Source organism: Gossypium hirsutum, chromosome D11, assembly GCF_007990345.1.
Source record: "Gossypium hirsutum isolate 1008001.06 chromosome D11, Gossypium_hirsutum_v2.1, whole genome shotgun sequence".
In the NCBI taxonomy this organism is placed as follows: domain Eukaryota; kingdom Viridiplantae; phylum Streptophyta; class Magnoliopsida; order Malvales; family Malvaceae; genus Gossypium; species Gossypium hirsutum.
The window spans coordinates 1,132,570-1,255,064 of record NC_053447.1 but is presented as its reverse complement, the minus strand read 5'-3'; the positions used below and the strand labels follow the sequence as shown (position 1 = coordinate 1,255,064).

Genomic DNA, 122,495 nt, shown 5'->3' with positions numbered 1-122,495 from the left:
GAAACAAAAGGCACTATCAAACAATCCCCTCCAGCTGTTTTCTTAAACAACTCTCTCAACACATTTCACATTCATATTTTTCTGGTTCCAGCTCTCCAAATTCCTCAATTTCGCATTTTATGTTTACGTTTTAATCATTTAACTTTAAAAAAAATTAGAAAATAGTTATTGATTATTCAAAAACTTTCATTTAAGTTATTGAACTGTTAAAATCATTTTTGTATGATTTTTTTTGTTCTCACTACTTACACTAATAGAAAATTTTTCTTCTATTTCTCTACTACAATTTCATTTTTTGTTCATGAAATAGATTTGAATATTACGAATCCGTGAATCAAAATCTAAATAGCTTTTTCTCTAATCTTCAACATTGATCGTCAGATCAACTTAGATCTAAAGTATATTTTTTTACTCGTTAATGAGTAGTGATCCACTGTACCAATCGTTGAATCAGGGTTTAGAGCTTGCTAGCCGGAACAATTCAGTTACTTAAATAAAAATCATCCAATAACTTTTTGAAATTAAATAATAATTTTTTTGTCAAACATTTTTGACAAATTTTAGTATCTTTAAAATGCAAAGTTATATTAAAATTTATTACTGTAATAGATGCTAAAGCTACCCAATAAAATGTGTGGATTCTTTTTCACCTTATGCCTCCATTAACTTTCTTTTTTACTTTTTCCCAAGTCAACTAAGTGGATTTTGGGTATTCACAAGAGGCAAATTCCCTTCAATTTCAATGCTCTTCCTTTGAAAATTTGTGGTTTTTCTTTCTTGCATTAAAACCATGAATTTTTTTGGGGCGTCGATTCAATTAATTATACCCATTTTTTTTTTTGTCTAATAAAACAAAATGAAATAGGATGGATTCAACCAGCTGGTGTAACTATGACATTCTTCATTATTCTGTCAGCTAAAGTCCACCAAGAAAATTATGCCGTCCGATAAAATTGGGCCACGTGTAGATATATAATTGGTTTCGAAGTGTTACTCCGTGACAGAAACGTCAACAAAGTGCAACACATGTAACTCAAGTGTTTTTTGTTTTTTGTTTTTTGGAACCATGCATACCTATATGCAAGTCGACTGACCATAATCGTTTTTCTTTAATTCATATCAATACTAATTGGGTAAAAATATGTTAGAAATTTTTATATTAAGAGATAGATTGTATTTTATTTATTTAAAAAATAAGTAAATTAATTTTTGTACATCAGATCAAATAGCAAACAGAAGTACATAGATAAAATGTGAGCATACAGTATACATACACCAGACAGTTATACATGACGTGCTATATACCCCTCATGCTAACGTACAAGGACAAATTTTTATAATGAAAATTGATGGAATTTTTAATAGAAAAACTCGTTTGCTCTTTAACCCTACATACATAGACTAATTTGCCTATCCTTTTAGTAGGAAGGGGCAAAATGCAATTTGACTCCTAGTAAAGGGGCTCTGTGGTACTTTTACATATCAAGTTTAATCTTGGTAAAAGTATCATAGAAGACCTTATATTAGGAGCCAAATTACATTTTATCCTATCTACTCAAAAAATTGGCAAATTAGTCCTTGTACGTTGATCAAAGAGAATATTGACCATTTTGTTAAAATTTCCATCAAATTCTATTATTAAAAACAATTCCATATACGTCAAAATAAGGCACACATGGCACGCCATGTGCAGTTGTCTGGTTATTCCATCAACTACGTCAATTTTTAATAATAGAAATGGATGAAATTTTTAACAGAAATAACCAGTTTGCTCTTTGATCTAACATACAATGACTAATTTTCTTAGTTTTTAAGTACAAGGAACAAAATGCAATTTGACTCCTAAAACATGGGCCTCCATGATATTTATATACATACTTATATATTAGGGTTAATGTAATTTTTAGCCATTCAGCTCAACAAGTAGGGTTACTTTGTTATATGTATTTTTTTTCAGTTTTGTACTTGAACTTAGTAATTAAGTTTATTTTAGTTCTTAAACTTTGCAAGTAAGTCCACTTTGATATTACTGAAATGGAGTAGAAATGTAATGGAATAGAAATGTACATATATCAAAATGGACCTAATTGTTGAAATAACTCTAGGTAAGAACTCACAATTACACGAGGTGAGATTCAAACTTGAGATATCAAAATTCATAGTGTCTCAACCTTGCCTTTGAGCCAAGACCTCATTACCAAAATATAGTTTATTAAATATATGAAAATTTTAAATTAAAATTAAAATTGGGAATTAATTTAAGGGTAAACTACACCTAGTGTCACTAAATAGTAAATTTACGTTTTTGTCACTTAACTTCAAAATTGTCACTGAACTACTCGAATGTTTTCATTTAAGTCACTAGGCTGTTAAATTCATTGTTGTGTAGCCTTCTCTGTTCACACCACTTGCACTAATCGAAAGCTCATATTCCCCTTCTCTTTTACAGTTCAATTTTTTTTATGGAATAACTTTGAATGCCACTAATATGCGAATCAAAATCCAAACGACTTCTTCTCCTATCTCTGGCACTGACCTTCAAATCGACTTAGACCTAAGGTATGTTATTCTACTCATTCATGGGTACTAGCCTACTGTACCGATCATTGAATCTTCACTTGTAGCTTGCTAGTTGGACCTTATAGAAAAACTTAATAGCAAATGACTTAAATAAAAACTTTTGAATAGTTTAAGGACTTAAATGAAAACTTTCAAACAATTCAATGACCATTTTGTAACTTTTTGAAGTTAAATAACTAAAATGTAAACTTAGTAATAATTAGTGGCATTAGGTATAGTTTACCCTAATTTATATTTAATATTCACTTTGGAGTCCGACATGAGAGTTTTCCTCACAATTTTGCCAATGTACTACTGTTTGGTATTTTAAGTTCCTTTGTACTACCAGAGTAGTCATCCAAAAATGGATAATACGATATACGGTCCCTCACTCATTATTGTTCGTTTTTAGAATAAAAGAAAGAAGGATTTAGTTGAAATTCTCACTTTACAGCCCAACTCTATTTTAATATTCCTCACTTTATGAATCTTTTTTTTTGACGAAACATTGAAACTGGAGCAGAACTTGTGAAAGTGAAATCCTTTTTTGTGGGTGTTTCACTGTTTTTTTCTGAATTTTCGTCTTTCTCTTTTACATCTCAGATACAACCAATCGCCACTAATTTTAATGTCGACTGTTTTTTTTTATTGAATTTTTTTAAAAAATTAAATGTTAAATTTCGAGTTTAAATTTAGTGTAAATTACAGTAGACATCATTTAATTATGATTTTTTTATAAAAAGTTTTAAAACAATCATCCAATTTTATTTTTTTATCACCAGTTGATTAATGTAAAAATGAAACACCTGAAAATTCAATATAGTTATTTGACTAAAAAATATAAAATTAAACAATTGAAAAATCATTTTGTAACTTTTAAACATTTTAGCTAGAGGGTGAAATTAGGATTTCTGAATTGAGATAAATTATGAAATTTTGGGTTAAATTTGTAAATTATGAGCAAATCCACCAGCATGACCAGCCGATTCGCTCTACAAAAAGCCAGATTGTTACTAAAGCTGATGGCACCAGTGAAATCAAGTTTGATCACAGCCACTTAAAGCAATTACCAACTCCTCCAATCTTTTCTACACAGATGATGTTACAACCACTTGATGGTCCAGACCCCAGCCCTGAAGCTCCTCTCATACAAAGCTTTCAATCTAACGGAAAGCCTTTGTATTCTTTTAAAGATCCTAAAGGACACTGTCCTTGGGATATCAATTGTTCATGCAAAGGATGCCAAGATGCAGTTTACGCATTTTCTGTCTGCCAATTTAGAGTGGCTTCGGCTGCCGCTATCTTTATCTGTTTGCCTTCTGCATCTACTTGCAATTTTGTCAGAATTTTAGGGGCATGAAGATGCTCCTTCTTTGAAAATTCTTCTAACGGTGGGAATTCATGCTCATATGAAGAAGTTGATTCATACATCTGTACTTCCGGAATCTTTTGTTGTGGAACAACAACCTTTTCTTCTTGAGCGCATGTCTGAAATTGATTATGCTTCTGGACCCATTTGTTGATCCTTTTATAGCATGGTTGCTTCAAAGGTTTTGCCAACCATCTTTGTTCTAGAGCCTCTTTAGGTGGAGGTGATGAAAATGAAGGAGAATAATCTTGAAGTGTAGGAAGTTCTACTCCTGTCTTTCTTGATTGAAAGCTTTGTATGAGAGGAGCTTCAGGGCCGGGGTCTGGACCATCAAGTGGTTGTAACATCATCTGTGTAGAAAAGATTGGAGGAGTTGGTAATTGCTTTAAGCGGCTGTGATCAAACTTGATTTCACTGGTGCTATCAGCTTTAGTAACAATCTGACCTTAAATTGAATTATTAATTTTTGAATTTTTTTTAAAAAAATTGATTTAATTAAAAGGAAAAGAAGACTTAAATTGAATTATTATTTTTAAGAATTGCTAGAACCACAATTTTTTTCATTTACCCATAGGGGCCCATAAGGTTAAAGGTGTTCATGCCTCGAATTACGACTTGATTTAAAAAAATGAATTCAAGGTCCGGACTTAACTTGATCAGTCCAAATAACAATTTTATATTTAGAAAGTGATAAAATATTAAATATATATTTCTATATTATTATTAAACTTAAATTATAAATATATTTATTGAAATTTGTGTAATTTCTTTTATATCTTTAGTTCAAATTTTAACGTACGTAAATTTTTATAAATTTTATATAAAATATAAAATGATACAAAGACTCTCATAATAATATAATTTATTTTTATATAAAAAATATTTTAATAATTTCTAATTGAATTGATGTATAATTAATTATTTTTGGCAAAATCTAATTTAAATAAAATTATCTCATTCATTATAAAATCTATCAAATTAAACGAATAGATCCAATAATTTAAAACAAAATGTCTACCGTCAATGCACCGTTTTATTTAAGACAATTCCATCATCTCATATGCGAAAATTTGTCCCAAGAAAGTGACAATCAGCTTCAATTTTCTGCAAAGCTTTGAGAATAAATTATTATTATCATTAAACAATTAAAATTTATAGGTAAATTGCACTTAAAGTCACTAAATTATTAATAAATTTAAATATTAGCCACTTAACTTAAAAAAGTTACTAATGGTCATTTAACTATTCAAAAGTTTTTATTTAAGTCATTGGCCTGTTATATATTTTTTTTAAAGTTTGGCTAGCGAGTTTCAAGAGACGATTTGACAGTCGGTACCTATTGATGAGTAGAAGAACATACCTTAGATTTAAGTCGATTTGACGGTCAGTGTCAAGGATTAGAGAAGAAACTTGTTTAGATTTTGGTTTGTAGATTTATGATGTTCAAAATTATTTCATGAAAAAAAAACGAATTTGTAGAAGAGAAGAGGAATGAAAATTTTAGATTGGTATAGATAGTGTGAAAAGAGATGGCCATACGATAACGATTTTAACACCCCCAATGACTTAAATGAAAACTTTTAAATAGTTCAGTGACCATTTTGTAACTTTTTAAAATTGAGTGACCAAAACATAAACTTACTAATAGTTTAGTAATCTTGGGTGCAATTTACACATAAATTATTAATTTTGTTGTTGTTATTGTATATTTATTTATTTTAATCGGCCAAACCTAAATGTGAATTGTTTGAAGTTTTATCCCATTGCTTTCAGCTTGAATCTTCTCTTGTTTTAAAGCAAGGGCCTGTTCAGAAAATGTTTTTTAGGAGGATCGAAATTAAATTTTAATTTTTACGATGATAGAAATATAATTTTACTATTTTAGTAGTTCATATCTTTATAATTCTTAAATGATTAAATTATTATTTTTTTCATTTTTAGGAGGTCAAAGTGTAATTTTATTTTTACTAACTTAAATTTTTTAAAAAAAATTAAGAACCTAAATAAAAAATTTTATATTTTAAAAGGGTTTAGCCCCTGCCAGCCCCACTAATTGTTATCCCAGGAAATAAAGTAAAATAAATAAAATATTAATAGTTATGGTTTAATTTTGTCCAGGTCCATGTACTTCTTTGGACTCTTGAAATTTAGATCATCTCTTTTTAGTTTTGAGAATTTAACCCTTTTATTTGTTTAATTTTAAAATTAAAATCCGATTGATAAAATTGTTACTAGATTTTCATTAAATTTGAAGACGTAATACTCTGATCTACAAAGATTTGGTTTAAATAGGGGCAGTAGAATTTGATATTAATTAAACTTATCTTTCCTCATTAAACAAGTAATTTAACATTTGATGTTACTGTTTCAAAGACAGGACAAAAGTAGGAAAAATTATAAAGAAAAACATACAGTCTTTGTTAAATTCAAGGGTAAACTGTAAAAATAGTCACTTTTGTTTACCTCAAATTACATTTTAGTCACTTATGTTTAAAATGTTACATTTTAGTCATTTATGTTATCGTTTTGTTACGAAGCGGTCACACTACTGTTAAAATCCGTTACCTCCTTAACGGAAGTCCTATGTGGCAGTCCAAATAGGTTTTAAATGCCAACTTGGATGTCTAGTTGTTGGGATGAAGATATGTTTTTAATTAAATAAAAATCAATTTGGACTGTTACGTAGGACATCCAAGTTGACAATTAAAACCCATTTGGACTGCCACGTAGGACCGCCGTTAGGGAGGTAACGAAGCTTAACGATAGAGTGATCACTTCGTAACAAAACGATAACGTAAGTGACTAAAACGTAACCTTTTAAACATAAGTGACTAAAATGTAATCTGAGATAAACAAAAGTGACTATTTTTGTAGTTTACCCTAAATTCAATTTGGTAACGTGGAGAAATAGGGCTAACCAATTTGATAGAGAATTTGAATAATCTTTTTTTTTTATCAGAATCTATCCATCCTTTTTACAGCTATTTTTTCATCACAATATATATATTGATTCAATTTCTTGAATTTACCCAGACTCTTTTAAAGTTTTCATCAAACGGATAGAATATTCAACATGCTTTATTTCAGGCTCGATGTTTTATGTATTTTTGTCGCGTTTATTTTTTGTATAATGATAAATTTAGTCTTTAATATTCATATATTCTATCAATTCGGTCTTTATTCTTTTTCTTTGAGTTAAATTTGATCTTCAGTCTTTAAAAAAATTTTAAATTTGATCATTAACCTTTTAAAAAGAGTCGAATTTATTTTCTTTATAGAAATACTGACTAAAACGTAAAAATGTTAAACATGGAAACCTATATGCTAATCTACGCGTACTACATGCTAATTTTTTTGGATTTTTTTATAATTTTTAGTTATTTGTTGACGCGATAGTACTATGTCAGCATGCAGTGCACATAGATTGTCACGAGAGTTGCCACACCAAAATCGTCAAAAAACTAATATTTTAATTATGAAACGTTAATGGTCAAATTTAGCTAAAAGAAAGGGTGAAATTGACAAAAATGTAAAAGCTAAGAACTAAACGTAATTATAAAATAATATATATCGCATTTAAGATATGTTAAAAATAAAGAAATAATGTAATAAGATTGGGCTTAGGGTTAATGACGGCTGAAGCTTATCTTAACAACTAATAAAAATTATATTATATTCATACAATTTTTATAATATGTTATATTATTAATATGTATCTTTCGGATTTTCATCTCAATTATGTTTTGACCGAGAAATAAACACATTTATTATAAAATCAATATCACATGAATTTTTTTTTATAAAAAATTATAATTATTTATTAATTTTGTAAATATCAAATCAACGGAAACACATTTTAATTTAATTTTTATTGATGCATTCAAACTTAAAGACACATTTTGTTATTACAAAATTTAATCTCACTGTTATTATTATTTTTGAGATGAATTTTAATATAATATGTGCAATAGCGAGAAATTATTTCATGGACTGTTTTCATCACATTATTCATGGTCCATTTCTAATTATTTAAAAACATTTTAATAATTTTTTTCATATTATTGACACATAATTTTGGTAATTTTTTAAAATTATTGAAATGCGATTAGATAATTGAAAATAAACAATAGATGATGTGGTAGGAATGGCCTATAAAATAATTTCTCATGCAATAACATACGGATTTTAATTTTGTGTAATTCTACATATAAAATTATAATTTTTTAACAATATTGTCGAATTAACACTGTAAATTAAAACGTATGTGGCCAACAAATTAAGGTAGGCATAGGATGAAAACTGTAGAAAAAGATGGAAGTAGGTCAATTTGAGATTCTCATAGCCTGTGAATTATTTTTTGTTTTTTGGAGACAGATAATTACAAGCTTAGATTAAGAAATATGATTTTGATTGATTTGATCTAATATTTGAACCCACAGCCACCAAAAGCAAACAACTTGCTGTTTAAGTAATAAATAAATAATTAAAATAATATTAGTATCAATACTAGTGCAAGTGCAAGTAGCTAATAAAGTCTACAGCAAGTTGGTTTTGTTGACGGATTTGACCTGCAACTTGAAATCAAATTTAATATTCTTTTTTCTTATCATTCATCTTTCTTTATTTTCAAACTACCAATGAATTTATATATATATATATATCAATAAATAATAAGTATAAACTTATTTATAAATATAGGTTCTCAGGTGAAAGTTGCGGCGAAGGAATATATATATATTGTTAGTTGGTGTTTGAAGTTGGATTTTAGAAATTTTCCATGTATACATCAGTAAAACATGTTATATAATTAACCTGAATTTGTATTAAAAAAAGGTAAATTATTGAGAGAATTTAAATTCTTTAAAAAAATTATTATTTATTGGGTCATCGATTGAATTTTCAATAATAATTGATATTGTCTCCGATAAAGTTTTTATCTCTTATCTCCGTTGAGAGAGTCTTTAAAGGTTTATAGAGGAAGAGTGTCTCAATTGGTGGAGAGATGCTAGCAATGGTACCCTACTTCCATGTAAGTTCCTTATATCTTTTAGATTGGTGGTTCGAGTCTCCCATGCACAAGTGATTTACATAATTAATTAATATTATGCGTTATATTCATACTTATCCCTTGAACCTTGCAAGTTCCCTCAACACAACTAAAGGCGGTTAGAACATGAGTTCCATGCATTGTCATTGAACAACAATATCACATTTTATCAAATGTAAAGAGGCAAGGGCTTGACCCTTTGGAAAAATGAAAAAATTTAGTTCACTCCTTTAAGAATTATTAAACTATAATTTTATATGTACTAAATTTACACTTTAGTCCCAAAAATAATAAAAAGAAATTATGTTTAATTCTTTAAAAAAATATGAAATTATAAATTAATATATGATAAAATTATATTTTAACCTCTCAAAAATTTATAATTCGATTTTGATCCTCTCTAAAAATTTTTCTAGATTCGCCATTATTGATATTCACTGATAATACATGAAACTCATACATTAATAGTGCATCAAATATTATTTTTATACGTAAAATGACAAAAAATTTATGTTCAAGTTTCAATTCACACCCATCTCGATTCAATCTCTAACCTTATTGGTTATGATAAAGATTAAATTGAAACTCGATTGGCCTTTTGTTATCCATTACTCAGGATTAGATTATTGTTGCTTCCCTTTAGCCTACAAATTCTTATTAGGAGCTGTAAAGTTAATTACTTTCCTTAAAGATATGGCTTGCAAGGTTTATCTTGATGGATATGTTTTTTTTCAGGTTCAAATCAACACTCACATTAAGCTTCTGTTTATATTGCATGCTTAATTATCATTTTATGATAATATTAAATATTTATATTTTAATATTACTTTCTTTGATTAATCATTTGAACATGTAATCTATTAAAAAAAATAATATATCATTTGGTATATGAGTTTGATAATTTTTTTTAACACGGTTCTTGTACTTGATCAAAGTTATATATATTTTGGCACGTAAAAGTTGATTTGGTGACAATTAAGTTCTAATATTATTAGCTAATTATGAATTATCATCAAGTCAACTCTAAAATCTGAATCAAATACTAAATAGTTAACAATGTTGCCTTCAGGTACAAACAGGGATGACTTTAGGGGAGCCCTCAAATGGAAAAATGGTCTCTTAGTTCTCGGATGGTAGAATTAAAAGTTACTAAATGGTAAAATTACACTTTGGTCCTTTCAAAAATGAAAAGATTTGTATTTAGTTATTTCAAAGGTGATGAAATGATAAGTTAATACAATATAATTTTCACTTTACCCAAAAAATTGATTCACCCTTGAGTACAAAAAAATATATAATATTTCTTAAATACATATAACAAAAACAAAAGTCATGTATTAAAAAAAAATCAAATTCAACTCCAAAATTACATATTAAACCTTAAAAAATTACAATAAAATTATGCAAGTTGGGAAAAGATTGTGGATATGATTGGCACATATATTTGTCTGTTTCAAGCATGGCATAATGTCATCTTTGATTGCAAATTAAAGTGAAAAAAAGACAATATGAAAAGAAAGATGTAATAATAATATATAACATTAGCTTATTGCGTCCTTTTTGTTGCCAAAAGCTAATCTAAATTATTATATGTAATATCACTTCATGGAGTATGTGAACTTCTTATTAAAACGCTTCAACCTCAATTTATATTAATTTTTTATTTAAATATTTATGCGGGAAAAACGGTGTAGTTTAAAGTTTAATTTTAATTTAATTATATATATATACACATGGAAGGTTGGGGTTTGAGAACATGAAAATGTCACCTTTTAAAAGTAAATAATATTTTTTTATTAAAATCAAAAAATTTAAATTTAAATCTATTAATTAAAAAAAATAAAGTTAAGAATTAAACTCATAGTTCAAATACTTGGACACAAAATTATATACTTTATTGATTTAGCCTTCAAACCAGTTGTTGATTGGGCTTTGCTTTTAAACAATTAAAACTTTCCATTAAATTCAATCTAAAATTTTATTTAATTAAAACTAATTTTCTTTAAATTTTATTTTTTTATATTTTCTAAAAAGGTTTAGAAAAATTATTTTTTTTTAAAATATAATAGATCAAACAAAGTTCAACCTTGAGTAAGCAAAATCCAAGGATGTTTGAATCAGGCCTGTTAATATTGTCGGTTTGATTGGGGTATATCGATTCGAAGAATGATTTTGAATTGATTGGATTAAAAATCGATACAGACGATTTGAATCGAAAAAAAATCAAATTATAAGACTAAAAAAATCTTTCATTATAAGATTTCTTTTTAAATTCAAATTATGGATATTCTATAAGTATTTTTATTTTATTTAAAAGTGTTGATGGACTAAATCAGAACTAAAATTTAATTCTAAAAAAAATCAAGTTTGAGTTCAACTCAGACCATTTAAATAATTGGCTTTAGTGTTTAAAAAATAAAAAAATTTAAATTAACTATAAAATATATAAATATTAGTGTAAAAATATTTTTTTATTTAAAAAAAATAAAATAAACTAAATCGGTATAATGTAAATTAATTTAAATTCAAACTCGACCCATAAACACCTCCAACCCATTTCAATTCTAGAGCATTTAAATATGTATGAGATATAAAAAAAATATAGCTTTGCTTTCTTGCCTACAATAATTGCAGTGATAATGAAGCAAAGCTAAATTTATTTTTTCTTTAAATAGATTCAAATTCCTTTCTAGTTTCAGTAACATTCCCATTTAAGTAATGTTAAATTCTGAAATAATATACAAGGGAAAAAAAGGTTCTATTCTAAAAATATATACAAAAAATAAAGGACACATTTTTTTAGAACTTTTCAATTTATAAGTGCAATCATTTTTATCCATTTTTGCATGTCTCCAAACTTTAGATCAATAATTACTTTAGATTTAAGTAAATTTTAGTTATTTTAATTTTATCCTTTTTTTTTTGATATAAAAGTGTTGAAACCTTCTAACTTTGTATTATTTTTAAAAAAAATATTTTAAAAAAAATTCAATTGAGTATTAGTTTGATTGATATTGATATTGTTGTCAGTGTAAGAAGACGTGGATTCGAGTGTACTGAAGCACATTATTCTCCTATTTAAGAGTTGAGGAGGAGCTATGGGTAGTTCTAGGCATTAAAATTAATGTTCAAAAATAATATTTTTAAAAAATGCTTTTACGATATAAAAATTAAAATATATTCAAAAAATCAAATTCTTATATCAAAGCTATACATAAAACTTTGATTTTGTGCAATTCTATATATGGAATTTTAATTTGATTCAGTTTTTATAATCATTTTATGTTGATATATCACATACACAAACACTTATATTAATCTAATATGAAAATAAATATATGTATTTATTTCTTTAAATGTGTACAATTAAATCAAAATTAAATTTTTTTTTATAATATTCATATGAAACATGATTCAAATTTCACGTATATAATTGCACCAAATTAAAATTCATATATCAAATTGTACGTTGTAAATATGATATTTATACCAAGAATATCTTATCATAAAAAAACAGATTATTTTTAGTACATCATGTATTTATGTTCAAGAGATTAATGAAGAGATGGGATGTAACAGCCCGTTTCTTAGTGGTGTCAAAAATAGTAGTTTCGGGGCCACCAAATTCGATGAGTACGTTCGTATTATTTAATATTTACGAGTCAAATGTGATTTTTAAAAAGGTTTTTGATTTTATAATTTATGTTATATAAGTGATTTATTAAGTTCAAATGGTTTTAGAAAATGAGAGGTATCGGGACCTTGTTTTTATAAACTAAGTCGTAAATATTTTTACAAATATTTACGGAGTGTCATTAAGGTGGTATTAAAGTTTCGTTAAAAAATTTTAAAGTTTCGGTAGTTAATTATGAGAAAATGACCAAATTAAAAAAAGTGCTTTCCCGGGACTCCGTTCCCATAAATCGGACTCATAAATATTTTTAATAAATATTTACGAAGCTAGTTGTGTAGTTAATTAGGTTTCGATTAAGTGAATTTGCTTGAATTAAAAGTAATTAGGTATAAGGACTAAATTGCATATTGGGGGAAGTAGAATTATAGATTAAAGAAAAATTTAAGGGACTAAATAAGCAATTATGCCATTGGCATTAAATGATAAGTATATATATTATATTATATTATAATGATAAAATAAAGAATAAATAAAAAGAAAGAAATATAGAAACGAAACAGAAAGAAAAAGAAAGAAAGAAAGAAAGAAAAGAAAAAGGAAAGAAAGGAAGGAGAAAGCCACGACCTTAGGGTTTCAATTGTTCAAAGTTCAATTAGTTAGTCAATTTAGTCCATTTTTCTTGTAATATTTATGTTTTTAGGATTTCGGTGTTAAATACTACCCGACCCATGTCAAAATTTTAGAAATTATTGAGTTTTTAAGTGTTTTCTATGTTGAATAATTTTACTATAGGGACTAAATTGATAGGTTTTTAAGCTAGAAATGAAAAAGGATTAAATTGTAAAACAAATTGTAAATTTTGAGTAATAGGGAGTAAATTGTAACAATTTTGAAATTTAGGAATTTAAGTGAAATTAGAGAGTTAAATCTAGTTTAAAGTGGAAATTGAATAAAATTATAGGATTAAATGTAAAGAAATAAAGTTAGTCTTGGTTTAGGGACTAAATTGAAAATTAGGCAAATATTGAGAAAAAACTGAAATATGCAATATGAAATTGAATTGTGTTGTATTGATGAATTTTAATTATTTTAATTCCGTAGCTAACGTCGTACCGAAATCCTCGATTAAAAAGGGGAAAGAGAAAGCCGACGTGGAATAGCTCGGAATTCCTAATTTGTATTTCTATAATCCGAATATAGTTATTAATTATTGTATTTTGATTTAATGCTCATGGTAAGTGGTTGAGGTGAGTATTTGTTAATTTGATATTGAATTGAATTAAATTAAAAGTTGATGGAAATTGATTGAATTTGTATATATATTATGATTGTATTGATTATTTGATTTGAATTGAATTTATGTGATTATATGAAAAATTGATATTGGTTATTGATTGTTTTTGAAATGTGAAATTTAAACCCTATTAACTGTATCGGGCTAAGTCGGATATAGATGGCATGCCATAGGATTGGAAGAGTTCAGGGATTTCTTTGACTTCGAGTCGACGAGACACTAGGTGTCAAATTATTACTTCGGATTAATTCTGCGAGGCATCGGGTGCCAATTTACTTCGGTTTAGCCAATGAGACACTAGGTGTTAAATTATTCCTTCGAATTATCCGATGAGACCTGGGTGCCAAACTGATGTGTTTTGGTTGGATCCGTGTATTCGTCTGAGTTCAAGTTGTGTTAATATGGGTAATTAAATGAAATGACACTATGATCGGTGTTGGATGATATTATATGTGAAATGAAAATGGGGCTGTGAATTGAAATATGGATTGAGACACATGAATTGTGTATTCATGAATTGGACATGGAATGAACATTATTGTTGTTTAAGTGAAATGTGTATTATATTGTGAGAAGCTATCTTATGGCAAATAATGAGAATTGAGTATGGTATAAAATGATGTATTTATGATTTGAGTATTGAATGGTTAATGCTGTTGTATAAATAAATGTGAATTTTAAATATTCAATTGTGCCTATTATATAATTTTGTCTTTAAATATTCAGATTATAGAAATACCACTGAGTTTTACTCAGCGTACGGTTTTGTTTCCCATGCGCAGGTTAGGCACTTAACTTTTGATCGCCAATTCAGCATCCAACAACGATCCCGAACTCAAATGTACCTAGAGTGTCTAAATAATAGCTATTTTGTGGTTTGATTATAAATGAGGTTATAAGTTTAATTTTGGTTGGTTTTATACATGTAAATATGTGTTTGTTTTTGAAGCTATATTATGGCATGGTAAATTGAACTAAATCTAGATAGGTGCATGTGAATTTTAATTCTATGTTTAAGTGCTCATGAACTAGGCAAAATTGATTTGGATTTGATATGTTTATAATTTGGATTAAAATGATGCTTTGATGACTTGTTTTAATGATATGAAATTTTTGAAATTTTTGTCTATTTGATCTGTAAACTCAAGTAATGCTCCGTAATCCGATTCCGGCGAGGGATACGGGTTGAGGGTGTTACATGGGAAGACAAAATAGACACCAAAATCACATCACCAATTGCTTGTTCTCTCCCTCTTTGCAGTCAATATATTGCATGTACTTTTATGTATTTATTTTTTAAATATTAAAAATATTAATTATTTTAATAATTTAAATATTACAATAATAAAAATTCAAAATATAATTAAAGATTGAAGAAAATAATAGAAGATTTTTTTTTGTAATTTTTAATTACTAATTGATTGAAAAGAAAAGCTTAAATGTTAAAAGGTTGAATTATTTATTTTATACTGGTAAATCCTAATTTTATAAATGTATTCACCACTCAAGAATAAAAATTAAATATTATTTAATAGTATAATTAATAATTTTTTAATATTAAATAAATTGCATGTGATTTTATGCATTTCATTAAAGAATTTTTAGAATAAGATAAAAAAATGATTATTGTGAATCAAACAACAAAAACAATTAATTAACTTACATGTATTTAATAGTACGAGATTTTAGTTGTAATTATTGTAAACTTACATAATTAATTAACACATTAATAGTTTTACATTATTAACAAACTTATTATAAATATGTATATATAGTTAGTTATTGTTTAAATTTTAAAAAAATGTTATTATTGTATTTTGACCAAATATTTATATAAATTTTTAAAAAAAATTATAATCCTAATCTTATAATAATTTAATAATACTTTAAATGGACAATTAATATCATTTTATAATTTGGTCACTCAACTTTAAAAAGTTATAAAATATTCATTAAATTATTTAAATGTTTTCATTTAAGTCATTGAATTGTTAAGTTGTTTATTTTAAAAGTCCAACCATTGTGCTTCAAGCAATGATTCGACGAGCAGTATGGTGAAACAATACCCATCGATTAGTAGAGTAACATATCTTAGATTCAACTTGATTTGATGGTTGGTGTCAGAGATCGGAGAAGAATTTTTTTTTGATTTTATTCATAAAACCGCAACATTTAAAGTTGTTTTATAAAAAAAAAACTAAATTATAGAAGAGGAGGAGAAATTTGCCCCTTGATGCTATACAATAATAATTTTAATAACTTGATAACTTAAAATAATTTAATGACCAGCTTATAAGTTTTTAAAGTTCAGTGACCTATATTCATCTTCATAATTCTTTTGATCATTTAAGCCTATTGTAACTTTTTTTTTAATAAAAATGTTCATTTACCACTTTAGCTTTTTTCCCCTAAAATTACAACAATTCCAATATGATTAATCACTATAAGTAATGAACGGAATAACCAATTCAACAAGTAGCTTAACTCTTAACTAATTTCCTAACTAATTAACCAGAACAAATCTACAAAAGAATACATACATTTATATAAGTGGGGACTAAAACTTAAGATATTAAAATTTCTAAAATCTCAACCTCGTTCAAAATATCAACCTTTATTTTTCATTCATAGATAAAAGTACTATGAAGACCTTTGTATTAGAAGTCGGATTACATTTAGTTCTCTCTACTAAAAAAATGGGCAAATTAATCTTGTATATTAGATTAAAGAGCAAACTAGTTTCTGTTAAAAATTTCATCCATTTTTATTGTTAAAAAATTATCCTTATATGTTATAATGAGGTACACATGACACACCACGTATATGTTTTTGATTATTTTATCAGTCATGCCAAATTTTAATTCTCAAAATGGATAAAATTTTTAACTGAAGAAGCTAATTTATTTTTTTAATAAATATACAAAAATTTATTTATTTACTTTTTGAATAAAATGAGACAAAATTTAAATTGACTTGTAGCAAACACGCCAAAGGTACCTTTTAATAAAATTATTTGTTTATACTTATATAAAATGAATAAAAATAAAAATTACAAAAAGAAATATTCTAATGGACACGCGCACAAAAACCGCGTGATAAAAAAATTGTTCTAACCTGACATATGATATTATATTATAATATAGTTGAGAGCGATGAGCACTGACTCCAGCCCACACCACAAACATGTCGGAACTCAGGTTCAGTGCATTCATTTGTATAATAAAATTCCACCTACAATACTACCAAAAATAAATTTCAATTAATTAATATTACTATATTAATAAATTAATCAAAATAATAAATTTATAATTCTGACGAAGTTATATAAAAGAGCATGATTAAGAACAATGAGGACAAAACACAGTACATGTCCTTTTACACCTTGTCCTTATTATAGTATTACATCACTTTACTTTTTTCTTTCTAAAAATCTTACAACTAGCTTAATAGTACCCTTCTGATTCTTATAAATATATATAAATTTCGCATTCTTCTTTTAGTCCTTAATTGAAAACCCCCCAAAATTTCTCTCCTTTCTTGAATTGTTTGAACACTCTTTTGTAAAAAAAAAAAAAACACAAGTTGTGTTCTTTGAAAAATTAAGGAAACTGTGTTTTTTATTCTAGCTGGAAAAAAAAAAACATGTATGCCGACACAGGGCTGTTTTTTCCTTACATGCAGAACTTTGCTCAAGATTTTCAGCAGTTTGAAGGTTACTGTAAAACCCAGAAACCGAATGCTTCAATGGTATTGAATATCTCAAATCTGTCTCTGAATCTTTGCTTCTTTTTGTGTGTGTGTGTGTGTAAGCAGACAATTTTGTGTTTTACGTTAAAATTTCGATTTTTTTTGGAAGTAGTTTTTTTATAATGGAACTTCATTTTTCCCTTGTTAAAAGATTTCAATTTTTAGGAATATTTGCTTTTTTTTCCCAAAATTATGTATTTTGGTAGCTTTAGAGCTCACGGTTTATGTTTTCCGGGTGGGTGAGAAAATTTTTCTCTGTAACCAAACATGGCTGGAAATGGGAAAAAAGGCAAACTTTAAATGGTGGAAACTGGAAAAAGGGAAAAAAAAGTTGGGAATATAATTGGAAAATGATTTCCATGTCATGAAATTCAGTGTTCTTGAAGATTTCTACCATTTTATTCAACTTTTTTGATATGGGGTTTTCACTTTTTAGCCCACTTTTATACATACATATAAACTGTCACTATTAGTAATTTGTTTGTCTTAAAGACATAAAAGCATACTAAAAGTAGAAAGAAACCATTACCAGACATAATCCTTTTTAGTGATAATTTTGTTGGTAAAAATATGACCTTATTTTTTGGTTTGTGTTGGTTTGAATTAGGTATTGTATATTGAACATATATGTTTTAAGATTCAGTAAGTTGTTATAAAATCGAATCCGGAAATGGTAAGATGCTAACATTTGTGCTATAATCTTCAAGTTCGAGTTTAATATGTCCCATGTGCGGTGATTTGTTCGATTGTACTCGTGTTATTGAATGGTTAATGATACTTGTTTCGTATTTGTTTTTATCGTAGAACAACATGGTTCCGACCTCGACGATATCGGAATATGATTTGGGAGGAGATGGTGATTTGTTCAAAGCTCCGGAACCGATCATCGAAGAACCAATTGTAAGCCTTGATCCGATGACTGCAGCCATATCATCATTAATCTCGTGCGGTGAAGATGTTATTACTTCACAAGAACTTAAAGCCGCAGATATCGAATCGTTTCAAAACGAGCAGCTTTTAGAGGTTTTGTATGAGTGCGAGAAGGATATGATGGCACAAGCAGCGATTGAAACGCCGTTGGCGGCGGAGGTCATTGATGTCAAGATTCCCATGGATGAAAACTGGAATCAAGAAAATGAAATGTCGTGTGATGTGACGTTCTCGAAAAGTATTAGCTCAGGCAGTTTAAGCTCAATGGAATGGATGCAACAGGCTGCTATCAAGCCTAACTTCCTTGATTTTACCGGAATGGATTTCAGTTCTGTTTACGGAATGAGGAGAGCTTTTAGCGAAGGAGATATGAAGGTCAGCCTTAATTGTTTTCGCATTGTTTTCTTATTACGATCATAAAAACCTACCCGGATCAAGTGATTGTGAAACTTTAGTTGATCACCGTGCATGTATTGTCCTTGTAAAAACGTCTAGTAGCCAAAAAAATTTAGATGTTTCTGGCCATTTCCACATGATGGGGTTGGTTATTAATACCAATTTTTTATGACAGACTCTCGGCAACGGTAACGTGAGCATCATCCACTCTCCGGTCGAGAGACCATCAATTGTCAGCTGCTGTTCTAACGAAGATAGAAAGGAAAAGCTCTCGAGATACCGCAATAAGAAGACAAAGAGGAACTTTGGAAGGAAAATCAAGGTATAAAAAACACATTCACTTGCATTTGTTACTTGCGTCTCTGGTACCAGTGTTAGATATAAGTATATCTGGCTTGGGTTTGGAGGATCGTATCATATCCTCAAAACCCATGCTGAAAATGTATCAAACATGCATCGTCGGGGAAACACAGTCCGTGTTATTCAATTTCTATCCTTTTTTCTCTTGTACCGAAACTCATCATATACAGTCTTCTTTTGTACAGTATGCTTGCCGGAAGGCTCTTGCCGATAGTCAACCAAGGATCCGTGGAAGATTCGCAAGGACCGAAGAATCCGACCACTCCAAGAGGTAATAAAACGGTTACAGAGTAAAACGGGAAGGAAGTAGCTAGGATCAATGAGGTTAATTAAAGAAGTAATGCTAAAATAAACAAGAACCCAACTCTTGAGAAATAGTTGTTCTAGTCGTGTTCGCCGTAATAACGGAGAGATGGCCAACCGAGTCGGATGTACATAGTGTCTGTTCAATAAACTGGCAAAGCAGAAATTTGGACTTGTTAATATAAATATGTGTTTGTATAAAAATCATGATGTTTTGGCTCCATCTTTGATCCTGTGTGTATCGAGTTTTGTTCTTATTAAGTTTGCCCTTTTCCATATTTTTGGTATAATATACCATGTTACAAAGGGTATTAGTAACTTTACATTGTTGCCATTTAAGGTTAAAAAATATGACTCGTCTATTCAAGAGTTTTTGTTTAAATTATCAACTTTGATCATTACAATATAAATTGCATGAGGCTTTTGTCCTATTAACCAGAGATATACCTTGCCTTTTGGAATCATAACAAAACCTGATCTAAGTTGGCTTTTGACATTTACACTCCATAACCGTCTCTCATTGCAACTTCTTTTAATTTTAGTTTTGCTGTCATCAATCAACGATTCTGAATTCAATTCTGGGTTGGAATTCGAATCTCAATAATTTCAATTACATCCCATTACAAGGGATGAACCGTGGAGCAGTAGGAAGGAATTTGGGTAAAAGTATTCCGCATATGGACTTGAATAACCAATACAAGTAGAGCATAAGTCACGAGTGAAGACACAAACATCTACATTAGGTAACTAAGTTCTAAGGCAAACTCACAGGAGATACTAACGGATTTCATGACCGTCCAAACACAATTATATGTCCAGCCCCAACATAAATATTATAAAATGCAGAGCATTTCCTTCATCCTATCTTAAATCATGGCAACTTATAACGGCAGTTTACCGGAAATGATAAATGCATCAAAATAGAATGTAGCAGAGAAAGCAGATCAAGAATGAAGATGCAAGGATATGCCTAATCCAGGAAACCAGATGGCATATATCTCATTTTATTTGCTTCATAACCATAGGCAACAAAAACAGGGAGAGCAAAAATAAAAATGCGCATTATAAAAAGAACATGGATATAGAATTTGTCTCAATGTGTATTTTCAGGAGAATGATGTATCCGACTTAAAATTACGGACTCAGACCCAGACTCATTTGACTCAGGAATCAAAGCCCCTGATTCCTTAGGAAAATCATTTATGGAACCACTAATTGCATCGCCAAAAGCATGTCTTTCCTCAGCACAGTACACAGAACTATTACCTTCAGTTTTGTTTATATCATTTGAATTTTCACCATCCGCAGCCAAACCAATGGCCTCTGCTGTATTATCAAGAGACCGCAAAGAACCTTCAACTACATCCTCTGAATTCATCTGTTCAGTCTCGGTGTCTGTCTCTTCCGCCTTATTGCCATCCAAAGCTGGTTCAGGCACCTTCGGGTTTATGTCACAAAAATCAGCATTTGGCAGTTCTGATTTCTCTGGAGAAAGGCTATCCAGATGATCAGGTATCTCCCTTCTTTGGATTGAAACTAGCTGTTCCGTATTCTCGTCAGATGTAACAGATGGAACAGCTTCTTCCGGCTGATCTGAATCTAGCATTGCTGAATCCACCATTTCTGCATCAGAAATCAAAACTGCCTCCTCTACTTCGTCTACAACATGATCAGGACTTTGCTCCTTTCCCTTTTCCTTGGACGCTGAAGCAAATGCTAATATTCCACCTTTGACATCTAAGATAGCACCCATTTGTAGCCTCTGTTTCTTGTAGAGGTCCATGGCTTTCTGCAAGTCAGAAAGCATTCGTGAATCACCATCATTAGTTTAGAATCAGTTTCCAAAATAAAGAGCACTACCATAAAAGATCTTCTACGTTCCCTTCCCCCAAAACAAATTCAAACCTAAACTATTCCCAGAAAAGAAAGATCTTAGATACAGTCAGGCTGATATACAGATATGAGCTTCACTAAGTACCTGAAAAACAGAAGCATTAGTTGCTGGAATCAGTGAAGGGCTCAGCACAGCAAAGGAAGCATTTTGCACAGGTCGTGCATCATTCTGAAAAATACAAGAGAATGGGTATTTTAAGTCAAAGATCAGATAAATTAGATATTGAGAGACAATTATGTAGAAAAGGGTCCTCTCTACCTTCGAATTGACAAGCATTGTTACATCTTTAGCCAAATCTTTACTTTGCTCCACATTCAGTAAACCCATACACTGACCATATAAATCAGAACCAGCTAGTTCTGCTGAAATGTCAAGCTTAGAAAGATAAAGCAGACAATAGTGAGCATCACCATCTTGACTTGATACTTTGGAAGAATCAGGTGCCTTGTGTGGAACCATGGGTGAAAGTCTAGAAGATTCTTTAACTGGTGACATGTCATCAGATCTTGTTTCAAGACCTTTCACTTGAAGACCATTATTGCCATTTTCATATTGATACCTCCGACGTTCCTGTCCATCATAAACATCCTCAGGAGAGGCCTGCAGAGGATTCTCCTCCCTCTGAGATGTTGAGGGCAAGTCAACGTCGCCATTTTGTCCTTTCCACACATCTGAACTGGTATCCCATCCCCGACCATTCACTGGATGCCTATTCTGGTCCCATTCGGGACCCCCAAACATGTGCGCTTCATCCCTAAAAATAATATTGTGACCATCCCAACCATGAAAATGGGCTGGACCGGGGCCATCCATCGTATTCTGCCAGCCCATTGGCCGTAAATGATTGTTAAACCTTTCAGCATCAGGTATATGATATGGAATCCCAGAGTGATTAATTTCCATTGAGGGTCTACCACCAAACAGAGATGGAGAAGGAAACTGTGGCATCATAGCTTGAAAAGCACCATGGGCTGGCCCAGGTTGGAAAGGGATGAAACTATTTGGAACAGGTGCTGGCCAGTTTGGGGCGACCCTCCAAGCATTTGCATGCCCTCTTCTAACATTCAGATCACCACTCCTCTTGTAGCGACCACTGTTATTGAATCTATTATCTTCTTCTAGAGAACCCATGAAAGAAGGGCTGCCAATTCCAGCCCTTAAACCAGGAGGTTGTGAAATCAAAGATGAGTTGCCCTGACCAGCTCTATTATAAAACACAGAATCTGCTTGAGAGGATCCATCCAAAAGAGGCTTCTCAGGAGGCAAGTCTCGACTAAGTCTATTATCCTCTTCTCTGCCACCAGCAGAGGCACTGCTCCACCCCGTCTCCTCTGTGTCAAGACCCCGCCTAACACTTCTACCTGTATATCTACGCTCAAGACTTGTTGAAGGAGATTTTTCCATCATACTCATTGGGGAAGCTTTTAAACTTGAGGACCTCTCAATTGGTAACTCCCCAGAATGGTCCTCATCCGCCCTACTTGATTTCTCCATGGATCTGTACTTAGCACCTCTCTCAGAGGTTTCAGAAAAACTAGTCACCTCTCTTGACAAAGCTGCTTTGGACCGCTGCTCTGTCATTGGATCTCTATAATTCGAATCTTCTTGTTTCAAATGTCTGTAAGAGAAAATAAGTCTATTACACTCAAGAAAGCACTAGGGATAGTGGTGGGGCCATACCCCCAAGCACCAGAAATTAGTAGAATAACACAGAGAATGAGAAAATAAAATCAGTATAAATTGTCAAACAATAATCTGAATATCTGACAGAAATTACTGACTTAATACCGTACATTGTTTGCTCAGTTTACCATTTAAACCATAGAATATGGAATAAAAAATATTGAAGAGGGCGTGATAAAAGCAAAAAGAGTACCTATACTCATCAGTCCCACCATGAGAACTTGAGCTGGGAGAAGCCCTCCTCCTGTTGCTGCCCATAGCAGCATCTAAATTGGTTGGGCGTGACTGACACCTTCCCCTATCAGCATCTACCTCGAGTCTACCAGAAGCTGATTTATTTTCCATGTCAGAATACAGTAGTTTGGCACCTCTAGATTTAGTATCATTACCGTCATCCCGATCATCAGGAGATCGCTTCCTTCCTTTACTATCTTTGTTTCTAGCACTCCTCCGCTCATCATGTAACTCATCACGCTCACGATCTCTATCCTTGTCCCGATCACTGTAACGGAGATCACGTTCTCGATCTCGATCCCATTGAGAATCATAATCACGATCATTTTCATGATCACGATTGCGGTCACGTTCCCGATAATGGTCACGATCAAGATCACGATAACGTTCTCGCTCTCGGTCGCGTCCAATATCCCGCTCTCGATCACGCTCCCGCTCCCTATAGCGCTCACGGTCTCTATCACGATCACGCTCTCTATCATGGTCACGATCACGCTCAAAGTCACTATCTTGAACCTTGGACTTCTTCTGCCGAATTTTACCGTCATCTTTTCCATCCCTTAAATGCTTCTCACTAGACTTACTATTAGCACGATCGCTTGCCACTTGGTCATCTTGGCACTTATCTTCACAGTTAATGTCTTCCCGATACTTGTCTTTGTATCTTTCATCCTTATGCTTCTCATCTCTTGCTCTTACATCTTTGCTAGTATCATTGCTTGCAGACAACCGCCTGTCCAAAATGTCTCCATTATCTTCCAGATGCTTATCCACATCACCAGAAGCATCTCTCTTTTTCCTAAGTCGTCTCTCAAGCTGGCTCTCTGATTCAGGACTTTGCAACCGATCTGGTACATCAAAATCTGAAATACAGAAAAAGGAAAAGGAAAAAAAATGTTACCAAGAATATCTGACAGTCTACTTACAGAAAACACCTCGAAAGCTATAATTTGATTTCAGCAAATATTACTAAAACTCCTCTGAAAATCCGGAAATCTGGACTCGATAATGACCATACAGTTTATCATTTTCCGCAAACAGAAGACAAGATCCTGTGGAAAGTGCATGTAATAATATACCAAGCAGAGCAATGACATATAACACTGAAAATGTAAAGCAATCCAAAACAGAAAACTGAAAGATCACAAACTTAATATTTGAATTCATAAAGCAAACAAGTAAACTTATCTAGTCTACTATAAGCTAATAATAACTTTAAATCTGTGAAAAGCAGAAACAAAGAGAAAGTGCCGAAATCCTGACGCATCTAGACATAGCACTGATATATTTGAGCCAAAGCAGCATGACAATTTTATATTAGGCCTCAAACGAAAGTAAACTCACCGCACTGAAACATCATCTCCAAGCCAAAACAGAAGTGGATAGATGACCGTAGCCAGATAACTATCCACAACCATGACAGCTTATGAAAGAAGAATTCTTCCATTACCAGTTGAGGATTTAGATGGAGTATTTATTAAAAATATTTTTAAATACAGAACTATTTATAAAACGGTCAGCACTTCTCATCATATTTTATCAACTTCCAAAACTCCCTTCAAAGTCCAAACATGCCATTTATTGAAATTTGAAATACCACGATCAAGGCAATGCATTCATTACCTTCAAGTTACTCAAGGCTCCACTGGAAAATACAATCAGGACCATGGAACTTATAAGTACAAGGGATCCTTGCGGGCTCTGACCAACCTTGGCTAAACAAGATTACCTAAGTTGAGAAATTGACTTCATATACTTAGAAAAACACATGTAAATGCACTTCTAAGTGTACAAGAAGTGTGGCAGCTTCAAGCTCAACCAAGTAAATTCTCCACTCAATTTACATATAAATTGTTCTCTTATACAAAAAAGGGAACCATGTACGGGAAAGTACTTCTATAATAACACTTTGAAGCTAATATAAAATTAAATATTGGAGACTCCACAGAAATTTTCAAAATCCGATTCCTTTCAAACCGATACCCAGAAACAGGAAACCAGCCAAAAGAAATATTCACTGCAGAAGGCTAACCGACAATTTCAATTTGATATTGAAGATAAAGGAAATGGCAAAGATAAGCAATCTCATCCTGGTCCATACACCACTGTTCTAGGAACTCAGACACAAGGTGCATGTCTATGCAGAAAAAGTGTAATACACCAGGTTTAAGGTCAGACATTAGTTTCTTCATAACAGTAATTAAGAAGGCTATAAAACAATGAAAAAGTCACACCTTCCCAACACCATAAGACCTGATCAGTAGAAACTATCTTCTCAACTATGTCACCTAATCTCTAAATTCCTCAACCCAGCCTCTCATCCTGAAAACAGACATCTACTTTTCTTCTTTGGCTCATGGAGCAAATAAAAGTTGCAAAATTAGATAACTCTTAACACTTAAAATTATTTGGCCTGAAGTTAAACTTCCCCAATCAACTTAACATGGTTCTGAGAGTTTGTAGATATATATTATATATAGACTTAACCATGGATGCATTCGAAAGAATAGCTTTCCTCTGAAATCTATAGTTTAAAAGTTTGCAAAAGAGGAAATTAGAAATCTAGCACAGTCCAACAAAAAGGGCAACTCGAAGTTATATATCAATAGATAGAGTCCCTATTCAATGCAGTATGTATTAACTCCTAAAAAACAAAAATGGGAAAATAAAATGACAATCAATCTTAATATACAATACCTAACAACAAAAAAGGGCACCAAAATAATTAGAAATGTACATGCTAAATTGTCACTAAACAACCAACAAACAGTAAGTTATCTTACCAGTTCTTTCGGTGGATTGTTTCACAGAGCGGTGTTCTTCATTTTCAATGAACCTATCACTCTTGCTTTCTTTACCTTTCCTTTCTCTCTCCCTTTCCTCTTTTCTACTTGATTCTCGATGCTTCCCTTCACTCTTACTCCTCTTTGTATCATCCCCTTCAATATCCTCTCGTCTCTTACTCTTCGATTCACTTGAAGCCTTAGACTTCTTCTCTCCTTTACCATCATCATCTTCACCACCATTCCACCTATCGTTTACTCCATCATCTGCCTTTTCTTTGCGCCGCTTCGAGGAACTGTACTCCTCAATATAATCTCCATTCCCCGAAATCCATATTTCCTTGCTGGTATCCTTAGCGTCAAGCTTTCTCTTGTCACCGGATCCAAGCTCCTTTGAAGACCTAACACTACTCTCCTCCTTACTCTTCTTTTCCTTCTCCTTTAAGCCCGAATCTTTCTCCGAATCCGAGTAATCCCTAGAACTGTGCTTACTGGATTTATGCCTTGAACTTCGCGGCATCACCGGCACCCAAATTACAACACCTCAAAAAAACCCTAACCAGAAAATGAAAACAAAAAAGAAACACCAATCTCTCAAATCAACATTGAATACAAAAACCCTAACATCGAATCTTCCAATAACGTCGATTAACGAAAAGCAGGAAGAAATGAATGTGGAAACCCTAACTGGAAGGAATAGGAGTGGAGGCGGTGGGAAGGTTTACGGCGGACGGAAAGAATAGATTTTTAGAGGAGAGTGGGGGCGGTTTAAGGGATGGGATCGAAAAAATGAGAGGGAAATTACGAGGGAGGGTAGGGTGGAAGAAATTTGGGGGTTTGAGTTTGACGAAGGAAGATGGGGGTGTTTTGGGGATAGCTGCTAAAAAGAGCATGTGATGTTGAAGAAGTGAAGAAAAGAGGGTATATGCCTTTAGTTTTCAATAATGAGCTTTATTTATTTATTTATTAGGAATCGGAGTTAACAGTAGGACTTGAAGTAGACTTGGGGATACCTTTGCCCATCTCACACGATTAACCCTCAATATTTCCTCCTATTACGGTCTTGTCTGACTCATCCAAATTTTGATTTTTTTTATATTAGTTTGGTCCCTCAACTTTTTTGAGTTTAAAATTTTATTTCTTTTATTTCGTGGGTATCAAGTAAAAGGAAATTCTGAACTTTTTTATACTAATTTGAGTATATTTTTTGTTATATAATTTGGTATGAGAAAAAAAAACTCACATTACTTTCTATTTTTAAAATATATTTTAAATTTTAATCCAGAAATTCGACTCTAATTCAACCCAGAATTTTATTTTCTCCAATGGTTACACTAAAACCTCATTTAATGTTCATAAATAGATTTTCTCATGATGTAGATAAAAAGTTGTTTAAAATGCTTGTTTTCTCATATAATAAGAAGACCCGAACCCATCAGCCAGAGTTGTAGGATAAGATGACTGCTCTGCTTTTTCTTGCATGAAATAAAAAAACCATATCTCGGTATGAAAAATAAATCCACGTACAAATGAGCTTTTCAGCTATTTTTAAATGTTTCATTTTCACTCTTCTTTTATTGTATAATATGCTTTCAATTTTTATGTAACTATAGGTTTTATATTATTTTTTTTGTTTGTGGAAGAAACAAGCATAAAAGAGATTATTAAAAATAATAGTCATAAAAATAAAATAATAACAAAATTAACTTGAATTTAACAAAAGAGTTTAACAACATTAACACTTGAAACTGTATTTTAAAATTAAAAAAACAGAAGTAAACATTCGATTGAATCGAATGAAAAAATTTCAAGTTAATTGAGTTTATGAATATTATTTTATCATCCTAACTCAATTTTAAATTTTCTCAAATTGAGACGAGTAAGATGAAATTCGAATCGAATATATTTATTCAAGTTAAATTAAAAAAATGATTTCGAATCCTCATAGTCACTGTCACCTAACATAATCAAATTTATTATTAACTTTCATCCCCTCATAATTTTGTTTATTAATTTTTTATGTATAGGTTAACTTCTTTGTTTGCTTAATTGCTTCAATTATTTTCTAATTCTTGTCACTATGTATTTTGAAATTAAAATATATACTAAATGTAAAAAATGTGATTTTTTTAATAAAAATTTAATAAAAATTATCTTAAAGATAAAATGTAAAATTGATACCAATGTAAAATTTTAACACGAATATTTTATAACATCAACAATAATTCAATTTTAACAAAATATTATAAATGTTCAATATATTAAACAATTCAATAATAAAAATAATATTAATTGTAGAATTTAATTTAATAATATAAATAGTAGATATAAATAATATTATTTTCAAAAAAAATCGGGAGATAAGTTTGGGGTTAGAAAGGGGTGGGATGGAAGTAAAAGTATTGGAAGAAAATAAAAAATTTTAGGGGTGGAGGTAGTAAAATTTTGTTAGAAAGCAAATGGGAAAGTAAAATTTTGGGGAAAGTATTAAAAAAATTTTGTGTGGGAAGGTGGGTTTGGGGTAGAAAAGGATGACATGGGAGGGGAGTAAAAGTTTTGAGAGAACGTAAAGAAATTTAGAAATTTGGGGTGAAATTTGGGGCAATTTATAAACACTGACCCATATACAAGTATCATAATTCATAATTAACCCATTTCATGACAATTCAAACTCGATCCGACATGAAATATGTATACAATTATACGTCCAGCTAAATGCAGAGAATCAATAGGAAAACATAAAAACAAAATCATGGCAATTTATAAAAAGCAGTTTTACCAGAAATGTTAAATGCATCAAAGTAGAATGTAGCAGATCAAGAATGAAGAAGATGCAAGGATATGCCTAATCCAGGAAACCAGATGGCATGTATCTCATTTTATTTGCTTCAGAACCATACGCAACAAAAAACAGCAAAAGTAAAAAATAAAAATGCGCATTATAAAAAGAACATGGATATAGAAATTGTCTCAATGTGTATTTTCAGGAGAATGATGTATCCCAGTTAAAATTACCAACTCCGACCCAGACTCATTTGACCCGGGAATCAAAGCCCCTGATACCTTAGGAGAATCATTTAAAGAACCACTAATTGCATCATCAAAAGCATGTATTTCCTTGGCACAGTACACAGTACTATTACCTTCGGTTTTGTTTATATCATTTGAGTTTTCCTCGTCAGCAGGCAAACCAACTGCCTCTGCTGCATCATCAAGAGACCGCAATGAATCTTCAACTACATCCATTGGATTTATCTGATCAGTCTCGGTGTCGGTCTCTTCTGCCTTATCACCATTCAAAACTGGTTTAGGCACCCCTGGCTCCATGTGACCAGAATCAGTACTTGGCAGTTCTGGTTTTTCTGGAGAAAGGCTATCCAGATGATCTGGTAACTCCCTGCTTTGAATCGAAACAAGCTGTTCCATATTCTCATGAGAAGTAGCAGTCAGAACAGCGTCTCCTTTCTGCTGATCTGAATCAGCCATTTCAGCATCAGAAATCAAAACTGGCTCCTCTGCTTCATCGACTACACGATCAGAACTTTGCTCCTCCTTGGGCACTGAAGTAGATGCCAACATCCCACCATTGGCATTTGGAATAGCACAAATTTGTAGCCTCTGTTTCTTGTAGAGGTCCATGGCTTTCTGCAAGTCAGAGAACATAAATGAAACACCATCATTAGTTTAGAACCAGAAGTTGAAAGCTGAAGTAGAAATGACTATGTTTGATCTGGGGGAAAATAAGTAACAGCATTCCCCAGGTCATATATTTTTATACATGCTTTTATAACCATTATTAAGCATTTCATAATTCTATTTCTCCCACCAAAGAAGTAACAGAAAAAAGATCTTAGATATACTCAAACGCATATACAGATACAAGCTTCACAAATACCTGAAAAACAGAAGCATTAGTTGCAGGAATAAGTGAAGGGCTCAGAACATCAATAGAAGCATTTTGTACTGGTCGTCCACCGTTCTGAAAAATACGAGAAAAAGGGTACTATAAGTCAAAGATCAGATAAATTAACTACTGAGAGAAAATTTTGAAGAAAAGGGTTCTTTACCTTCAAATTCACAAGCATTGTTACAACTTTACCCAAATCTTTACTACGCTCCACATTCAGCAAACTTGCACACTGATCATACAAAGCAGAACCAGCTAGTTCTGCTGAAATGTCAAGCTTACAAAGATAAAGTTGACAACAGCGAGCATCATCATCTTCACTCGATATTTTGGAAGAATCAGGTGCCTTGTGTGGAATCTCAGGTGAACATCTAGAAGATTCTTTTGCTGCTGGCAAGACATCAGATCTTAATTCAAAACCCGTCACCTGAACATCATTATCGCCATTTTCATATTGAGACCTCTGACGTTCCTGTCCATCATAGACATCAAGAGGGGCCTGCAGAGGATGGTCCTCTTTCTCAGATGTTGAGGGCAAGTCAACATCACCATTTTGTCCCTTCCACACATCTGAACCGGTATCCCATCCCCGACCATTCACTGGATGCCTATTCTGGTCCCATTCGGGACCCCCGAACATGTGCGCTTCATCCCTAAAACTAACACTGTGACCATCCCAACCAGGAAACTGGGCTGGACCAGAGCCATCCATCGGATTCTGCCAGCCAATTGGTCTCAAATGGTTGTTAAACCTTTCGGCATCAGGTATATGATATGGAATCCCAGAGTGATTAATTTCCATTGAGGGCCTAACACCAAACAGAGATGGAGAAGGAAACTGTGGCATCACAGCTTGAAAACCACCATGTGGTGGCCCAGGTTGGAATGGGATGAAACCATTTGGAAGAGGTGCTGGCCAGTTTGGGGCACCCCTCCAAGCATTTGCATGCCCTCTTCTAACGTTCAGATCACCACTCCTCTTGTAACGACCAGAGTTATTAAATCTATGATCTTCTTCTAGAGAACCCATGAAAGATGGGCTGCCAATTCCAGCTCTTAAACCAGGCGGCTGTGGAATCAAAGATGAGTTGCCCTGACCAGCTCTATTATAAAATACAGAATCTGCTTGACAAGATCCATCCAAAAGAGGCTTCTCAAGAGGCAAATCTCGACCAAGTCTATTATCCTCTTCTCTGCCACCAACAGAGGCACTACTCCATCCTGTCTCCTCTGTATCAAGACCCCGCTTAACACCACTTCTACTCGTATATCTACTTGTTGAAGGAGATCTTTCCATCATACTCATTGGGGAAGCTTTTGAACTCGAGGACCTCTCAATTGGTAACTCCCCAGAATGGCCCTCATCCGCCCTACTTGATTTCTCCATGGATCTATACTTAGCACCTCTCTCAGAGACTTCAGAAAAACTAGTTACCTCTCTTGATGAAGCAGCTTTGGACCTCTGCTCTGTCATTGGATCTCTATGCTTCGAATCTTCTTGTTTCAAATGTCTACAAGGGAAAATAACTCTATTATACTCAATAAATCACTTTTTTTGGGAAGGAGGGGGGGTGCAGCCATACCCACAACCACCAAAAATAAGTCATATGCCACAGGCAATGAGAAAATAAATTCAGTTTAACTCATCAAACAACAATCTGAAATCTGATAGACACTAACAGCTCATTGAGATCCCTTATTTACTCAGTTTACCATTTAAAGTATTGAATAAGGAATTGACAATATTGAAGAGGGTGTGATAAAGAAACAAAGTACCTATACTCATCAGTCCCACCATGGGAAATTGAGCTGGGAGAAGCTCTCCTTCTGTTGCTGCCCATAGCAGCATCTAAATTGGCTGGTCGTGACTGAGACCTTCCCCCATCAGCATCTACCTCAACTCTCCCAGAAGTTGATGATTTATTTTCCATGTCAGAGTAGTGTAATTTGGTACCTCGAGATTTAGTATCATTACCATCATCACGATCATCAGGAGATCGTTTCCTTCCCTTACTGTCTTTGTATCTTGTACTCCTCCGTTCATCATGTACGTCGTCACGGTCATGATCTCTATCCTTGTCCCGATCACTGTAACGACGATCGCGATCATGATCTCGGTCTCGATCCCATTGAGAATCATAATCACGATCATGGTCGTGATCACGGTTGCGGTCACGTTCTCGATAATGGTCACGATCAGGATCACGATAACGCTCACGCTCTCGATCCCGCTCCCTCTCCCTATAACGCTCACGGTCTCTATCACGATCACGGTCTCTATCATGGTCACGATCACGCTCATAGTCACTATCTTGAACCTTGGACTTCTTCTGCCGAACTTTCACATCATCTTTTCCATCCCTCAAATGCTTCTCACGAGACTTGCTATTAGCAAGATCACTTGCTGATCGATCATCTCTCAATTTATCATCTTGGCACTTGTCTTCACAGTTCATGTCTTCTCGATACTTTTCTTTGTATCTCTCATCCTTATGCTTCTCATCTTTTGCTCTTCCATCCTTGCCGATATCATTGCTTACATACAACTGTTTGTCCAAAATGTCTCCATTATCTTCCAGATGCTTATCCCCATCACCAGAAGTATCTCTCCTTTTCCTAAGCCGTCTCTCAAGCTGGCTCTCTGATTCAGGACTTTGCAACTGATCTGGTACATCCATATCTGAAATGACAAAAAAAAAAAAAGGAGAGATATAAAATTTTCTAACATGACCAAGTTATTCACAATGAGTATTTCCCACAACATAAAAGGAATACCTTGTACAAGAAATTATTGGGTTAAAAAATAAATAAAACTTAAAAGACTTCTGGTTCCAGTGCACGAAATACAAATAATAACAATAATAACAACTAGATGATACCGAGAAAACACTACAAAAGTTAAAATTTTCATTTCAGCAAAAATTACAAAAATTCATGAAATTCCCCACTTGACAATGACCATACGGTTTATCATTTTTCACAAACAGAAGACAAGAACCTATGGAAAGTGCATGTAATGATATAGCAAGAAGAGCAATGACTACATATAAATACAACAACAAAAATGTAGAGCAATCAAAAGCTTAATAGGAAATCTGAAAACAAGACAGAAAACTGAAAGATCGTTAACTTAATATTAGGATTCATAAAGCATACAAGTAAACTTATATGGTCTACTAAAAGCTAACAACAAGTTTAAATCTGTATAAAGTATGAAATAAAGCGAAGGTGCCAAAATCCTGACACATCTTGACATAGCACTGATATATTTGAGCCAAAACAGCAAAACCTTTTTATACTAGGCCTCAAGCAAAGATCAGCTCACCGCACTGACAAAAACATCTTCAGTAAAACAGAAGTGGCTACATGACCTTAGTGAGATGAAATTCTTTCATTACCAGTTGAGGATTTTGAAGGTGTATTTATTGGAGATATTTTTTAATACAGAACTATCAGTAAAAAGTTAGCACTTCTCATCGTATTTTATCAACTTTTAAAACTCCCTTCAAACTCTCTTCTTCCATTAATTTTGAGGCAATAACTTCATTACCTTCAAGTTATTTGAGGCTCAACTGGAGGATGCAACCAGGACCATGGAATTTATATGCACATTAGATCCTTGCAGGCTCTGACCAAATTTAGCTAAGCAAGATTTCCTAAGTGGGGAAATTGATTTCATATACTTGAAAAAACATATTTAAGTGCACTTCTAAGTGTACAAGAAGTGTGACAACTTCAAGCTTGCACCAGTAAATTCTCCTCTGAATTTACATAAAAATTATTCTCTCATCCAAAACAGGGAACCATGTCTGGAAAAGTACTTTCAAAATAACACTTTGAAGCTAATAAAAAACCTAAATACTGGAGACCCCGCTGAAATTTTCAAATTTTGATTCCTTTCAAACAAATACCCAGAAACAGGAAACCTTGCAACATAGGGAAAATTTTCAAATTATTGCTCTAGAGACTCAACATAGGGTGCATGTCAATTCAGAAAGAGAATAACACACCAAGTTTGAAGGCTGACATTAGTTGCCTCGTAACATCATTCAGAAGGCTATATAAAACCTTGCAAAAACCACACGTCCCAATATCATAAACACTAATTATTGGAAAAAATCTTCTTCCATTAATTTTGACTGTGTTAACTATTCTCTAAATTGCTAAACCCAACCTCTCATCCTGCAAAAAAAGAATCTACTTTTCTTCTTTGCCTCATGCAGCAAATAAAGTGGTTTTATCCTAAATCAGATAACTCTTAACATTTAAAATTAAGTGGTTTGAAGTTGAACTTCCTCAAAAAACAAGAATCAACTTAGCATGTTTTCTTAGAGAGAGTGTGTAACCGTAGATGCATTTGTGAGACATTAATTAAGACTAGCTTTCCTCGAAATCCGTAGATTAAAATTTAGCAATACTAGAAATTCCAAATTTATTATTTCTAACAATGACTAGCCATTAATTACAAACGCAAAAGGATCTGAAGATCCTTTAAAAATAAGCACGGTTCAGTGCTTATTAAGTTAAACAAGTTAGAAAGGTTCTGAAATCACATAAATATTGTCCCTATTCAATTCAGAAGGTGTTAACTCCTAAAACCAAATAAAAAACTTATAAAAAAATTGGGGAAAATAATAATATAACAATGAATTGCAATATACACTACCTACAACAAAAAACAGCACCAAAATAATCAGAAACGCACATAGAATAAGTTATCTCACCAGTTCTTTCGGAGTATTGTTTCACAGTGCGGTGTTCCTCACTCTCAATCAGCCTATCACTTTTGCCTTCTTTACTTTTCCTTTCTCTATCCCTTTCCTCCTTTCTACTATATTCCCGATGCTTCCCCTCACTCTTACTTCTCTTTGTATCATCTGCTTCAACATCGTCTCGTCTCTTACTCTTCGATTCACTTAAAGCCTTAGACTTCTTCTCTCCTTTACCATCATCTTCACCGCCATTCCATCTATCGCTTACTCCATCATCTGCCTTATCTTTACGCCGTTTCGAGGAACTGTACTCCTCAATATAATCTCCATTCCCCGAAATCCATAGTTCCTTGGTATCCTTAGAGTCAAGCTTTCTCTTCTCACCGGATCCAAGCTCCTTCGAAAACCTACCACTGCTCTCGTCCTTACTCTTCTTTTCCTTCTCCTTTAAGCCCGAATCTTTCTCCGAATCCGAGTAATCCCTAGCGTCCCTAGAACTATGCTTGCTAGATTTGTGCCTTGAACTTCGCGGCATCGCCGGAGCCCAACTACACGACCTCAAAAAAACAAAAAAAACCCTAACCGGAAAATAAAACTAAAACCGTCCGGATACAAAAATGAAGCACCAATCTCAAATCAACATTCAATATAAAAACCCTAACATCGAATCTTTCAAGGTAACTACAGTCGATTCTCGAAACGGACGGAATAAAAACGACAGTGGAAACCCTAATTGCTCTGAATGGGAATGAAGGCGGTCGGAACCCTCACAGCGAAAAAGGAACGGTTTAACGGACAGTATAGATTTAGAGGAGAGTGGAGGCGGAGGCGGTGAAGAGAATGAGATCGAAAATGAGGGAAATTACGAGGGAGGGTAAGGTGGAAGAAATTTGGGGGTTTGAGTTTGACGAATGAAGATGGGGGCGTTTTGGGGATAATTGCTAAAAGAGCATGTGATTTTGAAGAAGTGAAGAAAAGAGGTGCGTCTTTGTGTTTTAATGGGCTTTTTTCGGGTTTCAAATAATCTGGAGTTACTAATAAGACTTGGAGTAGACTTGGGATAATTTTGTTGATCTGACAGGATTTACCCTCGAGATTTGTTTGTATTACAGTCTTATCCTTGACTTTGTTGAGTGGAGGATTCCCGTTTTATGGGTTAAACAAAACCAATTTTACTTTTACCGGGTCTGTTTGATTGACGGAATTGATTTTTCGAAAAATTATTTTTAACTTTTCCAGCGTTTGATTAGAGGAAAACATTTTTCATTTAGAAAATGAACTCCAAAACACGGGAAAATGAGTTACATTCTAGGGAAAATGTCTTACCAATTTCTAAGGGGTAAGACATTTTCCACAGCTCATCTCCACTCTCTTCACCCTTTCCACAGCTCCTCTTTTCACTCTCTTCACCCTAACTATTGCAGCTCATCATCTCTGCCTCATCTTCTCTGCTAGTTCACCTCTTCTCTTTGCTTGCCTCGTTAGCATGCTGGTTCACCTCTGCTAGTTTATCGAAGGTAAAATTGCAAGCCCTAGGTTAGGGGTTTCAATACCCTTTTTGCTCTTGATAAGTTTTTCTTGAGTAATTTCTGAAATTTCAAGAGTAATGTGAATTAGGGTTTTTTTTCTTCCTCTTTTTTTTGGGTTTTGAAACTTCTTGTCAGTGATCGGATTTCATCGAAATTTCCAGGTAGCGAAAGAATCGGGTTGGATTTTTTATTCACTGAAGGTGACGACTGACGACTGACGATGACTTTGGTTTTTTTTTTTAAGCTGAATTTTGTTGCATGTTAAGATTTGCTCTTTTTTGAAGAAGGATTTGATGATGACTTCTTGTGTTCTGTGTTTGATTATCTAGTGAGTCATGAATCCGAGGCCAATGCTTTTTTAGTTAAAAGTAAGAAGCATAAAAAAATTTAGCTTCAAAAATTTTCTCAAGGTTGAAGATATTGATACTTTTATGTGGTGTAATATTATGCACTTTGACAATGTTGTTACCATGTGGTGTACTACTAATTATGTATTTGGATAATATTATTAATTTCTAGTAGTCATTGTGGTTTCGAAGCAATTTATAATTATTCAATACTTATTTTTTAACACAATTACAAATAATTTATTTGTTATTAGTTTTTTTCAATTTATAACGATTAATATTGTAGCTTAATAATTGAGTATTATTATAAATAAATCATTGCAATATATGTAAAAAAATTTAAAATATAAAAATTTATTAATATATATTAATATATGAAAAAACAATTTTTCCGAAAAATATTTTCAGGAAAGCTGCCAAACAGCAGAAAATATTTTACACAGATTCAATCAAACACCAGAAAATATTTTCCAGTAAATCATTTTACAGAAAAGTAAAACATTTTCCAGAAATCATTTTACGTAAAACATTTTACTGACAATCAAACGGACCCTAAGTTTAAGTTTGAATCCTTTTAATCTTCATAGAGTTATAAAATAATTATTGAATTATTAAAAAAATTTATCTAAGTCATTAGTTGTTAAAAACATTATTGTATGAATTTCTTTCTTCGTACCGCATGTACCGATTAAAAGTTTTCTTCTCCTTTCTTCTGCAATTCAGCTTTTCTCATGAAACAATTTTGAACGCTATGAATTTGTGAACAAAAATTTAAATAGCTTTCTTCTCTAATTTTTAACACTGGTTATTAGGTTGACTTGTATGTAAGGTATGTTTTATGCGTTGATATGTATGGTTCACCATATTGATCATCGAATTATCACTTAAAGCTCGCTAGTCAAACTTAATAGCCCAATAACTTATAAAAACTTTTGAATAGTTTAGTGACTTAAATGAAAACTTTTAAATAATTTAGTGATCATTCTGTGACTTTTTGAAATTAGTGTCTAAAATCTAAACTTATTAATAGTTCAGTGACCTTGGATGCAGTTTACTCAATAAATAATCTACTTGTGATTTGCTATTTAAATGATCTCATGGCGATTCCTCGTCAAATTGCCTCTTGCCTCTTCTCTCTCCTCCACCTCAATCCCATCCTTTAGTTCCTGTCCTTCTCTTTCTTTGTTGTTCCTCACAACTCATATAATGTGCTCAAGTTCTTATGAAACTCTATTTTAAGAACACTTTGTGGATGCAACAATATTTGGTAAATAATAAAACACCTCGCTAAACATGATCCTAATAGAATGCCTGTCCACTTCAAGTGAGACCCAAGAACAAATATCCTTATCCAATCAAACGAGTCCTTTACATTCCTCAACATCACTTATTTGTACATCAACCTATGTCTATTAGTACAAATATTCTAGTCAAGCATTTTTGAATTAAGGGAGTGTAACACCTATAACCTTTATCCGTCGCCGAAACAGGGTTATGAAGCATTACCGAACTTTATGAAATAAACACGGATATTTTATAACAATTAATAAAATATCAAAAATCAATCATAAAATACTCATATTGTCCATTGTATGAGCCCTCGAGGCCCAATATACACCTTAGAAGTGAATCGGGACTAAACAGAATACTCAATGAATTTTTCCCAAAATCTCAAAATTTTTCTTAGAAGCAGGGGACACACGCCCGTGCGGCTAGCTGTTTGGCTCACATGGCCAGGAGATACGCCCGTGTCTTAGGCCGTGTGGGCATTCGATGTAAGGCACACAGCCGTGTCTCAGCTCGTGTCTATACCCGTGTAACTCTCTGACTTAGGTCACACGCCCAAGCCACACGTCCGTGTGTTAGGCTATGTGCAAAAACCTGGGAATTCTGTTTCAAAAATTTAAGATGCAGGGGACGCACAGCCAGACCACGTGCCCATGTGATAGGCCGTGTGTCACACACGGCTGAGACGCACACCCATGTCTCTGCCTGTATGAACGAAAATAGGCCATTTTATGGCCTATTTTCTCACCTATTCTTGACTTCAACCTACACACTTCAAATTCCATACATATAGGTCATAACAGGGTCACCAAAATAACTAATTCCTAACTTTAATATGATTATATTATCACATATATTCTAACATTTTAATTAGAACATAAATCAATTCACACATGTAACTACCTATATCAACATGTTTTACCAGTTTATTCATTATTATGCCTAGGAACTATCCATCCATTAACCACACTAGTACTTATACCAAACATGATAAAACCATACATATATAAGTTAACTTGAAAAATAAACAAAATGTAATTCTTGACATTTACACAACCATTTCAATCCCTATACATGCCATATAAACTATAATATGTATTGCAAAATCTATCGGAATAAGTTGGATAGTGTGGTTCGATGTGTTGATCCGATCTCTCGACTTCTCAAAAATCTACAAAGAACATTAAACAACACAAGTAAGCTTATTGAAGCTTAGTAAGTTTGTTGGCTTTAAACATAAATCTTACCGAATATACTATAAGAACTCATTTAAATAAAGCATTCAATACAAATTTCCTGCCAATCACAACTTCAATTGATGAATTCACTTATTTAAGATCAACATCAACAATAACTTTAAGTATTCAAACATTAATTCTATATGTCACTTACCAACCCTTGTCAAATCGGAGAACGTCTTACGGATATGAGTACATCGTATACAGAAGCCCGAAGGCTGCACAGAAGCACATAAGTGCTAAACCGAAACCCATAATGGTTGAATGGAAGCTTATAAGAGCTGAACGGAAACCCATTAGGGTTAAACGAAAACTCATATGAGTTAACTGAAGCTCATGAGAACTAAACGGAAAGCAAACACCAAAGTTCGCAACAAATGTTGAACCTCGATTTACTTGGGAAATTTGCCGTCAATTCCTCCTTTACATTGAACGAATGTACTCAATCCCGCGTTCCATTCGTTTCGAACATTCAATTCAATTTCATAACTTTAATAATAATTTTATTTTCAACAAATTATATGAATAAATACATAATATCATTCATCAACTTAACATATAACATTAAATTTTAGCCATACGAACTTACTTGGGTTAAATTATGGAATTTGTAGTAGTTCAGGGACTATTTTGCTAATTTCTTTTTTTTCACGATTATCCACAGGCTATTAATCTAAAATATAAAATTATTCATTTTATCATATTTTTCAATTCTAATTCATTTCACAAATAATACCCTTCATTTTTTGAAATTAAATAATTACCCTAACTTTTATAGTTTTTTTGCAATTTAGTCCCTCACCAATTAGTCTATCAAATGAGCTAATTTTTCTCAATTGACAAATTATCTAAATATTCTAAACTATCACAAGACCTTTGATCAATATACTTTTAGTGTCAAACCCTAATATTTAATATTTTCACAAATTGGTCCTAAAACCAATTTCTATTGAAATCACTTGATAAAATCATCATATAATAAAATTAAAGCTCTAAATACATGTTAATTCATCACAAACATCCAAAAATCATCAATGGTAGCTTTCAAAATTACCCATAAAATAAAAACTGATGACATAGATAGTTGGACCTAATTGTAAAAGTCTTAAAAATACAGAAATTATAAGAAATAAGTAAAATTGAACTCACTTGTAGCAATATAAAAGGAAAACCAGCTTTATAAGCTTTCTCCCATGCCGTTTTTACCAAAATTGCAAAGAGAATGTCTAGAAGTCTCTTTCAATTTCTATTTTTTAGTTAGTTTTCACGTAATTTACAATTTTACCCTTCATTTGTTTTATTTATTATTTTTCATTAGCATGACGTCCAACTATGTTAGTTTAGGCATATTTGTCTTTTAAATCCTCCATTATTTATTATTTATACCATTTACTCACTTATTTTCTTTAATTAGCAAGTTTTGCACAATTTTCAATTTAGTCTTTTATATTTAATTAACTATCAATACGTCAAAATTTTCTAACGAAACTTTAATACTACCTTAATGGAACTCCGTAAATATTCATAAAAATATTTACGGCTCGGTTTATGAAATCAAGGTCTCATTATCTCATTTTCAAAATCATTTAACTTAATAAATCCTTCTAAAACACAAATCACTAATTGAAAAATCTTTCTAAAATCATATTTAACTCGTAAATACTAAATAATAAAATTTTTGAGCTCACTCGTCGAATTTAGTGGTCTCGAACCACTGTTTCTAACACCACTAAAAATTAAACTGTTACAGGGAACCACTAAAAAAGGCGAGCTATCAAACCCTAAGCACCTTATTGCCACCATCAAGTTAATCTCAACTTTGGCCAAATACCTTCGATCATTATGTAACTCTTCGTATGTCTTTAATTTGAATCGAGTGAATTGTTTTAAGACATCACAACCTCTTTTATGTATCAACACTCTTCGACGGTTTTTTTAGCTTTAGTCAATTCCTGGTTCAAATTTACTTACATCTCAATTTTTGCCTTGATGCATATCAATGGCTCTCCTCCATCGAAGTTTTAACTGAGGTGTGTTGTTGTCATATTTTGTTTCTACATGATTTGAAGGTTTGATGGGTTGTGTTTGATGCTGGTGCCACTTTATATTTGGCTTCGATGTCGTAGGAATTTACTGTCGATGTTGACCTTTGCTTTTATTTTTGACCTACATGGTTTAACTTTAGTCAAACGTTTATACTATTTTTCTTAATGTGGTTTGCCTAGAGGTATAACTATGTTGAGTGAAACTTGAATTGTAATGAGCTTGAGCTAAAGCTCAAGTCAAAACTGGAGGTTTGATATTTGACTCAAACTATATTAAATATAATATATTTAAATTAATATTATGTTTGTTATTTTCAAATAAAATTTTATAAAAAATTAAGAATGTTTGTCGATAAATATTTTTATATAAAATCATTTAAAAACCAAAAATTAACACATTTCTTCAAAAAAATAAATAAAAATTTGAAAAATCATTTTTCTCGAAATTATTGCTTATTTAGTTTTTCATTTTAGTTTTGTTTTTTGAAAGTATAGTTACTCAGTTTCATAAGTATAATAAATTTATAATTTCACTAGTAAAAGATGAAGATGAATTGAGTTTTAATTTAGTTGACATTAATTTTATTGTAATAACATAAAATATTTAAGTGCTTGAGGAATACATGTATTTTAGAATATTTCTTTCAAAGTTACAATTATATTAACAATTTCAATCACAATAAATCAATGTAAATAATAAATGGAATAAGTTGAAAGTAACTCAAAAATCACAATACAATAGGTTTAACATTTCTTCGAACTATAGTGTTGAATGCATCTCGGCTTTCTTCGATAACAAATTTATATGTAGTTGTAGCCATAATTATTTCAATCAGACTGAATTAATTGGGTCGAGAATCATGGGTAAAATATTAAAAAAAGCCCATTTTTTTTAAATTTATCGAAATAGGCCCGATATTTTATTATTTTTTGGAATGAGCCCTTTTTCCCTAAATCGCGTCCACGTCAGCACGAAGTCAGGGGACATATCAGCAAATCGCGTCCACGTCAGCGCGCTTTGCTGACGTGGACGCAATCTGCTGACACGTCTCCTGACTTCGCGTTGACATGGACGCGATTTAGAGGAAAAATGACCCTTTCCGGTAAATAATAAAATATCGGGCCCATTTCGGTAAATTTAAAAAAAAGTGACTTTTTTTGGTACTTTGCCATTTCATTTGTTCGACGGATATGTGTTGCTTATCAAGACGAGTCAATTCTCCGGCCATTGCTGAAATCGTACAAATTTTTACGATTTAAAAAAATTTTAAAAAATAATTTTTTTTAAAATTATTTAGAAATAGGGATTAAGAGAAATTTAAGAACAAATTGAGAGGAAATTGAGAGGAAATTTGAGAGAGGATTAATTTGTGAAAAAAAATAAAGGGTGGGGTATTTATAGATTTTTTTTGACCCGTTGGGGGGGCAACGGTAAAAAAAAAGACAGTTGCACTATTCACGCGCGGGGAAATCACGTCCCCAGGGATGCGCTACGTGGCAGCAAATCGCGTCCACGTCAGCGCGCTTTGCTAACACGTCCCCTGACTTCGCGCTGACGTAGACGCAATTTAGGAAAAAATGACCCATTCCGATAAATAATAAAATATTAGGCCCATTTTGGTAAATTAAAAAAAAAAGGTTTTTTTTAATATTTTGTCCGAGAATCATCTGAAATACTAATATGGAAAAAGGTTTTAAACCGATTTACCGATTTTTAATATTTTATTTTAATAAACTTTTAATTATTTATTTAATTAAATCGATAGACGAAATCGATTCCGCTCCAGTTTTAAAAACCTGGGTAAATTGTTTTCTCTTTTCGTTTTAGAATAAACCGTCGTCGTTCTAGCCATCCCTGACTTGGCATGTGATGATCAGTTAATTTAATTACAGTAAAACAGAAAATAAACGGCAAAAAGACAGGGAAAAAGAATCTGAAGAACAGTCAAGAGTCTGAAGTTCAAAAATGTGGAAAATGGGGAATGATGAAGAAGACAGAGCTGAAAGCTTCCTAGATGAAGATTCTGAAGGCATATGCTCACTCTCTACTACGCAGGTAATAATTCGTTCATTCATTTTCTTCTTTTCAGTAAATTCAAATTTTGGGTATTTCTTGTTTGATGCAGAGAATATACGCATCCGCCGCTTGTTTACTTTCGGGTCTTGTTCTTATGTTTCTGGTATGATCATTCAATTCTTAAGCATTTTTTCTTTTCTTTCATTTGAAATTTAGATGTATAATAAAAAATCACAATTTGGGGATCCAACACGTATTCTAGGGTTCGATGTATATTAGCATTTTTGATTGGTGATACTTACAGTTCATCGATTGAAATAAAATGGGTAAACTACACCTAAGGTCACTAAATTAGTAGTAAGTTTACATTTTGGTCACTCAACTTCAAAAAGTTATAAAATGGTCATTGAACTATTCGAAAGTTTATGTTTAAGTTATCAGACTATTAAAATCACTGTTTTATGGCATTTTCTGTTTGCATCAGCTATAGCAATCGAAAGCTCTCATTCCGCTTCTCTTTTACATTTCAACTTTTTTTATGAATAGCCAAAAATCCAAATAGCCTTTTTCCCCCAACCTCCGACACTAACTGTCATATTGTCTTGGATGTAAAGTATGTTTTTTACTTGTCAATGGATACTAATTTATTGTACTGATCTTCGAATTGTAGTTTGGAGCTTGTTAGTCGTACTTAAAAAAAAACTTAACATCCCAATTACATAAATAAAAACTTTCAAATAATTCAACAACTTAAACAAAAACTTTCGAATAGTTCAATAACCATTTTGTAACTTTTTGAAGTTAAACCAAAGCGTAAACTTACTAATAGTTTAGTGAACTTGGGTGTAGTTTATCCGATCCTTTATTACGCAAAGAAAGAACAGAGAAGCCCTATTATGATTTCAAGTTCAATAGCTGCATATAGCAGCAAAAGAGGAAAGTTAAAGATGAAAATATTATGTTTTGAATAAGTCTTTTTCACTCGTTTCCCCATTTAGAGCAAATATCCTTATTGATTGAGTCACTTGAAGAAATCATAATGACATTCTCTCCAATGCAATTTACAAGCTCATCCATAGTTTTTTGTTCCTTCTTATATATTCTACCATTTATCTTTATCCAGATCATGTAGATACAGTCACTATAACAGATTCTTTGAGCCCAAATGAATTCACGAGACTGGTTGAGGAACACCGCATGCTTTTAGAACTTATTCTTGTACTTATTAGCTAAAAGCACAAGCGAAAAAAAACATATGATCTCTAGTTTCCTCCTCACTTCCACAAAAAAGAGCACGCTGTATCAAGTTGTCTCTTATGCATGTTTTGTTGGTTCATCTTGGGGAACGATATAGTGCGGTAACAATTGTAAAAGCAAGTTCCGTATTTGATATATGTATGACATCATCTAGCAACTTTTTTGTTTCCTTTTGCAGTCACTTATTGTGTTTGCCATACCAATCAAATTCGCATTATTGTTCACCTTTGGCAATGTCTTGGCAGTCGGAAGGTAGGTCGATTGGTGCCTTCATCTCAACATTATGCTCTCAACACATGATTTGGTTTACTTGAGTCATAAATGCTGCTTATGGACATTGTAACTAAGGAATAGTCTTTCAACCATTAGTGATCCTTCTCCTCGAGTGTTGCATAATTGGCATAACTGTGTCTTGACTTTCATATATCATGCTTTTGAAACCAGTTTTACCAATCCAGGCAATCTAGTAGTTTAATGTCTGTTCGATTCCGGAACTTTTAACCTATCCATTGCAGCTTTAGTAATGTTCAGTCAATGAAAAGGTCTCCATGAGTTCCTGTTAGTACAGTTCAACTTCTACTAAATTGTTTGCTTCTCAACTTTTCTTATATTTGAACTTTGTGGCACCCTTTGGCAGCACAGCATTCCTCATGGGACCTGAGCAACAGTTACGAATGATGTTTGATTCCGTTCGTGTTTATGCAACAGTGATTTACATTGGATTTGTCGTTCTTGCTCTCATTTGTGCTCTTTGGGTAAGTTTGAATCTATGATAGGGTAGATCAATTCTGGCAACCTTTAGTAATTGAAGTAAGTTTGAATCTATGAAAACCCCATAGTCCGATTATATCAAATCCTGAGTTTAAACCTCCTTTACTAAGTTTGCAAATACATCATTGCTATTCGTTCAAGTTTCTGTGTTACTTTCAAGTTTTTTACAGTATCGGAACTATCTGGCCTCACATTCCATTTTCTTAAACTTGTCATCTGGTAGATTCAAAGCAAGATTTTGACATTACTTGCAATCATATGTGAGATTTGTGCCCTTATTTGGTAAGTTGGCCTTCGACATTTATCACTTAAAGTTCAAGGCTCTATTCTTACAGTAAGATCCCAGACAAACTTTTCTAGGCTGCTGCTTATATCAGTGTACTTTGAGCATTTTCAGGTACTGTCTGAGCTATATTCCATTTGCTAGGAGAATTGTTTCCGACCTAATGGTCCGATTCTGTGACACTGAGCTTTAGATTTTGTAAAGAAAAAACAGCATTCATCTAAGTTCTTTGGAGTGCATTAATTTTTTTGCTTTGCTCAAGTGTGTACTGGTCTTAGTTGCCACAAAATATTGTTTTTCAGGTTGCTTTGGCGATCAAACATTGTTTATATCTCAGATTTTTATTTTTTTATCTTTGTGATAGATTTCGAATTGATTTCTGTTGATTGCACTATCTTAACTTTTTAGGTACTACCGGCAGTGTTGTGAGAACCGGATTGGTCTTGTAACACCCCTAACCCGTACTCGTTGCTGGACTAGGGTTAAGAGGCATTACCAAACAATTCACGTCTTTATACAAACATTTCATATACATTGATCATGTATCATCATATCACATTCATTCATAATCACATTGTCCCTTAAATAGGTCTACGAGATTTAAAACATGCTTTTAAAAAGGTTCGGGACTAAACTAGTTACACATAAAAATTTCTGAAACTTTAAGAATTTTTTAAGTAACAGACGCCACACGCCCGTGTGAACAGTCGTGTGGACGAATATAGGCCATTTGCAAGGCCAATTCGCCAATCATAAAGGTCAACCCTACACAAGCACAAAATATACCATTTTTATACACAATAGGCAACTTAAACATTGTGAATTCATGCATCAAACATTAACCACAATTCCATCAAACATGCCATACCAATTCAACCATTTCATCTATTCATATACAAACTTTTGTCTAACCACAAACATACCAAATCGATATGATTTATTATTTAACCAAACAATCATCATTTAAACCAATTTAACAAGACATGAAAATCAATGTCTTTTAGACCTAAAATACTCAATTCCTTTTTCATTATCTCAATTACAAGATAACCTCTCAATACCAATATAAACAAACACATAAATACCATTATTCATCAATCGTGAATATCAATTTGGACACTTCCACTAATGCATCAATAACTTTACTAAAGCTTACCACATAACCACAATCATATACCAATTATAAGACCATCTACATATCAAACCTCACATTATAAACAAGCCAAACCTCATGGCTTAATACATTTCAAACATATAGGCATCAATAGCCAAAATCACTTATACTTTTAACAAACCAACTAGCCTATACATGCTACATAATCAAAATTACAAATCTTTTAAGTACCGAAACCATAGCTGGATAGTGTGATAGGATCTCCGACGACTTCCAACCCGAGCAAGCCTTCGAAACACTATAAACATAGAAAAATAACACAAAGTAAGCTATAAAGCTTAGTAAGTTCATACGACTAATAAACTCATATTAGCAATTAAACACATTTACGTAATTACATAAAATATAACACAGTTCATATGATCTCACAATTCAATCACATAATCACTTACATAGCTAACCTTAGCTTTCACAAGTTTAATCATTTTAATTATCATATAACATTCAATTCATACTTCCATATAGCCAAATGAGCACATTTTGGTATATAACATATTTAAACACATATCTTTCTCATTTTCTATACATGATAAGGTATGAATTCACCAATTCACTTTCATTCGATTCTCACATAAATCCTGTACGTACCTGTCTTGCTTAACTCGATCGTACTTTCATTCTCAACTTTCACTTACTTGTTGATCTCTGTCACGAATACTTTGCTTTCGTTGTACCATCACTTATAACCATGTTTCATCCACTTTTCCTGTTGAACCATTTGGAATACTAAAGGATACTCGGGGATCTCGTACACATAGTACCGTAACAATGCCATATCCCAGATATGGTCTTACATGTAATCTTGTATCGATGCCAATATTCCAGCCATGGTCTTACACGAATTCACATATCGATGCCAATGTCCTAGACATGGTCTTAGACGAAGTCTCATATCGATGCCATATCCCAGATATGGTCTTACACGTAATCTCGGTAACCCTAATGTCATGACATTTGTATCCTATCTATTCTTAAGTTTCAACCGGGACTTTTACTTTATCAAATCTCTGTCGAACATTTTCAAAGCATTGTAATCACAATTAAATTTAATATTTAAGTATTCACCATAATTATCTCAATTAAGCATTTAAACATGTATAATTTAATGCTTATTAAACATACGAACTTACCTCATTCGCTGAAACGACGAATTAGATCGACTAATCCGATACTTTGATTTTCCCTCGATCTAGATCCAAATTCCACTTTTCTCAATCTATATAATATCAAAATTAACTTATTTAATTATCTTCTATTCACTTTAATCAAAATTTAGTTTAAAGTATATTTACACTTTTGCCCCCATAATTTTACATTTTTGCAATTTAGTCATTATAACATAAAATCACAATTTCATGAAATTAAACACAAACTCAAGCTAGCTAAATTTTCCATATATTACCATAATTTCAATTTATTTCACATTTTAAACACTAAATTTCCACATTTCACAATTTAGTCCAAAATTAACATTTTTCTCAAAAACCACTTTATAAAAGATGAAAATCTAACATCAAATATTCATAATCTATCATAAATCATCAATTTACTCAAGCATTCAACAATGGCAACATGTTAAATCTTTAACAGTTTCAAATTCAGAGGCACGGGCTAGCTAGATTACGAAGCAACGATCTTAAAAACGTAAAAATCATTAAAATAGAAACAAAAACAAACTTACAATTTAGCTCACAAGCTATGCTGAATATAGCTTCATCCATGGCTGTTTTTCTTCATGCATTTTCAGATGGTGAATATGACACCATGTTTTTATTATTTAACTTAATTTATTTCATAATTACCATTATAACCTTATTAACCTTGAAATTTTCATTAATAAAACACATATTTGTCCATTCATAATTCCAATGGATTAATTACCACATAAAAGCCTCAACTTTGAAATTTCATAACTATCTAATGCTTTTAGCTTATAGAATTTAAGTTTTACGCCTTACGCGATTTAGTTCTTTTTACCGAATTAAGTCTTTAAACGGTAAATTTTTTTTACGAAAATTTCACACAATAATTCTATCATGCTGTAAACCATAATAAAATAAATATTTTGACTTCGAATTTGTGTTCGCAAAATTAGTATTCCGATTAACCCTAAAAACGGGCTGTTATATATTTGGTAGACCAAATCAGTCGGATTGAAAATCGCCTTGCTTATCGGTCCAAAATTGATCTGTGAGTGAACTGCTCGACAAAAACCAGAAATCGAGAAAAACAACCGGTGGTTGATTTTTCTTTATTGGTCCATATTAGTCTGATAACTTTTTTTCAATTTGTTCCTTGAATTAAAATCTGATGATGTGACAAGGCCTACCATGGGATATAACAAGGGTAGAAAACTCTAGTAAAACTGAAGAAAACCCAACAACTGCTGAATTCTATACCACTAGAGAAGGAAAAACTTATTTAAGGTTTGACAACTATGAAACCGTAGTTGCCCCACTTTAGACTCTGTGGCAGATCTAAACCTTGATGACCACTAGGAACCATGTTAGACGCTCCAAGAGCAAGGTCTACCTCAAATCCAGTGGCATAGCCCCGATGCTCTGACACTGTACACAAGCATGGTTAATGAGTTGCAGCAGCCAGCTCAGGATCCACATAACACCGCTGTATTTGCTTTCCCAGAGGTTAGCAGCTTACAAGGAGAAAGAATAACTATTGCCCAGCTAAATTACTTAGCTAAACTGACAACAGAAGAATTTGCAAGTAGATGGTTTTGAATCTTAAAACTGCTGAAGACTGATCACGTCTAGACTAGCAGCCATAGTTGATGATATTAAGGAATTTCTAACACCACAAGTCGAGAAGTTATGTCAGGCTTTGGGTTTGTTCTTGCAAAACTCAGTGAATTGGACAATAAAATTCACTTAATTGAGAAAAAGGTCGACTAACACTGTGAAGCGACTGCTAAACACATTAATAATGTGGGTGATGAATTTAGGGACATAAGAGGAGAAATAAATAACACGAGTCAAACTATGATCCCAGCATTTGTCTCTTAGAAATTGAATCTAAAGTTGATAGACTTCCTAAGAGTATTCCAGAAAATCGTGCCTCTGATATAGTGGCATTATTAGACAAACCAGCCGGTGAACTCCAACCAATGGTTAGAGCAGCTGCAATAATGAGAGGAAGAAATTTTGTGGTCAATCCATCTAAATTTCATATCCTAAACAAAAAACCTCGAAGTAAGTCCAGATGAGTAAGGAACGAAAAAAATATCTGCACTTACCAGAAATAGATTACAAGGGGATAAATTTGCGTTGGGTTAGACAAATCTGAATTATGATTCGGTTCACCATCAAGTCTAGTTTAAATCAAATTCAGGCCATATTAAATGGGCGCACAACAAAGATGCGTTTAGTTGGCAACAATCACCAATTCCGGGATATGCTGTTTAACCCCTCGATTTTGAGTAAAGCTTGAATAAGGCCTGAATATGATTCAGGGCTCAATGCCATCCACTGAATTGCATTTCGCCCATTCTCCCCCTCCATCCTACTAAGCTGTTCTGTCGAAACCGCTCGATCTTGTAAGTGAACTTTTGGGCCGAAACCCGGGGTTTTAAAGTTTTACACGTTGCATTAATTTAGCATCAAAACGTGGCGGCAGCATCATGTTCCAACACGATGCCGTATTCGTCTTTCCAATTCACTCTTCTCTTTTTAATCCCTTCAGAGAAACCAAAGGTTAGGTTTTTCTTTTGTCCCACACTTTCCTCTCCGCTTTACAATTACTAAAGAAACAGAGCAACAATGGCGAAAACCAGCCTGAGCCGTCTATTCGCGTCACTCTCTGAGCACTCCATAACCAAACCGTCTTTCACTGGTTCGAGATCAGATTCGGTGACTCGTTCAGCTTACAACTCCGTGACTCGCTTCGTATGTTCCTCTGCTCAGGAAACTCAGTTGATCCGTGAAGAAAGATCCAACGAGGGAGATCGAGAAGCTGCGAAAGAGAATCTCGAATCTGTGAATAAAGAAGAAGATGAAGGTGAAGATGGCGATCACGTGAATAAAGAGACGGGGGAAGTGGGCGGGCCTAAAGGCCCGGAACCCACTCGCTACGGTGATTGGGAACGGAATGGTCGCTGCTCCGACTTTTGAATTTTTTTTTAATTGTTATGAATGTAAAACTAAATTGAATCAGCGATTTTTAATTTCCCGGAGAAAGAAAAAAAATTGTTGGAATAATGATAAATAGTTTTTTTGTTAAAATTTCGCTATTAGTCCCTGTTATTTATGAAAGTTCAATTTGATACTTTTAGTCAAACGATTGTGTAATTTCTAAAATTTGATGCGGTTTGTTATTTATTTTAGTCAAATTTCAGATGTCTTACATCATTTTTCATGCTTTAATAAGCATGCACGCATTGCTAACGAAGAATATTCATTGCCATTTCTCATGCTTGTTAAGTGAAATTTTTAGATTTATTATTCTTTGTAACCATGGCAGCTACTTCAGTTCAACCAAGCGCCCACTTTGGGTCGGTTGAGTATTGCCCATAAAATATTCGATGAAATGCCTATTTGGCTAATATCTTTTTCAAATGACAACAAATGGGGCTCTTGTAATTCCAATGGCTCTTGGGATGTTAAAATCGTATGATTTTTTCTGTTTCGAAAGTTCTTTTTTTTCTGTTTAATTTTTTTATGATAATTTACTCAAGATTTATTGATTAACTTAAATAATTTTTTGAATAATTTAATACTTATTTTATAATTTTTTAAAATTGATAGCCTAATTTAATAATCTTATAATTAGTTTACACTCATTCCATTTACCGCCATTAGCAAAAGCTTTGAAGACCATATAAATTTCAACTTTCAAAGCTTTCAAACAAATCAAACATGGACATTCTCAAACTCTTCTTCATCATCGTTTACTTCTCCTTACACTCTGCAACCAGCACGATGGATCCATGCACCGAATCCGTCTGCCAAAGCACCAAATCGTCACCGTTGATTCGATTCCCTTTTCGTCTCATCGGCCGCCAACCCAAGTCATGTGGCTTTCCAGGTTTCGATCTATCTTGTAATTATAAGTCAACCCAAACGTTACTTCAGCTACCATATTCTGGAAATTTCACCATCGAAGCGATTGATTACGGCGCACAACAAATATGGGTCAACGATCCTAACAATTGTCTTCCCCGAAGAATCCTTTCGCTCAACTTTTCTGGGTCACCATTTACGGCTGTTTATGATCAAGATTATACGTTTTTCAATTGTACGTTGGATTATTCAAGGTATGGGTTGAACCTGATTGGTTGCCTTAGTGGTGATAATTACACGGTTTTTGCTACTTCGTCGAATGAGGTGGTTGATTCTTTGTCATTGTCGACGTGCCGACGAGTTGCCACCGTTTCGGTACCTGTTGGGTGGCCTTTTTATGGAGGGGTATCGTCGTCGAACCTCACCGATGATCTATGGCTAACGTGGAGTAATCCCAAGTGCCGTAAGTGTGAATCGAGGGGCGCTAAGTGTGGGCTGAAACCCATTTCAACTAATGAAATTAGTTGTTCCAGTGCTTCAGGACGAGGTAAACATTCTTTGTATTCTAACTACAATTATATCCATTGCATTCGAATTATTATACATTGATCATCATGTTATATCCATTGCATGATGATCAATTATATCCATTCTAACTACAATTATATCCATTGCATTCTAACTACAATTATATCCATTGCATGATGATCAATTATATCCATTCTAACTACAATTATATCCATTGCATTCTAACTACAATTATATCCATTGCATTCGAATTATTATACATTGATCATCATGTTAAAAATTTCATCAATTTCTATTATTAAAGACTAGTTTTTGTATATCAAAATAAGGTACGCACTAGCATGTCACGTGTAATTGTTTGGTTAATTTGTTTAATCGTAGAAATAGATAGAATTTTTAATAGAAATAATCAATTTGCTCTTTGATCTAATGTATAGGGACTAATTTGACCATTTTTAATAAAAAATAAAATATAAATCCGGCTCCTACTACTAAAGACCCAAAATAAAATTCATCATTACAAATCATAAATAATACATAACATGGATCAAAATGTTTTTAGATAATATCCACATGTGGCAGGGTTTTAAATCTAAGAGTATTGAAGTTAGAATGTTTAATGGGGCGAAATTAAGTTATATAATTTTATGATAGTTAAAATATAATTTTATTATTTTAATAATTTATATTTTTATAATATTTTAAATGGTTAAATAAAAAAAATTATTATTTTTGAAGAGATTAAAGTATAATTTTACCATGTACTGTACCTTAAAATACTTCAAAGCAAAGGGCCAAATGTTGAATTTCCCATTTTAGAGGGCAAGTCCATTGGCCAACCTCCCTTCCCACCACCCTTGAATAATTATTTTAATCCTCCACGAACATTGTACAGTTTATATTTGAAATTTGTGGTATATATGTTTTACCATTATACTTAGTAATTTATATTCAAGATTTGGATTTTATAATTAAATGGAATTAATATGAATTGACTTTAGTGAAGTGCCCCAATGCGATTTAGAGCAAAGCTTGAAAGATAGGCGTTGACTAATTAGAAAATAATAAAATGTCGTTGACCTATCAAATGGCCTAAGACTTGATTTGATCAATTTCTAGACACTTGTACATTTTTTAATCAGGTTTGACATACATAGCTATTACATAAATGAAAATAATAACACAATTTTATTATTCTTTTAGGAAATTGTTTTAGGGTTAAAAATAAAAAATTTTATTCATATAATTTTATCATTATATTAAGTTGTGATTTTTTAAAAATTTAAAGAGATTTCATTTCGATCAAGGTCACTGTTTGTCCCCTCTTTTCGCCATTGGTCAAAGTCATTGCCAGCCCCATTTTCGTTCCTAGGTTTGTTATTTCTAGAGTTTGTTTATACTCTAATCATCTGAAAGTACATAGGAGATCTTGTATTATAGAGATTGTATCAAATTAGTCCTTATATTATTAAATAGATTAATTTAGTCCCTATACTATTAAAAAGAATCTAATAATGCCAAATTGAAATAAAGTTAAGATTTATTGTTTAAAAAATATATCATTTACTGTTTAATGGAGTTAATATTTTTACAATTTTTATGGTTTTGTAAAGGAAATATTTTGTTTTGAATTGAAGTGCAGTTGGAAAAAAGATTCGAGATTTTTCTTTCATCAAATGTTAAGTCTATTATAATTTGTATTTATTTGATTACTTTTAATAATATAGAGACTAAATTGATCTATTTAATAATATATCGATTAATTTGATACAATCCTTGTATTACTTTAACCACCCTAATTATATTATAATTCATATTATAATTATGTTGTATACCCTTAAACCTCAATCGTCAAAACTCCAATATCAGGTATTCCAAGGAGTGCCCAATATGCAATCACAGTGGGTGCTGCTATACCAACCCTCTTAAGTATCTCATGTCTAATATGCTACATCTGTAGCAAGGTCAGGTCATATGTTGCACCACAACGTCCTATACCGGAGTTTAATCCGACGGTCACACCGCAACCCATGCTTGTAGTTGGTCTTGATGGATCAACTATAGAATCGTATCCGAGAATAGTGTTGGGCGAAAGCCGACGCCTTCCGAAACCTGACGATAACACTTGCCCGATATGCTTGTCTGAATATAGGCCCAATGAAACTCTCAGAAGTATACCCCATTGCCAACATTGTTTCCATGCTGATTGCATCGACGAATGGCTCCGATTGAATGCTACTTGCCCCATTTGTAGGAAATCTCCAGAAAGGTCATATCCACCAACACAAGATTCATGACGTTTTTATTTGTTATTTGTTAATTATTAGTTTACGTGTTAGATGTATGACTTTAGAATATATTTAAAACAAAAAGTCATAATAATTTATTTGGCTCTCTAACTTAAAAAAAATCATTTTAGCTCTCCATTTAATTTTTCATCTTTTTTATCCATTAAAACCTTTTTTTGCCAAATCAACTAAAAAAGGAGGAAAAAGTTAATTTTTTTTTAACTTTGCTGACCTAGATGTCAGCATTTAATTAATTTTTTAAAATTTTAAAAATTCAAAAAAATATTTGCTAATAATTAAAAATAATTAAAAATAGTATAAAATTATAAAATTATAAAAATATTTTTAAATATTTTTAAATATTAAAAATTAATTAAATGCTTAAATGTCATCTACTTTGACAATCCATGTGTATGCCATGACAACAAAGTTAACAAACGTTAACTTTTCCATCTATTTTGGGAGGATCATAATCATTACCAGATCCTTCCCCACCATCTAAATCGGTTCAGATCACCTCCGAATGCATCTGTAGACGGTGACCCGGGACAAGGTCGTAATATAAACTCTTACTATAGTTTGGATTTTCGGCCATTTGTAGTGTCCTCCCACAGTCCGATTGATCTTCCCACCCGACATTCAAATCAAAATCAACCCCAAGATGTTGACTTATTGGAGTTATATCTTCAACAAACTGTGCATCATCTAACTCAGCGAACAACTGAATTGATATGGTGTTGACGTTCTCATTGGAGCGATAAAAGTTCTATCATATTGGTCAGGTCAACATTATCTACAAGCTCCACTTCAGTAAATTTCCATGAATCTGTTAAGATTGACAACTTGTAGAATAATTTTGACAGGGCCCTTCTACAATGGGGAGCTATTCTTTTACTGATTTTTTGCTTCATTTCCTCCAGCTTCATATTCTTATTGAATCTCATTAGTAACTTGTGTCGGGCTTCAAATATACAACCAACTTCTTTTTTTTTTCCCTACAAATTTCCCATTGAAATAAACATACACTCAACTTTTGGTTACTCATCTTCAATCAAAATTTTTCTCGCTTCAACTAAATAGAATAAGTTTTTTTTTTCTCAGTAACACTTAGAATGAAAACACATTATTCTAATGAGATAATAGCTGAAATTTTTTCGGTCATGCCATAGAACTTGACGGTATAAAAAAAATATTTATATTTGATTTTATTGAGTGCAACCAAGGCTAAGGGTGACACCATAAAAAATTCAAAATTCTTTGACAAAATTATCTTGGTGCCACCAACATCAATGGCATGAAAAAAAAAACAAACTTCTTCTGACAAAAAAAGCGGTGCAAACAACATTAATGACTGAACCAATTTTTTCTCAAATTATTAGGTGACGGCTACAACTATTAAAAAAATCGTTCCGTTATTTAAAAAATCAAAAAATATATATTTTTACCTGTATATGAAATATACATACTGGTGCCACCGATGGTAACAACAACACCTATCAAAAATATTTTTTTAATCCAAGCCCCAATGATTAACTACCGATTTGACGTTGGTGCAGCCAAGGATAACAACTGCACCGAAGGTTACTATTCAAAACAAGTCATTTACGTCCTTAATTTCAAAATTGGGTCATTTTTATGAATAATTAATAATTTAGAATATTTTTGTAAAAAAAAGCCAAAAATCGAGCTTGTCTTATTAAAGCCAAAACAAATATTTTCCTTAATATGTGGCAGTTAAATTGGTGAAAATGAAACATGTGAGAAACCCCCCTTTCCACTTTTCAATTTCAATCAAACCGGGTTACACGTTGGATCTTCTAAAATGAAAACTACCCAATTTAGCACTCATTGTTTTATTTTAAAACTGTAGAAGAAAGAAAAAGCAAGTCAGCCAATGGTGTGATATAGCGCACTCACTGCGTCTGATCCAACGCGTCGAAGGCCATTGCCCATTACTACACCCGACAACGACCTCTTCCTCATTTCAATCTTTTATGCCACAAATTTCCCTAAGTCGAGACAGATCGGAACGAGTTCTTAATTAAAGTTTTTATGATCAAGTAAAGTCTAAAAATTCGGTTGATGAACTACCTTTTAACGAGACTTCCACGATAGTTTTATTATTTAGATACCACCATACCAGGAATCTTCTAAACTCTGCACAAAAAAAGAAAGCGACTAAAACGATTAAAAGTCAAAAAAATATTGTAAGGAAGAAAGGGTCTACAAGTTGGACTTTCCTTTTCGCATTTTTTGATTTGAAAAAAACCCACATTTTCTATGACCAAAGACCAGTCCTCAGTCTCCTCATTTTTTTCCTTCATTCAAATCCCAAAAAAAAAGAAAACAAAAAAATCTATGTTCCCCTTTTTGTTTATTTATTACTTCAAACACCTCTTTCAAGCTTACACCCATATTTCCCTTCTCTCTACAACACCCTTCTGCAAACTTTTTATATACCTAAACACATATACATATATATACGTATATATTATTGTAACTTAAGAGTAAAAAGAAATCTGGGTCTCGTAGTAATTTTGATCTTCTTTTTTGTTTGGTCCTTTTAGTTTTTTTTTTTTTTTTTTTTGCTTTTCTGGTTTTTATATTTTATTAATGGAGAAAATGGGAGAATGGGAACAAAGGAGTTTGGTGAGTGAGTTAACTCAGGGAAGAGAGGTAGCTAGGCAACTTCAAGCACATCTTAATGGTGCTTCTTCTTCTTCTTCTTCTTATGATATTGAAACTCGTGAAGTATTAGTTCAAAAGATTGAAGCTTCATATGAGAAAGCACTTTCGATTTTGAATTGCAATGTTAACACTTCGTCGGCGTCGGCGGTTGTGCCACTAACGCCGGTGATCAGAATGCCGGAGTCACCGAATTCTCCCTGTGGAAGTCCACCGAGTGAAGACTCTGACCGGAGTTTCAGAGTTTCCGATGCTTCCAAGAAAAGGTACATACGTTAGCATACATGAGTGTTTTTAGAACAAACCAGTGAACCGATTAAATTTATTCAAATCGGTCCAATCAATTCAATATTATTTTTTAGATTGACACTCAGTTGGTTCTCCATCTAACAATCCGGTTCAAACATCATTGACATACATATATATAGGTGAAATTCTTTCAAAGTCCCCCTATTATAGAGACTGCATCAAACTAGTCCTACTATTAAATTGATCAATTTAGTTTTTTTTACTAGTAAAAGAAATCAAATCAAATCAAATTACAACAGGGTTAATATTTTTTTATGTAGTAATGTAAACTATGTTGGAATTTAATTTAATTTAATTCTTTTTATCAGTACATAAACTAAATTAATCCATCTAATAATAGAGGATGAGTTGCATTAAAATAATAATAATAGAGGACCAATTTGATGCAATCTCTAAAATAGAGTGGCTTCATAAACACTTTTACCTGTATAAATGTTTGTATATGCGATGAATTTTGACATGGATGACATTCATTTATATTTCCAATTATTTAATAGAGGGGATTCATCATTATAATTATGTTGCAGAAAAGCACCGAGATGGACACAACAAGTCCGAGTAACACCTGGGACAGCCCTGGAGGGACCTCTTGATGATGGTTTCAGTTGGAGGAAATACGGACAAAAAGACATTCTCCGCTCTAGATTTCCCAGGTATTTCAACCCAAATAAATATAAATCCATATATATATGTATATGGGTGGAAAGCTGTATAGCTTAATTAAAGAATGATTTTCATGGTTGCAGAGGCTACTACAGATGCACACATCGAAACATCAATGGTTGTTTAGCAACAAAGCAAGTGCAAAGATCAGACGATGACCCAACAATCTTTGACATTACTTACGTCGGAACCCATACTTGTCGTAACGTAACCTCACATCTAATGTCTGAAAAAAACCAAGAACAAGGACCCTCTGCTTCCTCAATGGCAGCCGTTGAACCACAATCATCATCATCATCTCAAGATCTACTTCTTAACTTCCAGAAAGGCCTTAAAGTTAAAACCCAAGATTTAGAGGATCAAACATACGCTTCATTAATCCCTTATACTTCATCAACGTCAAACGTTGTGTTTTCATGGCCTTCGGTGATCGACAACAACCGTAATTTCGTATCGCCGGCAACATCGGGGACTGACTTTGGTTTTGGAACTTGTGATGATCAGATTATTCAAGCTTCTGCTGCTGCTTCGGTAACGAGCTCGCCCACTGTTGGCTTGGATCATTTCCATCAGTTGGATGGAAATTTCACATTTGATAGTAATGGCTTCTTTCGCCATGGATAGTGCTGAGAAAGTTCTGTTTCATTGCATGTACTTTGAGAAAATGATGACTACTTTTCCTCAGTTTTGAAGAAGGTTTTCTTTTTTTAAGGTGGTAGATTTTCTTATAGCAAATGAAGACTACTTCTTTTCCAATGTTATAATATTTTTCTTCAACAGGATTTAAATCAAAATTAAGAATAAAAAATCACGAATGAAATTGATAGTATTTAGTTCATACATTGGGTCTTGATTAAGTTGGAAGTGAAACATAACATTGGGGTGTAAAATAATAATAATTGTTTTTTTATACATAAGCCTCAAATAGTGATTTCATTATAATTAAGCATAGATAGATAAATACATTTATACAACCTCAAGTAACTCATCATATTTTAAACAATTTGAAAGCTCATATTAACCTCTTTTAGCCAGAATTGTTTTGAGTTGAAAAGAAAAAAAAAACAGATTCGTAAAATAATCAACGGTCCAACGAATTTTTTTAATCAATTAGAATCAACTAAAGAAAATTCCAAAGTATAAACTATCCGTGACATTGACCCAAATTATCAAATATATAACTATGATTAAGGAGAATTGTTAACATTTTCAGAGTTAGGACACAAATTTCTCTGTTCCAAAGTTCACGTTTATGCATTCATTCAACATTAGAAAAAGCAACAATTGCTTCTTCTTTTTTCAAACTCAAGCCAGGTTGTTGACCTCCTTTTAAGTCATTTTAGGATTCAAATGACAGAACAAACATTCATCATGCATAGCCCTTTTTTAAAAACCAGAATATACGAAAAAAGAAAAAAAAAAGGGGGGGGTTTCCCCTTGCACACAACAATGCTCGTTAGCCCATGGCGTACTTCTGGGTCCAGCTCCTTGCAGTTGTCTCGTACTTGTTCTTGTCGGTTTTGTACATGTGAGCAATCTCCGGCACCAATGGATCATCAGGGTTTGGGTCCGTCAGTAAAGAACAGATTGATAACAGTACCTAACAAGAACATATTCAACAGATGGTCATTTCTCATTAGCTTTAGCATTGAGTTCATATTTTGGGATGAGCAGGTTTGTGTAGCTCACTATGGCCGGATCGTGCTAAATGTATAAAAGGAGTTTTGAATATGAATATCGAGATATTTCAAGGACAATCACCTTGGATATCGTTAGCGCAGGACTCCACTGTTCCTTTAAGATGTCTAGGCAAATGCTCCCATTGCTGTTAATATTAGGATGGAATACTTTCGTTCTAAATGCCACCTGCAAAATCCATCATCACATGGAAAATATTAGAGAGAAACTTCTTACAATATCATTGGTCAACCAACATAAAAGAAATCTACCTGTCCAGAGCAACGTCGGTTTTCATTTTCGTATATTTTCCACCATTTCAAGCTTTTCAGAATATTAACCAATTAATAGCATTCCAATTTTCATGTGAAACTGAGCTTAAACACCGATTAATGGTAATGAAGGCTTCAATCATGCTCATTAAAGCATTTCTCACTCTTAAAGGTCATACATCACCATTAACAAGGATTGCACAATCCTTAATTTATTCAAAATTTGATAAAAAGTAGATACCAGAGAAAGATGGAATACTGGATTGTAGAGGTAGCTTTCAACATAGAATAATGCGAATGATCAATGCCTTGAAGCATTTAAACAACAAAAGAATTCTCCATGCACTTGCAAATGTCACAAAAGTAAACCTACGACTGTTGTAGACAAAAGATGCAAATAGAGAGTACCTTGGGAGGCTTGAAGGGATAATCTGGAGGAAAATGGATGGTCACCAGGAAAACACCCCCAGCATAAGGACTGTCTGGTGGACCCATGATTGTTGCCTGCCAATGGAACATGTCTTCAGCAACAGGACCTGCAACATTGTCCGATGAACCATAAGCAATATATAAGTAAAACAGTTCAATGATACTCAGAACACTTATACATACAGAACAATATCCATGTACATAAATGATAATCACACTGCTTATCTAGAAGCTAGACGATAATTCATATTCCGAGAAAACTATTTTCCTGCTATTCAGTCACAATTCTTAGCTGCTTGAGAAAAGCACATAAAACAGAACAAACAGTCAACAAAGGAACCATAGCCCCAACAAGAAACCCAGTTTAGAACTATTATTCAACTTGATGTACGTAAGGCACTAGCAATCAACTATGGTCATAAACTAAATAACAGAGAGGTTGGGACAAACTACAGGTTTTCTTCCTAGTTCACCTTCTCATGCCCGTACTAGACATATCAGATACAGATACAGTCTGAGGATCATCTGACAAAAATATATTAAAGCTTTCACTTCCCTTTCTCTTATTATAAGCTGAAAAGGGGAAATATATATATTCCTTCCAATCACTCTGTCTTTGAAGTGGCACACTTTCAAACCTTAAACCAAAGCAAAAGACTTCCATTTGATGACGCACGATGAAAATGCAATCATTATCATCAATTCATACAGTATATAAAATGTATCAAATTCCTTTGTCAACATCAACTGAAACACGATAAGACAATGTACACGGACAAATTTAGTTCATCAAAAGTTTCATTTGAACATACTGAAATGCCTTTTATCAATTCTCTCAGACATTTTAAAATTAGATTAGCTCCTCTTTTTGATGATGGGCCTTGACTGATTTTTAGAATAACACAACTTACACAGACAACACGGTTATGAGGCAAAAACACTGACACGAAATCGAAATCACTTCCAAATAATCGCAAATAAATATCACTATTATTTTTAATAACTTTTTATAAGAAAATCACTGATAATTATACCAAAAAAATATTTTTTCAATCCTCAATTAAATCTGAAACATATATACCAAGAAATCTACCGTCCTACAATAATATAAGAACAAAAAAAATTAAATATTCGAGAAAATGAAAATAAAAACAGCGAAAAAGGAAATCATATACATAGAGAGAGAATGCAATACCAGCGCTGCAAGATGTAGGAGGATCCTTCTGTAAATCCTTCAATTCCTTCAAGATCCGCTTCGATGCCATCGCAAAACCTACAATCCATACAGCATAGATCAATTTAAAAAAAAAAGGCAAAAAAATAAAGAAGGAACAATTAAAAGCGAGAAACGAAGATACTGAACCTGAAAAGATGATCCTCCTTTGGCGGTAAGAGAGCTGAGGTTTTTGATCGAGGAAAGGAGAAAATGAAGAAGAAAAACCAAGGCGAAAAACAAAAGATGAGAGAATTTGTGATCGCTTGTAGTGGCGGTATTTTATAAATGGGTGGACCGGCCTCACTTGTGCGTTTCTGATTGAGTTATTATTCTCTTGTGGGTCCATGACTTGGCGTTCATTTTACGGGAGTTTTTCTCTTTTGGTAATATACGAGAGTATGTTATTATAATTCTTCTATTATATAATAATATAAAATCACATAGGAATTCGTCATTTTCAAATAAATCAATGTAATGTATCAGTATTTATCGTAATAGAATATATTTTAGATTTAAGTTAATTTGATGATTAAATATCAAAAATAAATATTATTTGAATTTGAATTTATAAATTTGTAATATTTAAAATTGTTATATAAAAAAAATTTAAACCGTAAAAAAGAGAAGGGGTATGAAAGTTTTAAGTTGGTGGAAGCGATGGAAATAGAAAATGTCATATGATATCGATGAAAATAGTTTAATGATTTAAATAAATGCTTTTGAATAATTCAATAACTATTTTATAACTTTTTGAATTACAATGATCAAAATATAAACTTATAGTATAATGATATTGGATATAATTTTTTTATAATTTATTTCATATAATAAATATTTTGCGCAAAGCGATGCTTTCCTAGCTCGCCATACCAGCTTTATTTTTTTAAGGGCAGAAAATTTTGGATTTTGGAGTATAACATTTTACAACTTTTAAGGGTCCAATTGAATAAAAATATTCTTCAAATTCCAAAGTGATAATTGATTACAAAACTTCGGGACTAAATAAAAGTTAACCCAATAGTTATTCCCTGACTGCATAGGCGCGTACGTGACGTGACCATCAGATCATCAGCGAAGAAAATGTAAAGGCTTCGCAAACTGAGACTTTTTTTCATTTTCCTAATAATTTCCTCCTTTATTGCAAAATTTTCTTTCATCCTCTCCGATCACATTCGCAATGGATTACGATTTCAGGAACAGAACAGGTCCGCCGTACGAGGCGCAGATCCCGTTTTACCGGCAACAACCCACTTCATCGTCATCTACCCATCCGATGTACGGATCTTCAATGTACCCGAGGATCGGTGGTCAACCCGCCGCTCACAGTGTTGCCCCTTCCACCACTCGCGCCTCTTCTTTCCACCAGAATTTTTCGCCTTCCTCTTCCTGTAAACTATCTCCCCTAAAAAAATATTTTTTTTTTACTTTTTTTTTTCATTTTTTTTCTAATTTTGTTTTATGACAGCGGGATTGGGCATTAGGGTTGCTTTGAAACCAAAATATCGTATTACACCTCCGGTAAGCCCTCAGTCGCTTCATTTTGGGGGTTTTTAATAAGATGAATATGTTTATCCTATTAATTAATTTGTCTTTCTTGCAGCCTCAGTTGTCTCCCCAAGTTGGGGATATTCCTCGAAGCAATTTTCAGTTTGATTTCGAGTTTGAGAGGAAAATTTTGGCAGAAGCAGAAAAAGAAAACATGAATTGGAGTAAGCTTGGCTTGGAAAACCTTTCTTCCAAGCCTATCGAAACTTCTTCTTCAACGGTACGCTTTAGACCTGTCTTTGATTAACGTTGTAACCTGTCTGTTCGATGGTTATCTGTGATGACATTTTTTAGGATTTTGTTTTAATGAGATTGGTTCATATTGGTTGAGCTTTAAAGGGTTTCTCTTTGAAGAAACAGAACAATGATTTGAATGTGCAGGGTGCAAACTCAGATCCTGTGGTGAGCAAATACATTGCCTCTGGACTCAGCCGAGAAGCAGTGACCCTCGCAGTTGCAAATTACGGCGACAATCCAACCAAGGTATGTGTTGATAGATGTTACTTCATCAAAGTCGTAGGAAAACCTGATGATAATTGTTATTAGAATCTAGTGAATGGGTTAATCATAGTCCTAGTTTAGAGCTTGATTGGGTCTACTTTGAAGCATTCATCACTCGATGTCTTTATTTTGCAAGATGTGCTTTATGCTTGAGATTCGGATACATAATCGTCATGGATAGTTAGGATTCTATCTACCTGCACTTTCTTGATTAGCAGAGTAATTTCGGTTTAATGGCATACTTGGATTCTTTACTGTTGCTGTGTTTTCTTTCTCTTTTGGCTTCATACTGCTCTAGGAGAAATAATTGATTTTCATGATCCATGAGTTAGTTTCCTTTGTAGCATGTCGGGAATGCACAAAATAATTGTAACATGCGCTTTATGCTTGAGATTAGGATACATAGTCATCATGGATGATTAAGATCCTATCTGCATTTTCTTGATTAGCAGATAGTAATTTCGGTTTAATGGCATGCTCGGATTCTTTACTGTTACTCTGTTTCCTTTCTCTTTTGGCTTCATACCTATCTGGGAGGAATAACCGGTTTTCATGATCCATGACTTGGTTTTCTTTATATCATGTTGGGGATGCATGAAATAATTTTAACATGTGCTTTATGCTCGAGGTTTGGACGGATGATTAGGATCCTGTCTACCTGCATTTTCATGATTATCAGAGAGTAATTTCGTTTAATGGCATGCTCAGATTCTTTACTGTTACTCCGTTTTCTTTCTCTTTTGGCTCCATAAGGTTCTAGGAGAAATGACTGGTTTTCATGATCCATGTCTTAGTTTCCTTATATATCGTGATGGGGGTAAAAATTTCTCCTAGTGCTTTAGTTTGAATAGTTTCATTTCATCAATTCTTCTGGATATGGAGCTGGCATTTTCAAAAAGTGTTCATTAAAGCACGTCTTTCATATATATTTATGTTGTTTCGGTCCTTTGATAGGTTCGGGAATTTGTCACCGGTTACAACCTACTGCGAGAAATGGGGTTCTCATCAAACAATGTGGCTGAAGCCTTACTCATGTATGACAATGACACAGACAAGGCATTGGCTCATTTCCTTAACAGTTCATCATGAGTATGTTAAAATAAACCAAAATAGTTTGTATGCCAATGAAAACTGGAATGATAATCTGCCATCTATGTGTTTCGCTGCTTTGAAACAGATTGTACAAATAGTCATCCTACAATATTTGTCGTCTCTAATAAAGAACAAACATTACTATTATAACTATTGCCTCATTGGTGTTAATTGTATGTATGGGTGTATTGTTTCCCCTAAAGTATTGTTCTGGAGAACACTTTTATAAGTTATTGCCTATCATCATCCAAAGAAGTATCATGCAGGCTCCTATACTGGGGTCAAATTGCATTTTACCCTTTTAATCAAAAAATGAAGGGCTAAATTGGCCTCTGCATGTAGATTAAAGAGCAAACAAATCTTTTTGTTAAAAATTTTATTAATTCTTATTGTTAAAAATTGATCTTTATACCTCAAAGTGAGGTACACATGGTATGTCATGTATCATTGTTTGGTTATTTTATCAATCATGTCAATTTTTATTCTGTTAATCTAATGTATAGAGATTAATTTATTTATTTTTTGAGTAGAAAAGGTAGATTGTAATCTACCTTTTAGTGGGACTTTCATGATACTTTTACCAACATAAATATGAATATGTTTGAATATATAAATATAATATTTCCATTATAAGAAAAAACATGAGAGAAAAAGAGCACAATTTTGTATCCACACTAGTTTCGTGTCCGGGTAAGATAGATTTACTTAATATATTAATCCAAACAATGCCTAACATTAGAATAAATCATGTATCCAATATGTTCTATCTGTATAAAAGAATGAACTTATACAAGAAAAATGAATAATATAACCCTCTTAAATCTACTATTATCAATTTCAAACTATGCTCTCAATGGCTCATCATATGGCGGTTTAAAACAACTTGTATTGAGCAAGTAATAAGCCCTCTAATCAAAACTCTAAGGAGCAATTCTTTTATCAAAATAAGATACATCCTCTCATATGTATAGCATTGGGGCTCGTATTGCTTTTCCGGGATCGGTAAATAAACTCAAACTCCAGAACAAATAGCTCCTGAAATCACATCCAATGGAAAACAAAAGATATACATGTTAGTTTACCCCGAGAAGACCGAAACAAGTATGTCAGACATGGGAACTTTAGGAAAACGAAGAGTCATAGGATCTATCAAGAAGAATGTTCTCTGTTTAGGGATGTCTATACCTGAAACTATCTCATGATTATCACTAAGGAGTAAGGAAAATAATACTTCCTACTTTTGTTACTTGTTCTTTGAGCTACTCAGACTTGAGTGTAAGTTTCAAACATGGATATGCATGTGACAGGAGTATAAAGTTCTTTCACGCATTGGAGGGTTCTAGGAAGGTATATCCACACACCCATGTCCACATATGGGTCGGTAAAAAGGAGTCAAATATGAATATTTCAAAAAAAATGAAGAGTTGGAGCAACATAGCTTGTTCTTTTTACTAAAGTTTGGATACTAATATCTATATTAATTATGCATACCATGATACCATCAGATAGACAAAGGGAGAAAGAAGGAGAGACCTGTGGACCAAGATGAGCAACAAAACTTCCCTTCATCTACATGTTTGACATCGAGACCTATAAACCACGACCCAGCACTGACATCGTCATGGGCATATGTGCGCAGAAGAGATCTGCAATTCAACGAAATAGGATCAACTTCCTGCTTTAAAACGGCATAACTTAAGTAATCGTAACACCAAAGAGTAAAGGCCCTGACCTATTTATCGAAATAAATTTAGCCAAAGCACCTGATATGACATACATTTCGCCAGAAGCATGGCGAAAATATCTGTCCAACACCCGAAAAAATAAGAGAATGTACTCCATGGAAGGAAAACAAATATCAATGTACAATAACCAGTACAAGAATCAGGAAAGCAGAAGTGCTTTTACAACTAAATTGATAACACGGATCTTGACAGTGTAGGCAATAAGTAATATTAACAGATATTGGTCTAGAATTCGAAGATGATATCAATGGCGGTAAAACTTACGATTTTTTATCACCAAACTTCCACCAATCTGGTTCATACCATTTATGGCTCCTGCCAATATCAAGAGTTGCAAGCATGAGAAGAAATAAAGGCTATTCAAATATATCAAACTCATATATGTCTAAGTTGAACTCACGGTTCTGAGAAAACTTGGCCAGATTTCATACAGCCAATATAAACACGAGGTTTGTCGAGATGAGATGAAAGTGTAGCTCCCAAGGCATCTGGAAAACATCAAGTCGATAGTGTGAAGATTCAAAATTGAGAATTCTGTATCACATCAATTGCGATACTAACCGATATTTACATAAACATCGTCATTGACTTTTGCGTAAAAATCAGCATCCCATTTATCTGCAGCAAGAGCAAAAAACATTTTGACTTTCTTTGGAAGCTCTCCGGGTGCTTCGACTTGGTCCTGTTTAAGGGAAGTATATAGAAATGGTTATACGGATGAATCAATAACCGAGTTTTTGAAACAATACCAACTGCTTCTGACCGACTTCTGAAAGTAATACTTGCATAAGGAGTGTTCTGTTGACTTACGAGAATGATAAAGTCATTTGTTTGCCTATTTTCATCATCGATGCTCCTGTCTAAATTGTCCTCACGATCGGCACTGGAAAGCTATGCAACTTAAGAATGATTCTAGCTTTACCATCATCATAAATTTGCAAGACCCCATTGAAAGAGAAAATTATACCTTCTTCCGATGACAAATCGTGAAACTACACCTTTTTCTTTCTCCATTTTCTTCAAAGTTTCACCTGGAAAATTATCGATTCAGGTCATCAACGCAATCTCAAAATCGTTCGTATTGTCCCTCAGTACAAATGCATGATACAGCATACATGTTAAACTAGTTGTGTGCACATAAATTGTCTGTTGAAGATGCATATATTGAACTTGTCCCCTTAAAGGCTAATAGCTACAAACAGGACCTATTATGAACAGGTGTTCATACCGCTTCCCAAGTTCCGACAAGAATATAAATCCATTTACACAACAATCCGCTAATGCAAACAAAATCTAACCCAACAGATAATACAATAACGATTAATGGAAAGTCAAGTGTTCATACTGCTTCCCATTTGTGTGCACATAAATTGTTAGTTGAGGATGCATATATATCCCCTTAAAGACTAATAGCTACAAATGGGACCTATTAAACAAGCATTTTGAGCAGGCGTTCGTACCGTTTCCCAATTTCCGAAAGAACATAAATCCATTTACACACCAATAACAAATACAATAAGGAATGAAGGAGTGTTCATACCGCTTCCCATCCAAGCCTTACGTATAGCATCTCTGTTGTTTTTACGGCCAAATCTCGTTAAAACTCCGATTACTACCAGCGGCTTTCTCTTTGAAACAGCCCCGCTAGTATCCGATGAACGCTTAGAAGTAAAACCCTCTTGTCTAGCTATAGCTAGATCCATTTCAAGGGCAGATAATGTCTTGTGTTGTTCCCTATACAAAAAAGAAGAAGCCAATCCTCAACAAAATATTAATGTTGCAAATTGCAATAGAAATTCCTATTGTAAATTAGTACTCAAAAGTCAAAATAAAACAAAATTCCATCTTACCTGCAAGCAACGATTTTCAAAGTATCATCCACTGATATAGCAGATTGACCCTAAAATGAAAAAGTCAGTAATTCAATCAATTAAATCAAAACCAACAAAAAAAAACAGCTAAATTCTCACCAGCCCTGTTACTCTATCAAGTTCCTTTATCAAATAAACCCTGTTTTGTGCATCCTGCCATAATCTAAATTCCACATAGAACCCCCCCCCCAAAAAAAAAGAAGGATTTTTAATCAGTAAAATGAATTTAAATTACAATTTAAAAACCTGGGTCTGATAGTAATTAAAGAACTGACCTGCCAGCAACATAAAAAGAAGCAAAAATGGCGAACATGGAGATCAACAACGAAGAGATTCGTGTTCGAAACACCATATTTGATACTTTGCTATTGGATCCCTTACTCTGCATCATCTTCTTGAATGGAAGAAAAAATACCCAGATTCAGTGATGTAAATGAGAAGTAGATCCAAGTCCAAGTACTGGGTTTTTTTCAATGATCTGGGTATCGTATCGTAGTATGGTTCAGGGACTGGCTAAAAGATGACTTGTCACCGTTGAAAGCAATTCTCCGAGGTTGTCGGTCTTGTCTTTTTGGGTTTTCAGTGCAACGCCCTGCAACTGCAAAGCCTCAAATCTTTCAGGATTTTCCGGGTTTTAAATACACTTGGAAACTTGGATCAGGACATGATAATACTGTAATATTATAGAGTGTTAGTGTAAAAATAGCACTGGTAGTGAGATTAGTAACTATAGCGATATTGTAGTGTGAGATAAAAAATAACTTAAAACACTACACCGCACCCAATCGCTTATTCAAAAACACCTTTAATATTTCATTTATTTTTTAATATTAATTTTATTAAACAGTGATTTTAGAGAGTAAATATTAATTATATTTCAATCTGACATTATTCTATTTCTTTAATGTTGTATGATTAAATAGATCAATTTAAAAATAGAATGACTAATTTGCTTCAATTCCTATAATACAAGGACATCTCAGGTGCATTACCTAATAATAGAATATATAAATACAATTGAATTATATTAAATTTAGCTATTAGTCTTTGTACTATGTATAAATTGTTGATTTAATTTATTTACTTTAATTTGATTATTTTTAATCTTTATACTTTTTGACATTTGAAATTTTAATTTTAACCAAATGATAGTTGTTAAATTTATTACACTAAATTTTATTATTTTTAAATTTTGATACAGTAAATATATTATTGCAAATGTAATATCATGCCAATTTGACATTTTTACATGTTACACAAAAATTCAATTAATAGATTTAACGAGTATTGTTTATGTCAAAACTAAAATTTTAAAGTTCGAGAATAATAGAGACTATGAATGATCCAAGCGGAAAAAATGGAATGAAATTTAATTAAATGAATTTAACAGTTATTGTTTGCGTTAGGATTGAAAATTTAGAATTCGAAAATATAGAGACCGAAACAGATTAAATTAAAATTGATAAAATTAAAATATAAAGATTAAATTTATAACTTATACATAATATAGGGACTCACAGAAAAATTTAACCATTGAACCATAGTATAAAAATGCAAATAGAGTAAGTATGTATAGATGGAAAGAAAGTGGTAGGTTTGGATGATATGGTAACACAACGTAATCCTTAGTTTATACTTTATATGGCAATGTAATCATGCGAACGGCGCCGTATCATGCCGCAGATATAATTTAAATTCTAATTTTCCTTTTCTGAATCTTTTTCATACGAATTTATATACAATATTTTATAAGGTTCAATTTAAAATATTAAAAAAGTTAAATTTACTTTCATTTTTATAATTTTTTATTGAGTAAATATAATTAATTGTATATTTAATATTCATTATAAAATGATTTTTTTTGAATAATTTCATTATAGGTTTGGATTATATCTATTTTTTTTGACGCAATGTCTAGAACTATCCATAACCTCTCTCCAACTCATAAATAAGAGGATAATGTGTTTCAACAACCTCGAATTCATGTCTTCTTGCATTGGTAACAATGCCCATATATCGGACACTTGTATGGTTTTATTTACTTATGGCTTGATATGAAAGAAATTGGAGGAAAAGAAAAAAAAAAGAAATAGATGAAAATGAAAACATTTTTTTTGTTTTTAATTTTTATGTTATAAAAAATATGATATACTAAATATATTTACTATAAAACACAAATAAATGTATGAAATAGTAAAATTAAAGGTTTAAAATTCATTATTTATTAGGTGCAAAATAAAGTTTTAATAATTTCAGAATTAAGTTTAAAAAATTGTCAACCCACTAATTCTGGTTGTGAGTCTACAAATTTCATTGGAAATGTACTAAGAATTATTCTAAATATTAAATATAAGTACAATTTTTTTTATGTTTTTTAATATTATATATGATTTTTTTTTCATGTACTAGTGAGTTTGTACTTGGAATGAAATTTTTTAATGGTTGAAATTTTATCATTTATTTTATATTGGAATTAAAAAATTAGAAAAAGTTGTACTGAATAATTAGGAATGATATGAATTTGGCCTTTGAATTTGACAATTAAGTTTGTTTTGATATTTGTACTATTTTTTGTCTAATTTGGTATTTGAATTTAAAAATTAAATCCATTTTGATCTTTGAATTTAAATTCCGCTAATATTTGATGATGTGACTAGTATTACTAGAACATGATAGGATCAATTAGTCGGACCATTTAAACTAAAATCGATCGGTATAACGGTCTGAATAACGAGATTGAATTAGAAATTACTTGAGAATTGGTAAAAATAAAAAATTAGAATAAAAATCAACAATTAAACATGTTGAATCAATTTAATAAATTTTTTATTTTTAACTTTTTAATTATTATTGATCTAGTGATTGAATCTAAAATCAATAATTGAAGTGGTTCAACCTTTTATTAAAAGAATTGACACCAAAATAATTATCCCGACATAAACCCACGTTTCCAACCGTATAAAACCACGTGGCCACGTGTATATATATCTGTTTGTCTTTCTTTGTTTCTGTGTCGATTACAAAAAAAGTGTAATCTCTGCAACGATTACATTCAGTATAGTTTTCTTTCATGATTTATTTAAATGCTTCTCTTTGGCTATTTAACACAAAATTTGCATTTCATAGATCCATCTTTCATTTTTGTCAGCCATTGTTTTCCTTTTTTCTATCGACATGTGGCTATTTAACTCATCAAGTTCTTGAAAACCTATTGCAGATGGCTTTGAATTTGATGATTGGCTTCAATTGGAGCATTGTCGAAACTCGAAATTAACTGCTGTCAAAATGCATTGGGGCGTTTTGCAGATTCCTTTTCTACTGATCAATTGATAGGTACGTTGTAAATGGGAATGAATGTTTCGCTTTGATTCAATTTCGATTTGAATTGAACAGTTGAACTTATGAATTGCTTGTTTGATTTAAAGTTTCTTTATAGATTGAATGTTTTGAGGGTCTTTGTGGTATTGTTGAATTCTATATAGGTTTTAATGATCAAGGAAAAGAGCAAAGATGGAGGATTTATGGACTATGTTTTGTGGGGATTTCACTTGTTCTTATAGTGAAGGAAAGCTATGCCATTCTATTTTTTGGCATTTCACCCATCCCTCTTCTTGCATTAATCAAGGGACCATAACTTGTTTCAATATTGTGCTATTAATCATGCTCTTATTCAACATGATTCAGAAACCATTGCCGAAACCGGTTGCAGTTCCTGCTCGGTTTCGAAATTATTCTGCTTTACAGATGGCTTCAGCCATTGTTAGTGGTTGTCTCGGAATGGTGTACTTGTGCTTAGGCATTTGGATTTTGATAGAGAATGTGAGGAAAACACAGACTGTTTTGCCTATGAATTGGTGGTTGCTAGCTTTGTTTCGGGGCTGCACATGGTTAGTGGTGGGTTTAATTGTGAGCCTTAAGGGTAATCAACTTCCCAAGACACCACTTCGTATACTTTCGATTCTCACCTTCATATTTGCGGCAATTATTTGTATTTTATCGAATTTTGCTGCTATTTTGAATGGAATAGTCACAATAACAATAGTTTTAGATGCTTTATCATTACCTGGGGCAATATTGTTGCTATTATGTGCTTACAAGGGATATGGATATGAAGATGGTGATCAGAACACCAATGAATCTGGCCTTTATGACCCTTTAAGTGCTGATCACAATGGCAGTACCAAAGCTGCTTGCACTGAGCAAGTTACCCAATTTGCCACAGCTGGTTGCTTTAGTAAACTATCCTTTTGGTGGTTGAACCCTTTGATGAAAAAAGGTGGGGAGAAGACTCTTCAAGATGAAGATATACCTAAGTTAAGTGAGGCAGAGAGAGCGGAAAGCTGCTATTTGTTGTTCTCATACCAATTGAACAAGCAAATGCAATCCAAGCCATCATCACAGGCATCTATTTTGAAGACCATAATTTTATGCCACAGGAGAGAGATTTTTGTGTCTGGCTTTTTTGCATTGTTGAAGATAGTAGCTGTTTCCTCTGGTCCACTGCTTCTTAATGCTTTCATTTTGGTTGCTGAGGGAAAAGGAAATTTCAAATACGAAGGTTATTTATTGGCCATTGCTATCTTCTTTGCAAAAAGTTTAGAATCCTTATCACAAAGACAATGGTACTTTCGAACCAAACTAATAGGTCTTAAAGTAAGGTCTTTACTCACTGCAGCTATATATAAGAAGCAACTGAGATTATCCAATGCTGCAAGGTTGATGCACTCGAGTGGTGAGATAACAAATTATGTTACAGTTGATGCCTATAGGATTGGAGAATTTCCTTTCTGGTTCCATCAGACATGGACAACAAGCCTTCAGCTATGCATTGCTCTAGTGATTCTCTTCCAAGCCGTTAGACTAGCCATGATTGCAGCTCTAGTTGCTATCATTCTCACTGTGCTATGCAATACTCCACTAGCCAAGTTACAGCACAGGTTTCAAAGCAAGCTAATGGGTGCACAAGATGAGAGGCTTAAGGCTAGTTCTGAGGCTCTTATAAACATGAAGGCGCTGAAGCTGTATGCGTGGGAGAACCATTTTAAGAAAGTTATTGAGAATTTAAGGGCAGAGGAATACAAATGGCTATCAGCAGTGCAGTTGCGAAAAGCATACAATAGCTTTCTCTTTTGGTCTTCCCCTGTTTTGGTCTCTGCTGCTACCTTTGCTGCTTGTTATTACTTGAAAATTCCTCTGCATGCTAGTAATGTCTTCACTTTTGTGGCCACATTACGTCTTGTTCAGGATCCTGTAAAATCTATACCTGATGTTATCGGAATAGTCATTCAAGCAAAGGTTGCATTTGAGCGTGTTGTGAAGTTCCTCGAGGCACCAGAGCTGCAGAGTGCAAATGTCAGGCAAAGATGCCATATGGAGAATAACGACCTATCCATTTCCATTAAATCAGGAGAGTTTTCCTGGGAAGAGAATTCTTCAAAACCCAATCTAAGAAACATAACATTAGAGATTAGGATGGGGGAAAAAGTGGCCATATGTGGAGAAGTTGGCTCTGGTAAATCAACCCTTTTAGCCACAATTCTTGGAGAAGTCCCTAACGTCCAAGGATCTGTAAGTCATAAAATTTGATTCTGTATGAAGGACGGATGCCTTTAGCCTTTTCTCTCAGCATATTGCTTCCTTTCATCTTCTTTTCTTAGCAGGTCTAAATAACATAAGGTAATTTGCTTCATTGTACAGATTCAAGTATTTGGAAAGATTGCTTATGTTTCTCAAACAGCCTGGATTCAAACAGGAACAATACAAGATAACATATTATTTGGATCTGCCATGGATAGGCAACGATATGAAGAAACACTTGAGAGGTGTTCCTTGGTGAAGGACCTACAATCGTTTCCCTATGGTGATCTAGCTGAAATAGGCGAACGAGGAGTGAATCTTAGTGGTGGTCAGAAACAGCGAATTCAACTTGCTCGAGCTCTCTATCAGGATGCTGATATATATCTCTTAGATGATCCATTCAGTGCTGTGGATGCCCACACAGCTACAAGTTTATTTAATGTAACTACGATCAACAGTCAGCTTGCAATTTGTTTTTTATCAACTTATGTGAAAGCTGACTTAAGATTATTGCAGGAATATGTTATGGAAGCATTATCAGGGAAGGCAGTATTACTTGTGACCCATCAAGTTGATTTCCTACCTGCTTTTGATTCTGTTTTGGTTAGTGTATATATTGCCAGAGCATAAAGGATTGTCTTTCTTTTTTATTCTCTACGAAAACCTTTGCATCTTTTTATGTTTCAACAAAATATTTTGTTGTAATGTTGATTTTATTGAAGTTAATGTCAGATGGGGAGATCCTGCAAGCAGCTCCTTATCATCACTTATTAGACTCCAGTCGAGAATTTCAGGACCTTGTTAATGCACACAAAGAAACTGCTGGGTATGGAAGAGTTGTTGAAGCAAGATCTTCTGTGAGTAATGGAACATCCACTAGAGAGATCAAGAAGAGTTACGTGGAAAAACTGTTTAAACCATCTAAAGGTGGTCAATTGATTAAGCAAGAAGAAAGGGAAAAAGGAGATACCGGGTTTAAGCCATATATACAATATCTCAATAAAAACAAAGGGTTTTTGTTGATCTCCATTTCTGTTTTAACTCACATTTTGTTTATGGGCGGTCAGATATTGCAAAACTCTTGGATGGCTGCTAATGTTGACAGTCCTAATGTTAGCACATTGAAACTGATCGAAGTTTACTTGGTGATTGGTGTTTTCTCAACACTATTCTTGCTATTTAGATCTCTTTCCATAGTTACCTTGGGTATTAGTTCCTCAAAATCTCTATTTTCACAGCTGCTAAATTCCCTTTTTCGTGCACCTGTCATTCTACGACTCCACTCCTTTGGGAAGGATACTAAGTCGGGTAAGCATCCCACCAAGAGAATATTTACATAACAGGAAAATGATTCTCGTAACTAACATTTATTCCTTCTTTCCATATAGGTATCTTCTGATCTGAGCATTGTTGATATTGATATCCCATTCAGCTTAATCTTCACCATTGCGGCTACCGTAAATACTTGTAGCAATCTTGCAGTTCTGGCTGTTGTTACTTGGCAAGTCCTATTTGTTTCAATACCAATTATCTATGTAGCAATTCGCTTACAGGTAACACACTACAAGTTTTGTTTCAAAATTCGATGATTTCAGTATGTCACTATGTAAATTTGACTAATCTTGAAAACATTTGTGGGTTGTATATAGAAATATTACATTTCCACGGCAAAAGAGTTGATGAGGATAAATGGCACAACCAAATCCTTGGTAGCAAATCATCTAGCTGAGTCAATAGCTGGAGCCATTACAATAAGGGCTTTTGATGAGGAAGAACGGTTCTTTGCAAAGTGCCTTGACCTCATCGACACTAATGCTAGTCCGTTCTTCCACAGTTTTTCGGCAAACGAATGGTTGGTCCAGCGGTTAGAGACACTTAGTTATGTTGTTCTTGCCTCTGCCGCACTCTGCATGGTTTTGCTTCCTTCTGGGACTTTCAGTTCTGGTTAGTGTAAGAAACTATCACTCTTGTATACTAAATCAAGAATCTCGTAGAAATTAATCTTCCATATCAATCATTGCAGGGTTTATCGGTTTGGCGCTTTCTTATGGTCTTTCATTGAATTTGTCCCTTGTATCTTCGATTTACTACCAATGCACTATTGAAAATCACATCATTTCTGTAGAAAGGATTAATCAATACATGTATATACCAAGTGAAGCCCCTGAAATTATAGAGGAGAATCGTCCTCCTTACAATTGGCCAGCTATGGGTAAAGTGGATATCTGTGATTTACAGGTATATTTTTTCTTTGGATGTTCTATACAGCACCAATTAGTATACTGAGAATTTATTCGAACAGATCAGATATCGGCTCAATGCACCATTAGTTCTTCGAGGAATCAGTTGCACATTTCAAGGAGGGCACAAGATTGGTATCGTTGGCCGAACTGGTAGTGGGAAGACAACTCTAATCAGTGCTTTATTCCGTCTGGTAGAGCCAGCTGCAGGGAAGATTGTAGTCGATGGCATTGACATCTCTACTATTGGCCTTCACGATCTAAGGTCACGGTTTGGAATAATACCACAGGATCCTACCCTTTTTAATGGAACTGTTAGATACAATTTGGATCCTCTATCCCAACACACTGACCAAGAGATATGGGAGGTAAATTTTGATTTCTTTTCCCAATGATTCCTTCCATCATTTTAACACTATGAATATAATGGATAGTTGATATTTCATCTGCATTTTAAGGTTCTTGATAAGTGTCAACTTCGGGAAGCTGTTCAGGAAAAAGAAGAGGGACTGTACTCCTTAGGTAAATTTCCAGAAACTTGATCATATCCTTTCCTTTTCGTTTTATATGTTGACAAAAGCCAATTGGTCATGAAGTTGTGGAAGATGGATCCAATTGGAGCATGGGGCAACGACAACTATTTTGTTTAGGCCGTGCTCTGTTGAGGAGAAGTCGAGTATTGGTGCTTGATGAAGCAACAGCATCGATTGATAATGCAACTGACTTGATTCTTCAAAGAACTATTTGTGCTGAATTTGCAGATTGTACTGTTATCACAGTGGCACACAGGATACCAACTGTCATGGATTGCACGATGGTACTTGCCATCAGTGATGGTGAGTTTCTTTAATGCTGACCTGAGAATCAACCTTTACATACAAACATACTTTGCACTGCATGCACTTCTTTCATCTTGCAGGCATCTTTCAATAATTAGGCACACCACACCAGCATTTGAACCTTGGGAAAAAGGGGATTATATTGCCCCCATTTATTGTTTGGTAAACTACATTGGTAGTCATCTGACTACTAGTAAATTTCTTTTTTTTTATCACTCAACTACGATAAGTTATAAAATGGTCACCCAACTATTTAACTTTTCTTTTTTGGTCACCCAACTATTTGAATATTTTTTAGTCATTAGCCGTTAAATTACTAACGGGAAGATAACTTGGAAGCTTTTAAAATTGGCATAATATCAATTTTAGTCCTCAACATTTATACATTATGTCAATTTAGTTTTGATTTTAAAAAATTTAAACCTCAACATTTACACATTATAAAATTTGGTTATTTTCTGCAATTTCACTGTTTTTTGTGACATCGGGGGTTAATTTTAAAAGAATGAGCAAAATAGTCTTTTTATTAAAAAATTCATCTATTTTTATTATTAAAAACTAATATCTCTATGTTAGTATGAGGTACAATGCCACACCAGTTTTAATAGTAGAAATAAATGAAATTTTTAATTAAAAAAACCAACTTGCTCATTAATTTAACATACAAGATTAATTTACTCAGTTTTTTTAGTAAAAGGTAAATATAATTTGACTCAGGACCTCCATGGTACTTTTACTAGATTATACCCTTTTTCCTAATAAAATCACATAAGAATGAGGTTGTTTCTTTATTATACTTCAGGCAAACTGATAGAGTATGATGAGCCGACGAAGTTAATGGAAAGAGAAGGTTCACTGTTCGGGCAACTTGTTAAGGAATACTGGTCTCAGTATCACTCTGCAGAATCGCGTTGAAGTTGTTCCCAAGTTTTCATTCATTTTATCCTTGCTTTATCAAATAAGGTTGCTGGGTTTGTAAAGCAAAGGACTGTGAGTAAGAAGTTGTTCTAGGTTCATAGATGCCGTCGTTGCCGGTTCGTGGATCCGAGAAGAAACTACAATTTATAAGAAACATGCTATATTCATAGGATTTTAAAGGGAAGCTGAAAGCAAATAGGAAGAGGAGACTGTTTAGAATTGCAGGGGGATAGCAGATTTCTTGTGTAAACCAATTACGGGTTCAAATTCAATGGCTATAATATTTTCTTGTTTTTTACTCAAAATTATAGTCTCTTTTCTACCAAAAACAAAAATAAATAAAAAATGGAAACAATAATATTAATTAAACACATGGATGGGTGAGGTAAAAATAAAAAAAATTAAAAGGATCCATCGGTGAAGAAAGAAGTTGACAGATTAATTAAAGGGTAAACTACACTCAAGTCTTTAAACTATTAGTAAGTTACAAAAAGGTCAATAAATTATTCAAAAATTTTCATTTAAATCGCAAGATTGTTATTTCTTTTTTAAAATCCGGTTAATGTGCTTCAAGTGATGATATGACAATTGATATGGTGGATCAGTACCCTATTGACAAATAGAATAACATACTTTAGATCCAAATTGATTTAATGATCAATATTGAAGATTAGAAAAAAAAATTATTTGGATTTTAATTTGCAGATTCGTAACTTTTAAAGTTGTTTAATGAAAAAAAGTTAACTGTTGGAGTAAATCGAAATGATAACTTTTGTTAGTGCATGTGGTACAAACAAATAAGCTCATATAGCACCGATTTTAAAAGTTCAATGACCTAAATAAAATTTTTTGAATAGTTAAATGATTATTTTGTAACTTTTTTTAAATAGAGTAACCAAAACATAAGCTTCATTTTGTAACTTTTTAAAGTTTTATGACCAAAACATAAATTTACTAATAGTTTAATGGACCTTGAGTGTAATTTACCTTAATAACACTAAAAATAACTTAACCAGACCCCTTCAGTCCAACGAAGGTCGCTTGTTGCAGCTACATTTCAGCACTGGTTTAGAATGGCTCTCTCCAAAACCAGAGCACTGCAGTCTATGTTTCGCTCATTCCACAACTACAAACCCATTCTTCGCTTCTCTTCTCTCACCCATCAACAACAGCCTACTTTTCCACCATTATCGAACCTCGTAAACGAAATCTCTCGCGTACTAAGCGACCACAGGAGCCCTCACCATGACTTAGACCACTCTCTTACCGCATTCTCATCTCATATATCATCTCAACTCGTCGAACAAGTCTTGAAACGTTGTAAGAATCTCGGGTTTTCCGCCCACAGATTCTTTCTTTGGGCTGCAAAAATTCCGGGTTTTCAACACAGTGATACAAGCTATCGTATTTTGGTTGATGTATTAGGAAGTAACCAACAGTTTGCTATTTTATGGGATTTCTTGGTAGAAATTAGAGATAGTAAACAATTTGAGTCAAACCCGGAAATTTTCTGGCTTGTTTTTAAAGCTTATTGTAGAGCAAATTTGCCTGGTGATGCGATCAGGGCTTTTGATAGGATGGTGGAGTTTGGAATCAAACCTAGTGTTGATGATGTCGATAAACTTTTGCTTTTGTTATGTAAAAAGAAATTTGTAAAACACGCCCAAGGGTTTTTTGATAGAGCTAAGCACGAGTTTGAGCTTAGTGCAAAAGGTTACAGCATTTTGTTGAGGGGTTGGGGAGATATTGGTGAAGCTGGTCAGGCACGTAAGGTGTTTGACGAAATGCTCCAACGAGGCTGTTCAATCGATGTTCTTGCTTATAATAGCTTGTTGGAAGCCTTATGCAAAGGTGGTTGCGTGGATGAAGCTTATAAGATGTTTAGAGAAATGGGTTCGAATGGGATTGAGCCAAATGCTTGTAGTTACTCTGTTTTCATTCGTGCATATTGTGAGGCAAATGATATTCATGCGGCTTTCAAGGTGCTCGATAGAATGAGAAGATACAATCTTGTACCAAATTTGTTCACTTACAATTGTATTATCAAAAGCTTTGCAAGAATGATAAAATTGATGAAGCTTACCAGCTTCTAACTGAGATGATTGAGAGGAATATTAATCCAGATACATGGAGTTACAATGTGATCTTGGCTTATCATTGTGAACATTCTGAGGTTAATAGAGCTCTTAGATTGATTTCAAGAATGCAGAAAAATGATTGTTTGCCAGATAAACGCACTTACAATATGTCACTAAAGTTGTTCATTCGTATAGGAAGATTCGACAAGGCAACCGAGTTGTGGGAGAGTATGGCAGATAGAGGATTTTATCCTTCGGTCTCAACTTATGCCGTTATGGTTCATGGTTTATGTAAAAAGAGAGGTAAGTTAGAGGAGGCATGCAAATATTTCGAGATGATGGTCGATGAGGGTATTCCTCCGTATTTTTCAACCGTCGAGTTATTGAGGAATCGATTGTTGAGGTTTGGGCTATCAGAAAGTGTTGAGATACTTGCTAATAAGATGGCTCGAAGCACTTCTTGTTCGATACAAGAGCTAGAAAATGCTATGAGAGGTAAAACAACATATAGAAGAACAAGAAGTGAAGAAACAGAGCTTGAAAGTGAGTAACAATGGCCCTTGCTTTTCAGTTTGATGCTAAATGTGAAAATCAATCTCTTAAGTTCATGATTGATTTTTCTAGTCATATACATTAATTGATTGTCATATTACCTTGTCTTTATTTTCAACTCAATGCATTCTCTAATCTAACAAGCTTACATAATACTGATCAATATAATACACTTCCTCTGCTTTCTCAGCTACCAAACAGAGTATTATTGGTCAAAAGGATTGATTTTTGAACCCATAAAATTTTCAATGTCACAACAAACCCAGATTTTGAAACTAATTTTTACTTTGCAAAAATTTTATTTTGACCCCCAAGAATTTATAATTCGATGTTTTTATTCTGTTCCTCCAATATTAAATCCCTACTTTTGCCGGTGCAAATAACTAAGAAAAGATGAAGAAAAATGGAAGTTTTGCAGATGAAATTTCTGATTGTTCTCTTATGTCAATTTTTACCCCAAGAATTTATAATTCGATTTTTGGTTGTTTCATGTATAGACGAATTCATATATGAAAAGTGGGAGGATTTGGATAAAAATATAGTCCCAAAAAATGAGTTTGAAAAAAATAAGGTCCATTTTCTAGACAGATTAGGTCTCGGGTAAGCTTTTTTGGCCTAGATCAAATCTGGATACCCTTAACAAAGTATCGGTACATTACCCAAAAACATCGGCACTGTGCCTGAAAATTTGCCTGAGCATTGATGCCTTGGGGCAAGTATTGATACTATAGGCTTTAATATGGGTCGAGTCGGTCCAGGTCTGGGTTTAACATTTATAATTTGGGTTGGGTTTGGATAAAAGTTTAGGCTCATTTTTGGGTCAAGCAGGGCACGAGCTTATCAATCAAGCTTAAAATTTTTATTGACCTCGACTCAAACACGAACTGCCCGATCTATCAACAACTCTAGTACTGGCATGCTTTGGTTGTTTTTATAGCTTTTCTTTTTTTTGCCAAATTCTGAACATTTTTAATGGAAGGGAAAACATTTTATTTCTTGTTGAACAAAGCGTAGACTCTCTTGTGTTGGTGCTTGTAAGGCTTGTATATATAAAACAATTATTTGTAAACGATAGATATCTATTAATTTGGGGTTGGAATCCAATATCTACAATTGATATGCATGAGTGACCCAATTTTCAGCCAATGCAGGTAAAATAAAAAACGGTAGAGGCATATCTTGGAAAAAACGACCACTTTGTGAGCTAAAAATGACCACTATTTTCCAAGATAAGGATGAATTAAGCAAATGGAATTACAAGCACATCTCAAGAATCAAGAAGCAACGACATACATAAAATAACATCAATGTATCAAGCGATTCTGTAAAATGTAGTTTAGAATAATCCTTCATTTATACGAAGAATCGCAACATTTTTATTTTGCAAGACATTGGTAACTCCGATTTACTTAACTTGTCAACAAAAATCTTTAATAATCGAACTTAACAATGACGTAACAATTTTCCATTATTACATACCGAGACTTACAAACAGTGAACCAATCAAGTTGAAAAGATTGAGGCAAACAACTTCTTTGCTATATTATTAGAAAGATTTACTATGAAATTAACGATTTGAACTGCATATTCTTTTGAGACAGCTATAACAAAAGCTACGTAAATTAAATTTTTTTGTATAAAATTCTCATGGAGTAAAAAAAAAAACAGAATTTCTTTTAATTGAGTTCCAGCAGGAGTCTAGAAATTGTGTATGACATGAAGTTAGCAATTAAACTAAAGAGAGATGGAATAATTAGATTAGGGATGATAATGAAAGAGAGAGGAAAAGATATACATTTATTATTATTGACTTTTAGTAGGAGTCTATAATCTAGCAATAAGCTTAGAGATAAAGCAAAACATGCATATTCAACAATTAAAAATAATTATTTATTTATAGAACAACATGGACATAAAAAATATAAAAATAATCGAAAATAATAAAGATTGCGATTTTGACTTTAACTATATTTTTTTTTCTCTTTCATCAATATTAACCCTAATTCTCCTTATTTACCATCTCTTTTTTCTTGCTCTCAAAGAAAAGAAAAAAAACATACTCTCTTCTTTTCTGAGAATTTTATATGTACCTGTTGTTCCAATAGGGTCGGAAGCGTGTAAATTATTGTACTAAAAAATCACACAAAGTTCAATTCCCAGGGAAGAGAGGTGGATCACATGGATCTCTTAAATACCAAGTCTTTCCTTAGACAGAATATCCCTTCTATAGTAATTTAATAGCACAATTAAATACTACTATTATACCCTCAAATATTGAAAGAAAAATAGGACAAGAAAGAACACAAGAGATTTAACGAGGTTCGGTAAATTATACCTACGTCCTCGGGCACTAACACCAGATGATAACTTTACTATCTCCAAAGTATTACAAACAAATAGAATTCCTTAAGAATTCTCAAATGGGAGAAGAGAGAAAACTAAGAGAGAAAGATTGGTTGGGATGGTTGAAATGAAAAATGAAAAGGCCTATTTATAGTTGAGGTTCAGGGACTAACTTGCAAATGGCCTAAAAAATTAGGGACCAAAATTGCAATTATCACATTCAACTTTTCAACATTCAGTGCAACTTGCTCAACCTTTTTAACAAGTTGCTTCCTACCTTTGTTGACTTTTCAACAATCTCCACCTTGAAGATTTGATTAGGATAATCACATCTTCACATACTTCCTTCAACTCCCCAAATTCGATAAAGCTATCTTTTGTAGTGCCTCCAAATGCGCTCTCGAGCGCCATACACCTAAAGGTGCTCAAATTCTCAGGATGTTAATCAAGTTCAAACAATGATTAAACTTGATTGTTGTTACCACCTTGGTCATCATATCTGCGGGATTATCTGCTGTCGGAATCTTCTGAAGTAGAATTTTTCCTTTTTCAAAGACTTCCCGCACAAAGTGATATCTTACGTCGATATGCTTGGTTCTTGAATGATAGACTTGATTTTTCGCTAAATGAATAGCACTCTGACTGTCACAATATAGACTAATGTGACTTTGAACAACTCCCAAGTCTTTCAATAATCCATTAAGCCAAATAGCCTCCTTAACAGCTTCTGTAACTGCCATATATTCTGCCTCTGTAGTAGACACAGCTACTGTAGACTGTAAGGTAGACTTCCAACTCACTGGGGCTTTCGCAAGAGTAAACAGATACCCCGTAGTTGAACGACGTTTATCTAAATCACCAGCAAAGTCTGAATCAACATATCCAACTACAAACTGACCAAGTGCTTCATCCTGTTCAAAAATTAAACCAACATCTACGGTTTTTCGAAGATACCGTAGAATCCATTTCACAGCTTGCCAATGTCCTTTTCCAGGATCATGCATATACCTGCTCACAACTCCAACAGCTTGTGAAATGTCAGGCCTCGTACACACCATCGCATACATCAAACTCCCAACTGCATTAGCATATGGGACTTTTGCCATATATTCTCTTTCTTCTTCAGTTTTCGGAGATAATTGAGCACTAAGTTTCAAATGAGAAGCAAGTGGGGTACTTACATGTTTTGTGTTTTCATTTACACCAAAACATTGTAATACCTTTTTCAGATATTACTTCTGATTCAAACAAAGCTTGCCTCTCTGTCTATCTCTACTTATCTCCATGCCGAGAATCTTCTTGGCCTCACCTAGATCTTTCATCTCGAACTCTTGATTCAACTGAGCCTTCAGCTTATCTATCTCATTTTGGCTCTTCGGAGCGATTAGCATATCATCAACATACAAGAGTAGATAAATGAAAGATCCGTCATGCAGTTTCTGCAAATACACACAATTGTCATATTTGCTTCTTGTGTACTTCTGCCTTCTCATAAAGCTATCAAATCGCTTGTACCACTGCCTCGGGGATTGCTTCAATCCATATAGCGATTTGTTAAGCTTACAAACCCAATTTCTACCACCAGCATCTGTGTATCCTTCTGGCTGAGTCATATAGATCTCCTCTTCTAACTCACCATGCAAGAAAGCTGTCTTAACATCAAGTTGAGCTAGCTCCAAATTCAACTGTGCTACCAAGGCCAACAAAATTCTAATGGAGGAATGCTTCACAACAGGGAAAATACATCATTGTAGTCAATTCCCTCCTTCTGAGCGTAGCCTTTAGCTACCAATCTTGCCTTGTAGCGAATATCCTTCTTGCTAGGAGATCCATCTTTCTTTGCGAATACCCACTTGCATCCGATTGCCCTTTTACCTTTCGGTAATTGCGCCAACTCCCAAGTATTGTTCTTCCGGAGAGACTGCATTTCTTCATCCATGGCGCTTTTCCATTTATCACTTTCTAAGCTTTGCATTGCTTCTTGATAAGTGATAGGAATATCATCAACAACGGGAAGGGCGTAGGCCACCATATCAGTAAATCGAGCAGGTTTACGAATTTCTCTCCGTGCCCTTGCAACTGCAACTGGTTCTGGTGTACTTAGTGGTTCTTGGGTCAGAACCTCTTCAACCTCTAATTCCTCCATTGTGGCTGGAGAATTAGACTTATTAACTGGGCAAATCCCCATCTGCTCAAACTCCACCTGTTTTGGAGTACACTCCACCTGCTGTGGAGTATTGCTCGTCTGAATATCTTTATCTGCTACCTTTTTCAATGTGGCAGATTCATCAAAGGTAACATCTCTGCTACAGATCATTTTCTTTGTGCTTAAGCACCAAAGACGAAATCCCTTCACTCCAGAAGTGATTCCCATAAAGAGAGCTTTCTTTGCCCTCGGATCTAACTTTGACTCCTTCACATGGTAATATGCAGTGAATCCAAACACATGTAAGGAATCATAATCTGTAGCCGGTTTTCCAGACCATACCTCCATAGGAGTTTTTCTTTCTAATGCAGATGATGGCAAACGATTAACAAGATGGCCAGCGTATGTCACAGCCTCAGCCCAAAATTGCTTGCCCAACCCAGCATTAGACAACATACATCGAACTTTCTCCAGCAATGTTCGATTCATACGCTCTGCCACTCCATTCTGTTGTGGTGTATCCCTAACTGTGAAGTGTCGAACAATACCATACTCTTGGCACACATCGAAGAACGGATCACTTTTATATTCCCCTCCATTGTCCGTCCTAAGCCGCTTGATTTTCTTGCCAGTCTGGTTTTCGATCATAGTTTTCCATTTAAGAAAAACTCCAAGCACTTCATCTTTAGTTTTCATGGTATACACCCAAACTCTTCTGGAAAAGTCATCAACAAAAGTAACAAAGTAGTGTTTTCCTCCCAACGAAGGTGTTTTGGAAGGCCCCCACACATCTGAGTGAATATATTCCAAAATACCTTTTGTATTATGGATAGCAGTGCCGAATTTCACTCTCTTTTGCTTTCCCAGAACACAATGCTCACAAAATTTTAATTTGCAAGCCTTTGCACCTTTCAACAATCCTTGCTTTGCCAGAATTTGCAAGGATTTTTTGCTGGCATGTCCCAACTTCATATGCCACAACTGCATTGAGTCCAAGTCTTTGTTACCGGAAGCTGCAGCGACTGCTCCAATAACTGTACTACCTTGGTAGTAATACAAGTTATTTTTCCTGATGCCCTTCAATATTACAAGTGCGCCAGATGTCACTTTCAAAATCCCATCTCTCATAGTAACAACTGAACCATTGGATTCCAAGGCTCCCAATGAGATGAGATTTTTCTTCAAACTGGGCACGTACCGAACATCAGTCAGAACTCTGGTTGATCCATCTTGATTCTTTAATTGGATTGAACCTATCCCAACAGTTTTACAGGCATTGTCATTGCCCATATAAACAACTCCTCCATTTAGTTCTACTAAATCAGAGAACCACTCCCGGTTAGGGGACATATGATAGGTACAACCCGAATCCAATATCCACTCATCTGAATGGAACGACGATGATGATGCAACCAGTGATAGTTCAGAGTCACTAGTATCATGCTTAGCAACACAAGCATCTACAGCAGCTTTTCCCTTATTCTTCAGCTTTGGACAATTTTTCTTCTAGTGGCCTTTCTCATGACAAAAAGCACATTCATCTTTCCCGAGTCTGGACTTTGACTTTGATCTCCCCTTTTGAGTTTTCTTCCGAGTGTATGAACGACCTCGGACTACTAAAGCTTCTGTATCTCTGATTGAGTTTTTCTGTTTGTCCTTCTTTCTCTGTTCATAACTGTATAAGGCCGCACAGACTTCGCTCAGAGATATATCACTCCTGCCATGAAGTAGAGTAGTTTCTAGGAACTCAAACTCCTCAGGAAGTGACCCCAACAGCATCAAAGCCAAATCTTCATCTTTGAATGTCTCATCCATATTCAGCAAATCAGTGACTAGCTGATTAAATTTGGTGATGTGATCATTCATTGTGGTACTTGGGACGTATGTGAAGCGAAACAGTCTTTTCTTCAAGTGGAGCTTATTTTGACTGTTTTTCTTCAAAAATTTTTCTTCAAGTGCCACCCACAACTTATTTGCAGAAGTCTCCTTTGAAAAAGCATACCTCTGCTCTCGAGAAAGGCATGATCGAATTGTGCCACATGCCAACCGATTGATCGCCTTCCAATCTTTCTCCTGTACATCATCTGGTTTCTCTTCATCAATGGCAATGTCTAGACCCTGCTGAAAAAGGGCATCTAGAACCTCACTTTGCCACATACCAAAATGGCCCGTGCCATCAAAGATCTCCACGGCCAATCTTGCATTTGCAATTGTCGGTCTTGTCCACATGGACGATGTTGAAGCTCCTACACCGACCGTTTTCTCCATAATCTTTCAATATACCTAAGGAAATCTTTTCTGATGTGGAAGATCAGTTTAAACTGCAACCACAGAGCATACTACGATTAACCTTCGGCTCTTGATACCACTTGTTGTTCCAATAGGGTCGGAAGCGTGTAAATTATTGTACTAAAAAATCACACAAAGTTCAATTCCCAGGGAAGAGAGGTGGATCACATGGATCTCTTAAATACCAAGTCTTTCCTTAGACAGAATATCCCTTCTATAGTAATTTAATAGCACAATTAAATACTACTATTATACCCTCAAATATTGAAAGAAAAATAGGACAAGAAAGAACACAAGAGATTTAACGAGGTTCGGTAAATTATACCTACGTCCTCGGGCACTAACACCAGATGATAACTTTACTATCTCCAAAGTATTACAAACAAATAGAATTCCTTAAGAATTCTCAAATGGGAGAAGAGAGAAAACTAAGAGAGAAAGATTGGTTGGGATGGTTGAAATGAAAAATGAAAAGGCCTATTTATAGTTGAGGTTCAGGGACTAACTTGCAAATGGCCTAAAAAATTAGGGACCAAAATTGCAATTATCCCATTCAACTTTTCAACATTCGGTGCAACTTGCTCAACCTTTTTAACAAGTTGCTTCCTACCTTTGTTGACTTTTCAACAGTACCTTACCCTTCCATCCTGTAATTAGACCTTTGTCTTTGCCAATGGCAGTTTCAGAAAAACAAAATCTTCTCAAGCATACTGATTGGGCAAATCTTCCCAAGAATATTATTGATTCGATAATAGAGAAATCGGTTCCTCCACTTTCTCAATTTATTCGATTTGGTTCTGTTTGCAAGGCTTGGCATGCAGCACTCACGGAGAATCGCTCCTTACGTTCTAAGATTTTGAAGAGATGCCATCATCAAGTTCCATTCCTAATGATTACCAAAAGTCAAGAAAAGCGTGGTTTATATAATATCATTGAGAAGAAATTACATGGCGTGGAGTTGTCAGTGCCTTATAAAAGAAGATGTTGTGGTTCTTCTTATGGATGGATAGCTACAGTAGACTGGACTTTGGCTATTAAACTCATAAACCCTTTCACCGGTGGAATCATTGATCTTCCTTCTGTTGATATTCCCGCTGTGAACAAATTCACTAAGGAAGATGAGCATGAGTTTCATGTCAAGAAAGTGATATTATCTGATGATCCTTACGTAAATCCAGATAATTTTATGGTTTTAGCACTTTTTGGAGCATCGAGTTCAATCGCTATTATCCGACCTGGTGAGAAAACTTGGACCTATACAAGTAATTTGGAAACAATTGCCAAAGACGACGCTATTTTTCATAAAGGCAAGTTTAAATGCTGTAGATTTTAGGTTGGGAATCAAATCAGTCCAAGTCACAAATATGAATGGTAGTTTAGTTTCAGCTTTTGATGAGAACATAATAATTCCACCTGAAGAAGAAGGTGATAATGCGTTTAAGTATATTGTGGAATCATCAGACGGTGAACTTTTGATTGTCCAAAGATTTATTAGCACCTATGGTCCATACCGTTGGACAACAAACTTCAAGGTTTTAAAGCTTCGGCAACATGCAAACCATGTGGCAAGGCTTGTTGAGGTAAGGAACATTGGGGATGATGCCTTGTTCTTGGGTGACAATTGCTCCATGTCTGTCGCTGCTTCTCGATTTCCGGAATGTCGACCCAATTCCATTTACTTTACGGATGATACTATTCGTTATACTCTTGAAGGGTCTATTGATATGGGAATTTTTAGTTTGGAAACAGGTTGTTTTCAACCATTTGATGATATGGATCCTTCTCATTCAGATATGCCTCCTCCCTTTTTTATTTTACCTACATTGGTTGACAATCGAGTCACACATCCATGTCAATACTAGATACTCGATGGGAACAGGTTCTTTTCACCAGTAATACTCTGTTTGGTAGCTCAGAAAGCACACAGGAATAATTTGAATTTGAGAACTAGTGTTCGTTTTCTTCAAGTAGATTGTGCTGCATTTATATTCAATGAAATTTTAGTGTGTATATTTCACCTAGCGTTGTAGTTTATTGTTAACTTTCTTTTCTTCTTGCAGGTTTCTCCAACGATTCTCTTCATTTTCCTGGAAATTTATCACTTCAGATTTTCACTCTTTTAATAAACTAATCAATTTGGACTTATTTAATTCTTTTTAATAATATAACAACTAAATTGATCCATTTAATAATAGAGGGATTAATTGAATACCAGTCCCTATAAATAGAGACTTTCTAAGTATTTTAACCAACTCAAAAGTAATACTAAACAACTTCAAATGTCACGAACCTGTTTCCAATCTCCAACAATAATCGTCAAATTGACTTAAATCTAAAGCATGTTCTTCTATTCGTTGATGAGTGTTAATCTACCATACCAATCTTCAAATATCGCTTGAAACTTAAAAAAAAAAAAACCTAACAACTCAGTGACTTAAATAAAAACTTTCGAATGGTTTAATGACAAATTTTAATAATTTAGTGACCATTTTATAACTTTTAGAATTGAGTAACCAAAATATAAACTTTTTAAAAATTTAATAATCTTGGATGAAATTTTCCCTAATTTAAATTGCTTTATTAAAGCTTTAGATTGTATTGAAGGAGGATACATGGTTGGGACCCGTTGGTTTCAAAGTCACTTTCTCCGTTGGGCTTTTAGCCCAGAAATCTAGGTCAATGTCCGTTTCATTCTCCGACATGTCCCCGACCCTTTTGTCTGCTATTTTATTTTTTCTTCTTTTCTCCAGATAATTTATAATTAGTTTATTACTTCTATTTTTAGGTTAAAAAATTTGTCATAAGTCCTTATGGTTTTTATAAATTTAAATTTAGTGTCTAGGTTTTTATTTCTGGGAATTTAATCACTCCTTTTCAAATTTCGAATTTCAGGTCCCGACTGCTTGTAATGTTAAATTTAATTTGTTAAGTTTATTATAACGTCATTTTTTTAGTTACATGACTACCAAGTGAGTATTTCTTTTATTTCAAAATATCACACAAACAAATTTAACAATGTTAGCAATTTGACCTGAATTTTGAATTCTGAAAAATAAAAGTATATAGATTAAATTTTAATTTTGTGAAGAGTATAAAGACTTATGATATATTTTACCCTTTTTTTTAATATGAGTACATGTTTGATACAAATATGTTCAATTTTTTAATTTTTCATGCATAAAAAAATAATTGTAAAATCATATTTTCGTATCTATCTTCGTATATGCATCAAACCAATGTGTTGAGGACAACTATTTAAGAAAAAAATATCAATTTTGATATTTTTGTATCTATAGTCTAAAATGTAATTTGATACATGAATTTCAATTTGATGCAATCATGCACATAAAATTTGAATTGTGATTCATATGTATATATAAATCAAATCAAAATCTCATGTATAAAATCGCAGAAAATCAAAATCCCTTTATAATATTACACATTGGATCAAAATTAATTTATAATTTTAATATTTACCCTTTAAAAAAACAAACATTTTAAATTAAGAAAAATGCGGAGAAGCTTCCAACATACAAATTGTGACCATCTATAGTTTCTTTTATTTAATTTTGTGGTATAGGAAAGGCATTTTATCCTTTAAGTTGGACCATAAGTCATTTACAATTGAGCAGTTAGGATGTACGCATCAAACCGGTGATACAGCCATCCTTTCAAAATTGGCGGTGCTCATCTCAATTAAATATATTATTTAAAGCCAAAAAATTGTGACCGCCCGATAATTAAACAAAAGCATGCGGTGTGAAATCAACAATTGTGAATAATGACATAAGAATTAATCAGTTGTTTAGGTAGAATTTTATAAATAATGAAGACCCTTGGCTTTTATTGCAATATAATTTTACTAAGTTAAAAGAAGGGTTAAGTTCTGTTGTTAGTCCTTAGACTTTTATTTAGTTTTTTTAAATTTTAAAATTTCAATGTTGACCATAATATTTCTAAAATCTTAGGTAGAAAACATATTATCACACGTTTAATGTCATTTTAGTTTGCTGCTACCACATACTACTCATAAAAAAATTCAATAAATGGACTTAACGTGTTTTTTTTTTGTGTGTGTGAATACTAAAATTTTAAATTTTGAAAAATATATGAATTAAGAATGATCAAATTGAAAAACGTGGATTAAATCTAGAACCTTACGTGTAGTAGAAGACTAAGAATAGAATTTAACCAAATGTATTTAACTGCTACTATTTGGATTAGAACTAAAATTGACCAATTCGAAAAGTCCAAGGATAAAAATTGATCAAATTAAAACTTATGTATAGTACAGGGACTAAAAGCAAAATTTAACCTAAAAAGGAAGTGTGGAATAAAAGGTTGATGCAACAATGCAGCATGAATGCTGATGGGGGGCTCACCTTTTCTCTTTTAAATTATTAGGGGTGAAGACATCATATCTATAAATGTGTGTATATATATACATATATATTAAGATGTGTTGGTCACATTGTTGTGCTTTTTCCCTTACAATACAAAACTCCATATCATTTTTTGTTCTGTTTTTCTTGCATCATTTAATAGAGTGTAAGAAGCCATGGAAACTGCTCAACCCGTCATCTCCATCGAAAGCTTTTCATATAGTTGGTTAGTTAACCTAAGACCTTCATTAGATAGTTTAGATAGAGCTTCATTTGATATTGCATCATGTGATGAAACAGCTTCTTTCATTGAAATGGACCCAACAATGCCACCTTCTAAGAGATTCTTTTCAAATCCTCAAGATTTTATGTTTGATTTTCCGATCCCACAACCTCCTCCTTCAGCTCTCGCCCTTGTTCATGCCGATGAGCTCTTTTCGAATGGCTATATCGCGCCGTTCTTTGTTAACCCTTTGAAAATGGAAGCATACAAAGAGGTTTCCAGTTCATCTCCGACGGGGGAAAGATCAGTTCAACATGAACTGATTCCAGATAGTAAACCGAATCGCCTTGTTTGTTTGAGGAAGTGTCGAATAAGATTGTCCAAGAGAATGTTTTTGAAATACTTGGGTTTTCTTATAACGTTATGTAGAAGAATTAGAAGGTTCAACACAAGTAAAAAAGTCGAAGCCGTTGTTGGAGTGAGTGTTGTATATAATGAGTGGCGAAAGCCATTTGATTTCGAAAACTCGATTTACGAAGCGGTTCTTCATTGCAAACAATCAAACGGTATGTTGAATCTCTTTTTGTTTATTATTTTTGTTTATTAAGGGAGGGCTAGTAGTCGCTAAGGCTTCCCTAAAATGAAAAAATAGCGTTTTTTCCTTTTAGATTTTATAAAATTATAAGTTAATGAATAATTAAATTACATATTTTAATTTAATTTTTTAAAATTTATAAATATTAACATAATAATAAAATTATATAATTTAATTATTGTCTTTCCAACTTTACCTCGGGGTGCTGATATTGTTTTTCGTGTATTTCGTTTTCAGGAAAATGAGTGCGGGATGCAATTATCTATTTCAATCCCACATCGGAAGAGTGGAAAATAGGTGGTGTCATGAAGGGTATATGCCTACTTGTTATTTGTCCTTTTCCATCTTTTCTTTTCTGGGAAATTATAAAGCTTTGTAAATGGTTGGCCATGGAATCCAAGCATACAAGTATATACTTGAATTATCATTTATATATTTTCTTTCCTTATTCTCAATTGTATTATTCTCAAATTTTATATATTTATCGATATGCTTAAATGAGGAAAATCGAAAAAATTAAAAATCAATCTGAACTAAATGTTTTGATAGTTTATGGAATGCAAATTTAAAAAAAAAACCGCACTTACCCGAAATGAATCAAGTTCTATTTTTATTTAATTTAGAGTTAATTGCCTCAAACATCCTCAAATTATGAATTGATCTTTAAACTTTACATCATTCTAATTACATCTCTAAACTATAAAGTTATATCAATTAGGTCCTTATGTTATTAAAATAGTTAATTTAACTGTTAAATAACACATCAGTTCTTATGTGACATAATTTAAAATGAAAATTTTAAGAAAAATGAATATCGTAAAAATAGATGTTTTAAAAATCTTAGTTTTGATATTTTTGAAACTTTTACCAAAAAAATCATTTTTCACTTTTTTTTCAGTTTTATTATATTTTTAGTTTTTACTTTTTGACGTGACAATGGTTTATTTCTTTGAATTAATTTTCATTTTAAATTTAGCTGCATAAGATTTTACATGTCATTTAATAGTCAAATAAACAGTTTTAATAATGAAATCATTAATAATTTAGGGATGTAATTAGAACGTTTTAAAATTTAGGGACCAATTTACTTGAAGGTCATAATTTGGCGATGTATGGTGCAATTAACTCTTTAATTTATAAGTAATTTTATTTTTATAATATAAAAATAAATATTTTATATTTAAAATAATGAAAATAACTTAAAATTCCTATAAAAATTATTTATCAAAAAATTCCATATAAAAATTACGGATTAATTTATTTACTTGAAAATTTATTATCAATTTAGAAATATTTATGAATAAAACATTAAAATTTTACAAAATAATATTCAAAAGTCATAAAATAAAATTTATTTTATTAAAATAAATCTAAATTTTTTTATAAAAATTTAATATAAAAAACAAAAATCGACTCAAATTATAAAGAAGGATTCAAAAACTTATCACGCCTAATTATGGAAGGAAATGGTAGTTTGAAATTTTGTTTTTGTCTTTCTGAAGACTAACAGGTAACAACAACTTGTAAGGAATCCTCTCCTTTATTTCTGTAAAGTGATAATTTAATTAAATAAGGAGATGCCAGAAGCCAACGTAGCATTGGGAACATGGGAATTGGGAGCTAACTCAATTTCTCCTCCACATTCTAAGCTTCTTTTATACTTTGTTTAATCCCACAAAATCTTCTTTTAGTACCAAAAAAATCAGAATCTAGGAAAAGGGAAAATTATAAATGGCTAAAATTCCAAAGTCAAATCTTCTGAATATCTCTTACACAACCTAAAGTAAATAAAAATTGAACCTGATATTATGGGAATAAAATCATTCTTTGCTATCATGGTACCATATAGTGGTCTCTTTTTAAATATTCTATTATATTGAGATTCCGTGATATATTTTTAAGTCAATGTTTAAGAAAAAAGAGAGAAAAGAAACGTTAATTCATTGTTGATCGTGTCAAATATGATTTGAATTGATAAACGTAAGTTTACCTTTTTAACCAATTTAATCTGTTTCAACACTAAAGAAAGAAAGAAAAACTAATTTCTAGAGAAAAGAAACATGTGGCTTGATCAGAAGGTTGCAGTTTCCTCATTTCAATCTTTTAATTATAGCCGTTGATTTAGAGTTTAGGGTTTCTAATGCGGCTTGATCAAAGGGTCCCATGGAATTTTACTGTAATAAGATCTCATCTTAGACATTTCCGAATTATATATAAACTTATCAATCTAACTAATTACTTTTTTACCGATTAAATTTTAACTCAGTTGAACCATTATATAGTCTTTTTTAACTAATGTTTCCCCTAAAAACATGTATTAAAAAAAGACCAAGGAGCTTTGGTCCCCAAGGCCATGGGGTCCAAGATGAGAAGGATTATGGTCTGGGTCCTTCGAGATTTAATCTTTTCATTTTAATTTAATATAATTTGATCTCTTTACTTTTTTAATATCAGTAGTTATAGATAGTTAACATCGTTAACTATTTGATTTAAAATATTGTGAATTTTTCTTAAAATTACTATTGCAATGAAAATTTTAAACCGATGTCACCATGATAAGTTTATATAGATTTTTTATTATAGAAAAATCAACTTCAACATTTTAACTTGAATAATTAACTTATTAACTATCTGGGTTAATAAAAATTAAAAAAAATGGGATAAAAGCATGTCAAATTAACATATAGGAATTAATTCCCAAATTTTAGCATAGTGAAGAACCAAAATCATAATTTAACCAATATAAAACGTTTCAAACGTTCATCTAAATATGCTGTTGGACTAATGAATCCTTTTACGAGTTGGTACTCATCTTGAGGCGAGCTGAATTTTTGTTTACTAACTTTGTTGAGAGCATAAGTGTTAGAAGTGGGGTTTATAGAGTAAAAGAGTTTCATCAAATCAAACTACCAAGAGAATGTGAGCATCATGAATTTGGTAGGGTTCGATCTAGAGTGATCATGGGTCGGATTGGGCATTAAATAGAATTTTAGGTCCGTTTTCTATATTTGGGCTGGAGCTTAAGTTTTACCTAAACTCAACTGGGATAAAATGCTAAAATTTGAACCCAGTTCAGTCCGCCCGTATTAAATTTTTTTATATTATTATTTTTATATAAAAACAAATTTAAAAATATAATTTATCAAATATACTAAAAACATTAAAATATATCTAAATAACACTAAGATAGGCACAATTTAGCAAGCAAACACCTCTACAATAGTAGCAAAACTAACAACAAATTAAACAAGAGTTATACAATATCTAAATAATAACAACAAAATACTAGCAATATAATAACGAAACGACATCAAAACAGTGACAAAATAACAACAAAAATAATGAAAACAATAGTAAAAAAGCAGCAAGTTCCTTTTTCTTTTTTGCAAATTCAGACTGGGGCAAAAAAAGCTTACTCGAGGCCTGACCCGTTTAGAAAATAGGCATCATTATTTTGCCCAAACCCTTTCACTTTTCAGGTCAGGTGCCTTCACCCATGATCAAGTCTAGTTTAAACCTTTCTCCGTTATATGGCATCAAGTGATAGCATACGTACCCTCAGATACCATATAAGTACCGTCAGATACCATATAAGGAGTAAGGGTTCAAACCCTACCATGCACATGTTCCCTTAGTAGGATACACAGCTCAATTTGACAAGGTTTTCCCACATTGTAAACCCCAACTTTCAACAGAATTGAAAGACAATTTCAACTCAATCTGAAAACAATACCAACCCGTTGAAGAGTCTACCGATCCAAACAAACAACACTTTGAAATCTTATACGAAAGGAGTTGACCTGCTCACGACATGTATCATTGCTCAAAGATGGATAAGGCCCCTTTGTGCTTTATTGTAGTTAATGAACCTAAAGGAATCTAAACTTAATAACTAGCCTCTCGACTAGACCTATCCACGAGCAAGATCAGTTTCAGACCAAACCCAAATTATACTAACAATCTTTGTGTTTAGTGTTTACTCAAGTCTCGGATCGGTCCGAAATATAAAAAGAAAAATTATTTCATGATCAAGCCTGACCATAAAGCCAGTCAGCAAAAACAGGACATTATTTGGCACATTGTTAACATCAAGCTGTACTGGTTTAGCACAAAGGTGGTTCCTTTATGTTTTGCCAAACTTGAATGTATCAACATGTCTCATATATATATATATACTGCAATTTACAACTCGGCAAGATTTTACACATTCCTAAACCTTTTTCTCTGTTGAAGATTCAACAAAGAAAAATGGGGAAAACAAACTTGGCAAGAAAAATGGGGAAACAAACTTTGCAAGAACCTGTTAAAGGTTGAAACACAAGAGCCGATCGTAGCGATCCATGTATGAGGCTTTTTACACTCGTTTAGCTTCATCATTGGATATATTTAAGGCAGCTTCTATATCGTTGTTGCTGGTGTTTGCGAATTTCAAGAATGTTTCGATGTCTTTACTCCATTCCGACCCTCCATGTCGGATATGAAACCACTTCCTATGATGTTTTGGTTTTCGGTCACTAATGGCAATGGCGACGTCATTAGGGAAGAGGTCCCGTAGGACAAAGGCGTGCAGCATAGTCGTTACTAGAAGGGATGTTACTGTGAGTGTAGCAACAAGAGAGAGTATGACGGCGAGAGTTTGAGTTAATACATTCGTCACCACGCTTGAGTATTGCATGGTCGCGATGGCGGCACCGGTCATCGGGAATGTGTATGCCCACCAAGCCAACGAGAATCTGTAAATCGAGGGAATTAGAATCAATTTACATACTTAGAGGTTGTTTATATGGATATATATAGAAGGGGTTGTGGTTTACATACTTGAATCCTCGGAAAAAGTTAACCCGAACCGCCTGCAAAACATAATATGAACATTACGGTTTCAGTCTAGTATTTGTGCAACACATAAGTCATTGTTGTTTATTATGTTACTTAAGGTGCAAGAAAGCTAACCAGTGAGAAATAAAGGAACAAGGCAATGAAGTAAGCTATCCGTGATCCGTAATCGAAGGAGCCTCGGATTTTAGCCCATGCCATCGAAGCAACGCTCGGTGCTGCAACAAAAAGGAAGAATACAGGATGGAGCTCTTTTGGGAGTGTTTCATTTGTTGGAAGCCTTTGATAAAGTGTTACAAAAAGGACTAAATAATGAGCCAGTCCAACAGCAAAGAAAAATATAGGCCCTTCTTTAAGCCCCATTGATGCACCCAACAATGCCCCAACAAAGTTCCCGACGATTGCGAGATGGTTCGAAGGGTTAGCCACTTTCGAAAGCCTCCTTTGACCACCCGACATCCACTGTCCGTAGATTTTAAGCTCCAAACACAATATTGGTGTCATAAGAATGTACCAAAGAGGCTCAGGCAAGTTCGATGAGACCGAAGGTGGCAGTCCAAGAGATAAGAACAAAAGCGATATCCAAGGGGCAAAGAAAAAGTTGACCCTGATCGGGTGGTAATACTCACGACGAACGGCTTCGAAGTATAAGATCACTTTCAATAAGTATATTGAAGAAACAACGGCGACTAGTGCCACAGCTATCCACCATAGGATGAGATTTGCTGTCAAGCTTATGTGAAGAAACCTTGTTGATGTAGTAGAGGCCAAGGCTTTCCACATTACAGATTGGCTGCCTACTCCAAGACAAATACCGAACGAAGATATCGGAAACCGAAGGAGGAAAGGCCAAGTTTTGTCGTCCGGTAGCATAATCTCCTCTGTAGACTGTCGAAACAAACAATATATCGAATCAAAACCGCGAAAACAAAGACCTTAATGTTACGTTACAACCACATAAATATGATACATACCCTCAAGGTTTCCAACTCTGGTCCTTCCAACGCATCAAAGTATCGATCAACTGGCAAGGGTTCATTCTCGGGATTTTGCGTAGACTCTTCTTCCGAATCGAATTTCCGAGACCTTCCGCTTAAACTCGTTATCTGTCTTTCGAGTTTCCCGGACCATGTTTTGAAAGAATCAAAGTTTTTATCCTTGAACCTTTGACTATCGTTATCCGCCTCACCGATACTCGATCCTTTCGACATCGGCCGAGACAGAAACATGACCGCTTTCGGCTCGGCATTGTTACCGAGTGTCTCTAATGGCGGACAAGAATCACCACCAACTCCATTAATGCTAAAACCTTGTGCATTTTCATCAACAACGGTAATAATCTTGTTACCTGCCGATGGCATGCTGATTGAAATAGATTGCATAGCACTAATTGTGTTCGACAAACCAGATGTTTCACTTTCCTGTTGCATAACAATAATTTTTTTTTCCTTGTTACCAAACAGAAAGTAAGAAAAGAAAATTTGCTAAAATGACATTAAAAACTTACTAAAACGACTTGTTTTGAAGATTTATGTTTAAGAACCGATGGAACTGTTTCTGGGTATTCCGTTTCCTGCAACTCAAAATATTCCCGTTGTTCATCTTCACTCATATTGAAATGCACCTGAAATGTTTTAAAAAAATTCGCTTAGAATAAAATCAAGAACAACGGCGCCATTTTCTTAAAGCTTTGTAAGAAAAAAAAAAGAAAAAAAGACGATGATGAAGAACAAATTTTCAAACCTCGAAAAACCCAGATGCTTCCACTCGGTAATGCAGGAAAAAGGAAACGAACGAAGGAAGCTCCAAAAGAGAGTTCTAATGGAGGAGATGAGTTGCAGAAAAACTTAGAACACGACCATTTATAGCTAAAAGAAATGGACGTGCTCTGAAAAAATAAATTAAGAATGGGACATCCCAATCCCATGTCGGAAAAATTTTGAGAATCCGCTTTGATATATATTAATATATATATAAAAATTATGAAAAGTTTATTTTTAAGATAAATCGATAAAATTTTTCGATTTTAAAATGAACAATATTTAGAAATAAAATTACGAGATTTTCGAGTTATAGTGGACAATATTTTGTAGGTTGGGATTCAAAAGTGGGTTTTATCTTTTAGTATCTTTTTAAATTCACTCTAATTTTGTTGTTGCCATTCATGTTTTTAGGACAACTTTTTTCCTAGAAAAAAAGACAAAGTTGCTGAAATCATTATGTTTGGTTGGTTTATTGCTTTTTTTGTCATAAAAAATTAGGTTTAACTAAATTAACTTTTTCTCCGTGGAGTAAAAATAATGGATAAATATTAAATTTATGTATTAATTTTAATTTAATGTGTAATGTTATACGTAAATTTTAATTTTTTATAATTTTATATATGAAATTTTAATTTAATTCTCTTTTTCACAAATCACTGACAATATTATCAAATTAACCTATACAAACAATTATATTAATTCAATATAAATATAAATATACATATAAATATAAATATATGTACTCATTTCTTTAAATGTGTACAATTGAATCAAAATCGAAGTTTTACGTGCACATATGAACCACAATTCAAGTTTCGTGTGTACAGTTACATCAAATCAAAGTTCATGTATCAAATTATACATTGGACCAAAAGTCATGTATAAATTTGATATTTATCCTTAAAAATAAAAATATTTACTAACTCACTAAATATAGGAATAATATTTGATGCACCATTAATGAATAGTAACATGACATGCCATTATTAAATTAAACAAAAATATGGAAGAGTTGTAAATAAATACTAACAATTTTATTTAAACATAATTAACTATTAATCGTAACTATTATAAATAAATATTACTAACTCTCGAATTTAGGATTTTGAGTTTAAGAGTCTAGGTCTCGCTTTAGGTTTCAAGGTTTTAGCATTTATTTATAGTTAACTATTATTTAATTGTGTTTAAATAAAGTTATTAGTATTTATATATAAATCTTTCACTATTTTTTGTTTTATTTAATGATAATATGTCATGTTATTATTCACTGATCGTGCATGAGACTTATATATATATCAATAGTGCATTAAATATTCTTCCTACATTAATATATAAAAAATTATGAATTTTTTTAAAACAAATATATAAAATTTTCTATTTAAAATGAATAATATTTAAAAATAAAATTATGAAATTTTCGAGGGTTGGGATTTAAAAATAAAAAACAGGCCAAACATTCTATTTCTAGAGGTAGGGAGGTAGAAAATTTTTAATAATCAAAAGTGGGTTTTTTTTTCTTTTATCAGCCATTAATATCATTTGATGTTTTTTTAAGACATTTGTTTCTTAGCAAAAGAAGAGGACAAAGTTGCTGAAATAATAATATTTGTTTGGTTTATTGCTTCTTCTTCTTTTGTCATAAAAAATTAGGTATAACTAAATTATCTATTTTTTCTTAAGAGAATGCAATAAATATGAGAATAAAAATAAAAACATCTATTAACCAAATAAATATAATGTTATGGTCCATGCTTGAAATGATTGTATAACAACAAAATTATGTCTTCAAAATAATATCAAAAGGTGATCAAGCAAGTTTGATGTTCAATTATAATACCCTGCACTATAATTAAATCCCTGTATTAGAGAATTGAATAATTTAATTGTTCTTTCTTCATAGCTCACTAAATTGATTTTTTGTAAATTGATGTTGATGTAAATAAGTAAAAAAGATTTGTTTTTTAATCGAGTTTTGTGATATAAAATTTGAATCGAGTCAAATCGAGTGAAATTATTCGAGTTAAATTTAAAAAAATTAAACATGTCAAATGAAAATATTGTTATAGTATAACTAATTTCATGATAGAGCACATAAATTTGAAACTACGTATATTTGAAAAAAAATATTATTTTAAAAATAATAATAACTACGTATATTTTAAAAAATCAAAGCAAAAATTTGAGTCTGATAATTTTGAGTCATGAATTAGGTCTAAAAATTATTATTTTATAATTTATTTAAAATTTTAACCTTTTCTATATATTTTTAAAAATATAAAATTGAATTTTTTATAGATATTTTGAATTTTTAAAAATTATTTTGAATTTTTTTTTGTAATTTTTGTTGAGAGAGAGACTAATTTGCTTGTTTTCAAAGTTGACAATGACCAAAAGGGTATTTACACCAATATGTAATGACCCAAAATTCACGGGCATCAAAAAAGTATAAATCGGGCCTCCGTCTTAGTAAACTGAGTCTGAAAATAATTATTAGAAATATTTACTAGACTAGTTGTGTATTTAATTAGGTTTTAGAAAGGTGAATTTAGCTTAATTAAGAGTAATTAGGAAAAAGGATTAAAATGAATAAAGGGTAAAAGTCTAATTATAAATCAAAAGGATTAAAATGGCAATTAAGCCATTAATAAGAAATGGGACGGTAAAAGTGATAAAAATCTTAGATTTTTATGTTTTATATATGATATTTTATTATATAATATAATATATTATATTGTATTATATTATATAAACTAAATAGATGACAAATGTATGGTAAAGATTAAGACAAGTGTAATAGTAATAATTACATAGGTACACTTGTAATAAAAATAAATATATATGCTTAAATAATAAGTAAAAGATTTTTATTATTATTAATATTATTAGTTATAATAAAAGAAATAAAGTAAAGTAAATAAAAGAAAGTAAAGAAATAAAAACAAAACAAAAGAAACAGAATAGAAAGAACAAAGAAACAGAGAAGCAAACGAAACAGGGGAAGAAAGAAGAAAAAAGAAAGAAAAAGGGGAAAATAGATTTTTAAAGCTTGGAGTTAATTTGGTAAGTCAAATTAGCCCTTTTCTCTTAGTTCTAATGTTTTAAAAGCTTTAAAACAAAGTTTTGATGGAATCAAGTTGATATTTTGTAAGTTCATAGGTTTTCAAGAATAGTTTATGTTGAACAAAAGAGATGAATTAGGGATTAAATTGAAGGAATTTTAAGTTAGAATTGAAAAAAGGGATTAAATTGTAAAAGAAACTATAAGTTTTATGTTTTAAGGACTAAATTTAGAGAAATTCGAAATTAGCAAAATATGCTGAAATTTTGATAGTTAAATTTTAGTTTGGATGAAATTTGAATAGAAATAGAGTGTGAATTGAATTAGGAAAGTAAGTGAATTTAGTTAGGATTAAATTGAGAATTAGGAAGAAATTGAATAGAAATTTAATTATTTATTATAATTAGTGCTGTAATTAATAGTATAAATTATTATTATTTTCGTAGCTAATAAAGAACCCGAGGCATCGCCATCAAAAGGAAAAGGGAAAGCTATCGAGGACTAAAGCGGGAGATTTACGGTTTGTATTACTATAATTCAAATTATTTATTTTAAATATTAAATTTTAATTTATGTGTTTAGTAAATGAAATGTGAAGTAAGTATTAATATTAGTATTAATATAATTATTAGTATTATTATTATGAGTGGGAATTAAATTGAATAGTTGATATGAAATAATATTTGAATTGTTTGTTAATTGAAAGCGGGAAATGAATTTGAATCGAATTGTGAATGGTATTAAATTGTATGGAAATGTATTGAGTTGTGAAAATGTGTGAATTTGTGAAATAATTATTGATTGAAAGGTGGAAAAATGATTGAATTGAAAATGTGAGAAATTGTGATTGAATTGAGAATATATGTGATTTAAATACCCTATTAACTAGTCGGGCTGAGTCGGATATAGTTGGCATGCCATAGGATTGGAAGAGTTCAGGGATACTTCGACCTCGAATCGATGAGACACTGGGTGTCACTATATTTCTTCGGATAGATTCGATGAGGTACTGGGTACCAACTTACTTCGGCTTGGCCGATGAGACACTGGGTGTCAACTATTGCTTCGAACTATCCGATGAGGCACTGGGTGCCATTCTGGTGTGTTTGGTTGGATCCGTGTATCCGCCAAAGTCCGAGTTTTGTTAATAGGGTAAATGATGAAATGATAAACCAAACGAGTTGGTCAAACGAGCTACTGAAATGAAATGAAAAAGTTGAATTGTGAATTGAAATGTGATATGAGATAGAGGAATGAACCTAAGGTTCATGATTTATTCAAACTCAAATCGTGGATATACGATAGTGGTTGATGAATTGCTATTGTTGAAATATTGAATTTAAATTGTATATACGAATTATGCATTACATGTTTATTATTGTTTTAATTTGAATTATGGTAATACCACTGAGTATGAAATACTCAGCGTACGGTTGTTTCCGTGCGCAGGTCAATAGAAGTCAAAGGTCCCGGTTTAGCATCCAGATTAATCCCGACTTCAGCATAACTTTGGTGATGTATATTTTCTTTTGGGTAATGTGGCATGTACATAGGATGTGTATAAAGGTTGTTATGTTTTAATATAAATGGTTAAAAAATGTTAGTATTAAAAGTTTATGAATTATTATGAAAGAAGTTTATCTATTTTGATTTATTTATTACCTTGTTAAATTTTAAATTGATATTATGTTGATTGAGTTTGATTAGAAGTAATTAGAATAGAAAATGTGAATGTGGAATGAATTTGTTGATTTGGTTATATTTTGGAAAAGATATGGTTTTAATTGCAGGGGGTTCTATGTAAAAATAAGCAGAAATGCTGCCGAAATTTTTATAAAATTTATAATAATAATAATAATAAAGAGAGATGAAGTCAATTGGTAAATAAACATATGATTTTATGATTTTATTTCAATATGTTTGTTAGTTATTTAAGAATTCTTTTTGTAAACTGTCTGATATGTCCGGTAATGCCTCATAATCCTGTTCCGGCGATGGTTCGGGGTTAGGGGGTGTTACACAATATGTTATTGAAATTATCTGAGTTATTCAAATTGTAAAATTCAAATCGACTCGAACTTGAAACTCGAATTGACTTGAATAATTTAAATAACTGAATTCAATTAACCTAAAATTAAAAAAAAATCGATTTTCTTGAATCGAATCGAATTTTACTTCCCTCTATATAAAACTCGTATTAATTTTCATATTTTCAACGGGGGAGGAATCTAAATTGTAAAGCCCGTTAGTGAAGAAAATGCTAAAACCCAATATAGATGGTTATCATTAAATTGATTAATATGGCTATCCGACTTGTAATTTGTAAAGCTTGCCCATCTACAATCTGGCTATTTATAAGCCTAACCATAATATCTGCTTTGGACTTGTATCACTAATTAACTCCATCACCTGACTTGAGGTAAAATTCTCTTCCTATAGTTATCAACTAAACTATTTCTATATTTTTATAATTAAATTTAAATTTAAAATATTTTTATTATTTAAATCTAATTTGAGTTAGCTCGGTTGGCTTGTAACAAAAATCCCTTATAGAAACTCGGGTTGACTTGTGAATAAGTGTAAAAGATTCAAATATGTGGAAAAAGAAAAAGTAACATAATTTTTTTAATTAATAGCTATTAATATTTGTGTATTTACATTATTGTTTTATTCACTGCCGGTAAAATAAATTTAAAATAATACCAAATATTTTTAAAGTGCAATAAAACAATAATAAAATGTATTGTAATTCCATGTTTTTTTTTTTTTGGCTGTAATTAGGTCAAATGGACTGTAAGCTGGATTTGCACCTTGGATAAGCCTTTTTTTTCATATTATATTATAATTAAAATAAAATAAACAATTAAAATTTATTTATTCAAATTCAACAGTATAGACCACTAGTTGAGTTGAAGAGGATCAAAAAATGGACCTCGACGTAATTCCCAATTACTCACTCTTTTATTCCAAATCAGTTGACATAACATTGCTATTGGTCGCTTACCGGGATGACCTAAAATACGATTACGTAATCACTAGACAAAACAACAAGACCTAACATAAGACAACGACATTGACACAAACGTCGCAGAATTTGGTAAAAGTATTATATATGTATATGTACTAAAAGTTAAAATATATATTTTTTATTCAAAAAATAAATTAATTAATTTTTGTATATTAAATTAAAGAATAAATTAATTTTTTATTAAAAATTTCATCTATTTATACTATTAACAAAATGATCAATTTTCTATTTGGTCTAATGTGTAGGGATTAATTTATCTATTTTTTTAGTAGAATGAGTTGAATGCAATTTGAATAGGCAGATCAAGCCCAAGCAACTTGATTTTTTTTATTAGGGATAATATTAATTTCTGCCCCTAATTAAATTTGGCAATTAGGTCCACTTTCGTCATTGAACTTGGCAACTAGATATATTTTGGTCCTAAACTTGAATTCTGTCAAGATTTGATGATGTGACTAGTTTTACTAAAATGAGACCGAATCAAACGGGTTGAGAATTGATCAATATAATGGTATGAACAAAATGGTTGAACCAATTGACACAAACTATTCAAGATCGGTAAAAATCAAAAATTGAGACAAAAAGCGACAGTTGAACAAGTTTAAATGATTTAATATTTTTTTTAGATTTTATGAATTTTATTTACTGTTGGTTTGATAGTCGAACCAATCAAATTGGTTAAATCGAGAATTAATGGTCTGACCAATTCAACTATTGGTCATGTTATTAAAACACTGTATGTGACATTCTGATAATATATTATATCATCACTTGAAAATTTATATAATACTACATCATTAAACTTTTAAATTTTTCAAGTACATGAATCAAAATAGACTTAATTGTCAAGTTCAATTGTCAACTTAAAAGAAAATATATTTGGTAAGTTGAGAGACAAAAAATATACTATCCTTTTTGTTATTGTAAAATTCTTTTGGAGACTGACGTGGGCTAGTATACTTTTAAGAAAGCAATTGTTTTTGCCGCATCACAATTCCAATGCCAGCCATCAATCAATTGGCTTTTCTTGATAGGACGAAGAGATATCATGCTTTTCAATTTCATCCACTATTGAGACGATAATTTCTTAGGTTTTGTAGTTAATTCAAGGACGACATCTTTTAGGGTAGGTAATTGGATCTGATTATATTTTGACGACGCTATCAAGGTCGATTTGAGGATTACTATTGGAGGAGTGTTGAGGGATCGCCGTGGGGTAGATATTTGGGTTTAAGAGACGGTTGGGATAGTGTTTTGTCTCCAATGCTAAGTTATGAGATATTTTAGATGGCTTGACATTATTACAGAGCAGACGATATGACAGAGTGTTGATTCGGACGAATAGTATTAAAGTTCTTCGGGCTATTCAGGAATCATTCTCAATGACATATTGTTCCGCATTTATCAGACATATTTAGCAGTTTCTGTAAGAAATGAGTCAATGAAAATTTCAACATATTCCTAAAAAAGAGAACATAGAAATTGACCGCATCGCGAGGATGACTTTTAACAGAAATGAAGATCGCAAGAATTCCATTAAATTTTATTAGATTAATGTGATTATTTTCTTTGGTTTTTATCATAAAAAAATATTTATATTTACTATTTTCGGTTGTATATTTCAATACTAAATTTAGGTTAAGTAGTTAGGTTTAAATGTTTGTGTTTGTTTGTGTCATGTTTATATACAATTTTTATCTAATCGTATTGAATCCTTTGTTTTAAGTGGACGTCTCAATCATGGCTACTTGTCAGTTGTCACTATGAAAATTAGAAAGATTAAAAAATAATAAAATTTAATCGCTTCATTAAATCGTAAAAATATTGCTAATTAAAGAGAGGCCAAGCTCATTCCAGTCTGTAAATGTGTGGGTTGTCTTAATTAATTACAGTTAGTTATCCGATTTAAATGTTGAATTATTTATTAATCCAATATTTTTTATCATAATAATATGGGGAGAGGGGAAGGAATATAAGGTTATCAATTCATAGCCAAACGGAAAATGCTAACAATTGCTACAAAACGATTATTCCGTACGCAGTGACTATATGAGAAATTTTTTTTGGGTCGAAATTAAATTATAATTATTATGATAGTAAATATAATTTTATCGTTTTACTAATCATATATTTATAATTTTTAAAGAATTAAATCAAATTTTTATTATTTTTAAGAGTGTCAAAGTGTAATTTTACTTTTACTATATTAAAATTTTAACGGGCGAAAAATTTTAGTAGAGATCCAAGTTCGTGCTAGCACCCCTAACTACGCTCCTGTTTGTTCCGTATTTGTAATAATTGATGGTGTTAGAATTGTTAAATTAAAAGAGAACTAAGCTCTTTGTCACCGTCACAAGAGCAAGAGGGAGATTTTGAAATTTTATTACGTGCCTACTAAAATTTTAGTGGACAAATAAATGCCCATTCAATTTTCAATTAGTGAGGTGCTCTTTATGAGATAAAATTTCTGAAACGATTGAGTATTTGTAAATCGATCCAAAGAATAAAAATTTAATCTAATTAATCCGATTTGATATAGAAATTTTAATTAAAACTCTCGATTTAAATTTTAAATCAAAAGTGATTTGAACCCGAAATAAATTAAATAAATAATTCGAAATGACTTAAATCAAAATAACCCGACTTTAAAAAACTAATAACAAACTCGAACAACTTAAATAAATATAATTCAAATACAAAATAATCTAAAATTTTAAAATCCAAATAAACCCACTGATGATGTTTTTTAAGTTGATGTAGATTATAATATTTGGAAATGAACCCTTGAAAGGGAAGGAGTTAATTAGGGATACAAGCCCAAAGCAGATATTATGGTTAGGCTTATAAATAGCCAGATTGTAGGTGGGCAACCTTACAAATTACAAGTCGGATAGCCATCTATATTGGGTTTTAGCATTTTCTTCACTAATGGGCTTTACAATTTAGATTTCTCCTCCGTTGAAAATATGAAAATTAACATGGGTTTTATACGGGAGAACAAAATTCAATTTGATTCGAAAAAATCATTTTTTTTAACTTGAACAAAATTCAAGTTAACTTGAATAACTCAATTTGAATTTTGAGTTCGAGTCGAATTAAATTTTATGATTTAAATAACTCGAATAATTCAAAAGTAGGAATTAATAAAAATAAAACAGGATCGTCTTCAGCTTCTTCTTCTTGAAGTATTTAAAAAATGTCATTAATTAGAAAGCTGTATGAATTATGAATTCCACTTAGAAAGGAAACTTTTAAAATATAATAAACAATAATAGTTTTGTCTTTTAAATTTTATCTTTCACTAATATTGAAAAAAAATATAAGAGGTTTTTACTATGCACTGTTTCTAAGGGTTAAATAATAGATCTCTAATTTCGTCTCTCTATTTTATTTTTTTAACAAATGAGTCGCATATTGAATTTTTCAAATCGGATTAAACGAGATTCTAGTCATGCAACTCTAACAATATATAATATGTTTTTAAATGTTAAGAATGTCATTTTAAAAGCATGTTAATTAAGTTAGGTACCTGTGGAATATTTTTTAACATTGGTGTCTGAACCTAACACGTGGAAAAGCAAAATTTGGTCATGTCAGTTTTGCATGTGTTCCTTTCAAAGACTAAATAGGTTCGAATCCGACAGCTTCACCACCATTTTTAAGACACCCCCTAACCCACACTAGTCTTGTGAACTATATATCTTATGTTAAATCCATGTCCTTTTCATTAATTGTTTTTTTCCTGCATAATTTGAAGCAATAAAAAAGATCACAGTGAATGGTCTAAATTTTGATGCGTTCATTAATGGCATTCACACAAACTCAAAAAGCTACATAGTGTAAGAAATGCGGATAGTTTTATTTTTATAAGGTGAATAGATGATGCATGGTGAATGAAGAATAACACCGCGCTTTATCATTGAGTAAAAAAGACAGGTGCAATACTTATAAATAAATACTAACAAGTTAATTTCAATATAGACTCTAATTCAAAATTCAAACCCGAAATTCAATATAAACTCTTAATTCTAAATCTTAAATTCATACTTGAAATTTGATATAAATTTTAAACCTTAAACTCTAAACCTAAAACTTAATATAAATTCTAAATTTCAAATTCATACATTATATACATGAATAGAACATGAAATATAATGGTTAGATTGTTAAAATCTTAATTTTAGAGATATATCACTATTCAGTGCATGAAATATTAATATATTTAATATATATATTATTTCTAGTAATATATACATTTTTTAAGAAATATATATATATATAATAGATTAAACATAGATATAATTGGTGTGTGGAAAGGGGGTGCTTTGTTACTTGTAATGGTAATGCCTTTGGCTTCAACAAGAAAAATGCTATAAATTAAGGTTAAATTTTTCATAAAATTTCAATGGTAACAAATGGTTGCATGTGTCAAAGGTAATGCCTTTAAGACGAAGAAAAGAAAAATATGCTAAAGATTAAAAATGTTCCATAAAGTCCCTTCATCCAATACCCAAATTTCAACACTGAAAATGTAATAACGTAAATGTGAAATATAAAATATGTTTCAAACATAAATAGGTTTAAAACTTTTTTTATTTGGATGGTGTTTAAAACGACACTTTGTTATTTTTATTCAAATAAATATTTAAGATGAATGTCGAATATCACTATTTTAAGCACTTGTTAAATTATCATAATAAAAAATTTATACAACAATGGTATATTTTATCTGAATGTAAAAAAAAAAAAAAGGCTTTACGACCACCTTTTGAGCTGTGGTTTATAAAAATATGCATGCAAATTTATCAGAGATGTATATATATATATTCCAATCTTAACCCAATCCCACTTTTGATATATTAAAGATTTTAATGATGCATTTGCAGTTTGTTTGTGACCAAGGCAAGTGGGAATCTAAAACAATAGAGGTCATTAATTTAATCATAGCAGAAGCCAATGCACTGCATGTTGAAAAGATTGTTGCCAATGGTCGCTTAAGTAACGCCCCTAAAAATGTTGATGCGGAATCCCGGATCTAGACACAAGAGAAACACAAATTAGAAATAAAACGAGAATAAAATTAGTTAAATAATAAATAAATAAATAAAAATGATAGAATTGCCCTATGGAACCCTTGGTTAACTTGTAACCAAAAACGCCAATGATTGAGCGGCTCCCTACGAAACCCCTAGAAGAAGAACCTCTAGAAACACCGATGAACGGGAAAGAAATTTGAATATTTGCAACTCCGAAATACCCTCGAAAGTAACAAACTCCAAACTAAATAGCAAGAGAAGAATCACTCTACTCTAAAAAATTTGCCTCACACAAATTTGAAAGAAAACAAATACTCTTCTTTTTATTCCTCCCCCAATGTGTAGAAAACAAGCCTATTTATTGGCAAATTACAAGAGTAATTGAATCCTAATACAACTCTTTCGAGAGTAATTGAATCCTAATAAAAACTCTTTAAAGAGTAATTGAATCCTAATAAAACTCTTTAAAATTATCTAAGAAAATAAATAAATAATAACCTAACCAATAAAATTACTTAACTCATAAATGATGTGTCCCAACCAATGAGAATTAAGTAAATAATAATAATAATATACATAAAAGATTAATCCATCAATTTATGGGCTTTCACTATTCCAAGATTGGTCCAATGAATTGCATTCTCGTATTTGTCAATGTCACGAACATGATGAATTAAATTTGTAGCAACAAAGTCTTGGACAAAAGCATTCATCTTTAATTTTAATTGTCGTGCCTTGCTTCGAGTAATTGGACCACTAGGAAAAACAACCCCTTGAGTGTCACCTCCTTGGCTCGTATCAAATGTAAATTATAATTTGTTAAGGGTTGGATTCTTTCAAGATGAGTATTTAAAGTACTGTTGGTAAGGTAATTAATTGAGTTCCCAATAGCTAAGAAACAAAGTTAGAAATTTGTCTTTTTAGAAGGGATCGAAAATGAATTATAAATTATTGGGAGAGTCAAAGTGTAATTTTACCATTATACTAATTGAGAGGGTTGTCTTTGCCCCTACCAATAATCGAAGGTATTGCCCCTGGAAAGGGTTTTGTCTCTAGTACTCTGTCAAGAGTCAGCGTGCCATGAGCAGTTGCCTTAAGGGTTTGGTTTACAGAATTGAGAGTACCTTGACCGTACATGAGCACACACCACCCACCAAGGGACATAAGCATCTCGTCCCTGGTGGGGTTCTCGCCCACATCCCTTTGTGAGGGCTTGGTTTACAAAATTGAGAGTACATCGACCGTACATTGGCACACAACCACCCATCAAGGGGACATGAGCGTCTCGTCCTAGTGGGGTTCTAGCTCACGTCCCCTTAATGGGCCTATATATAGTTGAGACGCTCTGGCTCTGTGAATCAAGCCTTTAGGGTAGTTACTCATAGCATGTTAGCTCTTGATAGAGTACAAGAAACAAAACTTATCCAGAAGACAATACTTTCGATTGTTGAAAGCTCGACCGACTGCCTGACAAACAAAAAGTTCATACCCACAACACAATTGATATAGAGTGAGTACTAATTTATAGCCTCAAGGCTTGATATTGAAACAATGCAAGTAGTCATATCCTCTCCATAATGAAAAATAAAACCAATTGATCCATATAAATGCATTATTTGTGCGATAGTTAAAACACTCATGCAATTGACTAATCATGAAAAGAATGCATTATGGGGGAGTGGGGCGAAAGAGGGGCAAGCAATGAAGCTCCACTCTGTTTGTCCCTCAAGAAAGTGAAATAAAGGTGAGTGTAGAGATATTTATGGTGAGAATGGGTGGGGTTTGGGTAAGGTTTATACATTATATAAGTATATTTTATGTTTGATTAAGTTCGATTCGATTTGAAAATATGAATTTAAAATCTTATTTAAGTATGTCCATATTTCTAAATGATTATGCCAAATTTATTTTAAGCCCATCCATTTTAAGTATAAAACAGGTCTAACATATAAGTCTTAAATGTTGAAGCCTAACAAGGAAGAAGCCAAAAAAAATTTTAGGGGAGCCAAAACAGATTTGTAAAACTTTTTAGAGATAAAAATGTACTTTTATTATTAATTTATAATTCTATCATTTTTAAGGGACTAAATAGATTTTTTTTTCATATTTGGAAGGCCAAAATCAATTTTAATTAATTTTTATTTTTAAAGGGATTGAACTGAATTTTTCAGTTTTAGGGGCGGGCCAAGGCTCCTATAAACCCTTGACATCACCTCTCAAGTTTAATCTTGACTTATATTTTAAACGAGCTTAATTTTTTGTCTAAATTTATCTTTCAAGCTTTATACTTTTTCCAACCCTCTTTTATCTGGAATAAATTTTCAAATTTTAATAAATAATATCTAAATCAATATAATAATGGGGTTGAGATTTTAGAAAAAGAATATGCCAAAGCTGAGGATGGACCAAAAAGAAAGAAATAAAATAAAGATGGAGACCACTTTGCTTATTTGCTTTTTCTATGTAGTTTTTTTTATTTTCTTGATTACCTTAATATGGTGAGACTTTGTAATAAAGTATATAGTGGGCATGGCGTGTAACCCACAAATCCAAACGTTTGATCAAAAAGGGAAATGAAAACCCTATAATAGCTTAGCTTAGCTATCGTAGCATGCGATGCTGAGATGGAAAAGAAGAAAAACAAAGGGCGTTGATGTGTCGACATAGATGCCCCTAGGAATCTTTACTTAATTGAAAATAACCCCTTCCCCTCTCTCAAATCCCCTAAAACCTTGGATTCTAAAAAGATTCTTTAATTTTTTTTGATAACTTTATTGATAAGAGGGGTCTTTGGATCAAGAGCCATTGGGTTTTTCTTCGTTTGGGTAAATTAATTCAAGCTCACTAAATTATTAGTAAATTTATGTTTTAATCACTCAATTTTAAAAATTTATCACTAAATTATTCTAAAGTTTTAGGCCAAAAAAAAACTATTCTAAAGTTTTCATATAAGCCGGTGGGTTGTTAAAATCGTTATTATATGACTTTTTTTGTTTACATTGTCTACACCAATCGGAAACTTTCTTTCATTTCTCATTCTACATTTTAGTTTTCTTTTCATGAAACAGTTTTGAACATTACGAATCTATTAATCGAAATTTAAGCAATTTTATTCTCCAATCTCCAACACTGATTGTCAAACCGAATTGAATTTATTGTATGTTCTTCTACACCATATCGATTGTCAAATCGTTACTTAGAGCTTGACTTTTTAAAAAAATCATAACAACCCAAAAACTTAAATAAAAAATTTTAAATAGTTCAGTGACCAAGGGAGAAGCCAAAAAATTTTCTTGGAGAGGTTAGAAGTAAATTATAAATACTTGGGTGCCAAAATGAAATTTTCTGCTATACCAATTTGTATTCTTACAATTTCTAAAGGGTCTCTAAAGTAATTCTATCACTTTGCCACTGCCAAGCACTCTCTAGTTTCATCAGTGATCATTTTATAACTTTTTTTTAAGTTGAATAACTAAAATGTAAATTTAATAATTTTGTTCTAATTTACCTTTTTCTTTTTGGGCAAGAAAACATAAACAAATTGTGAAAACAAGGGGGAGAGAGAATGACACCAAAAAAAAAGAAAAGAAAGGAAAAAGCAAAAGAAACCAATGACAAGTGACAATGAAGAATGATTTCTCTTTTTGGGGAAATGCTAAAGGGTGCAATTAGCCGTCCCCGTCCCCCCACTCTCCAACCCCCTTTCAACGCTCCACGTATGACCCTGCCTTTTACTGACATTGTTTTTAGGTTGTTTATGTCCATTTTCCAAATCGACATGAGTTGGACTGAGAACCTTCAAGGAAAATGAAAAAATGATGTGAGAAAAAGGAGGACTTGGAAGATAATGTGGATCTGTTTTTTCTGACTCATGAGTCATGGGTGCACGGGATTCACTAATTCCTTTTGTCCTTCATAGACAAGTTTGATAAAGGCAAGTGCTTAGCTAAGGGGTATGCAGTAATTTTGGTCCTTGAAAAATAGTAAATATGTCTTTTAGTTCTTTTGAAATTTATAAAATTATAAGTTAGTAGGATAATAAAATTGTATTTTACCCTCCTAAATTTATGATTCGTCTATGCTTCCCAAAATAAATTTTCAACTTAACCCTTGGATAAAGTGTTGTGTGTAGTTTTGGCAAGATGTATAATCTTTGTTTACTATAATCGTTGGAGGTTAAAATTTAAAGTTAATACATTATACGGGGTTTGAACTCGACAAGAGTTCTCACATTGGGACTTGAACTTTATTTGTCTAAGTTCAAAATTGACAATTGTTCTCATATTGAGATTTGAATTTTTTTTGTTCAAGTTAGTCCTTGATATTTTCTTGAAAAAAAAGTTGTACTAGAAAAGTTCAAGTCTTGATGTGAAAACAATTGTTTATTTCAAGCTCTAACGCAGGAATAATTCTGAAGTTTAAAGATCAATGCATTATTTGGGGTTTGAACTTGACTAGTGTTCCACATAGGAGGTTGAACTTGACAATTGTTTTTATATTAGGGATTAATTTGGAAAAATTAATCCCTAATATATATTTTTTTAAAAATTGGATGAAAAAGCTTAAACCTTAATATAGAAACAATTATTCATGCTCTAGCGTGAGAACAATTGTAAAATTTAATGATTAATTTGAACTAAAAATATTCAAGTCCCATTTTCAAATTAAGGCTCAAAAAACAAATTAACCTTGAAAATATGTGTTGATAATTGACACACTATAGATTTAGGTGGTACGTTATGAATTTATATAAAATATATTTATTTAATAATTTCATTACATGTTTTGATTAATCTTTTTTTTTTACAATATATAGAATTACCCATAATCTCTTTCCAACTTATAAATAGGAGGATAATGCAGTTCAACGCACTCGAACCCACATTCTCCTGCATTGACAACAATATCCATACCAATCGAGTTAATATTCAATCATCAAATTCAAATTAAATACCATGTATAAAATATATGGATAAAAATAAGAAAAGAAAGGTCATGGTTTGAGGGCTTGCAGAGTGCTAAAAAGATACTTGAAGAAAAGTGAGATTTTGGTGAAAGTTGGTTGGATTCCACCTTGACTCTTCTGTCTTCAATTCTTCATAGTTAAGTTTTACAAGTCTCAAATATTAAAATAATGAAACAGAAGCTATTACAAGTTTCTAGTCTTTATGTCATAAAGAAAGCTATTTTCATTACTATGTAATTAGAAGGTTTAGTAATTATACATACATAAACATATATGTTTAATAAGAAATCATCTATGGAGTCAACAATTTTAACTACTAAATTAATAGTTTGAGTTCGAAATCGCTCTTTTGAAGAGAAAGTAACTTGAAAAGAGGGCTCATAGCTATTTTATTTGTATTTGGACATCAGTATTGGATTTCATTTTATATATTTAATTATTTTTATATTTTTATATGGTTACATTTTTTATAAGGTTCAAGTTTGTTATAGAAACAACTTTTTTATGTTTTATTTTTTAATTTTTATAACAACTTCTCATTTATAATAGTAATAATAAAATATGAATTACGGTCTTTATTAAATTAATTTTCTATAAAAATACGTCTTAAATTTTAGTAAATTTATTAAATAAAAATAATGAATCCTAGTTAAGATATTATTTAAATAAAATGTTAAAATTTTACATAAAAACATATTATGCTTATTTTATCAAATAAAAACAATTATATTTAAATCTCACCAATTAATATCATTAACATATTATAGTTTTTTAATTTAAAAATTTAAATATTATAGGTGTTCATGTGTATAATAGCAATCTCTTTATAACATTTAAAATTTTGACAAAAGAGTGATATTATAAAAAATACTTAAAAGAAAAATAAAGAGCAAAACAGCTTGAAAAAAAATGAAAAATAAACTTATATAAATTTTAGTAGCACTTTTTTTTAATTTAGTTTCAATTTTTTTAGGTGAAAATAATTTAATTTTTATTTTATTATGGAAAAAAATTTTCTTTATCGTTGCCATTAACCATGCAACGTTGCTTTGATGCTAAGCATTTTCTTTTCTTCTTTTTTCATCAAAGCTGTCATTAAAAGTATTAATTAAATAAATAAACTCTTTTATATGGGAATCAATTTTATAAAAGCTCTTCTCCATTGAATTTTTTATTATTTTTAAACGAACATGATTTGCCCATTAACATCATAATATACACACTATCTTCAGGGCTAAACTAGAAAAATTTTTGAGGGTCAGAATTAAATTATGTATTTTTATGATAATAAAAATATAATTTTATCATTTTAATAGTTTATATTTTTATATTTTTAAAATGATATTAAATTAGTTTTTATAACTTTGGAAGCCAGTACGTAATTTTACATTACTAATTTAAAATTTTATAAATTATAAAAAAAACCTAAATAATTTTTTTTTCATTTTAATAGCACCGAGGTGTTGCCAACTCCCTAAATTCCTCACTGACTATCCCCTAATAAATTTTAATTTTGATTCTAACAATGATAGTTTAAATATGGTTTAGGTTTTAATTATAAGTTTAAATGTTTTGTAACAATTAATATATTATTTCTACTTATAATAAATTTTGTTTTAATATTTTCACATGTATGTCTTATCCTCTGAAATGAAAATTTTGTTTTTAACCTCTTTTAAAAAATGAAAAAAAATTAAATTAATGCAAAATTTTTTAAAAATTTACAATTCAATTTTAATTTCTCAAAATTAGAAAATTTGTAGTTTAATCCTTTTAAAATTTAAGTTGAATAAAATTATATTCTGAATCTTTGATGAATAAAAAAAATTATAATTCAATTTTTATTTTAAAATAATTTTCTAATTTCGCCTTACATCTTTGAGTAGATACGCTAAACAAACTATTTTATATTAACATTTACATAGTTAAATAGCTTATTAAATTATCAAAAAATAGTTTAGCTTATCGAATTTGTGTTACGATGAGATCTAATTGTAGTTTTCATATAATTTGTTAAATAATTACGAATTAAAAATAAAATATATTTAATTATTATAAATAAAACCAAGCCAATTATTAGTTTTCAATTCTTTTTGAGGGCCTAGTGGGAACGATATCGATTATTACCGAACCAAATTCTTAAAGCCAATAAAGGAAGCCGACAAAAGAAGGAAACCAACAGAGTAGACGGTCAGAAGTAAGTCACTGGAGTAAAAATTATTATCGAAATAATGACACGTGATGCGTCATGTGTTTATTATATTGATATATAATAATTAAATTTTAATGATAAAATTAGATAAAATTTTTAATAAAATGATCAATTTACTTCTTGATCTAATGTCTAAGGACTAATTTATCTATTTTTTTAACAGAGACGATAAAATGTAATCTGATTCTTAATATAAAAGTTTTCGTACTCCATAATACTTTTACCTTAAATAATATATCCGGAATATTAGCTTGTCTAGAACAATTTTGTGTTTTATAATACTTGATTTTGATTATATTTGATTTTTATATATATTATTTTAAATTGTAATTGTGTTTATAAACTTAAAAATTATATTTCTTTTATGTAATTAGTTATTGATTTCTTTTTTATCAAGAAAGCCTTTTTTAACATATACTGTATTGTAGCATGCTATATATAGTTGAAGAAGGCCAGACCGTAGACCTATTAGCTTATTTCTTGTGCCTCTCAAAACTCTCTAAATCAACATTGCATTCAATTCAGTACATCAATTTGCAGCAAACCCCATTTCTTCTTCTTTTTCTTTCCTACTTTGAATCTTCACTTCAAAGTAATTTCTAAAAGGATCAAAGTTTCATGCTTTCATATAGATTGAGATTTAAGAACAAAGGAAAAGCAGACAAGGTGAAGTTTTCATTTTTTGGCCGAGAAGGAAAAAGAAGGTCCTTTATTTTTGGTTTTTAGATAGTGAAATGGAACAAAAGGGGATATTACTGTCAGCTTTAAGTGTTGGAGTTGGTGTTGGGGTGGGTCTTGGATTAGCTTCAGGGCAAACTGTAAGCAAATGGACTGGCAAAATTTCTTCAGATGATGGTATTACGGGGGACCAAATTGAACAAGAACTTATGAGACAAGTTGTTGATGGAAAACGTAGCAATGTTACCTTTGATGACTTCCCTTATTACCTTAGGTAAGCCTGTAATGGATTCTTGTTCTTGTTGCTGTTCTGTTTGTTTTCCTCTAAGATTTGTGCTTATACTTCCATTAGTTGTTCTTGTGTTTGATATTAGCCCCCAATGATCAATTACAGTCGGAGAACAAAAAGTTGTTGGTTTTGGTATGTATAATCGCCATGTGCATGGTTTGGCATGGAGATATTCTTTGCACATGCTTCTAACATTTATGAACACCCGTGATCTTAATTTTTTTATATATATATATCTTTTTGGTCTTTTGGTGGCTGATAGGGGGTTAAAATTAAACCTTTTTTCCATGTATTTTGATTGCCTTATTTCGAGGCCGTAAAAGTATCATGGAGGTTTTTGTACTAATAGTTAGATTGTATTTTATTCCCTCTATTCAAAAAAATAAGCAAATGAGTCCCTGTAAGTTAGATCAATGAGCAAACTAGTACTTTGGTAAAAATTTTATCCATTGTTACCGTTAAAAAATGGTCTCTATACCTCAACATGAGGTCCACATGACATGACACGTTATATGTAACTGTTTGGTTATTTCATCAATCACACCAATTTAATGGTAGAAATAATGAAATTTTTAAGGGAAAAGACCGGTTTACTTTTTGATTTAATGTCCAGAGACTATTTTATACATTCTTTTAGAAGGGACAAAATGTAATTTGATTTCTAGTACAGAGACTTCCATGTTATTTTTACCTTTCATGGTCTAAAGTTAGCAGGTGATTTGTTTTTGATCATACATGGACTATGAACAGGTTGATTTAACAAATTGACTCCTTATGTTTTGGTTTAATGCAGTGAGCGAACTCGGGTGTTATTGACGAGTGCTGCATATGTTCAACTAAAACACAGCGATGTTCATCGGCACACACGAAACCTTTCACCTGTCAGCAAAGCTATTTTGCTTTCAGGCCCTGCTGGTATGTTTATGGAATTGTTTCTCTAAAATAAGAATACAATTGTGTTTATATTCATCTTTTGAAGTTCAGTTGTAACTAAATCGATTTTGCATTTAATCTTTGTGAAGAACTTTACCAGCAAATGCTTGCCAAGGCTTTGGCACATTACTTTGAATCAAAGCTATTGCTTTTGGACATTACTGATTTTTCTTTTAAGGTAAAATGGCAGAACTTTATTGTATTTAAGTTTCAAACTTCCATTAAAGTCCTACTTATTCTTTCTATGACTATCTTTGCCACAGATGCAGAGCAAATATGGTTGTACCAAAAAAGAATCTGTAAGTTCAATTTATACCCTTAGACACGCCTTGTGTTAATTCAATGTTACTAATTTTGGTAAAAGTATCGTAGAAGCCTTTGTGCTACGAGTGAGATTGCATTTTATCTCTTCTACTTAAAATATAGGCAAATTAGTTCCTATATATTAGATTAAAGAGTAAATTAGTCTCTATGAATGTAATTTTTAACAGAAAAAGTAGTTTACTCTTTAATCTAATGTATAGGGACTATTTTGCCCATTGTTTGAGTAAAAAAGGTAAAATGCTATCTAACTCCTAATAGAGGAGCCTCCATGATACTTTTACCTACTAATTTTCTATGATGGCATATCACATACTGTAAAGAATACTAATCAGTTTGAGTTTGGTTCCATCTTTTACAGTCTTTCAAGAGGTCAATTTCGGAGATGACTTTAGACCGAATGAACAGTTTGTTCGGTTCCTTTTCGCTCCTTTCGTCAAGAGAAGAAACAAGCAGTTCTAATGACATGAAGTCCAGGTAAATGCTGGTGTTATTGTGTGGCTGGTTGGTTGTTTAAAGCAGGTAAGGTTTTTAACCTTAGACTTCATACCTTTGCAGGGCTGTGGAAGGTTCAAGCAATCATCAGAAACTCCGTAGAAATGGCTCTTCTGTATCTGATATGAATAGTATGTCTTCAAATGGCGCTCCCTCAAATCCAGGTTATCCTTCATATCTTTATTTCTGTACGCAAAGCCTTAAGCTATGTATATGATATTAAGTTTATTACAGTCAATATGTAGAAGAAGTGTAGAAAAATACTTACTATTTTGTTGGTCCATTTTTGTTTTCTTGTAGCATCGAACAAGCGGACTGTTTGGTGTTTCGATGAGAAATTTTTTCTGCAATCACTTTACAAGGTATTCCTTTAATTCCAAGTGGTCAGTTTGGAGATTTCTTTTGGGTTACTTAAATTGTAAGTAATGTCATTGTCATTCTCTTGCAGGTACTGGTTTCGGTATCGGAAACCAGTTCTATCATCTTGTACCTGAGGGATGTCGATAAGCTTCTCCTGCAATCAAAACGCTTATATGATCTGTTTCAAAAGTTCTTAAATAAACTTTCGGGTTCAGTCTTGGTACTTGGTTCAAGGATGTTGGAACCAGAAGACGAATGCAAGGAGGTGGATGAGAGACTCTCGAGATTATTCCCATGCAATATCGAAATAAAACCACCCGAAGATGAAACTTGTCTCGATGATTGGAAAGCCAAACTAGAAGAGGACATGAAGACACTCCAAATTCAAGATAATAGGAACCACATTGCTGAGGTGCTTGCAGCAAATGACCTTGAATGTGATGATTTAGGTTCTATCTGCCAAGCAGACACTATGGTCCTAAGTAATTATATTCAAGAAATTGTGATATCAGCAATCTCTTATCATTTGATGAACAATAAGGATCCCGAGTACCGAAATGGAAAGCTTGTTATATCATCCGAAAGGTAAGCCATTAGCCGCTGTTTTGAGCTTGATACGAGCTTCTTTCATACTTGACATTAGAGTTCTGGCTCTATTGCAGCTTGTCCCACGGACTGAACATATTCCAGGAAGGCGAAAGTTGTGGGAAAGATACCTTAAAATTGGAGAAAAACACCGATTCTCGTAAGGTATTTGTGTCGTGCTAGTTTTTGTTTTAGAAGATATCAAACATTAAGGATCCGGTTCACTTCATACTTATGGATTTTAAGTTTTTAACCATTGACCCTTCTTTGTTAACCTTAGGGAAATGAACCAAAATCCGACGCTGGTGCCAACGAGAGCAAAAGTGAGAATGATAAGTCCATTTCTGCAAAGAAAAAGGATGGAGAGAACCCACCAGCACCAAAAGCAGTAAGTTGAGATCAATATGATTGAAATGAATGTTACTATTTAGCTTATGAATTGCATGATACATGAGAGTAACTTTCTACGGATATAATGCCCTTGAAGGAAGTTCCGCCAGATAATGAGTTCGAGAAAAGAATAAGACCAGAGGTTATCCCCGCAAAAGAGATTGGAGTGACATTTAACGATATTGGTGCTTTGAATGAGACTAAAGAATCACTTCAAGAGCTTGTCATGCTCCCGTTGCGAAGGCCGGATCTTTTCAACGGAGGGCTTCTCAAGCCTTGTAAAGGTATCTTACTCTTTGGCCCTCCTGGTACTGGGAAAACAATGCTTGCAAAAGCTATAGCGAACGAAGCAGGAGCCAGTTTCATTAACGTCTCGATGTCTACTATTACCTCGAAATGGTTCGGTGAAGATGAAAAGAACGTTAGAGCTTTATTTACACTAGCAGCAAAGGTTGCACCAACTATTATCTTTGTGGATGAGGTTGATAGTATGTTGGGGCAGAGGACTCGAGTTGGGGAACATGAAGCAATGAGGAAAATCAAGAATGAGTTCATGACACATTGGGACGGCCTTATGACCAAAGCCGGTGAAAGAATTCTAGTCCTTGCTGCAACCAACAGGCCATTTGACCTTGATGAAGCAATAATTAGACGGTTCGAACGCAGGTAATACAACCGATTATATGACATGGACTAACTTGCCAACCAAGCATCATATCTAACTCATGTACTT

General features: G+C 32.4%; 15 protein-coding genes and 1 pseudogene across 17 annotated transcripts in view; 11 read left to right on the top strand and 5 right to left on the bottom strand.

The window, feature by feature from the left end:
- Positions 1 to 17,257: 17,257 nt before the first annotated feature.
- Positions 17,258 to 19,862, top strand: LOC107904572 (uncharacterized). Its single transcript, XM_016830985.2, has 4 exons — positions 17,258 to 17,650; positions 18,455 to 18,955; positions 19,152 to 19,298; positions 19,522 to 19,862. Exons 1-4 carry the CDS (start codon positions 17,546 to 17,548, stop codon positions 19,609 to 19,611), a joined length of 843 nt encoding a protein of 280 aa, XP_016686474.1. The 5' UTR covers positions 17,258 to 17,545; the 3' UTR covers positions 19,612 to 19,862.
- A 728-nt stretch (positions 19,863 to 20,590) lies between these two features.
- Positions 20,591 to 27,277, bottom strand: LOC107904570 (uncharacterized). Its single transcript, XM_016830983.2, has 5 exons — positions 26,234 to 27,277; positions 23,410 to 24,313; positions 21,792 to 23,151; positions 21,618 to 21,701; positions 20,591 to 21,428 (listed from the first exon to the last, which is right to left on the bottom strand). The coding sequence occupies exons 1-5, from the start codon at positions 26,751 to 26,753 to the stop codon at positions 20,733 to 20,735; spliced, it is 3,564 nt and encodes a 1,187-aa protein (XP_016686472.1). The 5' UTR covers positions 26,754 to 27,277; the 3' UTR covers positions 20,591 to 20,732.
- Positions 27,278 to 29,153: 1,876 nt separating this feature from the next.
- On the bottom strand, positions 29,154 to 35,858 carry LOC107904571 (zinc finger CCCH domain-containing protein 13). Its single transcript, XM_016830984.2, has 5 exons — positions 34,865 to 35,858; positions 31,917 to 32,820; positions 30,301 to 31,651; positions 30,129 to 30,212; positions 29,154 to 29,878 (listed from the first exon to the last, which is right to left on the bottom strand). Exons 1-5 carry the CDS (start codon positions 35,385 to 35,387, stop codon positions 29,204 to 29,206), a joined length of 3,537 nt encoding a protein of 1,178 aa, XP_016686473.1. The 5' UTR covers positions 35,388 to 35,858; the 3' UTR covers positions 29,154 to 29,203.
- A 7,164-nt stretch (positions 35,859 to 43,022) lies between these two features.
- LOC107904573 (vesicle transport protein SFT2B) lies at positions 43,023 to 45,978 on the top strand. Of its 3 annotated transcripts, none has more exons than XM_016830986.2 (6): positions 43,023 to 43,354; positions 43,425 to 43,478; positions 44,751 to 44,824; positions 45,210 to 45,327; positions 45,567 to 45,625; positions 45,741 to 45,978. In XM_016830986.2, the coding sequence occupies exons 1-6, from the start codon at positions 43,265 to 43,267 to the stop codon at positions 45,817 to 45,819; spliced, it is 474 nt and encodes a 157-aa protein (XP_016686475.1). In that variant the 5' UTR covers positions 43,023 to 43,264; the 3' UTR covers positions 45,820 to 45,978. The 3 variants fall into 3 exon arrangements, with proteins under 3 accessions (XP_016686475.1, XP_016686476.1, XP_016686477.1); XM_016830988.2 differs by having other exon boundaries at positions 43,074 to 43,354; positions 45,215 to 45,327; XM_016830987.2 differs by lacking the exon at positions 43,425 to 43,478 and having other exon boundaries at positions 43,072 to 43,354.
- A 4,131-nt stretch (positions 45,979 to 50,109) lies between these two features.
- LOC107904574 (succinate dehydrogenase assembly factor 4, mitochondrial) lies at positions 50,110 to 51,129 on the top strand. Its single transcript, XM_016830989.2, has one exon. It carries the CDS (start codon positions 50,574 to 50,576, stop codon positions 50,922 to 50,924), a length of 351 nt encoding a protein of 116 aa, XP_016686478.1. The 5' UTR covers positions 50,110 to 50,573; the 3' UTR covers positions 50,925 to 51,129.
- Positions 51,130 to 51,562: 433 nt separating this feature from the next.
- LOC107903064 (putative RING-H2 finger protein ATL21B) lies at positions 51,563 to 54,675 on the top strand. Its single transcript, XM_016829121.2, has 2 exons — positions 51,563 to 52,359; positions 54,210 to 54,675. Exons 1-2 carry the CDS (start codon positions 51,669 to 51,671, stop codon positions 54,635 to 54,637), a joined length of 1,119 nt encoding a protein of 372 aa, XP_016684610.1. The 5' UTR covers positions 51,563 to 51,668; the 3' UTR covers positions 54,638 to 54,675.
- Positions 54,676 to 57,013: 2,338 nt separating this feature from the next.
- LOC107904576 (probable WRKY transcription factor 53) lies at positions 57,014 to 59,109 on the top strand. Its single transcript, XM_016830990.2, has 3 exons — positions 57,014 to 57,579; positions 58,150 to 58,275; positions 58,369 to 59,109. The coding sequence occupies exons 1-3, from the start codon at positions 57,242 to 57,244 to the stop codon at positions 58,907 to 58,909; spliced, it is 1,005 nt and encodes a 334-aa protein (XP_016686479.2). The 5' UTR covers positions 57,014 to 57,241; the 3' UTR covers positions 58,910 to 59,109.
- Positions 59,110 to 59,451: 342 nt separating this feature from the next.
- On the bottom strand, positions 59,452 to 62,266 carry LOC107904577 (ubiquitin-conjugating enzyme E2 10). The gene is made up of 5 exons (XM_016830991.2): positions 62,027 to 62,266; positions 61,859 to 61,936; positions 60,643 to 60,770; positions 60,047 to 60,151; positions 59,452 to 59,885 (listed from the first exon to the last, which is right to left on the bottom strand). The coding sequence occupies exons 1-5, from the start codon at positions 62,223 to 62,225 to the stop codon at positions 59,742 to 59,744; spliced, it is 654 nt and encodes a 217-aa protein (XP_016686480.1). The 5' UTR covers positions 62,226 to 62,266; the 3' UTR covers positions 59,452 to 59,741.
- Positions 62,267 to 62,859: 593 nt separating this feature from the next.
- Positions 62,860 to 65,164, top strand: LOC107904578 (uncharacterized). Its single transcript, XM_016830992.2, has 5 exons — positions 62,860 to 63,267; positions 63,345 to 63,397; positions 63,480 to 63,644; positions 63,806 to 63,907; positions 64,880 to 65,164. Exons 1-5 carry the CDS (start codon positions 63,057 to 63,059, stop codon positions 65,012 to 65,014), a joined length of 666 nt encoding a protein of 221 aa, XP_016686481.2. The 5' UTR covers positions 62,860 to 63,056; the 3' UTR covers positions 65,015 to 65,164.
- Positions 65,165 to 65,702: 538 nt separating this feature from the next.
- LOC107904579 (hydroxyproline O-galactosyltransferase HPGT1) lies at positions 65,703 to 69,281 on the bottom strand. Its single transcript, XM_016830994.2, has 12 exons — positions 68,909 to 69,281; positions 68,733 to 68,796; positions 68,613 to 68,662; positions 68,303 to 68,496; positions 67,730 to 67,793; positions 67,573 to 67,645; positions 67,324 to 67,444; positions 67,163 to 67,250; positions 67,027 to 67,077; positions 66,750 to 66,821; positions 66,551 to 66,663; positions 65,703 to 66,052 (listed from the first exon to the last, which is right to left on the bottom strand). Exons 1-12 carry the CDS (start codon positions 69,022 to 69,024, stop codon positions 66,030 to 66,032), a joined length of 1,029 nt encoding a protein of 342 aa, XP_016686483.2. The 5' UTR covers positions 69,025 to 69,281; the 3' UTR covers positions 65,703 to 66,029.
- Positions 69,282 to 71,694: 2,413 nt separating this feature from the next.
- On the top strand, positions 71,695 to 78,505 carry LOC107904580 (ABC transporter C family member 10-like; annotated as a pseudogene).
- Positions 78,506 to 79,221: 716 nt separating this feature from the next.
- On the top strand, positions 79,222 to 80,955 carry LOC107904581 (pentatricopeptide repeat-containing protein At1g52640, mitochondrial-like). The gene is given in 2 exon segments (XM_016830996.2): positions 79,222 to 80,253; positions 80,256 to 80,955. Coding segments are annotated over 2 exon segments (1,554 nt in total). The 5' UTR covers positions 79,222 to 79,280; the 3' UTR covers positions 80,837 to 80,955.
- Positions 80,956 to 88,288: 7,333 nt separating this feature from the next.
- LOC107902527 (F-box protein At2g17036) lies at positions 88,289 to 89,746 on the top strand. Its single transcript, XM_041103877.1, has 3 exons — positions 88,289 to 88,922; positions 88,966 to 89,364; positions 89,676 to 89,746. Exons 1-3 carry the CDS (start codon positions 88,289 to 88,291, stop codon positions 89,744 to 89,746), a joined length of 1,104 nt encoding a protein of 367 aa, XP_040959811.1.
- A 2,300-nt stretch (positions 89,747 to 92,046) lies between these two features.
- LOC107903065 (probable membrane-associated kinase regulator 6) lies at positions 92,047 to 93,258 on the top strand. Its single transcript, XM_016829122.2, has 2 exons — positions 92,047 to 92,786; positions 93,053 to 93,258. Exons 1-2 carry the CDS (start codon positions 92,174 to 92,176, stop codon positions 93,058 to 93,060), a joined length of 621 nt encoding a protein of 206 aa, XP_016684611.1. The 5' UTR covers positions 92,047 to 92,173; the 3' UTR covers positions 93,061 to 93,258.
- Positions 93,259 to 96,820: 3,562 nt separating this feature from the next.
- LOC107904582 (S-type anion channel SLAH2) lies at positions 96,821 to 99,579 on the bottom strand. The gene is made up of 6 exons (XM_016830997.2): positions 99,392 to 99,579; positions 99,156 to 99,272; positions 98,623 to 99,069; positions 97,766 to 98,536; positions 97,634 to 97,665; positions 96,821 to 97,548 (listed from the first exon to the last, which is right to left on the bottom strand). The coding sequence occupies exons 2-6, from the start codon at positions 99,258 to 99,260 to the stop codon at positions 97,170 to 97,172; spliced, it is 1,734 nt and encodes a 577-aa protein (XP_016686486.2). The 5' UTR covers positions 99,261 to 99,272; positions 99,392 to 99,579; the 3' UTR covers positions 96,821 to 97,169.
- Positions 99,580 to 118,084: 18,505 nt separating this feature from the next.
- Positions 118,085 to 122,495, top strand: part of LOC107904583 (lon protease homolog, mitochondrial) — a 5,859-nt gene continuing 1,448 nt past the window's right edge. Inside the window, exons 1-11 of the mRNA XM_016830998.2 lie at positions 118,085 to 118,663; positions 119,472 to 119,593; positions 119,701 to 119,789; positions 119,875 to 119,910; positions 120,294 to 120,409; positions 120,491 to 120,591; positions 120,728 to 120,789; positions 120,876 to 121,372; positions 121,450 to 121,537; positions 121,653 to 121,760; positions 121,860 to 122,428. Coding sequence (XP_016686487.2) covers positions 118,446 to 118,663; positions 119,472 to 119,593; positions 119,701 to 119,789; positions 119,875 to 119,910; positions 120,294 to 120,409; positions 120,491 to 120,591; positions 120,728 to 120,789; positions 120,876 to 121,372; positions 121,450 to 121,537; positions 121,653 to 121,760; positions 121,860 to 122,428 — 2,006 coding nt within the window. The 5' untranslated portion in view covers positions 118,085 to 118,445. The remainder of the gene's footprint in view (positions 118,664 to 119,471; positions 119,594 to 119,700; positions 119,790 to 119,874; positions 119,911 to 120,293; positions 120,410 to 120,490; positions 120,592 to 120,727; positions 120,790 to 120,875; positions 121,373 to 121,449; positions 121,538 to 121,652; positions 121,761 to 121,859; positions 122,429 to 122,495) is intronic.

Bases quoted from the DNA above. Each gene is read 5' to 3' on its own strand.
- LOC107904571 (XM_016830984.2), bottom strand. From the start codon at position 35,387: ATGCCGCGAAGTTCAAGGCACAAATCTAGCAAGCATAGTTCTAGGGAC. The intron at 32,821-34,864 runs GTGAGATAACTT...TTGTCATTTCAG, and splicing joins ACAATACTCCGAAAGAACTG to ATATGGATGTACCAGATCAG. The intron at 30,213-30,300 runs GTAAAGAACCCT...CGTATTTTTCAG, and splicing joins CAATGCTTGTGAATTTGAAG to AACGGTGGACGACCAGTACA.
- LOC107904572 (XM_016830985.2), top strand. From the start codon at position 17,546: ATGTATGCCGACACAGGGCTGTTTTTTCCTTACATGCAGAACTTTGCT. The intron at 17,651-18,454 runs GTATTGAATATC...TTTTTATCGTAG, and splicing joins AGAAACCGAATGCTTCAATG to AACAACATGGTTCCGACCTC. The intron at 19,299-19,521 runs GTATAAAAAACA...TCTTTTGTACAG, and splicing joins ACTTTGGAAGGAAAATCAAG to TATGCTTGCCGGAAGGCTCT.
- LOC107904570 (XM_016830983.2), bottom strand. From the start codon at position 26,753: ATGCCGCGAAGTTCAAGGCATAAATCCAGTAAGCACAGTTCTAGGGAT. The intron at 23,152-23,409 runs GTACTCTTTTTG...TTTCTCTTACAG, and splicing joins GGTGGGACTGATGAGTATAG to ACATTTGAAACAAGAAGATT. The intron at 21,702-21,791 runs GTAGAGAGGACC...TGTATTTTTCAG, and splicing joins CAATGCTTGTCAATTCGAAG to AATGATGCACGACCTGTGCA.
- LOC107904577 (XM_016830991.2), bottom strand. From the start codon at position 62,225: ATGGACCCACAAGAGAATAATAACTCAATCAGAAACGCACAAGTGAGG. The intron at 60,152-60,642 runs GTACTCTCTATT...TGGATTTTGCAG, and splicing joins ATCCCTTCAAGCCTCCCAAG to GTGGCATTTAGAACGAAAGT. The intron at 59,886-60,046 runs GTGATTGTCCTT...TGTTCTTGTTAG, and splicing joins CTGCGCTAACGATATCCAAG to GTACTGTTATCAATCTGTTC.
- LOC107904574 (XM_016830989.2), top strand. From the start codon at position 50,574: ATGGCGAAAACCAGCCTGAGCCGTCTATTCGCGTCACTCTCTGAGCAC.
- LOC107902527 (XM_041103877.1), top strand. From the start codon at position 88,289: ATGGCAGTTTCAGAAAAACAAAATCTTCTCAAGCATACTGATTGGGCA. The intron at 88,923-88,965 runs GCAAGTTTAAAT...GAATCAAATCAG, and splicing joins CGACGCTATTTTTCATAAAG to TCCAAGTCACAAATATGAAT. The intron at 89,365-89,675 runs GTTGTTTTCAAC...TTCTTCTTGCAG, and splicing joins AATTTTTAGTTTGGAAACAG to GTTTCTCCAACGATTCTCTT.
- LOC107904579 (XM_016830994.2), bottom strand. From the start codon at position 69,024: ATGATGCAGAGTAAGGGATCCAATAGCAAAGTATCAAATATGGTGTTT. The intron at 68,797-68,908 runs GTCAGTTCTTTA...TGTGGAATTTAG, and splicing joins TCTTTTTATGTTGCTGGCAG to ATTATGGCAGGATGCACAAA. The intron at 66,053-66,550 runs GTCTCTCCTTCT...ATGTGATTTCAG, and splicing joins TTGCTCATCTTGGTCCACAG to GAGCTATTTGTTCTGGAGTT.
- LOC107904578 (XM_016830992.2), top strand. From the start codon at position 63,057: ATGGATTACGATTTCAGGAACAGAACAGGTCCGCCGTACGAGGCGCAG. The intron at 63,268-63,344 runs GTAAACTATCTC...GTTTTATGACAG, and splicing joins TTTTTCGCCTTCCTCTTCCT to CGGGATTGGGCATTAGGGTT. The intron at 63,398-63,479 runs GTAAGCCCTCAG...TCTTTCTTGCAG, and splicing joins AATATCGTATTACACCTCCG to CCTCAGTTGTCTCCCCAAGT.
- LOC107904573 (XM_016830986.2), top strand. From the start codon at position 43,265: ATGTGGAAAATGGGGAATGATGAAGAAGACAGAGCTGAAAGCTTCCTA. The intron at 44,825-45,209 runs GTAGGTCGATTG...ACCCTTTGGCAG, and splicing joins AATGTCTTGGCAGTCGGAAG to CACAGCATTCCTCATGGGAC. The intron at 45,328-45,566 runs GTAAGTTTGAAT...GTCATCTGGTAG, and splicing joins CTCTCATTTGTGCTCTTTGG to ATTCAAAGCAAGATTTTGAC.
- LOC107904582 (XM_016830997.2), bottom strand. From the start codon at position 99,260: ATGAGTGAAGATGAACAACGGGAATATTTTGAGTTGCAGGAAACGGAA. The intron at 97,666-97,765 runs GTTAGCTTTCTT...TATGTTTTGCAG, and splicing joins TGTTCCTTTATTTCTCACTG to GCGGTTCGGGTTAACTTTTT. The intron at 97,549-97,633 runs GTATGTAAACCA...CTCGATTTACAG, and splicing joins AACTTTTTCCGAGGATTCAA to ATTCTCGTTGGCTTGGTGGG.
- LOC107904576 (XM_016830990.2), top strand. From the start codon at position 57,242: ATGGAGAAAATGGGAGAATGGGAACAAAGGAGTTTGGTGAGTGAGTTA. The intron at 57,580-58,149 runs GTACATACGTTA...ATTATGTTGCAG, and splicing joins TCCGATGCTTCCAAGAAAAG to AAAAGCACCGAGATGGACAC. The intron at 58,276-58,368 runs GTATTTCAACCC...TCATGGTTGCAG, and splicing joins CTCCGCTCTAGATTTCCCAG to AGGCTACTACAGATGCACAC.
- LOC107903064 (XM_016829121.2), top strand. From the start codon at position 51,669: ATGGACATTCTCAAACTCTTCTTCATCATCGTTTACTTCTCCTTACAC. The intron at 52,360-54,209 runs GTAAACATTCTT...CTCCAATATCAG, and splicing joins TTCCAGTGCTTCAGGACGAG to GTATTCCAAGGAGTGCCCAA.
- LOC107903065 (XM_016829122.2), top strand. From the start codon at position 92,174: ATGGAAACTGCTCAACCCGTCATCTCCATCGAAAGCTTTTCATATAGT.